This window comes from Eptesicus fuscus, chromosome 18 (assembly GCF_027574615.1).
Source record: "Eptesicus fuscus isolate TK198812 chromosome 18, DD_ASM_mEF_20220401, whole genome shotgun sequence".
In the NCBI taxonomy this organism is placed as follows: domain Eukaryota; kingdom Metazoa; phylum Chordata; class Mammalia; order Chiroptera; family Vespertilionidae; genus Eptesicus; species Eptesicus fuscus.
The window spans coordinates 32619117-32763295 of record NC_072490.1 but is presented as its reverse complement, the minus strand read 5'-3'; the positions used below and the strand labels follow the sequence as shown (position 1 = coordinate 32763295).

The 144179-nt window shown below is 48.0% G+C and overlaps 1 protein-coding gene and 1 long non-coding RNA gene across 5 annotated transcripts; one reads left to right on the top strand and one right to left on the bottom strand.

Moving 5' to 3' along the window:
- Positions 1-52243: 52243 nt before the first annotated feature.
- PXYLP1 (2-phosphoxylose phosphatase 1) lies at positions 52244-129051 on the bottom strand. Of its 4 annotated transcripts, none has more exons than XM_054708037.1 (7): positions 128991-129051; positions 111332-111421; positions 80469-80600; positions 65990-66148; positions 65181-65307; positions 59493-59632; positions 52244-54732 (listed from the first exon to the last, which is right to left on the bottom strand). In XM_054708037.1, exons 3-7 carry the CDS (start codon positions 80545-80547, stop codon positions 53795-53797), a joined length of 1443 nt encoding a protein of 480 aa, XP_054564012.1. In that variant the 5' UTR covers positions 80548-80600; positions 111332-111421; positions 128991-129051; the 3' UTR covers positions 52244-53794. The 4 variants fall into 4 exon arrangements, with proteins under 4 accessions (XP_054564012.1, XP_054564013.1, XP_008154696.2 ...); XM_054708038.1 differs by lacking the exon at positions 128991-129051 and adding an exon at positions 123854-123905; XM_008156474.3 differs by lacking the exons at positions 111332-111421; positions 128991-129051 and adding an exon at positions 123854-123905.
- On the top strand, positions 102686-115570 carry LOC114227036 (uncharacterized). The gene is made up of 4 exons (XR_003613120.2): positions 102686-102789; positions 104274-104343; positions 105641-105693; positions 115414-115570. It is a non-coding gene; the product is annotated as an uncharacterized LOC114227036 (long non-coding RNA).
- Positions 129052-144179: the final 15128 nt, after the last annotated feature.

Below are 144179 nucleotides of genomic sequence, written 5' to 3'. Positions count from 1 at the left end.
TTAAGAAGCAAAAAACACCCAATCAGAACAGCAGAAAAAAAAATCCCAAAATATGAAGTTAGTGTAAGGCGACTCTGGGACAACTTCAAGTGTACCAACATTTGCATCATGGGGGTGCTGAAAGAAGAGACAGAGCAAGGAAATGGAAACCTAAGTGAAAAAATCATTACAGAAAACTTCCCTTACCTGGTGAAAGAAATAGACATAGAAATCCAGGAACTGCAGAGAGTCTCAAACAAGATGAACCCAAAGAGGCCCACACCAAGACACATCATAATTAAAATGCAAAAGTTTAAAGACGAAGAGAAAATCTTAAAAGCAGTAAGAGAAAAGCAATTAGTTACCTACAAGGGAGCTCCCATAAGACTGTCAGCTGATTTCTCAAAAGAAACTTGGCAGGCCAGAAGGGAGTGGCAAGAAATATTCAAATTGATGAAATATAACCAAGATTACTCTACCCAGTAAAGCTGTCATTTAAAATCAAAGGTCTGATAAAGAGCTTCCCAGACAAGAAAAAGCTGAAGTAGTTCATCACCACCAAACCAGTATTACATGAAATGTTAAAGGTCTTCTTTAAAAAAAAAAAAGATAAAGATAAAAAATATGAACAATAATATGGCAATAAATACATATCTATCAACAACTGAATCCAAAAATCAAGATAAATGAATAAGCAGAACAGAAACAGACTCATAGAAACAGAGAACATTTTGATGGTTGCCAGATGGAAGGGGAGTTGGGGGGAATGGGTGAAAAAGGTGAAGGTATTTATAAGTACAAATTAGTAGTTACAGAATAGTCATGGGGTTGTAAAGTACAGCTTAGGTTATTTGGTCAATAATCTATAATAATAAAAGGATAATATGCTAATTAGACTGGACGTTCTTCCAGATGAAGCCGGGGCCAGAGCAAAGCCCGGGTCCTGGGTGCCAGAGGGAAGCCAGTGCTGGCAGCCAGGGGAAGGAAGGCCTACTCTTGCACGAATTTTGTGCATCGGGCTTCTAGTATTCTAATAACTATGTATGGTCTCAGATGTGAGATTATTCGGGATGATCACTTAGTAAGTTTTATAATGTCTAATCACTGCAGTGTACACTTGACACTAATATAATATTGTATGTCAACTATAATGAAAAAAATTATTTAAAAAAACCTACAGGTTAGGACCCATTGCTTATTGAGTCAGAACAAGTATTGATTCAAGTGACAAAATAAAACTGAACATAAAGTGTCCAAGTGCATTCATTACAAGTAAGACTTCTGTTTCAGTTTTGTAATGTGTGTGTAAACTGGGTCTCTCTGTGAAACATTTCTTACTGTGGTTCAGGGTTTTAAAACATGTTTAAAAAACAGTGTTGGAGATCTTTCACTTCCATTGCTTTCAGTATTACAATATTTAAACAACTCACAAGAGCATAAAATAACACTCCACCAAGTGGTCTGTCCATTTTGATGTGGATCAAACCCTTTTGTCCCAGGGATGAAGTTTCAGCAGCAGTGAAGTATTTGGGGGCATTGAAAACTTTTCCTGTATTTATAAGGCCTAACTTTTTAGAGCTATGACTCATCTATGACTGCCTGATGAAGAATGTTTAAAAAGCAAATAACATTTTGCTCCCTTTTACCAAATCTAAAAACACAGACTTTTACAAAGCACAAAGACAGATAGCTCCTCATGCCTTGTGGTTAAAGGTTACCACTCTTAACATCAAAGGCTATTTATTAAAGGCCAGGCCACCGGAAACAGAGACAACCGAGTCTGAGAGGAGAGGAAAACAAAGTTCCCTGAGTGCTCTGCTCTGTCCTTGGTGTGGCAGTGTCCCCTCTAGTGGCTCTGGAGGAAAACAGCCTCTGGAAAACATTTATAGAGTCAATGCTGATGCAATCAGAGGATGTTGGTGCTTCCAGGGAGCGCAGGAGCACTTGGTTGAAGGTCTCCTGTCATTGATGAAAACTTGAGGGCAGAGCAGTGGTTCTTAACCAGAGTTGATCCTGCCCCCAGGGAACATTTGACAACTTCTGCAGACATTTTTAGCTGTTATTTGGCTAGGGGGTGGGGATGCTGTGGTTATCAATAAGTAGAGGCCAGGCATGCTGCTAAACATGCTACAATACACAGGACAATGCCCCACAACAAAGAATTATCTGGCCCAAAATGTCAATAGTTAGGTGGGTTAAAGAAAACAGTGTGATCTAACCTAGGGCTTGCAGCTTTCCCCACCAGCTTTATGAAGATACTAGAGGCCCAATGCACGAAATTTGTGCAAGAGTAGGCCTTCCTTCCCTTGCTGCCAGCACCAGCTTCCCTCTGGCACCCAGGACCCAGGCTTCCCTTACAGCCCCGGCTTTGTCCAGAAGGTCATCCAGTCTAATTAGCATATTATGCTTTTATTATTATAGATAACTAGAGGCCCGATGCAGAAAGATTCATGCAAGAATGGATCTTCCTTCCCCTAACTGCCAGCTGCCTTTCTGCCTTCCCACACTGCCCAGAGGCCTGGAGCGGCTGGGGCAGTGCAGAACGCCTGCATTGTCGCCATGGCAATGATGCAAGCGTCACACCCCCGGCCGCTCGGAGCCTGCGTATACAAATTAACCCGCCATCTTTGTTGGGTTAATTTGCTCACTCCTGATTGGCTGGTGGGTGTCACGAAGGTATGGTCAATTTGCATCTTACTCTTTTATTAGTGTAGATTGACATATAACCAAAGATTTGCAGCTTATCAGAGCTTTTGGCAGTTCAGGCTAAGTGCTCTCTTTTTAAAAAAATTTCTTTTAAAATGTTTTTATTAGGATTGTGAAAAATTCAAAAGCAATACATGCTTATAATTTAAAGCAATATATTAGAAGTCTTTCTATCACTGCTTCCCATAATCAATGTTAACATCCCTGGTGATTTATTAGGTGGGACTATATTGAAATCCCAACTTTAGATCATTTTTTAATTACAATAATGGCAATTTCCTCTGGTTATATTTAAGATGTTCATCCACTTCTCCATTGTACCGAACAAAAGGATTCGTTTGATTTTGCTTGTTGTACAAAAGTTGGATTAAAAACACACATTACTTTACAACTTACTTTTTCTATTTAATAAATTGTAAAATAAAAAATAAGAATCTCCTGTACGTTTCCAGAAGTTTGGAATGCTCAGTAATATGGGTTCCAAGGAGCTAAGATGGTTTATGGCAGGGCATTCAAATGACACTGAATCACCTGGTGTGTGTCTTTAATATTCATCTCTCCGACACTTGAGATTTCACACTTTTCTAGAAAGCTTGGCTCAGGATTGGAATCTACTGTAGGCCACGCTATCTAATTAGTAATGAGTAACATCCTTTTTTTGCTTTTGTATTTATTATTACAGGAACTTTCTAGTTTGATAAAGTAATGCTGGTTTTCTACTGACTGTGGTATTATAAAACTTTGTTTTATAACAAATTTACATGTACTGGTTAATGTTATGTGTCAATTTGACTGGATCACAGGGTGCCCAGATATTTGGCTAAATATTATTTCAGAGTGTGTCTGTGAGGGTGTTTCTGGATGAGATGAGCATTTGAATGGGTGGACTGAGTAAAAGCAGATGGCCCTCCCCAGTGTGGGTGGGCTTCATACAATTCGTTGAGGTCCTGAATAGAACAAAAAGGCAGAGGCAGGGGGAATCTGGCCTCTCTGCCTGACTGCTTGAGCGAAGTCATCCTATTCTCGCGCCCACAGGCTGAGATTTACACACTTACACCATGGTCTTGCCTGGTTCTCGGGGCTACAATGGCTTTCCTGGGTCTATAGCTTGCCGATGGTGGAACATTGGATGTCTCAGCCTCCACAAAAGTGTGAGCCAAATCCTCATAATCAATTATCAATCCCCCTCTCTCCCTCCCTGCCTGCATTTTATATGTATCTGTTAGCTCTGTTTCTCAGGAGAACGCTGGAGCCAATTCAAATAAAAATGTTTTAAGACTGATTTAAATTTGGTTAAGATGGATATCAGTACTAACTGAACAAATAACACATTTTTTTAAAAAGGGCAAAGAAAATGAACAAGTAATTTGTGTAGAAAAAAATAGAAATGACAAAATATCATAGAATAGAAATTCAACATCGGCAGCATCAGGGAAACAGAGAATAATACAATGAGGGTCATCTGCCTATCAGACAGGCAAACGTGGAAAAGATTGAGCCTATCCATAGGTGTCAAGTGTATGGGGAAAAGATCTCACATAAATAGTAGTGTTGCATATACTATATTATAACATATATAATATTTTTCAAGAGCAATTTGGTAGGATCTAATTATTTTCTACAATGAACAGTAGTACATTCATAATTCCCAAGTGAACTCCTAAAAAGCCACTCTTAATGATTAATGAAGGAAACCTCAAATCCTTTCTTTTTCAATTCCCTCATTCTAAGAGGTTTATATAGAACATACTTTTAGAGATAATTTTCAGGTTGCTTCTAATACTGAGTAAGGAAGTCTGGCAGTGATAATCATCTTTAAAAGCCCAACTCTAGCCATAGCCAGTTTGGCTTAGTGGATGGAACGTCGGCCTGCGGACTGAAGGATCCTGGGTTTGATTCCGGACAAGGGTACCTGCCTGGGTTGCAGGCTTGATCCCTAGTAGAGGGCATGCAGGAGGCAGCCAATCAATGATTATCACTCATCATTGATGTTTCTATCTCTCTCCCATTCCCTTCCTCTGTGAAATCAATAAAAATATTAAAAGAAAAAAAAAAAAGCCCAACTCTATCTAAGTGAGAATTCCTTATAAGCATTCTCCATATTTGCCTGGAGCAATATTAGCCGTTACCTGGCTCTTAACAGGGTGCATCACCCACTGATTGGCTGGAAGAGGAGGATTGAGGGGGGCGGGGGAAGGAGGGTGCAGGATGAGGGCTGGGGGAAGGGGAGGGGAGAATGGGCAGAGCTACTGTGTCTGGGTTTCTCTCTCCCTGGCTTCCCTCTATCAACATTCAGTTGTATAAATGCTTTTTGTTCCCCTGCTGTTTGGTTGAGCTTTAATATAAGGCTGGGTCTTAGAACAGAGTTTTAACAATCTTTACAGTCAACCAAATACCCAGACTTTTCCTGAGCCTGGCACATTCCCTTAACCCACTATCCTTTCTAAACAGGATCTTATCAGCCCTATAACACCTTTCTTTATATGAGCTAGAAAAGTGTCAGCCAGGCTGCAGGGCTCTGTGAGGGGAGGGAGTCCAGGCCCCCTGGTTCACGGGCCTCTGTACTAGCAATCCTGTTCCTCACACCAGCCATAGCCAACGGCTGCACAGGAAATGTTTGCAAATTGCCATTTCCTCATCTCAGATGGTCACAGGACACAGTGGCACCTGCTACAGTTAATGCTGCAGACACGTGGCTTGGGTTTCTTTCCATGGCTTCTCCCTCCAAGGGGCCCTCTGAGATTTCATCAGGGGTCCTTTGTTAATGCGTTTAGTCCCCCTGCCCCCACCCCCATCACACGCACACTAACACACCCCTTGCAGGCTCAGTGTTCACCCGTGAGACAGAATGTGATGGAGAAGTTAACTGGTATCTCATCCTTTTACTGCTGAGCTCTTATCAGCAAAGAGGAATGATAAGGTAATTTGCTTCTTGGCCTTGAGTTTTAAGTTCTAGGCTTCCCTCCCTCAGGGAAAAACAATTGGCCCTTTGTAGCTTCAGAGTCTTAAAGAGAGGAGTTTCTAGGCCCCTCCACTCCGATCTTTGTTCGGAAACTATATTAAGAATTACTCAGGATGCGGAAGACAGTTGCTGCAATTAAAGAAGAGAAGTGTGACCCAGCCCTATGGTGCTTCCCTGAGATGGAGAAATCCGTGTGTGTGTGTGTGTGTGTGTGTGTGTGTGTGTGTGTGTGTGTGTGTGTAGGGGTAGTGGGTGCAGGTTTCCAGGGTGGCAGGGGTCCGTGTACCCCCACCCCTGCAGGAATTCAGGTGGGAGGCTACCTAAAAGCCTGCGGAGGCTGGACACTACACTCTCCTGCTTGACAGCCTGGGTGAGGGTTTCCATGGATCAACTGTGGCCAGTGGAGAGAGGAGCACAGCACCAAAAAGCCGCTCCACGGTCCTCCCAGGGCCTTCCCTGACTGGCGGAAGAGGCTATCACAGGGGTTAGAGGAAGAAGCAGTGGTAACCATGGCACCCACCATGGTACTCATCAGGATACCACCACTTTCCTGGGCCCATGAAAACCTGGGAGACGGGGACAGGGAGACCCTGTAATCCTGATATTAAACTCTTCCCCAACCTTGGGGGGTAGGAACTTGAAGCCAAGTTTAATTTTATTTTAGATACATATGGAAATGTGGCATGCTTTGCACCTGGGTATTGTGTAGCAATTCTTATCTGGTACCCACATTTCTCTCTATAATGTAATCTATGGAATGTCTCCTTGGAAAGAGAGGGGCTCCTGAATTTTGAGCAGAGCTTCCTTCACTCCTTCCTCTCATCATAATCTTTATCTCATAGAAATCCTCCCTTTTCTAAACAACAGATATAGTTATGCATATTATAATACGCATATGTTAATTTATCAGAAACACGAGTTCTCAGGACCTTCCCAAGTGCTCTAATCCCCATTTTAAAATAGATAAAAACAGATCTTCAAGAAGAATCATGAAAATGCGGCCTGAAATTGGGGCCCGCCAGCCTATAACTAGATCTCGCTTACACTAGCGATTCTCCCAGTGCCCAGTAGGAACCAAATGGGGAACAACTAAGTGGACTGCAAGTCCCTAGGCAAATGGATTGAGTTCCTTTGACTCGGAGTTTTAAAGTAACAGCACTACACAAAAAGGCAAAGTGCTAGGCACTCTGGAGATACCAAGAAGAAAAAGGCATGGGTCCTGCCAGGAGGAAGGCACCGGCTCACTGGAGATATAAGACTGTGAACCATGAAGTCCTCCATGGGGCTGAGCTTGTAGGTAGGACATGGGGAGCCAAAAGGACTGGATGAGTCAGGAATGTCTTCCTAGAGGAGGGGCACTGGGAAAAAACACTTGACCATCCAATGTCCTGATTTCGGTTGGCTGGAAGAGAAAGTAGAAGGGAAAGAGGAGGACGTTTCAAGGACTTGAACAAAGTGCCAGATGTGAGAAAGGTCACTGCTTGGTTATGAGGTAGACAATGCGTGTTGGGAGTAAAGGGGAATACATGGAGTTAGACCTGGAAGGTGGGACCAGCTTGTAGATGGCTTTCATCACTGGGCAGAAAAGTTCAGACATAAGCAGTTGGGTTTACAGCATGGGAATTACATGATGCGCAGGATTTAAGGGTGATTAGCAGGCTGCTCCCATGGGAGATACCAAGTGTTAGCAGTTCCCTGGTTTTATAATGATTTCTTTGTAATAATGCTTATGGTGTTTCTTAAAAGTTGACTTTGAGATGCAAACCTTGTGTGTGTTTGTGCATAGAACTTCAAAAGAGGTTTATACCAAGATATGACTTAATCCATGCAATTAGGAAGAGAGAAGGGAGGAATTATTGACTTATGAAATCAACAAGTGCAATCAGACGGAGCTGGGTTAAAGAAATTTGGGAGCTAGCATAAGATCAGGTGCACAAGTATTGACTTCATTAGGAGGTTATGAAAAGCTGCAGAAGTTGGCTGACACCATGTTGTTCTGTAAGACCACACTTGCAGGAGGAACAACTGGAGTGTCCCTAGAGACAACTGTTGGAGTCCAAGATAGCTCCTGAGAAGCCATCGATATACTAGTATATAAAAGGCTAATATGCTAAGTGTCCGTCCGACTGGTCGCTATGATGCACACTGACCATCAGGGGGCAGATGATCAACACAGGAGCTGCTGAGCTGCAGTGACTTCGCAGCAGCAGTTCTCGGGTGATGCACCCTGAAATCAGAGAGGGGCTGTGCAATTCCACCTTTGGCCGTGGGTTATGTTTTTGCTGGGCACTGTTGGCCCCAAATCTGGTTTACTGCACACTTGCATTTGCATTCCACACCCTGTATGACAGCAACTTTGCAGAGTGCCCTCTCACACTCTGGGACCCCTCTGGGGATGTCAGAGAGCCAGTTTCGGCCCACTCCCCACAGACCAGGCCGAGGGACCCACCTGCCAGAGGGTCCCTGCTCACTCCACAGAAGCCTTTTGAGCCATGGCTGCATCCAGCTGGCTGGCCGGGGAGGGACCACGGGAGGTTGGCTCTAGGGCATGTCCAGCCCATCTTGTCCAGTCCCACCCCGCCAGCCACCTTCTAATTAATTTCCTTTCAATGTGCACAAATATGTGCACTGGGTCACTAGTCTAAGATAAAGGCAAGTAACGTAACATCTGGGAGCAGCCTCACTGCACTCAGTGTCAGATTTTGCCATGTTCAGTTATTCATTTGCTCATTCACTCAAATTCACTCATTCACTCAAATTCATTCATTCATTCAAGTATTTATATCTGCTGAGGCACTGTGAATGATGCAGACTTCAACAACCAATGGCAGAGACAGACATGCACATGAATAGTGGCAGTTCAGAGCCATTGTTCTCTCTTTCCTTCATCCCCCTGTGTCCCATCCCCATCTCCCCCATGCACTGGAAAAGTGAAATATTTGTTGTGTTGGTAGGTGGTTGGTTCTCAGTTTTCCTCCATGAGTTCCAATGTCAACTTTTGCTTTTTGGTTAGTAACAGGCGTGGGGACATTCAATGAGAAGTTTCTAGAATTCCTTACTTTTCCCTTCCTTCTAAGGGGTGTGGATTGGAGGAAGGGTCTTGGTTTGTCTGAGCTGAGGTAAGGGATGCAAAATGAAACAGGCTGGAGAAGAGGGATCACAAGATAAGATATATATTTTCAGTGATTATTATTTTTTTAAACTATATTTTATTGATTTTTTACAGAGAGAAAGGGAGAGGAATAGAGAGTTAGAAACATTGATGAGAGAGAAATATCGATCAGCTGCCTCCTGCACACCTCCTACTGGGGATGTTCCCGCAACCAAGGTACATGCCCTTGACTGGAATCGAACCCGGGACCTTTCAGTCCCCAGGCTGACGCTCTATCCACTGAGCCAAACCATCTAGGGCTATTTTCAGTGATTATTAACCATACAGCGAACAATATTTTCATTGCATCCTGTTCTCTCAGGATGCAATATCTCCTCAGATATCTCTGAGAATATTAATTGGAGGTTTCTTTCTTCTCTTCTGTTTCTTATCTTTACTCTTTCCTTTGGGTCACTCTTGTGTTGATTTTTACACATTTTTCCTGTTATGGTCTTTCTTCAAATATCTGGTCATCTTCAGTTGTCTTTACTTCAAAATGAGGCTATAAGATGCTAATTGATATTTTGTGCTTTTTGCACCTGGGTGGGGCTTGTTAGTTGGGCCTTTACTTGTGGTACTTTAGCTCCACCAGTTCCTTGCTGTGTGGTGTTAGGCAAGTTATCAAAGCACTCTGTGCTTTGGTTTCTTCCTATAGTTGTTGTGAGCATTAAATGAATTAATATCCTATATAATAAAGATGTAATATGCAAATGGTCATTACACCGTGAAGCCTAACGACGGACCGCGTAACGACTGGATCACGGATCAGCAGGAGGGTGGGGCAGCGAGCTACAAGCGGGTGGCGGAGAGCTACAGGAGGGGGCAGGGCAGCAAGCTATGAGGGGGTGCGGGGGGAGGGGGGATGGGAGGAGCTACAGGAGGGTGGGGCAGTGGGCAGAGAGCTACTGGAGGGCAGCAGCAAGCTACTGGTGAGCTACTGGTGCACAGATTCGTGCACAGGGCTACTAGTATAATATATTTACTATAGTGCTATGTAACTATTTGCTACTTCTATTACTTTTACTATGATTATTTGGCAGACACCCTGCTGTTAGCTAAGGAACTCCTAAATGCCAGTATGTCAGGGGGTTTATCCTTGGGACCACTGCATTTTTTAGAGAATAAGGTTGTTGTGTTTTATTGGGGGAGGGGATGTAGAGGGGAGAGCCCATCTGGCTGCCAAGTGGGGTGAGAAGCCAACTGCTCCTTTGTGCTATTTTGTCAATCACCATAATTTCAGCCCCATCACTCACTCAATTGATGTTAATGAATTGCCTAGTGTCCCAAGTTCTGCTTTGCCAAAGATTTCCTTCTCGTTTTTATCCTTCTCCAACCTTCCACTTATGTAATATAAGTTTAGCTTCCTCTGTTCCTTTTCTTCTGCCACTACTCCTTCATCTTCTGTTTACCCACCAGAAATTCTTTGAAATCTCTTTATCTGCTGAGAGTTCCTCTGCCATAACTGGGTATTTATCACCTTTTAAATGCACTTATTATCTTTTGGGGGAATCTCAGTGAGGATAAAATCAAGCATGCTTAATCTAGCATCTTTAATCAGATAGTCATATACTCTCTTGACAGATACAGGGTCAGGTCCCATGTTTGAAATCCTGGCTCTTTTACCTGCTACACTTGTAGGATCCTTTAAGCTTGGGCAAGATGAGGAAGGGAGGAGAGAAAGGAAGTGGTAGCCAAAATGACTTGCTTTTGTTGAGGGCTCTTAGAAAACAGTCTACTAATGCATTCCCCTCCTGGAATGATACAGTCAATATGAATTTGCAGTTAGCAGGAGAGAGGGTTTTAGGCAAAGGTTCAGAAAAGATCTTGCAAGTAATGATCAAAATAAATCACTTAAAGAGGGAGATATAAAGTACTTCTGAGTTGCAAGTTATTATGAGCATTTTACTGTAACTACTACCCGGTCATTCCTCTAGGATGTTATTGCTGGAAGCCAGTATGTATATCAATTCAAGAATGGATGTGGGCTATTTCTGCAAAATACAATAGTAGTTCTATTATGGAAAACATAATAATGGCTTATGACGCACTATTTCCATTACATTTATCATATGAACATACTGAGTAAAATTAGGACACTGCTTTGAAGCTCTAGATGGTGGAATTTCATACACATTTATGAAATGTAAGTATTTTAAAATCTTACTGGCAAGTAATAATAACGCCAACCAATTACATACTACCCTTCAAACTAACAATTACAGAAAATAATAGATTGGTAACCACAACCCTAATTAAACAATTTGCTAATAGCTAACCTATGTTAAAGGAAAAGGTGTTTTAAGCCTGACACATGTTAGCAGTCAGGGTCTAACCAGAATAACAGAAACCACGAACGTATTGATAAAAGAGGGAATCCAGTGCAGGGGATTGGTTACACATTTGATGATGACCTACGGAGTTTAGTGACAGTGGGAAGTCACTCCCAACCCTGGGCAGAAGAGATGGCGTCACGGGAGCCCAGGGGTGGGCGTCACTGATGACAGCTGGAGCCACAGAAGGCCTTTCTGGCTGGGGCTGGAGCCTCGCTGCAGCTACTGTGAGAGATGCCATCCAAGGGCAGGAAGCTTACTGAGAAACACCCTGGCCTTTCCCTTCCTCCACTGCTTCTCAGCGGCTGCAGTGGTCAGCTCCCCTGAGACACAGAGCAGAGCAAGTGAAGGTAAGAAATGGATCTGAAAGCAAATGGGCCCACCACCTGCACAGCATATACGGAGTATTCTACACAGTAATGAATACTCTTTAAGATAGATGACAAGTGTGGATGTCTAATTATATGTACATATACTTCTGCAGCTCTGTATGTACTCAGATTAAATTGGAGCCATAGGCAGGACTATCTTTTTAAAAAATATATATATTTCTTTATTGATTTCAGAGAGGAAGGGAGAATGAGAGAGAGATAGAAACATCAATGATGAGAGAGAATCACTGATCAGCTGCTTCCTGCATGTCCCCCACTGGAGATCGAGCCCGAAACCCAGGCATGTGTCCTTGGCCAAAATCAAACCTGGGACTCTTCAGTCCACAGGCTACTGCTCTATCCACTGAGCCAAGGGCGAGGAAGGACTATCTTAATGGATTAAGATCTGGTTCAAATGAGCCATATGTTGGCAGCAAAACGAAAACAGCACTAGGTGTTATAAGGGAAAGTTTATTTAGAAAGTCAGAGAGCCGAAACCAGTTTGGCTCAGTGGATAGAGCGTCGGCCTGTGGACTCAAGGGTCCCAGGTTCTATTCCGGTCAAGGGCATGTACCTTGGTTGCGGGCACATCCCCAGTAGGGAGTGTGCAGGATGCAGCTGATCGATGTTTCTCTCTCATCGATGTTTCTAACTCTCTATCCCCTCTCTTCCTCTCTGTAAAAAAATCAATAAAATATATTTTTTTAAAAAAAGTCAGAGAGGTGGAAGAAGTAAGCTGTAGAATAAATGGGCTCAGGAAACAAGTTACAGGGGCAAAAGAAGGGCCCTTGGAGCTTAGAAAAAAGAGAGAGGCAAAGAAAACATTCCTGTGGGGAGGAAGTAAGGGTAGGGAAAGGCATGGGCATGCTCCCAGAAGGGAGAGCTGCACTGGGGCCTCCAGCTTAAGGGTATTTATCTGGAGGTCTCAGGGGAGGACCCCAATCAGCTTTCCAGGTGTGACCTTTCAGGGTCCTGGTCTCCACTTGGTCAGCGCCAGGGCAAGGGGTCATTGTTAACGGAGCTGGTCCTGACGTTAGCCATGGCATCGCTTGCCTGGTTTTGCTGCTTTTCTGGGCCTAGAGCTGAAACGCAACTGAGGCCTAGATGTATTTGATGAGGGTCAGAACTGCCTTGTCCTAGACCAGTGGTCAGCAAACTCATTAGTCAACAGAGTCAAATATCAACAGTACAATGATTGAAATTTCTTTTGAGAGCCAAATTTTTTAAACTTAAACTCTTCTAACGCCACTTCTTCAAAATAGACTCACCCAGGCTGTGGTATTTTGTGGAAGAGCCACACTCAAGGGGCCAAAGAGCCGCATGTGGCTCGCGAGCCACAGTTTGCCGACCACGGTCCTAGGAGTTTAATGCTTAATGGCTATTCTCCAGCCCTCTCATTTGTTCCCCTCTAAGGGGGTCTAACCCACATGACTAGCAACATGCCAGGGGAGGAAAGGTTAGGGGAGGGTCTGAACTGCATGACCAGAGATATGAAACATCAGGGAGTCGAAACCGAATGACCCAGCGATGTGCTGGGGGGTGGGGGGTGGGGGGAGGGTAAACCTGGGGCAAGGGCCTTGTTTTCCCAGTTTTGCCTGTTGCTAGGCACCTGTTGCTAGCTTTCTGTCCTGGTGACTTTCTGTATTGGCCCATCGTACTAGCTCTGCTCATGTTTGTCTAACTGCCTACCCCACATAGACTATTGCTAATATATCTATCAATTAAATGACAATTTATTTATATATATATTTTTTAACTCAGGAAACACATCAACAAGCCACCTTTGGACATGGCAACTTTTCCTCCTCTCATTTTATCTCTAATCCTACACTAGGGGCAGGCATATAGTCTAAGATGCAAAACTACAATTCCCATAAATGCCCACCCATATAGAACTCACAGACTGTATGGCTTTTTTTTTTTTTTTTTTTTAAAAAAAAGGTTTTTATTGATTTCAGAGAGGAAGGGAGAGGGGGAGAAAGATAGAAACATCAATGATGAGAGAAACTCATTGATTAGCTGCCTCCTGCACACCCTCCACTGGGGGTTGAGCCCACAACCTGAGCATGTGCCCTTGACCGGAATTGAACCCGGGACCCTTCAGTCCGCAGGCCAACGCTCTATCCACTGAGCCAAACCAGCAAGGGCCTGTATGGCTTTTAAAACCAATACCACCTACATTTAAGATTCTTTGGTAAGACTATAAAATAATAATACTCTGAAAACTTTTCACAAATAATAAGAAGAATCTTTGATTCCTCCTTTATAAATGCGAGTGGTAGAAGTGCTGAGCTGGCTGTTTTCCCACACTCCTTTCCTCCTGGCAGATGGCAGAATAAAACAGTCACAGTAGACAGTGCCCTCTTTCAGGGGCTCGGAAATATACGGGGTACATGGAGAAGTCTTGAGTCTTGGTCTCCTTCAGATTTGAGCATAAAGTCATAAAGGAAACCTGGAGAGTTTGAGAAATGCCTTCAACCTGTGCTTTTTAGAAAGTCGGCTGGCTGCCTACATGGAGTGGCCCAGGCTGAGCCCAGCTGGACACTGACTCATTTCCTATTTATTCTGAGTCGAGCATCTCACCCCAACTTTCCCTCTGCTCCCTCGGCTAGACTTAAAGCCAAAGGAAACAAAGACATTAAAGAAGCTGTAGATTGTGCTGCCTTTTCATTCACCTTTTGTTGCAATGAAATAATAGCTTGGATGAACAAAAGGGACCTGTACAATGAATTCCAAATAATTATAATAAAAATGGGTAGAAGGGAAGAAAGAAGAAAGAGTAGAATAAATTAAAGGAAGGAGCTAATGAAAAACTTGGCCAGTCAAAGGGAAGTGTTTATTTCAATGCTGCTACCCTCACCCTCACCCCAGCCTTAACACTATTCACAAAGGAAGTCTCCTGCTAACTGGTCACCAGGAACATGCAAATAGTTGCTCCAAGCAGTTCAATCAGATTCTCTAGCGTGAGGTCCAGGTGTTAGTATTTTTTAAGAGATCCTCTGAGGTGAGCCCCACTTGGGTACAGCGTGGCCAAATATGAGTAGCAGGAATTTTGGGGGTGATTGTGTTAACTGGTAAGAGATCACAATCACTATTTAGAGCAATGGCTTCCAGTTGGGAGTTGTCCTAGGAAATTTTCCCCCACATGGCGCCCTCAGTAAGCCAGAAAGTGCCACCCCCAGCCCTGCTGAGGACTGGCATTGCCTTCCACTCACGTGCTCTGAACAGAAGTGCTTAGTAGGAATGATCTTGCCCCCAGGAGGCCTTGGGGCTGTTTTTAGTTGCCACCATCATTAGCGGGCCAGGGATGGGGAAAAGCTAAGCTGCCAGAATGGGTGAGGGCAGGGCCGCAGAAGGAAACTCACATTGGAAACCTGTTGTTTGTTAGGCACTATGGATGGGCCCTTGAGAGAGGTCCACCTTCCCACTTCTTCACCCCAACACACACTCACACACCTTACATTATACAGCTCTTCTGAGTTCAGGGAAAAGTAATATGTCAGTGCAGGGAAGCTCAGAGATGGAACCCAGGGACGAGATGAGAGAACACTGCCCTTGCATAATAAGGCCAGGATAATTATGCACATGAAATAGGGTCAAAGTTGAATTAACAGACGCCCTGTGAATCTCAAATGCAGATGAAAGGGGTTGGGAAAAGAAAAATCTATCCTGCAGCATGAGGTCTGCTTCATTTTAGATACACAGGACAGCATGAGCTGCACCCCAAGCAGAACTCCATCATTCCTTAATGCTCACATCCCTGCATCCTCCCTACGCCAGAGTTCACCTTTTCTCACACATAGTCCAATACCAGCTGCCCAAGCCCATACGTTCACCCACAGGCAGCCCTGTTATCACTCCATACCTGTGTCCCCAGGACTGACCCTGACCAACCTCCCCAAAGCCTTTTTTTATGTCCTGCCATCCTAAGAACATTGCATCTTTCTTTCCAATGGAAACCACCAGAGCTTTTTTCAGGGCCAGACATCTATCCAGAGTGGAGCCTCATCTTTTCAACTCATCCAAATATAGTTTTATCCGGTTTCTTTCTTTTGCAAAAGTCCTCAGTAGCACATCTACAGGAGGTTGCTAACTCTTGACAATATACAGTAAATTCTAGATCCATGATTACAAGAAGGGTCTAGAAATACATCAGGTCTGCCTATCCTCTTGAGATGATGGGAAATTACCTTTATTTCTTCCCTAGGATTGGCAAAAGCAACTGTGGTAGGCAGAATAATGGCTCCCTGGAGATGTCCACATCCCAATCCCAAGAACCTGTGAATATGTCACTTTACCTGGAAAAGGGGGCTTTGCAGACATCATTAAGGTCATGAACCTTGAGATGGGGGATTATTCTAGGTCAGTGGTCAGCAAACTCATTAGTCAACAGAGCCAAATATCAACAGTACAACGATTGAAATTTCTTTTGAGAGCCAAATTTTTTAAACTTAAACTTCTTCTAACACTACTTCTTCAAAATAGACTCGCCCAGGCCATGGTATTTTGTGGAAGAGCCACACTCAAGGGGCCAAAGAGCCGCATGTGGCTCGCGAGCCGCAGTTTGCTGACCACTGTCCTAGGTGATCTGAGGGAGCACAATGTAATCACGGGAGTCCTTAAAAGCAGAGACCCTTTCCCAGCTGTGGTCAGTGAGAGGGAGATGTAACTATGGAAGAAGGGCCACAGGGACACAACATCGCTGGCTTTGAAGATGAAGGAAGAGAGCCATGAGCCAAGGAATGGGGACAGCTTCTAAAATTTGGGTGGGCAGGGAACCGGATTCTCCCCTAGAGCCTCCAGAAATATACACGCAGCTCTGCAGACTCCCTGACTTTAGCCCAGTGGAACCCATGTCAGACTTATGACCCATAGAACTATAAATAATAAATGTGTGTTTTAAGCCACCAAGTTCACGGTGATTTATTAAAGCAGCAATGGAAAACTAATGCAGAGTTGATTAAAACATGGCTAAAGCTGACCACAGTTTGAGGTCTCCTCTACTGCTATTACTAGAATACAAGTACACTTGGGGTCGTAAGGTAAATGAGACATGTAAATAGATGTTGTGCTTTGGACTTACTGTGAGAGCCATGTAAGCGGTTTTGAAATAGTAGATTTTAAATAGATTTATTATTACTTAATAATAAATCACCTGACCTCTCCGGGCCCCAGTTTCCTCAGCTGTAAATGGAAGAGAGGTTTTGGAGTTTCTACTTGATCATCTCTAAGCTTGTTTTTACTCTATCATTTAATAAGTTTAATAATAACAAAAGTCAAGACCACTCCTGGTGGCATGCTGGGCTAAGGGCAAGCCACTATGAATAATCAGCATGTCTGTTTTTCTTGCTGCTATGTTCCCAGTACAAAACACTGTGACCTACACACAGTAGGCAATAAACTAAATAGTTCTATTCAGTCCCCATTAAACTCATTAAGTCCCATACCTGTAAATATGTTGATGACTCCTAAACTTATCTCTCTAGCCTGGACTCTTTTCCCGATGGACTCACTGCCATCTTAGCACTTTAATCTGCAGGTCTAATCTTAATGTGTCAAAAATAGAACTCTTGCTTCTCCACCTCCCCAAACTTGCTCCCCCACTCCCCACCCCAGACCAGGCTTTCTAATTTCAGTAGATGGTACCTCCTCCAATGAGATGCTCAGGCAAAAACCTAGCAGTCATTCTTAAGCTGCTCTTCTTCCTCCTTAAAGGTTATAATTTATCAAAAAGCCTTACCAGTTCTACCTTCAAAACATCTCAAATCCATCCACACTTAGAGTTGACCACAGTTGGCCACTCTGGCCCATGACGCTATCTTCTCTTCCCTGGATTCCTATGGTGGCCTCCTAACTTATGTCCCCGAATCTAGTCTACTCCACCTACAATCTTTTCTTCACACAGGAGCCAGGATGATTCTCTAAAATCTGAAGCCAGATCATACCACTCCCCTGTTCAAAACTCTCCAGAGACTTCCCATCACAGTCAGAATCAATCCAAAGTCCTAACCATGGTCTAAAAAGCTCAAGTGATCAGGGCCCAGTTTCCTCTCTGATTCCCCTCCACCTCTCTGCCTCGCCAACTCCAGTCTGGTCTTACCAGCTTCTTATGTTCCTTGAACATGTCCAGCAGGCCCTACCTCCGGGCCTTTGCACCTACTGCTCTCTGCTTGCAACATGGCTCACCTGAGACTGCAGCATGGCTCACTCTCCTGCTTCATTCAGGTCTCCTCCTTAGGGAGGCCTTATCAACACTCTTTCTAAAGAAGCCCCCTCTGCAGCTCACTATTTTCTAGTTTTGCTTTATGTTCATTCATGGTACTTAACAGTCCCTAAATTACAGTATGTGTTTGTTTACTTCTTAATTGTCTCCCTCACTTGGATGTAAGCTCTATGAGGACAGAGATCTCAAGTTTGTTTATTACTTTGTTTACTGCTCTATTCCTAGTGCTGAGTACCATTTCCAGCATGTTATACAGACTCATTAATACTGTTGAATAAGTAAATAAATTGATGGATCATTATTAATCATCTGAGATCAAGCCCAGGGTTTGTGCCCTGGCTCTCCACTTACTAACGAAACAGCCTTAGATAAATCACCTCATCTCTCTCTGTCTCAGTTTTCTCATCTATAAAAATGAGCTAGAAATACCTAATGGGAAAGACTGCTGTGAGGCTTAGAGATGGGATGAAAGTGCCTGAGATTAGGCGCTCACTTCATAGACAAATAATTAACCATGAAAGCGAACACTCCTCTTTATGCATTATTTGGTTAAGGGACAAAGATGATCATCAAACCTGCACTCTTAGAGCCAGAACCTATTGACAGAAAGCGGCACAGGAGAGGCTAGGGCAGGAAATTAACCCATTTTGGTGCAGGAGATGCAGAGCTGGATGTATACAGCAGTTGGAATACCCGAGCTTAGAGATGCTACTTCAGATTCAAGTCAAGGCATCGCTTTGCCCTGGGGACAGCAGCATGGTTACAGGCAATGATTCAAAATGACCTCAGCTTTTGTCTAATCTGGTCCTGTGACTAGACCACAGAGGACACCTCATCCAGGGTAGCAATGCCCTTTGCAGCTCTCACCAGGAGACTCACTGACACAGTAAAATACGGTGCTGCTGCGACAAAGCTCAAGTGGAGATGAAACGCACGGTACAAACACACACACAGAACTATACTTGTTTTGTATACAGGTTTCTATATATGTATGTAAACATGCAGAAAAAGGTCTGGAACGATAGAAACTAACCAGTGACACTCATTTCCTCAGAAAAGTGAGGAGGTTATTAAAACTGGAAGCAGATATCAAAGAAGGCTTCAGCTTTATCTGAAACAGACTTTTTCAAAGAGAATGTATTTCTTCTGTAAGTAACCAATTTTTAAAACTGCCCAAACAAGATGATACCAAAACACCACCTTTAAAGTAAAGTAAGTGTTTCCTCTCTGTAAAAAATCAATAAAATATATAAAAAAATAAAAAATAAAAATAAGCTGAAACCGGTTTGGCTCGGTAGATAGAGCGTCGGTCTGCGGACTGAAAGGTCCCAGGTTCGATTCCGGTCAAGGGCATGTACCTTGGTTGCGGGCACATCCCCGGTAGGGGGTGTGCAGGAGGCAGCTGGTCAATGTTTCTCTCTCATCGATGTTTCTAGCTTTCTATTCCTCTCCTTTCCTCTCTGTAAAAAATCAATAAAATATATTTAAAAAAATAAAGTAAAGTAAGTGAAGCAATTTACTTTTCCCTAACTAGCAGTCCTCAGATGGGGCATCTCACCCCAGTGGGTGTGTAGGAATGCTTGCTGGCAGTATTTGACTGCCAGGCTGCTGGCATTTAGTTCCCCGGGGACGAGCGTGAGAGAAAGTCCCACTCCACAAGGTAGCATCCCAGGCACAGCAACAAAAACTTGGCTTGGTTGTACTTATAAACTCACCTGTGACCCCTAATTAAGAATTTCCTGTCTTTGATTTGAACTACTGAGATGCCAGCCCATGTTCCATCTGGACATATAAAATTTTATAACAAATGGGCTAGAGAAGTGAGTTGAAAAGCATGGCAGGTGCTCTGGCCAGGTAGCCCAAGTGGCCTGGGTTTTATGCCTCCTTTCAGGAGTATGCAAAAACTTTGAGAAAAAGGGTTGTCCAGGTACCATCCAGCAACTTTGTACTTAGCTAGGACTTTAAGGCATAGGTCCCATGGAGCAGTAGTCAGGCTAAAGCTGAGAGCCTTCAAGAGAAAGTTGGGAGGGCCCTTCTCCAGTGGTTAGCTGTTTCCACACAGGACTGTCTGCCTTCAGACCCCCAGCCCTTGGGAAGCAGCTCTTAGCTCCCAGTAATGAGAGACAGAATGGTGATAACAGGCAAAACAGAAGAATGTGTTCTATGCGCCCTTTCAATTCCATCCTCTCTGACACTACTGCGGTATAGGCATTCAACAAATATTTATGGAGCATCTGCTACGTGGCAGCACTGTGCCAGGTGCTGGGACACAGAGAATGGGACAGATATGCTTACATTCTATTGGCGAAGACATCATAAACAGATATGTGTAATCAGATGATTTAAAATTTGTTGTTGTTGTTAATCACCCGAGGATCTTTTTTTCCATTGATTTTTTTTTTTAGAGAGTGTAAGGGAGAGAAAGAGACACAGAGAGAGAAACATCAATGTGAGAGAGACACATCGAACGGGCCCTGACCAGGGCCAGGGATCGAGCCTGCAACTGAGGTATATGCCCTTGACCGGAATCGAAGCCAGGACCCTTCAGTCTGCAGGCTGACGTTCTATCTGCTGAGCCAAACTGGCCAGGGCTCAGACGGTGTTAAATAATGATAATTGTTATGATGAAACAACATGAGTGATGTGATTGACAAAGACTGGCGGGGACAGCATATGATAGAGTTCAGCAGAGACCTCTCTGGGAGGGGAGCTGAGGCCATGGGCTGGGTTCTGGGGAGAATGATAATTGTGCAGCGGGTGGCCACTGTGGAAGGCTTATGCCTGTGGGGGCTGTTCCTGTCTCTTCCAGCCCGGCCAGGGCATCCTGCCATCTGGGACAGCAGATGTGGCTCACATCTTGTGGGTGGTCTGTGCTCCTGGGCAGTTCATTGTAAACTCATCACAGGAACATTCATGCTGCTTCTTATTTTATTTTCCAGCTGATTCCACCCAAGATTTGACACACATCTTGAAGAAGCTGATTTCATTTGAATCAAAGGTGTAGGAATAGAGTGTACTGGCAGGTAACTGGCGTGGGATTTCAAAAATTATTGTTACTTTAATAATTAACACATATATGGCACTTATTTAGTAGCAGGCACTGCTCTTAACACTTTGCAAATGTTAAATCATTTTGTTGACACAACAAACCTGAATGCCAGACACTGCGGAGTATTATTATCATTACTAGTAGTTCTTGCATGAGAACATGGGACTGTTTCTCCAGTCATGGTCCAGAGTCACTACCCTTTATGTAAAGATGCAACTTTGGATGAGGCCTCATATTTTCTGACTTTTTATGTTGCCAAAGCAGAGAAACTAGCCAGCAGGCCCCATCCTATGCTGCAAAGTCCATGCTGTGAGGAGGAGATGAAGTCTTGGAGGAAGAGCCTTACAATCGTTGATGAAATCTGGCAGTGAAAATATTGGCTGCGACATCACTGTACTTGCCCAGTAGAGGTGCTCAAAACCCAAGCAAATTGCAGTACCAGTGTCTGTGTCCGTGAAAATGCCAGCCCAGGGATCACTGTCACTCTAAGCACGGTTTTCCCACCACACTTCTCTTGTGCTGGACAACCAGGGCTCCCACCCTTCACCTCCTGCTGCTGGCCTGCCCCATTGGTGCTTCTTGACCCTGTGCAACCCCGCCCTCTCCACTGATTGGGCAGGAAGTGAACCACTTAGCACGGACAGCACCTAGTCAACCCAGGATTGCCCTCGTTCAGATGAGATCGGAGAGGTGATCAGATGGCAGCAGGCTCTGCAGCCAGGAGGACCTGTAGTCCCTGGGCGGGTGGTCACCATAAGCACACAGAGGTGGGTGAATGACAAGCAGAGACAGGCAGAGAGAGGCAGGGATGCAGGGAGCAATCATCCTGCTGAGCGGCTTTCCCACCCAGTGTTCCATGCCTGGGTGCACCTCACTCACTGTCCTAGGTCTCCTTTTCCTATGTCCTTATACCACCTCACCCCCTTGCTATGGAGCTGGTTGGCCTCGGATTCTGTCTCCTGCATACAAACATGGTTTTACTGGAGCGAACAGGATGAGGCCTGGACTTTACACTGTTCCCTGCGTGCCTCACACTGTTCCCTGGGGATTCAAAGGCCTGTGAAGGCCTGTACTGAAGAGACGGGTCTTCTAACCACTTGGATGATTCACTGTGAAGCTTCAATCACTTGTCACCTAAAATGAAAACTTCTAGAATTTAGATGGTCTTGGGCAAGTGCATTTGCCTAAGAAATCCCATTCTATGGAACAGATATTTTTTCTTGGTACTATTATAATGCCAACTCTTTGGGCCAAATACTTCCTTTTCTGATGGCTTTTCAGTGCTACCTGCATGCTCTTTAATGGCGAGCATGAATTTCTCCTCCCCAATGGTTTTTGAATTTTCAGCACAGAATCTTTTTTTTTTTAATTAATTAATGTTACTTGAAACCTCAGTACAGAAGTTATATAAGACAAATCACCTCTGGGTTTCTTCTCTCTGTACCCTTCCCCCCACTCACAGCCAAAGGTTCTTCTAGAACCCAGGTGCTCTGGGAACAAACATTTGGTGCACTGCTCAGGGTGGCAGATCCTTTCATCCTATCTCACAAATACCCAGGGGCACCCATTACATGTTATAGACATACGATAGCCCATCCCAAGCTCTGGAAATGCTCTGGAAACACAGTGAAATGAAAGACATGTCCCCAACACAAAGGAGAGGAGGGGTAGATAAGACGCCAATAGCCCGCAAACAGAGCCTGTGCCCAGTTACAAGGCAGCCACAAGTACAGTTAGGCCTCCATGCTCAGAGATGGGAGAAGTGGCCAGGGCTAGAGCAGTTGGCAGCTCCACAGAGCTAGTGGCGCTTCAGTAGGATTTCAACAGATTTACATAAAAAGAGAAAGTAAACTGAGGGGTGGGGGTAATGAGTGCATCCAGACAGGAGGAGAAGCAACAATAAGGGTGAAAAAGGGACCAGTTAGCTCGTGAATTAGGTCAGATAAGAGGGCATTCCAACTGGGAAAATGAGAAGGGGCCATATTTTGAATGACAGGTTAGGAAAATCCAACTCATCTGGGAGACCAGCAAGAGCCCTACATGATTCAACTTAGGAGGAAAAACACATTAGGAAAAAGAAAAACAAGATAAGACCAATATCAGACATCACGCTGCTCAGATGTGGTGTTTGAAAGACGAAGGGTCAACGGTGATGACACATTTCCCCATTGCTGACTCTCCCCCCAAACGGGTAACAAGCCTTCTGGACTGGTGAAGGCAAGCTGCATCATCTTCCCCTTATTCATCAGGCATCGCAGAGCAAGCTGACTCATTTGAAGTCACCCATTAGAGGACTCCGGGGGTCCTGACTCACAAGCCTTCCCAGAAGAATCCTCTCCAGCAAGAACACCTGGTCACCAGCAGCAGTGAGAACAGTCTGTGACCCGTGCTTCTCAGATCTGTTTCCTTCTGTTCAAATTGGGGAAAGGGAAACACCCAAACTCTCTCCCAGCCTCAGCCTGAGCCAACTACGACACACTTAGAGCCAAAGAATTCAAAGAAAAACAGCCCAAACCATCACAGCGGAGCACACATGCAGGTGCACACAGTCATCCCTGAAGCAGGCATGAGCATCGTTGCTGAACTGGGAAAGGTGGGGGCTGCACTCTATCCGGCCTGCCCCAAAGGAAGGGCCGGATGCTACAAACTTCCGTGGGAATACAGTATAAGATGTTCCCTCACTAGACACAATTTGATGGTGACACGTTTGGGTTGGTCAGCGCGCTCTCATTCTCTCTCTCTCTCTCTCTCTCTCTCTCTCTCTCTCTCTCTCTCCATAATCCAGAAACATGAAGAGGGCACATTGGGGGTGGGGATAAGGCATCAAAAGTCTGAATGCCCTACACAAGGCTCATGGACGAGGTGGTGAACGGCCATCCTCCTGTCCCAGTCCTCCAGTCCCAGACACTGTGTTCTGTCTAAGAGCTCTGCAGGGCGGATGAGAATGACATCATCAGAAAAGGGGACAAAGCAGAAAGAAGAGAGCTGCCCGTACATCCTCTATCAGCAGAGGAAGGCCTTCCAGGAGGTCGCACTGGACTTCCCAGCACCTCCCTCTGAATTCGCAGGAGCCTGTTCCTGAGGCTCTGGGGGCCCAGGGGAGGGAGCAGTGTGGTGGCCTTACAGTCAGGAGAGCGTGTCAACCACAGTTCAGCCAGTGACTCAGCACTGTTGGGAAGTTGAGACCTCTCTGATGTCACCAGCTGCTGTCAACACTGGACTCACCCGGCGCCGGTCCCACACTCAGGAGGAAACTCTTAAACCAACTTCCTGGTGACTGAGGCCCTCTTCCACAATGAACATGCCATCTCTCCTTCACTGGTTTTCTGTGCCAATTAGTTTTCCAAAATTTATTAATACAATAATGTATACCTGGTTTTTAAAAATTTCAAACAGCGCCAAAGGCAGTCCAATGGAAAGAAAAGCAAGAGTTTAAGTATAATTTTCTAGTTCTCGGTGCATCCATTTAAGGCAGCATCATGTGACCTCATTTTTGTAGATGAAGAAATTAACCCGCTTTGCGTGTTCTTCCACTTCTGCTCTCCTCCACCCTGTCCTGCCCCTAACCGCTGGCCTCTTTACCATCACTGCTACATGGCACCAAGGTTTACAACTTCTATGCTCTGTTCTAGAAATATAGGTATTCGTGCTTCATCTAGAGCTTGATTCTTTTTTCTAATCCTCACCCGAGGTTATTTTTCCATTGATTTTTAGGGAGAGTGGAAGAGAGAGGGAGAGAGAGAAGCATTGCTGTGAGAAAAATACATCGATTGGTTGCCTCCTGCACGAGCCCCAACCAGGGCCCAGGCAGGGCAGGAGCCTGCAACCAAGGTGCGTGCCTTTGACTGGAAGTGAACCCGGGACCCTCTGGTCTGCAGATTGACGCTCTATCCACTAAGCCAAACCGACTAAGGCTAGAGCTTGATTCTTAAAATTAAAAAAACAACAACAATCAGCACTTATAATATTTTGATTGTGCCAGTTGCTCCCTCCAGAGGCAAGTGGAGACCCTCAGAGGAAGACTTGCAGACAAGTCACGGAAGTTGTGCTGCCCAGAGGGAATCAAACCAGCTGAGTTGGGAGGAGGACTTGGGGAGGGGATGGAGAGTGTATGAAAGTTATTTTTCCTCAGAAGTTGAAAGCATTTCTTTAACTCTGATCATGAAGGATGGAAGGAACAAAACTAGGGGCCCTCATTTACATATTCCTCTGTATTTTTCAAACACCAGCTATGTGCAAGATACAATGAGAAGCACTTAATATGCATAGGAGAACATTTCCTGCCTACAAAGAGCTCCTAAAGAAGAGAAAGGAAAATCAAAGAGTGTACAAAGAGTGAAAGTTCCTAGAAGGCAGGAATTTTTTTTTCTATTTTGTTCATTGTTGTATTTTTTGTAGTTAGACTAGCCAATGATTTAATGAATGAGTGAATGAATGAATGAATGAATGCCAGAGTTAATAGTGGAGGGAGGTTAGGGAATGCGGAAGGGAGAATGAGGGAGGGGGATGCCTGTGACATCAGTAAGAGAAGGTCTGGAGGGCATGTGATTCAGGCTTGAATGCTCAGAGACAGTTCCCAAAGAGAGTTGGGTTGAATACTGAAGACCAAGTAGGAGGCAGAAATGGGAAAGGGAATTCCCAGTAGGGGGATAGAAGCAGAAGGTGAGTATGGGAACATGGCAGGAAATGAGGTGAGAATGACAAGAGAGAGCATTTCATGAAGGGACTTGTGTGCTGGGCTGACAAGACTGGCTTTACTCCAGGGGTGAGAGGAAGAATCTTGGAGGACTGTCAGGAGGGGAGCAGCATGGTCAGGTCTGTGTTTTAGAGACACCCCTGCTTGGGCAGGGTTGGGGTAGATGGGAGGTGGGAGTCCAGCTAGAGGATGAAGCTGTCTCTGGAATGAGACAGGTAAGAAGCTGAACTAAGGCCTGAGGATGGAGAGAAGAGCTCAGCCCTGAAAAACATGGAGAAGGTAGAATCTGGACAATTTGGTAGCTGAGGGGCTTTGTGGGTGAGCTCATGATCTGATGGGGTGGTAGCATCATTTATAAAGAGAGGGACTGAAAGAAGAGCAGTGGGCCCGACCGATGTGGCTCAGTGGTTGAGCGTTGACCTATGAGCCAGGAGGTCGAGGTTCGATTCCTGGTCAGGGCACATGTCTGGGCTGCGGGCTCAATCCCCAGAAGGTGGTGTACAGCAGATAGCCAATCAATGATTCTCTCTCATCACTGATGTTTCTATCTCTCCCTCCTTCTCCCTTCCTCTCTGAAATCAGTAAGTACCACTGTATGTTGTGTACATGGGATATCCAACTAGGGATGTCTCTATTTTTTTATTTATTTTTATCCTCAACTGAGGATATTTTTTCCATTGATTTTTAGAGAGAGTGGGAGGGAGGGAGGAGGGAAGAGAGGGGGAGAGAGAGAGAGAGAGAGAGAGAGAGATAGAGAGAGAGAGAGAGAGAAACATTATTTGGTTGCTTCTTGCCTGCAGCCCGACCAGGGCCAGGGATTGAACCTGCAACTGAGGTATGTGCGTTCCCTTGACCAGGAATCAAACTCAAGACTGTTTGGTCCGAGGACTGAGGCTCTAATCACTGAGCGAAACCGGCCAGGGCTGGGGATGTCTTTAGACAGATGGGTCTATTTACATATCAGAGAATTATTGGCAAGTAAGTGGTAGGTAAAGCCACAGGCAGAAAGCTGTAGGGCAGTATGAAAGTGAATGAGAAACACTACCTATAAGGATGGACAGACTCAGAGAAGTCCATGAAGTAGACTGGGATTGCTGAACTGGGAGAGGGTGCCACTGTTTCGGTGCAGGGTGTATGAATGAAGGAATGAGTACAGTGTGGGACAAGGGTAGGTTTACAGTTGTGACTACTCAGAATACAAAGTTTACTATTGTGTTATTATTTATTAATTACTGTATTATTTTCTATATGAGCAAATGTAAACCTACTTTGTCCCACCCTGTATATCTCATCCCTGCCTCTCCTTCTGGGTTTCCCTCCCTGAAGTAGCTTCAAGCACTAGATTGTAAACCAGAATCTGTCCCCGTTAATCTTGGATTAACAGCCATGAGAGACACAACTTAGTTCTGGATGTGATTATAAAGTTTCTCTAGGATTTTTAGGAAATGTTGGAAGTCAACCATGGGTTCTCCAACCATGGGTTTCTGTGTTACTTCGTTTTGATTTTTGAAAAACGTCTTTTAATTTTAAAATAGTTTAGGTAGAGAGAAAAGTAGAAAAGACAGTACAGAGAATTCCCATATATCCAACACCCAAGTTTCCCCTATTCTTAACACCTTACTTTAGTGTGCTACCTTCGTCATAACTAGTACGCTAATTTTGATGCATTATTAAATAACGTCCATACATTGTTCAGATTTCCTTAGTTTTTAAGCAATGTCCTTCTGTTGTTCTAGGAAAGCACCCAGGACACTACATTACATTTGGTTGTCATGTCTCCTTAGGTGCCTCTAGGCTGTGATAGTTTCTCACATTTTCTTTGTTTTTGATGATCTTTCCAGTTTTAAAGAGTACTGGTCAAGTTTTATAGAATTTCATTCAGTTTAGATTTTTCTGATGTTTTTCTCATTATCAGACTGGGGTTATAGGTTGTCAAGAGGAAGCACATGGAGGTCAGGTGCCATTTTCATCATATCATATCAAGGTATATGCTGTCAACATGAGTTATCACAGTTGATGTTGACGTTGGTCACGTGGCTGAGTCCTGTCTGTCAGGTCTCTCCACTGTACAGTTACCCCCCACCACCCTCCCACACTGTGCTCTTTGGAAGGTCACTACGTGCAGACCACACTTACGGAGTAAAGAGTTTTCTTTCCCCTTCTTGAGGGAGGAGGACGTTAGCTTTCTAAATTTCATCCTGCCTTGACCTGGCCGGTGTGGTTCAGTTAGCTGGGCATCGTCCTGTGCACCGAAAGGTTGCCGGTTTGACGCCCAGTCAGGGCACATGATGGGATTACAGGCTGGATCCTCGGTGCGGGGGCGAGCCTGGAAGGATGTCTGGTCTAGGGGCCCATCTGGCAAGCCCTCCAGAGTATATTTGTTGCTATTCTGGTTGTCTACTGAATTGTCATGCATGAGGCGGGCCTCACTTAAAAGTCAGGAATAAGTTAAGAACCCCCAAAAGAGGAGGAATCGGAAAGAAGTACTTGAGAAAAATAAGGACATTTCATTGTGTTTTGCAGATAATGTCCTTCTTTGTTACGTTAACAGCACTCGCTTCTATAAACCAAGAGCATCACAATAAAGGCACACAATGTGACCAGAGACTATATCACTACAAAAAAAGTAAGGTAGAGAATTTCACCCTGGCCGGATGGATCAGTTGGTTGGAGCATCATCCCATACACCAAAGGTTGCCAGTTTGATTACCAGTCAGGGCACATACATAGGCTGCAGGTTCGATCCCTGGTTGGGGCATGTATGGGAGGCAACTGATCGATGTTTCTCTCTCACATCAATGTTTTTCTCTCTCTCTCCTTCCCTTCCTCTCTAAAAATCAACAAACATATCCTTGGGTGAGGATTAAAAAAAATTTTTATACCAAGACTGTAGGAAAGAAGACTATAATTTAAAAACACAATGACACTCCAACAAGAATACTTGCCATGTGAGTAAGGGAACTTAGCATAATACATTTTTATAATTTAATTAAAAAATTATTGTACTGTGGTAAGCTAAGACCCTAAAGACCCTACCACCCTACTTGGGTTCCCTCCCGAGTTTGTGTCCTCTGCCCTCTGGGGCCTCTCCACAGAGTAAGGAAAAGCAAGGAGGTAACAAACATAAACCGTTTTTCTCTTCCACTCGTTTTCCTCCTTATTGCCGGGACTTTGAAGTTCAATGTCATGTAAACATTAACTAGCTTCTTAAATAAAGCCACAAAGAGCAAACTGTGACCTGAGCATATGATTTATCTAAATACTTGCCCATGAGCTCTAAGGATTCTAATTTTCTCTCTGCCCTCATGTCTCTATCGCATAGAATTAGTTTTAAAATAGTCTTGACTTATCATCATCATTATTATTGTAATTGAAGTGTTTTCCAAAGAATGTCTATCAGAGATGAATTCAGATGGAAATATCTATTAAGTTGCTTTTTAAATATATTTAAGGTAAAAAATAGTAATTTTATTTTTTTTAAAAAAGCATGATAAATAGCAGTACAGATGGGCAAAACTGATCACACTGGCTGAAGTTTGGAACCCACTGAATTCTTACATTAATCCGTTTCATAGGTCCAACTTACTGCACACAGAAAGCCTGAGTCATCTTATAACTTTGGGAAGAACCCACAGCAGCTAAGATGGTACCTTTCTATTTTTTTGCTAGTCACCAGTCATCATCTAAACACATTAGCAACAGTTTTCCTTTATAATACAATTGTCCTGATCGCTAGAATCTAAACCACTCAGGCAAATCCTTGAAAACAAATCACATGCTTCATGAACACAATCTCTGCAAGACTGGTATGAAAAAGGGAGGTTTCTCTGCATTTACTTTGGATATGTTTTTAGATTTCCTCCTAGGCTACACTTTATTTGCCACAAATTAAAATAATATGAGATTATAGTGACATTTCCTAACATTAGTTATGTTGCTGAAGAATCTAGCCCTTAGTTTTGAGATCTTGATTTTATAAAAATGATCTGTCTTACTTGTTCCTCTCTACCTCCACCATGGTGGTGTGTTCTTTTGTGATGTATGTGTCATTGAGAGTTGGCTCGCTGGACCTGCATTGTGTAGCCCATATGATATCAAATAACTGCAAGACTAATATTAAGAAGATGCTAATTTCCTTAATATTTTTCTGCACCAAGATGTTCTTCCTTAACACATCATTACATATGTTTGAACGTTTGGTGAATTACTATGTGGTTAATCCCTCTCAACTGCAGGAAGCCTAGGTATTTGTAAATTTCCTCAGTGCACCATTTCTGATTAGTTAACCTTTTCTAAATACCAAACCGACCAGTTGCCATCAATTCTATCACCTCCCTGATCACCTTGCATCTATCCATAAATAAAGTTCTTGGTTGTTTTAATTTGCTTTTGAGAATTGGGCATAGACAGAACAAATGACTATCCCATCACAGAGTTTTGAATTTATCCTAAAATATAACCAGTTATTTATTGTTATGCCTAAGTTCCAGAGTATATTTGTTGCTATTCTGGTTGTCTACTGTTCTTTTACCTTTATAAATACACCCTTCATTTTACAAAGTGGCTTTATTTGTTTAATTGATTCTAGGTGTCAGTGACAATGGACTTGATTAACTTTGAAAACACAACTGTTATCGTCATATTATTTCTGAATAATACATTCACATCCTTTCCATTCATGCCAATTCTTTAAGTCTCTTCCTCTCTCTCTTTCCCTCCTACCTTGCTTTCCTTCCTTCATCAAACATTTATTGTGAATCTACATGTCAGGCACTATGCTAGATGTAGGGAATCGATGATGGATAAACTCTCTGTCCCCCACGAAGCTATTTATTGATTTAACACCTTTCCTTCCTGTTTATTCCAAAGGTCATGTGGAGAAAATACACTAATGAAATTCACGGGAAAGAAAGCAAACATGGGCAGCTTTCACTGAGTTGGAAAAAAAATAAGTCACCCACCTTTAGCTGTTGCAGAGTAATCTTCCTTCTGTTGGGGCTCTGGCTATATCAACAATTCTTCTTTTCTCCAAGACCTGGCCCTGGGGAGGGCATTCCTCCTCTTCTAGCATAAATAACATTGGGTGGGAATACTTGGATGGACACCAGTTTGATGAAACCCAGAGCAGCAGGAGAGCCTTCCTAGAAAACGTAGGTGCCCACACTAGTTTGGAGTGGCTGCTTGAGGCCTCTGGTAGAGAGCTCCTGTAGAAAACCACAAATGCACAGGAAATTGGAGAAAATCAGATAAAGGCAAGCCATTAAATGACACATGTACAGAAAGGAAACAGTTAAGAATTAACCCAAATTCATTTAAGGCTATAAGAGCGAGTGGTGCAACGGTTTAGTTAATAAATAGCTATTCTCCAAAGCTAGGGTATTTGAACCAAATGACTAAGGGCTTTCATAGCTATGAGGGGCAGGTGGATGGAGAAATGAAACCATCACAGAGAGAATCACAAATTGCTGTGAGAAATAGGAGCAGGCAAATGTAAGAGCAGGCAAACCCAAATGTAAGAATAGTCCATAGGAATCTATTTGTAGGGACATGTTGCTTCTAGAAAGACATTCCCGGAAATAATCCATCCCATATTGTGGTTTGGAGATACTTTAGTGGTAAGAGTAAGGGTCTCTTTGTAAATAAAATGGGGAAAAAAGACCACTTGTAAATTCAAACAAAACAAAGAATATAGGATGGAAAACTACTTGTGGAAAGGTGACCATCACTGAAGAGAACGGAGAAGGAGAAACTGAGGAGGAGGGTTTTATCATTATGTCTCCAACACTATGCAAGTGGGGAGGTGACTGGTCTTCTGGTCCATTATTATATTATATGTCTCTAATAGGTCCATCAAGAGACATATAATATAATAATTTATTTCATTTATTCATTCCCCTAGTTTTTTTGTTTTTTGGTTTTTAAAAATATATATTTTATTGATTTTTACAGACAGGAAGGGAGAGGGCTAGAAAGTTAGAAACATCGATGAGAGAGAAACATTGATCAGCTGCCTCCTGCACACCTACTACTGGGGATGTGCCCGCAACCAAGGTACATGCCCTTGACTAGAATCGAACCTGGGACCCTTCAGTCCGCAGGTCGACGCTCTATCTTCTGAGCCAAACCAGCCAGAGCCATTCCCCTAGTTTTGGTTTTGTTTTTTGAGCATATACTATGTGGTCCAGATACCATTGAAGATAAGTCAACAGACAAGATAATGTCTTCCCTATTGGAACTCGCAGACTAATGAGAAATGCAGGCTTATAAACAACTAATTAAAATACTATAAATTAGGGTTTTTGATTCTAGGTTCCTTGGGACCTCAGAAGGTAGGCAATCCCTTACTTTGCAGAAAGGTCAAAGAAAGCATTCCCAAGGAAGAGACCTTTCTGTAGAGTTCCAAAGAACAGGGTTTTTCCATGGTGGAATTGTGTGTGTGTGTTGTGTGTGTGTGTGTGTGTGTGTGTGTGTGTGTGTGTGTGTGTGTGTGTGTATGTGTCCACTTAGCTCTTCCTAATGGGAAAAGATTGTTTAAGAACTAGTCTACACGAATAGTACAGTTTTCTTGGCAAGTATAGCTCTCATTGTTAAACTAAAATTCCAGTTCATTTTTAGAACCAGTATGGAAATCACTCACTTGGGCCAGAACTGAAAAAAAGTTTTTGAATCTCCAAAGTCAAGGGCTAAATCCTTAAGCAGCATTAGAAGACATAGTAACTGAGAGACCTGGCCTGATTGGCCAGAGATCCTTATTTCTCTTTACCCATTTATGATTGGTAACTGGATCAACCTGGGAGCTTTAGGGAAATGTAAGAGCAAGCTCCACATTTCCTGAACTAAAAGTAAAATGTGTATGGGAATGCAGCAGGGGCTCTTCCACACTTAACGGAAGCACTTCCAAATAATTCTCAGTAATAGCGGGAGGACTTGAATTAATTTTTATTTTCCCTAGTGCCTAAGCCTTCATACCTGAAGGCCCTGTATTAGTTTGCTAGGGCTGTCATAACAAAATACCACAGGTTTAAACAACAGAAATTAATTTTCTTATGTTCTGGAGGCTCGAAGTCCAAGATCAGGTGTCAGCAGGGATGGTGTCCTCTGAGGTCTCTCCCCTTGGTTTGCAGATAGCTGTCCTGTTACTGTGTCCTAACATGCCTTTTCTCGGTGTGTACACATCCCTAGTGTATCTTTTTGTGCTCAAACTTACCCTTCTTATATAAAGAGACAGGTAAGCTTGAATTAGGGTTCACGCTCATGGCCTCATTTTAACTAAATCACCTCTTTAAAGGCCTATCTCCAAATGCAGTCACATTCTAAAGTACTAGAGGCCCGATGCAAGAAATTCATGAAAGAGTAGGTCCAGATACCATTGAAGATAAGTCAACAGACAAGATAATGTCTTCCCTCTTGGAGCTCGCAGACTAATGAGAAATGCAGGCTTATAAACAACTAATTAAAATACTATAAATTAGGGACCTCAGAAGGTAGGCAATCCCTTACTTTGCAGAAAGGTCAAAGAAAGCATTCCCAAGGAAGAGACCTTTCTGTAGAGTTCCAAAGAACAGGGTTTTTCCCTCTGGCACCTGGGACCCGGCTTCCTCTGGAAGGTCATCCGGAAGGACGTCCAGTCTAATTAGCATATTATGCTTTTATTATTATAGATTAGGATTTCAACATGTAGATTTGGGGGAGACACAATTCAGTCCATAACAGCCCCCCTCCGCAGATTCTTGCTGATTGCCTTGTGATTATTGTGTGGAAAGCAGCATGCGCCACAGAGAAAGCCAGTGGCCATAGGGCCCTCTACTTCATGAGAGAATGCCTACCTCAAACCAATAGAGCAGTGGAAGTCTCGGGTTCTACACCCCCTTATGCATACCTGCACTATATTGCAGAGAGAACCTTCTTTCATGACCTTCCAGGATTTGGGGCATCTCCCTGACAGTTTCTACTAGAGACAGCTCAAATGTCTCTGTATTTTACACCTTAGGATCACATGGGAAAGATACAAACCAATGACTATCAGAGGCTTCAGACTAAAGAGTCTTCAAAGATCTTTCATATAAGCAAACTACAATGTGAAAACAGAGTCAAGAGGAGAGGAAGCAAAAAGAACTCTGCAAGGCACAGTTAGCAGCACTATGAAAGTTACTGTTTCCTGTTTGCTAACAAACCTCATTCTTCCAAAGGGGCCTTGTTCAGGTCCTGTTTGCCAGTGGCTCTGGGTCAATTTACTGAAAACCAGTTGTTTCCATTTCACCTATGTAGTCTGGGCCAATCCCACCCCTTCCCTTCTTGTCCTTCCCAACAAGTGTCTTCATTGTTTCTAATCCTCCCATTGCCATTTGTTTTCACTTTCCCCTTTCAAGTACCTCTTGGTTCCTCCAAGCCTTTGTCACTTTCCCACTTTCTTTATCAATCCTGGTCCTAAATCACTCCCAGTCCCACAGATCCCTCCCTTTACACCCCAGTCTTTAGCCCCTCGAATTAAACCTATTTCCTCTAGTCTAAGACCTCCCATTACATTAAGCATGTCAAACTCGCGACCCGTGGTCTGCATGCGGCCCATAACGAATATTTTTGTGGCCCAGCCAATATAATGGTATGTAAGAAACGTTTTAATAAAAATTTCATAACTTAATTTTTATAATATCCTGTTATACATAACTATTAATAATGAACTACAATGTTCGCTAATGACTGATTACTATAATCATGTTGCATTCATTTCCCTTAGGCACCTTACGCTCAGGCACACCATTTCTCTCCACTAATACTAGCAGCGAACATTTTAGCAGCCGATTGCCACGTCATTAGTCTTGGACTGACTTGTTTGGTGTGCGCAACAGGAAATATATCACTTTCGGAGAACAAGAAAAATAGGTTTATTTGCGTTATGGTTATTACCTTGTGCAGTTATTCAGTGTCTGGTAAGTTAATGTTCAAGAAGAAATATTAATTTTTATTAAAATGTTCTATTATTTTATGTTAACGATTACTCATTTATTTCAGCTCTTTGTATTCAGCACGTCTCTATTGAAATAAATCTACGTTTCTATAAAAATTGAAGCTTTTGTTTTTTTGCAGCCCACATAAACTTAAACTTTGTTTATTTGGCCCGTGTTAGCCTTTGAATTTGACATGCTTGCATTACATCCATTCCCCTAGCACCTCCCACTAGTCCTTGACTCTCCCACTACCTCAAAGGGAACACAGGCATTTTAATGTTGACAAATAAAGCCCAGTTGCCTATCAAAAACACTGTACCAATTTATGTTCACATCAACAGAGAATTATATGAAAGCGCTTGATCTCAGAAACCTCTTCACCAACGTTATTACTCTTTTATAACAAGCTGATAATATTTTTGTGAAAATAAACATCTTACTGCTGTTTTATCTTGTAATTTTCTTACTAGTAATGTTGAAAATCTTGTCATATGTTTTTTGGTTAACTGTATTTCTAATTCTGTGAATTGCCTGTTCGTATTTGTCCATTTTTCAATTGGGTTGCCTTTTTCATTGATTTATATATTTGGGTTATTAGACTTTTATCATTTATATATCTCATGAATATTTTTTCCTTGATGTCCCTTGTCTTCTAACTATCTGGGCTGACAGACTGAATATTCCTTAAAATGCTATTAAGTGAGCCTGGCCGGCTTGGCTCAGTGGTTGAGCGTTGACCTCTGAACCAGGAGGTCATGGTTCAATTCCCTGTCAGGGCACATGCCGGGTTGCAGGCTCAATCCTCAGTGTGAGGCATGCATGAGGCAGCTGATCAATGATTCTCTCTCATCATTGATGTTTCTCTCTCTCTCTCCCTCTCCCCTCCTCTCTGAAATCAATAAAACAATATATTAAAAAAAGAATTCCATCCAGTATGAATTGCTGTAAATCTTATAAGGTAAAAGAAACAAGTAAATATGGTACATTGATCAGTGAATTGGATTTCAACAAATGGGTCTGCTTCCTTTCTAGTATATCTGTCTTAAAATCTCACAGTGGGACTGCATTTCTTAGTTTTATATATGCATTTCCCCCTCATATTCATTACCTTTCTTTTCTTTTTTTAATCACACAAGCAATATATTTTATTATGGAAATGTGGGGCGTGGCTACAGTGTTTGGACAGGTTCAAGCCTTGGACTGACGAGAGGGCACAGTCCTCTCGTGGCCACGTGCAAGTCCCAGCTTGGAGGGCAGAGCCCTCCCCGCACAATTATAGCCAACAGCTGTAGTTGTAAGCTTGAACCTATGGCCTGAACACGTGGCCTCATGTGCCTAAGTGATATAGGCTGCAAGTAAACAAAGCTTGATCAGGTGCATGTAATTGAGTAGGATTGAAACCCACGAGAATGTTGTAAACATCTTGACCACACCCTTACTTTGCCTCATGGCATCTGCTATAAAATAAAAACACGGCTTGTGGGCGCTGTCGCTGTCTCTCTGCCAGGGAAGCGTCGTCCCACCGAGACCCAGCTTTCATTCTCTTGTCTGTCTTTTCTAAGCCTTTCAGCCGCCCCCACTCAGGTTCACCCTATAAGGCGCCCTGGGGCTGAGTATGCCATGGTAGTGCCGGCGTGCCACATGGAAAGATTTAAAATATGCATATGTATAGACAATAACAGACATTTCTTTCTGCCTACCCAATAGTCATTCCCCCTTCATCCATGGTGGTAAAGCCCAGATTTTGTTCAGGCAGCCTCTCAAATTTGTTAATTGGATTATGCAATTCTCTAATTTTATTATTTGATTTATGAAGTTCTGAAAAAGTTACATTAAGGGGAGGGGTAGAATAAACCAAAAAACCTAGCCTCAGGTCCTTCAGTGAGACTGAGGGGCCTGGAACTACAGGAGGGGCAGGGGGAGAGGGACAGGTGAGCATATAGGGAGAAGTTTAAATTTAACAGTGTAGTGAGCCTGCCTTTGTATCTGTTGTGGTTCCAGTTAGAAGGTGCTCAGATAAATTCCTAAAAAAGGTCTAAAATGGACTCTGAGTGGGGCAGTTTTCAGAACTGGTGGACTGGCAAGCCTTGTAGACATCTACTCTCATGAGGGTGTTAGGTGAGAGAACTTGGCATGCGATGTGACATAGGACAGATGTCGGTATCTTGCCTGACCCTAGGGAAGAGAGGGACTAAGCCAGAAGCAGAGAATGTCTTTTTATGAGGGACTTTGTATGGCTTGAAATGGTAGTCTTGTTAATGTGATGAGATTGCCTATGTGGCTAGAGGTCTGGGGACTGGCTCTCAGGTTACAAGTAAAATATCACAAACATGTTGCAGACACAGATTCAGAGAGCCATGAAATGTGCACAAAATTCTTTAGAGCCAAACAATGCACATTCAGGTCCAATATACCGGAAGAATATGCTGCAAAATAGACACGATGCTTACATAGAAGATGTGGACTCTTCTTCCACATGTTCTTTTAATCTTTTTCTTATAAAATATTTCACACCTCAAATAATTTAATATGTAAGAGATAAAGAAGGCTAATAAACATCAGTCATCTGGCTTAAGAGATAGAACATTATCAATCTCTTTGAAGACCCAGGTATATTTTTCTATTTAATACCCTAAACTGAAAACTGAACACCACACCTTCGCTTTGTATGTCATTGGCAGAGTTGCACCACATGCCCATACCAAACATATTATTTCAATGGTAACAGGACCATCAGGATTGCTTAAACAAGAGGTTTTTAAATTTTGGTTTTAAAACCCCTTTACATTCTTAAAAATTATTGAGGACCCCAAAGAGCTTCTGTTTATACTAGAGGCCCAGTGTACAAAATTCATGCACTCGGAGGGGGGTGGTCCCTCAGCCTGGTCTGTGCCCTCTCACAGTCTGGGAGCTCTCGGGGGATATCTGACTGCCATGGAGGCTGGAGAGGCTCCCGCTACCGCCGCTGCGCTCACCACCCGTGAGCCTGGCTTCTGGCTGAGTGGCACTCCCCCTGTGGGAGCACACTGACCACCAGGGGGCAGTTCCAGTTTGAGCATCTGCCCCCTGGTGGTCAGTGTATGTCATAGCAACCAGTTGTTCTGCTGTTTAGTCTATTTGCATATTAGCCTTTTATTATATAGGATTGGTTATATCTAGCAGTAATTACCATACTAGAAATTAAAACAGAACATTTAAAAATATTTAATTTATTTAAAAAATCCAATAATAAATCCAATACATGTTAATAAACATGTGCATGCACACACACACACACCCCTCACATAAAAAAACACCACATATTTTCCAAAGCAAAAAATAATTAGTGAGAAGAGCCTCAGTTTTACATTTTTGAAAATCTCTGTTTGGTTCAATATCTGATTCTGCATTCCAGTCTGTTCTAATGTTGCTTTGGTTGAAGTACATGAAAAAAATTTGACCTCACAGGGATATGTAGCTGGAAATGATAGGAGTGTTTTAATAGCCTTTTCAGATAAGTATGGATACTCTTTTTTGATACTATACCAAGACACAAAAATGATAGCTTCTTATTGGTTAGTAGCAATGTGGAATCTAAAACTATATCAACGAACTTTTCAAGCTGTTACAATAAAAACCCACTGGGCCATTTTGAATTGGAATATAGTTTTTATCCATGCATCCTGGTTCTGTGATTTCATGAAGGTCATTTGGAAAACACTGGATCACTAGGCGAAGTGTTATTAGAACATGTCCACAAATTCTTTGGTACCTCTCCCTTTAAGAGGCAGAGCTTATTTTCCCTCTCCTTGCATGTGGGCTGTACGTATGACTCACTTCTAATGAACAGAATGTGGTGGAAATTACACAGTGTGTCTTCTGAGAGTAGATCATAAGGCTTCTATTTTCCTCCCTCTCTCTTGGGTCACTTTGCTCTGGGGGAAGCTGGCTGCCATGTTGTGAGGATACTCAAAGCCCCGTGCAGAAGTCCAGGTGGTGAGGGACTGAGGCCACCTGCCAACAGCCATGTGAGTATGCCTCTTGGACGCACATACGCTAGCTGCATGCAGCCACGCTTTCAGATGACGGCAGCCTCAACAGACATCTTCACCGCAGCTGCAGGAGAAACCCTAAGTCAGAACCGTCGTCTACCTGAGTCAAATTCTTGACCCACAGAAACGGAGAGATAATAAATGTTTGCTGTTTTAAAACACTATGTTTGGAGTAAAATTCTGCAACAACAGATATCTGAATTATGCAGATCTTCCAAATGTTGACACATTATTCAATGTAAGAAAAAAAAAATCACACTTGCAGATATCATCACCCAGCTCATCAGAAGAATCTTTTAAACATTGGGAAACTGTCAAGTTATGTGGCAGATGTGGTTTTCAAAATTCTAATTTATGCTTGAAAGATCAAATTTTATCATTAGCAACAAATAATGTCAGTTATTTTCCCTTGAAGTGACAATCTCATTTTGTTCATTTGGTGGAAAATGTCTACCAAACACCAAGTCCAAATAAATAATCACACTGTCAGTCATCCAAGTAAAAGAGGTGTGTCTGGGGAGTCTAGTTCAGCTAGCATATTGAACAAGCACAGGACTGCTTTTTGCCAACCAAGTGATACCTATGACTACCTCCACAGGAGGAGGAATCCCACTGCAAATAGCGTAACAATACCTGCCATCAGGACCAGCAGTCCCGGGACATCAACCCACTCCATCGTCTGCAGGTGTTGGGGTTGCCAAGGAAGGCAAGACTCACACAGGCACTGGATGGAGCAACACTTGACTCGCCTAGAGAAGAGAAAGAGCAAGATCAGCTTCAATCGTGCGTTTCCCGCATGGTCAGCATGTATGAACTGCATGTACTCCTCTCTGGCTGCAACTGAAGGATCCCCGCTCCCTCCCTGCTGTGAACAGATACAGCAGTGGGGCTGGTCAGGTGCCATATGACACACGTGCTTTAGCAGGAGGAGGAAGTACACATCAAGTCCAGAACAGGGAAAGATGTCCCCAGAAGAGAGGTGGCCAGCACGGGCTGTGAGAGCCCTTTCTCTCTGTAAGGAAATGCTCTAGGCACAAGGCATATTCTTACGCAACTGTACAGGGATTGAAAGACTGCAAACGTGATTGCTCTTCCCAGCACTTTTCCTCAAGACAAATATAGAACACGGGTATGCAGCAGACTCGCTTTAACGCCTATTTTTCATCCTGCCACACAGAATATGGAAGGACATGTACTCAAGGTTCAAAATGTAGTATAATGACTACTTTCCACAGCTTCATTAAGGACATTCTTAGGTGAAACTGGCTCTCCCTCCCTCCAAGAGCATTGGCGAAAAACACAGTAACTGCAAATATAGCTCAATGCCACTGCCTTGATTCATGCCAAGGTGCTAGCGGTTTTATATACCATTTTATTTATTTAAAAAGTTTTCTTATTTATTGATTTGAGAGAGAGGGCAATTTATTGTTCCACTTGTTAATGCATTCATTGGTTGATTCTTGTATGCGCCCTGACTGGGGATTAAACCCAACTTTAGCATATCAGGACAATGCTCTAACCATCTGAGCTACCCCACCAGGGCCTACATACCATTTTATTATTTTTAAAAAATACATTTTGATTGATTTCAGAGAGAGGGAGAAACATAAATTGTCTGCTTCCTGCACGCCCCCTATTGGGGAGGGGCGGTACACACCATTTTAAACGTGAATGTCAACACAATGAAAAATGCAAATAAATCTTTATATTACTGTGAAACAGTTTTAACCTTGCAGATCCCCTAAAAGGGTCTCTGGGACCTCCACAGCTAGCATGGAGGAGTGGGGCAATATTGAGAAACTTAGAATTACTAGCAGGAGGTGGGGGGAGTGGTTTTTAACTCCACAGGCCCATGGGCAAGTGTTTACTTCACTTAAAAAGTTTGGAACAAAACTAAATTACTGACTCGTGCCTCTCATAAAGAAACAGAGCTCTGAGACATGTGTCCATCCTCTGCCTGCCTATATTTCTTCCTTTTGAGATATACAGTGATGGCAGGTCACATTCCCTCACTCCGGCGCCCCTGTGCCCTAACCCTCCCATTTTGACCCAGTCACTTCCAGCCCGAATGTCCTGCAGGTGTTCCCCCTCAGTCCACTCCTTCCTTCCAATGCTCCAGACTCCCTATCTCAACCCCAGTCCCACCAAGTTGCTCTCATTTCTAGGTCGGTGACCTAAGCGGCCTCTGAGGCGGGGAAGGAGAAACAGGCAGTGGGAGCCCAGGCGTTGCTGGGGGCTGAGGAAGGAGGCTTTCTCCAGCACCCAGGCATCGGAAACGCAGTGGACGGGCTGTGCAAAGCCACAGGGCCAGTGTCACCGGAGGTCATCTTCTTGAGAACAGAGGCGGCAGTCAGGAGCCATAGATCTTCCCCCTCCCCGCTCCTGTCCACACCGCCCCCCTCCCCATAGCTCGCACTCCTGCGGCCATGGCTGGAAGTAGCAGAAGAGCTGAGGGACTCACACGGGGAGCCCTGTGGGGTCATGCCCTTAGGGCCAAGGTCTTCGCTTCTTCCCACTGGAAAACGGGCCATGCGGGGTTGGGAACAAGGGGTCCCAGGAAACATGTGCATTAGCTATTGGCCTCCGTCTCCAGAGACGCCCGGAGGTGGGCAGAGAGTTTGCAGCGGCTTCAGGCCGACAAAGCCGGAGCAGCTGACGGACTGCGGGCGGCCGGCGCGGCTGAGGGAACCAGGACACTGCGCAGCGAAGCGCGGGAAGGGCTGCGGCCCGGTCCTTTCCCCCGAGCTCGGGTCTCTCCGACTCAAGCACGACCCCTGGAGGCAAATACTTCGCGGCACCTCGCAGCGTTCTACCCCTTTCAGAATCCGTCTCTACTGTGAGGTTTGCCTCATTTTCCGCTTTGGAAAAAAAGAGCGCAGTTCCGGAGTAGGAACTCCAGGAGCTTTCTGGGAAATGGAGTCCCGGTCAAGAGGATTCTGGGAGTCGTAGTTCACACTGTTCATTGCGCATGCGCATTTCCGTTTTGACAGCAGAGGGTCTATTGCTCGGGGGCGTGGGGCAGGGGGCCAGGGACAGGGAAGAGACCTGTGCGTCCAAGCCCACCGGGCCTCCGACCGACCGACCGTCTGCCCTTCGGGTTCCTTGTCTGTTGGGGAGGGGACCCGGGGTGGAATGTGACGGATGGACTTGGGTGCCTGTCAATTACAATTGCCAATTGTAATTGGGCAATTACAGCGGCACGTGCTAACTCCGAGATGCAGGACCTAGCGGCATCGTGTTACTGTCAGAAGAGGCATCTGAGCCAAATTTTGGTGGCATAGGACCAGGCTGAGGGGAGACACACCCAAATTCTGGGGCCTCCAGAGTGCAGAGTCACCAATGAGCAAGGCTATGACCTTGAAAGGACCCTTGAGACACGGGCGCTATCCCCTGAGATTGTAAAGCTGTTGTTGATTTAGGCAGGGGTGCGCTGTGACCCTAACATCATGTTACTGAGGTCACTGTGGCTGTTTTCCGCAGGGTCGGGAGGGGAGGGCATTGAGGACCTCGCACTAGTCCAGGGAGATAAGAGCCAACCATGGCAATGGCAGTGTGATGATTTCTCAGGGAGAGGGACATGTTGAGGATTTCCAGATTTCTGGAAATATTTGCATGTTTGCAGATATTTACACTTAGTGAAATTCTTACTCATAATCTGTCTCAACCCCTCCCCTCCAAAAAAAGCTTGAGGGGGTCAAGGACTGAGCACACACGTGCAAATCCATTCACAAAACGAATGAGATGCACACTTTGACCCAAAGGGCATTCATGCACAGAGCTACACAACTCCCAGCTATACCCACCCTTGTGAGCACACTGGTATGAAAATGCACACAGCCACATAGCTACTCATGATCACACACACATACTTACTGCCTCAGACACGAGTCCTGGTAAATGTATCTTTCATCTCAGCTCAAAGACAGTCTGCCCAGAGCTGAGAGTGCCCTGCCATCTTGGGCTAAGTGTGTTTGCCCAAAAGGACAATGGGCCTTTTTGGGCCTCTTTGGGCCTCTTTCTGGAAACGTCACATAGAGCTCAGCCTCTGTCCTTCCTACTACATCCATGTCCACTATGACTTTGACTCTTCCTAGTCACCGTCCTGCCACCTGGCCTGATGGGAGGGAGAAATGGTGCTTGAATTCAGGCAAAGGTTTTGCATATCTGAATGGATTTGCTGAGAGTCTTCCCAGAGCAGTAGTTCTGAACGTATTTGTATGTGCTCGACTCTTCAGAGTCCACTGAAAGCTGAGCCCTCTTCCCAGGTAAACCACATCTTCATATCTGTACTATGAAAACCCACCTGTGAGGCTCTGGTTAGGAACCTCACTAGAGGTAGGTCAGAAGGCATTTTCCTGGTTGCCCTCTCCGCAGCCTTCCAGTGGCTCTAGAGGGGGCTCCAAGCACCTAGAGGAGTCGGGGCGTGAGAAAAGGGCACCTTCTCCTCCCATCTATGTTACTCTTAGCTGTGCACCCAGGCTGTCAGTCTTGCAGGCCCTCTGCTGGGCATTGTCGTTCAGTGGGTGAGTGGAAGAGTCGGCCGGGCAAGCAGTTCAAACTTATCAGATGTTTAGTTATTTAGGGTTAGTAGGTCAATTAGAGAGCCAGTAGGTCAAGAAAATCACTTGTAGTTTAAAAACTTAATCAGCCAACCATCCTGTTAGTCACTCAGGATTAGTTTTTCAGATGGACAGTATCCATCAGTCAATGCAGTGGTTGGTCTGTCCATCAGGGAGCCAAGTGGTTGGGAATGCTAAGCAGCTGGTTCAGCAGTGAGACAAAAGGGCAGTTGGGGTGAGAACATCTGGCTCGTGTTTCCACTTTTACATCCTGAAGGCAAGGTAGGAAGGTGGAGAGAGGAACAGACTCTGAGGCCACCAGAGGAGGCTCTGGTTTGCTGGGAAATAAGGCTCAGCTGGTGCAGGGAACAAAGGAAGAGGAAAAGCTGCAGAGCAAGGGCCAGGCCGAGCTGTCACTAGAGGGCAGTGTGGCGTCCCTTAATTTCCATGCTGGGCACACTGGAGGTTCAACTTCAGGCTTTTGGAGCTCCAGTCTCCGGCTAGCCTCTGAAGAAAGGCTCCTGAGAGGACTTCTCATCTGGGGAATGCCTAACCAAGCAAGACACGCTTGGCTCTGAGCTGGGAGGAAACTGGTTAGCTGCCTTTCCTGGGCACTGCTGCGGCCAGGGGCACACCAGCACCGGGGAAGAGCGGGAATGGAGGGGGAGGCTCGCCTCACCAGTCTGCCCCAGGAGCAAGGAGGGGAGCAGCTCCCTGAAGCTGAGGCATGGAGGGCAGGACCTGTCACCTCCCAGGCTGCGTCTCCTTCAGCATCTCTAGGGGCCAAGGAGGAGCCAGACCAATGGCCTGGAACCTCCAGACTCCCATTCCTCGGCTGAACTCCATGGTTAGCTGCTGCTTCTGCCATGGATGGCAAGTCTGACTACAGCAGGAGTGTGGTGGTTAGCTACCGACAATGAAGGAAACACGGGGAAAGGACACACAGTGAGTTTCATTTACCTTGGGAATCACAGATCTATATCTATATATATAAACTAGAGGCCCGGTGCATGAAATTCGTGCACGGAGGGGGGGTGTCCCTCAGCCCAGCCTGCACCCTCTCCAATCCAGTAGGATCGGGCCTAAACGGGAAGTCAGACATCCCTCTCACAATCCAGGACTGCTGGCTCCCAACTGCTTGCCTGCCTGCCTTCCTGATTGCCCCTAACCACTTCTGCCTGCCAGCCTAATCACCCCCTAACCACTCCCATGCCAGCCTGATTGATGCCTAACTGCTTCCCTGCCAGCCTGTTTGCCCCAACTTTCCTCCTCTGCCGGCCTGGTCACCACTAACTGCCCTCCCCTGCAGGGTTGATCACCTCCAACTGCCCTCCCTTGCAGGCCTGGTGCCTCCCAACTGCCCTCCCCTGCTGGCCATCTTGTGGTGGCCATCTTGTGTCCACATGGGGGCAGGATCTTTGACCACATGGGGGCAGCCATCTTGTGTGTTGGAGTGATGGTCAATCTGCATATTACTTTTTTATTAGATAGGATAGAGGCCTGGTGTATGGGTGGGGGCCAGCTGGTTTGCCCTGAAGGGTGTCCCAGATCAGGGTGGGGGTTCCCTTGGGGCATGGGGTGGCCTGAACAAGGGGCCTGTGGTGGTTTGCAGGCCAGCCATGCCCCCTGGCGACCCAAGCGGAGGCCCTGGTATCTGGAATTTATTTACCTTCTACAATTGAAACTTTGTAGCCTGGAGCAGAGCCAAGCCTTCTGCTCACTCCGCGGCAGCAGCCATTTCTGTTTAGGGTTTATTTATCTTCTATCATTGAAACTTTGTAGCCTGGAATGGAGGCCTAGGCCAGCTAGGGCTGCAGAAGCTTTGCTTCCTCCTTCAACCCTAGCCTCCCGCTCTTTCCAGCTCCATGGCTGCCGCCATTTCTGTTTGGATTTGTTTACCTTCTATAATTGAAACTTTGTAGCCTTGAGTGGAGGCTTAGGCTGGCAAGGGCAGGCAGAAAGCTTGGCTTCCTCCGTTGCCTGGGAAACCCAAGCCTCCCTCCTGCTCTCTGTGGCTGTAGCCATTTTGGTTGGGGTTTATTTGCATACTCGCTCTGATTGGCTGGTGGGCGTGGCTGGTGGGTGTAGCGAAGGTAGATCAATTTGCATACTACTCTTTTATTAGGTAGGATGCCTAGGCAACTGTTATGACCAGACAACTGGCCAGTAGCTATGACGTGCACTGATCACCAGGGGGAAGACGCTCAATGGAGGAGCTGCCCCTGGTGGTCAGTGCACTCCCACAGCTACCTCCTGCGGCCAGCCAACCTCCCATGGTCCCTTCCCCCCGACAGGCCGGCCCAGATGAGCCCTGATCATTGGCCAGGCCGAGGGACCCCACCTGTGCACGAATTCGTGCACTGGGCCTCTAGTATTTTTATAAGGTGTAAAACATGCCACTGGGCACAAAGACAAGAGTCAGAAAATTTGAGTTCTTTTCTCCCGCAAAGGGAAGTGCATGAGGCCAGAAAGTAGTGTCTCCCAGTCATGCTTAGATCATAATGCTAGGCCTCCAGGGGGGCCTCCTGGCTTACAAAAATGGGCAGGGACATACTCTGGTTCCAGCTAGTTTTTGTGACTCAGAGCAGTTAACAGAAAAGAGTAACTTGGGGCATAATGAGTGCTGCCATGGTAGAGGCACCCCATGTGCCTCACACTTTATCTACAGCCTCTTATGAGAGATGTCATTCCTGGTTTACAGAGGAGGAATCTGAGGCCTAGGCTTGATATCATGCCTGAGCTCGCACAGCTGGGAGGGTACAGAACCGGATTTGAACTAAGTCTGCACAGTTTTAAAGTTCTTTCCTTTGCCTGGATATCACACTCTAGACACGGATGGGGAAAGGGAGGAGGAGGCAAGTTGGGGAGGTTTCTAGGTCCTGAGGGGGCTCTGGATAGGCCTGTCCCCTTCAGAGAGTCTGCAGATCTGATACGCTATGGGATGGCACTGACACCCCTTTTTCTCTCTCCCAGGCGTGCAAGAAATGCAACACCGCCGTCTCGGTACAGCCCCTTCCGCGTTGTACTATTGCAGGTAATGAAGCTGCAGAGGTAAGTGGGAGCCAGGTCATGAAGGGCCTTGTGAGTCAGCTGAGGGAGCATGGATTTTCTCTAGAAGGCAGTGGAGGGCCAAGGATTGTTAACAAGGAGTGGCATGATTTGATTTGTACTGACACAAATGTACAACCTATATATGTTGGATAGAAATATTGAGTATATATTTAGTATGTATTAGTAAGCCATCATACGTCCTTAAATTTGGCCCTGTGAGAAATGTTTACTATAATGGGACAGGAGTGTCCCACTTATCCGCGGTTTCCCTCTCCAGTTTCAGTTACCCATGGTCCGAAAATATTAAAGGGAAAATTCCAGAAATAAGCTTTATACGTTTTAAATTTCCCACGATTGTGAGTGGGATGGTGAAATTTCGCACCATCCTGCTCCATCCCACCCAGGACATGAATCATCCCTTTGTCCAGTGTATCCACGACTCGCCTGTTAGTCACTTAGTAACCATCTCGGTTATCAGATGGGCTGTCGTGGTATCACAGTGCTTGTGTTCAAGTCACCCTTATTTTATTTAATAATGACCCCAAAGTGCAAGAGTAGTGATGCTGGCAATTCAGATAATGCCAAAGAGAAGCCGTAAAATACTTCCTTTCAGGGAAAAGGTGAAAGTTCTCGACGTAATAGGGAAAGAAAAAAAATTGTATGCTGAGGTTGCTAAGATCTCTGGTAATAAAGAAATTCATGCTAGTTTTGCTGTCGTCCCTCAAACTCAAAAGTTGTAGCCACAGTGCATGATAACTGCTTAGTTAAGATGGAAAAGGCATTACATTTGTGGGTGGAAAGTTTTAAAAAATTACATTTTTGAGAGAGAGAGACCACATTCACATAACTTTTATTACAGTAGTATATTGCTATAATTGCTCTATTAGTTATTGTTGTTAGTCTCCTGCTGTGCATAATTTATAAGTTAAACGTTATCATAGGTCTGAGTGTGTAGGAAACAAGATAGTGTATGTAGGACTCAGTATTACCCATGGTTTTAGGTGTTGCACGTGACCAAACAGTCCCAAATGGTTGAGAGAGGCATTCTCATATCTTGCTTAAGAATATGGTCCTTCAAGTTAATGGACAACAGCTTTGAGTCCAAGCTCTGATGCATACTAGTTAGCTATGTGAAACCTCAGATTAGTCACTCCATCAAGCGTCCCCATTTCTATAAAGTCTAACAGTGGCATCTAACGCATGTCAACACTAAAGTCATCAACTTGCCCCGGTTTTCCAGGAACTTTACTATTTTCAGCACTGGAACTCCTTCATCCCTCAGCCCCAGACAAACTGAGATGACTGGTTGCCCTATTAAACACGTCACAAAACTACCCTACCTCCTTTACGTGGAAGACTGGGTCCTGAAGTCTAAAAATTATATTTAATGCTGCCCCCTAGTGGCTGAATATAATATAACACCACTGCAAAGGCTAGATTTATATGATAAAAGTTTTCTTAAAAACAGCAACCAAAAAAAAAAACAAAAAACACCAAAAACAAAAACAAAACAACAAAAAAAAACAAACAAAATAGCAACCAAAAAACACACACCAAAAAACCAAACAAACAACAACAACAAAAAATAACCAGCAACCACTGCCCTAGCCGGTTTGGCTCAGTGAGTGATAGAGCGTCCACCTGCGGACTGAAGGGTCCCTGGTTCGATTCCGGTCAAGGGCACATGCCCCGGTTGTGGCTCAATCCCCAGTAGGGGGCATGCAGGAGGCAGCCGATTAATGATTCTCTCTCATCATTGATGTTTCTATCTCTCTCTCTCTTCCTCTCTGAAATCAATAAAAATATATTTTAAAAAACAACAACAAAAAACAGCAACCACTAATGTTAAGAAGCAGGGTAAGGATATTGTCCTAACCATTTAGTTTTACATTTATAACTGTTGCAACCCTACTATGTTTTAATATTCATTGATATTCGCCAGCAAATACAGTATCTTGTATGGCTATTGGGAGGATTAATAAATTTGTGTTATTCTCTGGGCTTTGACTTTTCCTTTAGGAAAAATGACTTCACACCTCTGAGCCGGTTTCCTCATTTGTATTAGGGGTAACAGGACCTTCCTCAGAAAGTTGTTTAGATTGATAGACATGCCTTTACTACTGACAGTTATCTGGAGGCCAGGCCTCCGGCCCGCACTCTACCAGGGGCTGGGGCTCTGCAGCTCCGTGCTGGCCCCTCAGGGACATACCTTCTCCACCTCCTCAAGGCCACTCTCAGCTCCAGAGACCAGGAAGGCCTGGCCAGCCACTCTGATGAATTCAGCTGGTTCCCCTTTAACAGAAGCTATTATTAGTCATCTGAGCTGGCCATTGGGCAGGCACTCCGCAGGCGTACAACCCCAACACTCAGGTCCGTGGCCTTGAGCAGTGGGAGCTAACTGATGCCCAGGCCAGAACTCTGTGCCAGCCACTATCAAAGCCAGGACTGCAGTGTAAACCCACCTGTTTTCTGCTTTCTACTGCGGTTGTGTTTAAACACGCTAGGTCCACCCACCATGGCCTGGGCTGCTAACTCCATTCTGAAGGCTTCCCGAAGACTCAGAGAAACAGAAGCCTGCATCCCTGCAGCTCCTGCATCGGTCTTGATGAGCTCTACCGAAGGGAATCCCTCAAATCTTTCAAAAGCCTAATTCTGCTGTAGCAGCAAAGATCCTCAAAAAGGCTTCATAGCAATATCAGATTAAGTTCTTCGATTCTGTTTACTAGTGAAATTAGAGAAATGCACCGCTTATATTAGTTAATACCTATAGCTACACTGGAAAGGGGTTAACTGCTCAGGTAAGCTAGAAAATCAACACATACATTTGCTGGCCTCTGCTTTGTTCTGTGTAACTTTGATCAAAAGCCTTGTCATCCTGTTTTGGTGCCTTGGTTTTAAGGTTCAATTTCATACATCTTTAAAGATTTAAAAATGTTTCATCTCTATCATGAAATATTATACAGTGGCTATAAAAAGAGCTTATTCTATTATCTATCTATCTATCTATCTATCTATCTATCTATCTGAGGCCCGGTGCACAAAATTCATGCACGGGGGGAGAGGGGTGTCCCTCAGCCCAGCCTGCACCCTCTCCAATCTGGGACCCCTTGGGGGATGTCCGACTGCCCGTTTAGGCCCAGTGCCTAAACGAGCAGTCGGACATCCCTCTCACAATCCAGGACTGCTGGCTCCCAATTGCTCGCCTGCCTGCCTTCCTGATTGCCCCTAACTGCTTCTGCCTGCCAGCCTGATCACACCCTAACCACTCCCCTGCCAGCCTGATTGATGCCTAACTGCTCCCTGCCAGCCTGTTTGCCCCTAATTGCCCTCCCCTGCAGGCCTGGTCACCCCTAACTGCCCTTCCCTGCAGGCCAGGTCCCCTCAACTGCTCTCCCCTGCAGGCCTGAGTCCCCCCGCCCCCCACTGCTCTTCCCTGCAGGTCCAGTCGCCCCCAACTTCCCTACCTCTGCTGGCCTGGTCACCCCTAACTGCCCTCCCCTGCAGGCTTGATCGCCCCCAACTGCCCTCCCTTGCAGGCCTGGTTCCTCCCAACTGCCCTCCCCTGCTGGCCTGATTGCCCACAACTGCCCTCCCTTGCAGGCCTGGTCCCTCTCAACTTCCCTCCCCTGCTGGCCATCTTGTGGTGGCCATCTTGTGTCCACATGGGGGCAGGATCTTTGACCACATGGGGGCAGCCATCTTGTGTGTTGGAGTGATGGTCAATCTGCATATTACTTTTATTAGATAGGATAGAGGCCTGGTGCATGGGGGGGGGGGGCAGCTGGTTTGCCCTGAAGGGTGTCCCGGATCAGGGTGGGGGTTCCCTTGGGGCATGAGGCAGCCTGGGCAAGGGGCCTGTGGTGGTTTGCAGGCCGGCCACGCCCCCTGGTGACTCAAGCAGAGGCCCTGGTATCTGGGGTTTATTTATCTTCTATAATTGAAACTTTGTAGCCTGGAGCAGAGCCAAGCCTCCAGCTCGCTCCTCCATGGCTGCCGGCTGCCGCCATTTCTGTTGGAATTTATTTACCTTCTATAACTGAAACTTTGTAGCCTTAAGCAAGAGGCCTGGGCCAGCCAGGCTGCAGAAACTTGGCTTCCTCCATTACTGGGGGCAACCCTAGCCTCCTGCTCTCTGCAGCTCTGTGGCTGCCACCATTTCTGTTGGAATTTATTTATCTTCTATAATTGAAACTTTGTACCCTGGAGTGGAGGCCTGGGCCCGCCAGGGTGTGTGGAAAGCTTAGCTTCTTCCATTGCCGGGGAAACCCAAGCCTCCCTCCTGCTCACTCAGTGGCCACAGCTATCTTGGTTGGGGTTAATTTGCATACTCGCGTCTGATTGGCTGGTGGGTGTAGCGGAGTGATGGTTAATCTGCATATTGCTCTTTTATTAGATAGGATAATCTATTTCAATGTGGAAATATCTCCCAGATTAAGAGGAGCAAGTTAATAAGGCACATTATTAAAGGAAACAACCAGATAAAAATATTGTTAAGGAAAGCAAGTCACAGAATATATATAAAATGATTCCTATTTAAAAATTATACATTTCTGCATCTGCATGGAAAATTTCTGTAAGAATATCTGCCAGGCTCTCACAGTGTTCCCTCTGGAGGAGGGATTAGAAGAGAATTTCACTTAGAAGTTTTCAGCATTATATGATTGTTTTCCAATGTGCATTGTGTTAATGTTAATCATAAAAAAACAGAAAGCTGAATATACCCATGTACACACACTTGCTATGAACTAAGGCACTGAGCCCATTGCCCAGACACCAAGAATGAAATCCACTCAGCTCAGCTCAATGCTCAGTGTTTGTTTATGGAATGAAATGTCTTAGAACTTGATCTGAAGGAAGACATTTTAATGCTGTGCACATACAATGTCTTGGGAGGCTGTGTTGAGAAGCTGGAGCTGCATATTAAGAATAGTATAGCCCAGCCTCGGTGGCTCAGTGGTTGAGCATCGACCTATGAACCAGGAGGTCACGGTTCAATTCCTGGTCAGGGCACATGCTTGGGTTGTGGGCTAGATCCCCAGTGTGGGGCATGCAGGAGGCAAGCCGATTAATGATTCTCTCTTATCATTGATGTTTCTCTCTCTCTCTCTCTAGTAAAAATAAGAAAGAATAGTATATAAATGTCTAATCATTATGTTGTATACCTGAAACTAGTATAATATTGTATGTGAACCATAATTTAAAAAATAAAAATTTAAAAATCTGGGGGAGGGAGTGGGAGGAACACACAGATTGTGATCTGTTGAATGAGGAAGCACAAGCCACCCCCACGGAGGCAGCAGGTAGCTCCCCCAGCATCCAAGCGCCCACTTTGGGGAAGTGAAACCCACCCACGGGTTGTTTTGATTGAAGGCGCAGTTTCAATACATCCACACAAAGGAAGTAGTCACAAGATTTATTACTTACAGATCCCAGTTAGGGGGATGCCACCTAGCTGGGGGAATGGCCGTCCTCCATCCGGGTCACGAGCAGCAGGAGGCAGAGAGCGGCAGAGCAAACACCTAGGACTTACAAGGTGGCTGGGGCTGGGGCCACTAACCCTTTGCAGGCTTAACTCTAAGCGGTTATTCTCAGAGGCGCCCTGGAAAAGTCAAGCGGGAACTGACGGTGGGCGTCCTAAGCTCAAGTTCTTACCTAAGTGTCCGGACTCTGGGTGTGAGCAGGGCTGCCATGTTGTAGAAGGCCGTGGCAACCATTCAGAAAAACAAAGCTGTTTTCCTCCAAGGTTGTTTTTCTCACCACAGAGGCAAAACCTGTATCTACAGCACTTTTAATGTGGGCTCTTATCCAAAATATTTACCTTTACCAACAGATGTTGCAAATTAATTTTTAAAACATCTTCTGATTCAATTCTACGTTCTTCAAGCTGTGTTTAGCAGCTCTAATGCAAATACTTCAAGAGAGAAAAAAAAAAAAACCACACCTGTTTAGGCTTTAAATACTCCAGAGACAACACAAGATGGTCAGCCATAACAGAAGCAGGTAAGATAAATGCTCACCCGGCCCTCGGCCACCAGCTGGGACACGTCCTCCCGGCCCAGCGAGCTCGCTGCTGCCCCGAGAGAAGGAAGCAGAACGTCCCTTTCCGCTCTCCCTCTGGGCCCAGCGCAGCCTGTCAGCGGCCACAGCGCGCCACGGAGGGCCTGGCCCTCCCTTCCCCACCTGTGCTGTAGAGTTTTCTAATTTAGCACATTTTTATTTATACACACAAAAAAGATACATTTAAAAAATATTGGCACTCACTTGAAAAGAAGAACCAGAGTGACTTAGAGAGGTACAAACCGTTAGTGGCACGTACACGTATTCATCAAAATTTATTCATAGAAACATGTTATTTAAACCGCAACACTGGGTAGAAACAAAGAGAAGTGACGGGAATATCAATGACGCCGGAGAACCTCACTTGCACGTTACATCTCTTCGCACAGAACTAGCACCCTTCGTTCAGAAACCACAGATTTCATCACTGCTTCTAATATATAAAATACCTTATAAAGATTATTTCACTATCTAGTACCAAAGTTCTTCCAAAAACGTACTTAAAAATCAGTGAGAATGTACCTTTTGAAACTCACAAAAAAAGGGTTTCAAAGTTGATCCGACTCTACAGCTTGTCCAAGGGAATAAGCCGTCGTTCCTTTAATCGGGAGGAAGGCGTCTGTGTTCAGGTGCTGGCTGCCTCCTGACCACCAACCGGGGACAGCAAATGGGATATTATTACGTAGGCAATCAGAGCACATCGAAAACTGGTCTCAGAAAATATCTTCCTAGGCTATAAAAATACCAAATGGAGTACAAAAACTTCGGCATCCACAGCAAACAGACGACAGCAGACACTTGTCTAAAACACCCTTAAAACGATCATACCACAATCATCGTGAACGTCAAGTATTACTCTGGCAACTTCCCTGTGATCCCTTCTGATTCAATGTGTACTTCCCTTTGTTGCGTTCTAACAGATGCAGACCCAATTCTGTGTTTCTAGCAGGAGTGACTGGGAGGCACCGCTGAAGAATTCTTGGCAGCCACCCGGTTCTCAAAGTGCTGAGAGTGCAATTGTAGGAGAGCCCGTGTCTCAGATCAGGGGCCGGCCAGCGACAGCCCCGGGGCCACGCCTGACGCGCGCGGCCTGTGCACGCTTTCGTGTACGGTCTGTGGGTGCGTTCCCCGTGACGAGAGCACAACGCCGTGGCTGTGACAAGAGACTGGGAATGTGGCTTTCTGGCCTGCAACAGTCTAAACTACGTCCTCTCTGGCCTCGTACAGAAAAAGTCTGTCAAGCCCTGTTTTACATAAGTTACTTGGGGACATTTTTCACGGAACAAGGATAAGGTAAGAGGGTCCCAGGTTAAGAACATGTGGGCTGAGGCTTGCTGGTCCCACTGTCCAGTTCAGTACCACGGCAGGTCAGAAGAATACACACGTGGGTTGGCAGCTTGGAGCATTCAGACAGTCTGGCATCGTAAGCAAAGTCTGGCTATGATCAAGTACCTTCCTTTTTTTTTTCTGTGAATCGGCCATTGTGTATCAAGAAACTCCCGAACCCGAATTCAACAATGTACTCATTGTTCAACCGGAGCCATCTGGGTGGCTCCCAAGCACAGTTCCTAGCCATGAAGATCAATAACCTGGTACCCTTAGCGAAGGCTAGACCTGGAAGTGTACCTTCCCCATCCCTCTGTTTCGGCATGGACTCGGTAAGGGCTGGACTCGGCGCCTCTTAGAGTCCTTTCCGGTGACAGGCGTCGTAATAACTGGTGCTGCCCGTCCCCAGGGCCTCCAGCATGTCCCTCCTGACAAAGCGGACCAAGCTGTCGAGGGGGCACATGGGCTTGGGCCAGCGCCGGCGGTGGTCCCGGCAGAAGGAGGTGTGGAACGTGACGTCGACACCGTTGTAGAGAACCCGCACGGCGTGCTCCCCGGGCTTTTCCCGGTCTTGCCAGAGCTCGAAGATCAGCCTGGCCGCGAACCTCGGGAACCTGGCCTCCGTCAGGCCCAGGGCGCTGAGGACCGGGGACAGGGTGACGTCGTGAGCGGAGTAGAGGGCGAAGACCTCTTCCCTCTTGCCCTCGGCGGCGCGCAGCATGCGGCCGACGGTCTGGTTCAGGAGCGGGTGGGCGCCCAGGAGCGCGTACCCCAGATACAGTTTCTTCTCCCGCCTCTCCCTCTCGTCCTCCATCTGGTGGGTCTTGATCACCTTGAAGTGCTCCATGTCGATGCAGCCGTCCCTGGTGCAGGGGAAGCTGAGGTTGTGGCAGAAGTGGCAGAGCAGGGAGTCGATGGGGTTGGCGGCCCGCAGCTGCTTGGTGGGGATGTCCACGATCCTGGCCATCTCCCCGTAGGCCCTCTCCAGCTGGCCGTTCTTCAGGCGCAGGAGGTACTGCCGGCGCTGCTCCTTCTCCAGGTAGTGGTTTCTCACCGGGCAGTAGCAGTTCCCGGAGCAGAACAGAGCGCTGGGCTGGTGCCTGAAGTAAACCTTCCTCCAGTCAAAGTCGGGGAGGAAGCCGTACAGCAGGGCCAGCCCGCTCTGCAGCGTCCGGCTTTTCCCCGTGGTCTCTAAGTAGAGCTGGTCGGGGGACCAGTCAGCGGGCAGGAGTCTGTGTTTCTTTAGGTAGATGTCCCTCAGCAGCTGGCCATTCTGCAAATGTTGCACGACGCCTGAAACAAGAGCGACACAAGCTTTCCTGACCGGCAGCTCAGCCAAGAGAACGGCCAGGGGAACGAGTCAGGGCCCAGCGCCAGACACCTTAGCGCAGGGTGAGGTCATGTGACCGAGCCTGCTGCCCACTGTGTGGGAGCGGTGAGAACGGGTTCGCGCCAGCCTGACTGGGGGGCACCTTGGAGGTATCCACGAAGGGATGAGCCGAGGGAGCCCTGTCCTGGGGACCCGCAGCCTTTCTGGGGAGCACAATGACCGTCTGCCTCAACCCTCCCTCTAGACCAGCCCCTTCCCTGGGGGAGACCCTGTGACTGGCAGGCCTCGGACGGAAGGAGTCACCCGGTGGGTGGGTGCCCAGGCTGTAGGTGTCACAGGTGTAAGGAGAGCTTTGTCCCTGGGCCCAGGGACACGGCATTCCTCAGCCTGCAGGGAGACCTCCGGGAACTCAATCAGGAAGAGAAAAGGCCGGCTGCTGGCTGCTTAGTCCTCTCGGTGCTGGGAAGTCCCCTCTGCTAACATTTAGGTACGTTCTGCCCAACCCTGCTGGGGCTTTACCAGCTCGTCCATAAGGACACTCTCTCTGAATGAATATGGAATGATCTCGCAGATACACAGAGAGAATGTGCGAAAAAAAGCAAAGTGCACAACAGTATGTTTTTATGCTCCTTTTAAATAAAAGTGGGGGGCCCTGGTTGGTGTGGCTCAGCTGGTTGGAACATCATCCCATACATCAAAAGGCTGCGGGTTCGATCCCCCGTCGGGGCCCATTTGGAAGGCAACCGGTTGATGTTTTTCTCTCACATTGATCTCTCTCTCTCTCTCTCTCTCTCTCTCTCTCTCCCTCCCCTCTCTCTCTCTCGCTCTCTCTCCCTTCCTCTCTAAAATCAGCAAATAAAAATGGGGGAAAATAAGAATGTATAGTTGCAGGTGTCTGTGCTCTGCATAAAGAAACTTGGGAAGGATGCACAAGAAACTGATCTCAATGGTTACCTGGGAATGATGGGGGCACAGAAATGGTGTGGCTGGAACATGGGTAGGAGCAAGAATTTCAAGTTTACCTTTAAGATGTTTTAGTGTTGAACCACAGTACAGCAACCATGGCCTTTAAAAAAAAAAAAAGCCTTCTCTTCAAGCAAGAGAAAGCAATCCAAGATAAAAGCAAGCTCGCCTGCCAGCCAATGGGATGCAATTTCAGTGACAAACATGCATTGTCTGAGAGTGGGAACCATATGCAGGCCCCAGGACCGGCCGTATCATTTACTCAGATGCCCACACGGTTTGAACAGCTCCACCGCCAAGATGAGACAACTTAAGGCTGAAATGCATGAGGCGGAGGGCACTGTTGGCCCAGGAAGGGGAACAGCTCAGAAAACCCCCCAACAGAGGATGTCCTACTCTGAATGGAGAATACAGATTGAGAGCAGAAGTCCCTCAGAGATCGGGGCTGGGACAAGCCTTAGCATTTCCAAAACGATTTGCAAACTGAGGCAAACCTGGAGTGACGAACATTAAGAATCTGCATCTGGGCCTAGTTCACCTCTGGGCCTGCCTCACGTTCTCAGCTACATATATTAAAGGTGGCGTGCTTAACTGCAGGCCAGACCTTTCTCCTTTACTCCTCACCAAAAGCCAGTAAGGGCTTATGATTCCCCCCACTTCCCTTATTTTCCAGGTGAGGAAACGGAGGCCCTTCACGGTTGAGAAGTAGCAGAACTGAGCCCCCCTCTGGCCCCAACCTCGTGCTCCTAGTCCCTTGTCACAGTCCCTACATTTTCACGCAGAAATACTAAGTTCTAGCCACTGAAGACTTCTTATCCTCTCCAAACGCAGCCTGCTCTTCCTGCCTTTGTTCCTGCCCTTCACCTTCCTCTGCCCAGAGAAACCCGCCTCCTGTGCCTGGCTCCCCTCCTGCCTTCCCTGTGGTCTTCCTTCTCCCTCCCCCCAGGTCCCACAAACAACTCCTTCGGCTCCCACAGGCCGCTGGACCTCTGGGCCCTCAGCAGCCTTCACTGAGCCTCCTGCTGTGCGAGGCCCTTTCCACGTGCTATCGAATTTCACTCACCATCAGCCCTGCCCGGAAGATGTTAGCCCCATTTTACGGGGCTGTCTCTCCTCCAAAGCCTGTGTTTGTCCTATATGACCCTAGGGATCCGCTAGGACAGGCAGGGGAGCATCTTCCTCCCCCAGGCCCCACCCCTCCCCACACTCAACAGCTGCCAAAGCACCTTGCACAGAGCAGGCCCCAGCGATCAGTCTGTTCTTACGTAGTCTCTGTGGGTGCCAAAGTGTGCCAGGGACAAATGACTGCTCTAACAGCGAGGCTCTCTTAAAATAAAATCTAAAATAGGAGATGAAATGGGCCGTTAAGAGAGAATAAGGGAACAGGAGCAAACAATACTGCAAAAATAATTTCTAGAGCAATGCTGATTTATTAGTAGAATGTGATAACGATGAAAATAAATCAATGAGAAGAAAGGTCAGAATGAACGACTGTCTCTAAGTGTGTGAACCCCTCAGGCCCCTCCCCCCGCCACTCTTCTCAGGGGACGGCCCCTGGACCCAAAGGCTGGGTCCCACTCTCAATGCACAGTCACTCTGACCTCTTGCCAGGTGATGGCCCTGACCCTCAAGGACCCCTTCGGACTCTCTCTCTCTCAAGAATGTGGACTTGCCAGCCCATCTGTGGGTGTGGCTAGGACTGTCACTCTGTTGACAGACACCCAGCAAAACCACGGAGGCTGCGACAGGCAGACTTTTTATTCCTGGCTCCAGTCTCCGGAGGCCTGCTCATATTCTTGCCCTCACAGTCGGTGACTCGCTGTTAATCCTTATAATTATGTCCCTTTTGTGCTGGAGTTGATTTCTGTTACTTGCAACCAGGGTCTAAGCAGTGGTTCTCAGCAAGCCTGGGTCTGCCCTCAGGGAGGGTTTGGAGGCTGAGCTGTCACAATAATATGGGCAATAATGTTCCTGACACCCAGTGGTGGTGGCCAGGGGGCTGGACAGTCTTCACAAGGAACTGTTCTCGGTCCCACAGAACTTCTGAATGTGCCATAAGACATTCCCACACGTGAACAATCTGTTTATATAGCCTAGAACCCACTTTAAAAAATATTGTTATTGATTTCAGAGAGGAAGGGAGAGGGAGAGAGAGATAGAAACATCAATGATGAGAATCATTGATCGGCTGCCTCCTGCCCGCCCCCTACTGGGGATTGAGCCCTCCACTCGGCATGTACCCTTGACTGGAATCGAACTCGGGACCCTTCACTGAGCCAAACCAGCTAGAGCAAACCCACTTTAAAAAAATCTATAAACACAAAGTCATTTTTGCGTAACATTAACATCCAATGAATTTCCAAGAAACATGGTATTAATGGAGGGACACTTGTATTTTAGTTTTGATCAGAACTTGTAAAAAAAAAAACATGTTCCAACACGTGGTATTAAAGTCACCAACACACCTCTCCGTCGGTCTGTATTGGTAGCTGTCAGTCAGCAATCTGCATTTACGTGTAAGCAACTGATTCCGTCACTCCACTTTCCAGCGTAGGTGTGCCCAAGCATTTACACCGAGGCACACAGAATTCTATAATAAATTAGTTTCCTTTCCCCCTCCTTTATATTATAGTTAGGGCATCTGATATATTTTAAGATTATGTATGTAGGAAGATTATATTATATTCGAATTTCACTTGAGGATAGTTAAGGGAGCGCCTTCACTTGTGAATAAAAGGGGTGCTGGATCTGGTAGGATGACTCCTGTTTTAATCCAAATGCAGAAACTGTATGCGTGGAACTAATTATCAAAAGCTTTTGAAAACACTCCTTCTCCAAGGCTGGCCCTCCAGAGCCTTCCGCTTGCCCCACTCTGCCACTCACCACCATTCCCCCAGCGACAGGACAGAGACCTCCCTCCCATCAAAGCTGAGGTCCTACGATGCCGGGGAACCAGAAGACAGAGCATGGCCAACAGGCCCTCCCGTTTCTTCCAGAAAAGCTGGGACCAAGCAGAGGTCCTTTGAGGTCCCAGACTGAAGCAGGAAACTGGAAGCTCCTGGGGACCCACCAGTTCTTTCTCTTCCCAACCAAGGTGATCCCACAATTAACTCACCAACGACTCTGACAGGGAACTGGCTGCACTACAGTGCAAACAGGGCTGCCAGGAGAAGGGGGTCTGGCCACACAAACTCCTCGCTCAGCGGGGATCTGCCCTGTGTTTCTCCCTGAGACCTGGCACACTGAAACCTACCAGGTGCTTTGCTTGAAGTATCTAAGAACATGGGATTAATTGTATAAATTATGGCCCAGCCACGGTGGGATAATATGTAGCAATCAGAAATGGTGTTGTTGATGAATAGGGAAGGATGATCACAATATACTAAGTGAAAAAGTGGGTAACAAAATAGTGTGTTTAGTAAGATACCACTGTGAGTGTGTGTGTGTGTGCGTGCACATGCACACACATGCACGCACATGCATGAACACAGAAAGAAAGATAACTAATTACTTTGGTGGAATTATGGGTCTATTTTTCTTCCTTTTGCTTAATTGTCATTCCTAATTTCTCTTCCATGAACATATACCGCCTTTGTAATAACAGAAGTTTTTTTGTTTTTTTTTTAAGAAATCAGATGTTAATTAGGAATGTTGGTGGACTCAGAGCTGTGGCGTGCCAGTCCTTTGCCCTCTGAGCCCACAGCGCCTGGCCCAGGGGCATTGGCTCTTCGCTCAGTGTGCGCGAGGGGGTCACACGTACCTGTCTGTGTGAGCTCTCCCATCTCACAGAGCGGGTGGTTGGGGAAGAGAGGCAGGGAGTGTAAGGGGCTTTCGAAAGAGGCTCCGGATCCCTTTGACATGTGACTGACGAAAGCTTCCAGCTTCGGGTGATACGGTTTCCTGAAGAGACAACACGGACCCGGAGGTCAGCACGCGCCAAAGCAGTCTGCGATGGTTTCAGCTTCAGCAAACAAAACCCCAAGTGTGTGCCCCTCCTCCCCCACAAAGGCAATCGCTCGATCACTTCTACATTCCAATCTCGTTATTACTCCACCACCGATGGCTACGCATAACCCACTCCGCAAGGCCAGCCGAGCGCTGCCCACCTGCCCACTCCCCCGCCATCCTGCACACGTGTCCTCCAGGGGCTGCACACCTCTCTCCTGCATCCCTGCAGCCACCAGCTGGGTTCCGGCTCAGGCAGCTTCTGTCTGGATGGCACGGGTTCCTCTTCGGACTGCCTGCAGCCTATTCCTGCCCCTCTCCTCTGCCTTCTCCACGGCCAGCGCGATCTCCGTAAAAGGCAACCCCACTGGTCACTGCTCTTCCACATGCTGCCTTCTGGAAGGGGCCACGCATGCCCATTGGTCCGCTCTGGCCCCACCTCGCGTGGAGGCTCAGGGCTCCCCAGCCCTTTCCACTCTAATGCTGAGCTCTGGACACACACAGCCACCAACCGACTTCTGCTCCCCCAACACACTTGTTCTTTCAGCTTCCAAGACTTCCCACATGCTGCCTCTTCCTCCTAAAAAACCCCACCCTGTCCGGCCAGTGTGGCTCAGGGGTTGAGCATCAACTCATCAACCAAGGGGTCACTGGTTCTATTCTGGGTCAGGGCACATGCCCGGGTTGTGGGCTAGGTCCCCACTAGGGGGCGTGCAGGAGGCAGCCAATAGATAATTCTCATCAATGTTTCTATTTCTCTATCCCTTCTCCTTTCCTCTCTCTCTAAAATCAACGAAAACATATATATTTTTTTTAAAAAACAACCCACCCCAACCTTTACCTGGGTAACTCTTAATCCTTAACTTATCTGACCTCTGGAAAGGCTCTTTTGAAGAAAATTAACTGATTAAGAAAACCAAGATCTCTATAGCTCTCAATACAATTCACTATATATTTTGCACATACAATATGTATTTCATGTGGGGTGGTCACAAATAGCAAAACAATAATGCCGGTATGTTTATGAGACCTGACTTTTTAAATATTTCTCCCATGGAGTACATGTGGTAAATCAAGATTTAATTTAACTTTCTAGTCACTAATACACAATTTCCCTGAATAACGAAATGACCTATGAATATATACATTTTTTCTCTGAATAATGAAATGACCTATGAATACAGACACAATTCCTCTGAATAATGAGGTGACTTATGAATATTTACACCTTTTCTTTGAATAGTAGAATGGCCTATGAATGCGTATACATTTTCCAGCTGAACAGAAGCGGATAGACTAGTCCCAGCTAAACCAAATCAGCATGAAAAGCAGCAAAAAGAAATTGTTCTAATGGCCGACCCCTGCTGTTGAAAGCCCAATTAACATTGACAATGCTTTAAAAATGGCTGCCAGAATAGGTTTAATATCTTTCAAAAACATAAAGCTAAAAAAAAAAAAAATCCATCTTTTATAAAAATAGGCTTTGGAACTAGAGAAGGCTAATCCTGTCATACAGGACGGTCTGGTGATTTACCCGGGACCGTGCCGGGCGGGGCTGTCTCTGCATGCAGACGGAGGGTGTGCTTTTCATCCCGAGGCTGAAACGTGTAAATATTTGCAAGCTCGGAAATAAAATTTCCAACTGATCACGAGGCCGGCGATAGGAATGCACAGAAACGAAGGCCGTCAACTGGAGGCGAATGCCCTGCTGCGGCCACTCTTTCCGGCTGGTGAGGTCTGAGGATCTGGGGGAGCGTGGCCGCCAATTTTAGAAACAGAATTTCACGACTGAAAGTGTTTGCTGCGATGTCCCGGGTTTTCAGGGAATCCGACTGCTTAATGAGGCGTCTGTTCCTAACTGCATTCATGAAAACTTGCTTTTGGTAGGGCGAGATGAGGATTCTTCGAAGAAAAACTTCGCTTGTGGAAGAGAAGACAAATGGCTGATGTGCTATTTATTCCAAGGCCCCCTGAGGGCCATCACCTTCTTTAAATCCTCAGAAGCCCATTCTCCCCTTCACGCCTCCTGTTCAGCCAGGCACTAGTTTTATTGTGACTCATACATGCCCAGCTCTTCCAGCCTCAGGCCCTTTGCACGCGCTGTTCCCGCCATCTGGAACACTCTTCCCCCAGATCCTCACAGGGCCGGCTCCTTCACTTCGTTTAGGTGCCTGCTCACATGCCACTTCCTGGTACATGAGACAGGTACATGGGACAGCACCTGGCACACGACATGCATTTAAGAATAAAATTCATTGGATAAAAATAGTGATTTATTTTTTTCTTCTTTGGGTGTAGAAAAGAGTATCAAATTCATATTCATGAAAGCAAAAGAAACCATTTATTAAACATAGCAATGGCTAATAACCTCACTGCTGGCTAAACATAGTCCCGTGAGGGTAAAAAGAGCACCTCTGTCATGAGGCACAGGGCATTCACGCTGACACAGCTTCTACTACAAAGACTTAGGGAGCCACGCAATGTGCCACTGTGAAGGGGAACGAACGCTGGGGTGACCGGCTTGAACGGACATCCAGCTCCTCGCTGTGCACGGCCCAGACATCCCCTTCCACAGGACTAGGGGAACGGCCACACTCCAGGACACACGGCCTTTTAGGAGGCCGTAAAAATGATTAATTCCTGAAGCTGAACTAGCACCTGGGGAGGCAGCAGGCACTGCTGGTGACCCCGATCCCACAGTCCCAGGGGATTCAGAGGCCTGAAGTGGATTCTAATGGCTGGGAGTCCTGTCCACTCTTATGAATGGACATTTATTGTTTTTATTTAAAGATGGACTTAATTAAATGACACGAATTAATTTAAACATGCATGCCCCACCCACTTTCTGCAAAGGACTTAAAAGTAGATCCTAAAAATACAGAATGTTTGATCAAACTAGGCCGCAAGATCAAGGCCAGGGACAAGGAAGGCAGAGGCAGCCAGGGCAGCTGGTCCCCAGAAACTAAGGCCCCTCAAATGGGAGCCCCAGAAACGGCCCCATCCGTGCATCCTGCCATCGCCCTGTCAGAACGAGGGGCCCTGGGACCTGTCCTGCTTCATGACCACGGCCACTCAGGGAGGAAGAGAGGCTGGCCCTCGGAGACCTCCCGGCTGCTGTGCTAAATGACACGTCACCCCCTTATCAAGCTCTTAGCATGGGCCAGGCTCAGTGCCTGGCTCTCCCACCTCAGTCAGACGCCATAAGGGCGTGGGGGGGGGGCAGGCATCACTGCCCCCATGTTCCAGGTCTGCACACTGAGGCTCAGAGAGTGCAGCGGTCTTCCCTGCACACACAGGCTGACCGGCCTCACAGGACTCCGTGCTGAGCCTTCAGTCTGATAGGAGCACACGACAGGCAGTTATGACTTGTGATTCTCACTCAGATCCTGAATTCATTCTGCAACCAAACCCGTCCAACAACTCTTACATGCCAGGCTCGAGCTGGGCATGGATGATACAGGAAGGAGTGAGACCCAATGCCCGGGAGAAGCTGGTGATGTGGGGAGGGCGGAGACAATCACGCTGGGAAGGCAAGCTGTAAAGTCCCAGGCTGCACGGGGGGAGGCCCTGCACGCTGCCAGGTGGCCCTGCCCGATGGGCCCCTTTTCTGGGAACAACCAGAACGGCCCCCAGAGCTTCAAGTGCCCAGGGATCTTCTAGCAACAAGGACTGACCCCTAGTCTGAGCCGAGCCTCTCAAATTCTCACTTCTGAGAAGTGGAAGCGCAGACAGAGAAAGAGGACCAGAAGCTGCAAGGAGCCAGGGACAAAGCAGGGCGCTGTCCATGAGTCCTGGAGGCTGTCTTGGGTCCGGCCAGCTCAGAGGCCCAGGAGCCTATCTGTGGCCGGGCTGTTCACAGGGTGGGTATCCAGCCAGCATGCAAAGGTAGTGCTATGCCAGCTGTCAACACAAAGAAACTCTGCTGTGCCCGATCTAGCAAACCCACGTCCCCAAGCTGCCTTCCCTGCACCCCACCCTGTGCCCTCCTGCCACTCTGGATGCTCTAGCCCATCCCCATGATCCAGGAATGAAGGAGTTAATGCCCAGCACAGCAAGTGACCTCCACCCTTGCCCTCGCCCTCAGGCCAGCTAAGGTCTGAGGATGAAACGTTTAGTTCAGAGACCATTCCCGTGTGTCCTCCTGTCTGGTTTGCAGCGAGGCCCTGGCCGTGCCTGATACAAGCCGAGGACACATTCTCACACACAGGGAGAGGGTTCCTCGAGGAGCCAGCATCTCCGGGGGCCCTGAAGGAATGGTGGGAGTGAGCCACGCAGGCCTGGGGGACAAGCAAGCCAGGTGGCAGGTGCAAAGGTGGGAATGGCAGGGGCAGGGGACCTCCCCGGGAAGGCTGACACGGAAGGCTGGAGAAGGGAGGAGGAGAGCCAGTGCCTGCATAGCACCCTGACATGGGCTCTGGGACACGCCTCCAGGCTCGCCGAGCACAGAAGACACACATACCCGGAGTGCGAGCATCGCGACCTCCAGCGGGAAATGAAACCACACAGGAAAGCCCGCAGTCACCCAGTATCTCCTGTTTCCACCAAAGATGGTTCGCTTCACCTTCTCCTAACACTGGACAACGAGACGGCCTGAGAGTTGAAGCGTTAACCTGGACCTCCCGGGTTCACACTGCGGCCCCCTTGGAAAGAACAGCCCCGGCGGGCGGCGGGGAGGCAATCCGTGGTCCCACCGGGCTGCCCGGCGCAGGCTGGCAACCAGGAGCATTCCATCGACATAACCTCTTCCCCACGGAGCACGTCCCTCCGTCTCCTCTCCGCGCTCAGCACGTTCTGTGCGGGGTGTTACGTGTCCCCAGACACGTCTGCGGAGGCCTGGCCCATCACTTTCATGGCTAACTGTGCCTCCGATTTTAGAGCCATGCCATTTCCATATGCACTGTTCCCACTCTTTTCCATTATTTCTCATCCTAAGAGCTCACTCTCAACCAAGGGCAGGCTGTCTCTACCCCTGTGGACGTTTGAAGTAACATCATCCATTTACATGGCTTTGCAAGTAAATGATAATGTTCTTGCTCCTCTGTCATCTCACGTACTCCTCAGCCCCACTCTGCATGGTCAGCATCGCCATCCCATTTCAGAGACAGAAGACTGAGGCTCACAGAGACTAAGGGGCTTACCTGTTGCTCTGAATGGAATAGCTGAGCCAGGCCTGAGGACTCCTAACCCAGTGTTCACTGCACCACATCCAGCCATTTCTCAAACTGAAGAACAGCAGGGTGGGAGAGTGGGCCTCAGACTGGCCAGGGCTTTATCTGCTGTGTGGCCTCACACAGGTGTCCTCACCTTTCTGGGCCTCTGTTTTCTCAACTGTGAGTCGGCAGTAACATGCAGGATTGTTCTGAAGATCAGACTCCTGGTGAACTGTACTCACTCCATGACAGGTCACTCCCCATCCTGTCATTCGTTCCCCCATCAGCATCACGATTCGGACAGAGAGAACAGATTCTTGAAAGGAACTTTTTTTTTTTAAAGTGCAATTTACCTGTTAGCCACTAGAGTGCAGTCAATTTCTGGTCGCTTTGTTTTGGGAATGACATACAGTGGGTACCTGTCCCCATGTCGAATGAACACGTGCACGGAGACCAGCTTAAAATGATGCGGAGCATGACCTGCGAGAGACAGACAGACATAAAGAGAGACAGATACATTGTGTTGTTATCACTCCGAAGTGTCGATTCTTTTCACTGCACTAAAGTGAGGAGGGGTAACTGGGAGCAGGGTGCTGTGCTGGGGTCCAAGTGGGGCGCCTCTGAATAGACTCACTGGCAGGGCAGAGGGACATGAGTGGGCTGGTTATGCCCCAGGCCACCAGAGGTCACGGGAAGGCTATGGTGGCCAGCTGGAGGCCAGGAAATGTGGGCAGGGATATTCCTGTGTCCTCGCTCACATCCACAGACTACGGGAGGCCCAGAAACAGTGAACAGGGAACACGTGTCTTCTTGAAATCTCTCATCCAACAAGGCGGGGCACAAACAGATTCAGCATCATTCTTTGGCACACTCTCAGAAAAGCAAAATTCAACGTGGAAATCACATTTCCCCACACCTTTCCTGCAAGACACCCGCAGGATGTCCTAAGCCCCAGAGTGTCTACTCAGAAAAGCTGGGGGTGATGCACTAGAAGTGAGGAAGCGAAGACCTGGGAACTCACTCAAGGGCACAGCCTAGTGGCAGCTGCAGGAATTGCGCCCCGGCCGGGGAGCTCCTCACCCCCAGGCTGTGCTGTGTGAAGAACCAGTTCCCAGAGGGGTGTCCGTCCAGGTACCACGTTGGGCAGCGCAGGCAGGCCTACCTTCCATGCTGCGCTCGGCCACACTGGGAATGTTGCAATACAAGAGAGCTTCGTAAACCGGGTCCATCCCGGGGGGCTCCGTCACAGGGTCGGGCATGATTCTCTTTCGACTCTTGCTACTCACTCCATTCTTAGCTACGGACACCGGGATCAGGTGGACTGCAAGGAAAGTCAAGCAGGTCACGGCACATGCAGTCACAGGCGGGCACCGAGCGTGGCTGGATTTCCACCTTGAGTAACGATTCTTTCCCTCGGCATAGACTTCAGTGTAGCAAGAAGTCCGCGTGCCCTCCAAGAACCGTTTCTTGAGCCCCCACTGCGCCCTGCCTCTTTCTCGATGCCGTGACCCTCTGCTCACTAATAATTATGCGACACCAGTGGGGCCTCCCTCACGGTGGTGAAGGAAGAACTTCATTCAAACGGATGACCTCCTTCCCAACACCCTTTAGAATTCTAGTAAATACGCGAAGGAAGGAAACCACCGCCTTTTGAGTATCTGCGGAGAGCTAGGCACAGGTGTCTGACATACCCCATTTAATTCCATCTGCTGTGCACTGTGTGGCCCCCAGAGCCCAAGCCCAGCACTACGAACGTGTCCGGAAGGAGATGGCTCATGATGATTTGCTTCTTTTCATTTTTGTTTACTGTATTGATGGTCCCCACGGAATAGAGAAAAGGAGAGAGAGGGGCAGGGCCAGGACCTAGCCCACAGCCCCTCTCTGGCCTGGGGCCTCAGGCCACCTCAGTTACTTCCCCAAACGCAGCGATCCTCAGGGTCGGCAGGTAAGGGTACAGCCAGGGGTCTGCAGCCAGCTCGTTAGCTGGACGTCACAGACGTGTTCAAAGACAGGCCGGCGCCTTTCCTCCAGGGCACCAAGCCAATGCCCATGTCTCTGGCTCATCTCCCCACAGCGGGGTCTGGCCAGGGCAGAGGACAAAAATCTAGCTGCATACCTGGCCTTCTTCATCCTTAAGAACCTGCTGTATGCAAGCCCTTTACAAGTGCCTCAAAACTGATTTTTTTTCCCCTTTAAACAAGTTTTTATTGATTTTAGAGAGAAAAGAAGAGAGAAAAAGAAACATTGATATGAGAGAGAAACATCGATGGCTACCTCCTGCATGCTCCCTACTGGGGCTTGAGCCTGCAACCCGGGCACGTGCCCTGACAGGGAATTGAACTGGCGACCTTCTGGTGCATGGGACGACACCCAACCAACGGAGCCACACCGGCCAGGGCTCAACACTGACTTCGATAGAGCACTGTGGGGGCCCCCACCCCTGGGTCAGACTACCACCCCTCCTTTCCTTCGGTGGAGTGGCTCCTCCCCCATGCCAGCTGCCTGGTGTGTGTGTGTGGGGGGGTGCCATGCTGCTCCTCCAGGACCCTGTGCTTGCCATGCTGACTGCTCCAGGGATGGGGGCCTGACACGAGCCAACTGTGCCAATAAAGGCCCTTTCCAGAAAGAGAGGCTCCCACGGGGAGAGTCCGTTTCACGGGGAGTTAGGCAGCCTCCAGACCCCTGCCTCCTGCCGTCCGTGCCTTGAGCTGCCCCCACCACCCCTGCTCATGTTGTTTAGTCAGTCAGCTCTTGTCTGATCACACAGACACCCGGCAGATGAAAGGCAGCTGTTGGGGATCCATAGGGGTCCAGTGAGGGCAAGCACGGTGGGGCTGGAGTGTTGGCTCAACTCTGTCTCGATTGCTCTGGGGTCAGGTGTCCCACAAGTCACACCACGGACTGCACCAGAAGAGAGCAGGGGACCCAGGTGTGGCCCCACCATCGGCCTTTACCCTGCTGGCTCCCGGGCCTGCCTCACCCTCCGTCTGAGCTGGTTGCCTCCTTGGGGGGTCTATAGTCACCTCTTCCTGGGAACTCCTCTTTTCCAGGGTCGTCATAGCCTGTTTGCAGTGACCCCTGCCCCACAGCTGTCCATGGTTCTGAAGGCAGGGAGGCGGCGTGGGGCTGGGGGCTCACGGTCGCGAAGACCTGGGGTCAGGTGCTGGCTCTGTGACTGCCTCGCTGCGCGTGACCTCGGGCAAGCGTTCCTGCTTGCTGTGGATCACTTCCTTCGTCTGTAAAATGGCCCCTAGTGCTGCCACCCGATTTCTCTGATTTCTTCCTCCCAGTAATCTACAGCTCCTCCATCCCCTCTCCTTCGCCCGCCTGCCAAGGAATAATGATTTGTTCTCACAGGCAATTCCCACAATTCCCTCAGTGCTCTTCAATCCACTAAGTTGCCTTAAATGCCCAATCTGTCTCTACCGTGCGCTGCATATAAAAATGTCTGCGTGTGATTCTTAAGTACCAACCAGAAGCACAACGCCAGAGCCCACCGCGTTGTTATTTGCCTCAAGCTATTTGTTTGGAAAGGCCTGGGTGGAAATCGGGTTTACAGGTAAAATGGGAAAATGAAACCCCCATCGGTACATGCTGAGACATCTGGTTTCACACAGACAAGGCGGAGCAGTCGCATCCACGGTTCCCGCTGTGATCTACCCACTTTGGGCCACGACAGAAGACCAGCCTTTTCTTGTTACCCTCACTCTTCATCACTCCCCGTTCCTCACTCGTGTCGCCTCACGGGGAACCACTGTCAGAATCCAGTCAGTGCTGTGGGTGCCTGTGATGAGAGCCAGGAAATCACAACAGGGGTGACACCTGGGATTGGGGGCTCAGCTCCTGCCCTAGGCTGTTCCCAAGCTCTTATCTCCTCTCTGCCCGAGCCCTCCCTCTGACATCTGCCACTGAGACCCAAGTCCCCGGGACTGCCAGGGTGCAGGCGCAGAGCCCACCGCGGCCTGCGTCTGAGCCCGTGTGCAGCCTCTCGGGGGCCCCTGACGACTGGCCTCGACCTAACGGGGTCCTCTGGGTTAGATGATGCAAGCACCAAGGTCTCCAAATCAGACAGAAACTAGACATCACCGAGATTCCAGGACAGGACCCCACCCCCTCCCCACATAACTGTGGAGAGAATGTCAGCCTCCTTAACCATCTCAGGGCCTACATCCCCTCTGCCTCGTCTCTGAGAATCTTATAAAAGCTACTGATCCTCACCCTGGAAAAAGGACCATATATGCAAACTTTTGATTTGGGTTTCTGGGGGGTTCATGGGACCCCTGAAAACACATGAGACCATATGGACATCTGTGGACTCAGGCTAAGGACCCAAGCTCTCTGTGCACACCTGACTTGACCCTCTTATTCAGGGTTCAGATTCTGCTCTCGTGGATTAAAAATACCTGTGGTATATATGCACCCTATACATATATGGAATATTACTCAGCCATAAAAATATTAAATCTTACCATTTGTGACAGCATGGATGGACCTAGAGGGCATTACGCTAAGTGAAATAAGTCAGCCAGAGAAAGACAAACACCGTATGATGTCACTTATATGTGGAATCTAAAGAACAGAATAAACTGATGAACAAAACAGAAGCAGATTCCTAGAAACAGAGAACTGGTGGTTGCACTGGGTGAAGAGGTGAAGAGTCTAAGAAGCCCAGATCGGTAGTTACAAAACAGTCACGGGGAAGTAAGCAAAGCACAGGAAATACAGTTAATAAGACATATTACAGTGACTATGTATGGTGCCGGTTGGGGTACCGGAAATATCAAAAGGAACACTACGTAAAGTATATGATTACCTAACCACTAAGCTGTACACCAGAAACCAATATAAAATAAAATGTAAAAAAGAAATAAAAGAGTCTGCTCTCAAGCCCTCATTCCTGATCAGCTTCACACACTGCCCCGTCCAAACCCTTCCCTCAACGGGGGGTCAGGAGGGAGCAAGGGGGGCTGCTATCAAGACCACGGGGGTCCACTGTGATGACCACTTGCTGCACTCGACACGACTTCCTCTCTCTCTTTGTTAAAAATGCCATCAGGGCGCTCTCTCTCTCTCTCTCTCTCTCTCTCTCTCTCTCTCTCAAGCTCTCTCTCTCTCTCTTCCCTTTCCCCCTCTGGAAGGCGGCCGGCAGGGTGATCGCCAATAAAGCCTGTGTCCTGGTAACCCATGGTCTCCGGCCCTCTGTTTCATCTTTCATCATGGTGCTGAACCCTGGGTGAGCATGGACTATCCTCGAACCTAGCCCCGAGCTTCTGACTCCTGCTCTGGCTCTGCTCGGTGGTAACCTAGCCCCGAGCTTCTGACTCCTGATCTGGCTCTGCTCGGCGGCATGGTTCTGAGTCGATTGGCCTGCTCAGAACACTCCTCAAACCCTGCCGTACCAGGACACGTGGGAATCTCATTGCTTCCTTCTAACCGGTAGGCTTCAGGGATTTTCCCAACACCCCCCACTCCTGGTTCCCTTGATCTGGAAAGGCCTCAGAGTTTCCCGTACACGGCTCTACATTCTACGTTCTACGTTCTACTTTCTACGAAAGCCCAGGTACCTGGCCGGGAAAACTCTGTTCTACTCCACGGGAAAGGTTCAGGGTGATGAGCTTGCAACCTTCTCCTGTCCTTTTTTTCTACAGGTTGGTAGAGGGAAAAGAAGGACGCTTCTTATTCCTTCCCCAACTTCTCGGTGGCCCCTTCCATCCGGTCAAGGGAACCCCTCAATCCAAACCCTCTCCTAACCTCAAAGAAGCTCTACCTGGCCACAATATAAACTCGACAATGTCTCTCTGTGGCCTGAAAATTCCAATATCCTCCAAGATCTAGATAATTTTGCCACCGGATTGGAAAGCGTTTGAGATTCCTACGAACAGGCTTTCCCCCTCTCCCGCTTCCCACCCCCCCCCAAAAAAAATGCCATCAGCTTGGAACAGCTCTACGGCCAGGACAGCAGGGAGTGGGGTCCGAGCTGGTCAGCGCGCGCAGTGACGCAGCTCCACCTGGGCAGGCTCCCCGTGTGCCTGGCTCGCCCCCTCCGTGCACACTGCCATGTAAACACGTCCTGGAGCTTTCTCTCCTAATCTGTCTCTCTTCATACAGCCTTGGCGGTCCGCAAATACTCTCCTTAAGTCACTAGCACTCTCTAGTTTTATTAGTTTGCCTCCTCTAAATGGGAGATTCCCTTCTTATCAATACTGCTGACTACACGTGCACACACAACACACACATGTATTCCCATGTACAAGTTAATATTTTATGACAGGCCTCTGAGTCGATGGAGACAGGTCTACGTAATCGCGGTGTAAAGGATGCAGGAGTGTCTACTGTTGGGCACTGGCTGCCTTCTCCCTTCTTCCTGTTGTAAGCAAGGCCGCAATAAACACCTGTTCTTAGGAGAAATTCTCTAAGATCAGAAACAAGAAAGGAAGAAAGAAAAAGAAAGAAAGAGAGAGAGAGAGAGAGGGAGGGAGGAAGGGAGAGAGGGAGGGAAGGGAGGAAGGAAAGAAAGAAAGAAAGAAAGAAAGAAAGAAAGAAAGAAAGAAAGAAAGAAAGAAAGAAAGAAAGAAATGGAGGGAGGGAAGGAGGGTGAAGGAAGGGGGGGAGGGAGGGAGGGAGGGAGGGAGGGAGGGGGAGGGAGGCCACCTAGGAAGAAAAGAAGCCATGACCCACAGACACAATGTGTCCGAAGGCCCTGCTCCATGATGTTCCCACCCCCTCCAGTGTAAGTACTTGAGCTTAAAATGCTGCGATGAAAGTTGATTCATCAGAATAAATGTTGTCGCTTATCTACAGAACTTTCTTCACCCACAGACACTTAACTATGTGGTAGCTGCACATGAAGTGTTCAGAGGAAACTCAGAAATTAGTCAGAAAATAAACCTCCGAGAAAAGGATCAAAGTTAATTTTAAAAATACTAAATAAAAAATGTTAGTGATAATGACGCTGTGAGGGTATCATGACAGGACTCTTCAGTTAACAATGCGAGCCCTCATTATTAATTCCTCATTCTATTTGGCTTGAACTCACCAAAATAAAAACCTGGGAAGCACCTTATTGTAGCTTTTAAAATAGAGTAGACAGAACACGCCACGCTTGGTGCTCTAAGGGTTGCATCCCCAAACCTTTGCCACCAAAACGTAGCAATATTCATGAATCCCCAAGTTTGCACAAACCCCTGGGGCATATGTTTTTCTGCATAAAACATACACCGGACACAGAGGAAAGAAGGACAAAGTCCCCCGGCTGGACGGTGGGACGCGGCCTGGTCAGCAACTGAGGAGCTCAATCTCGGCTGTTGTTACGGAATTGGTGCCTCCCACCACATGCCTCGGACCTTCAGGGACGCCCACAAGTAGTTGGAGCTGCAAGCGCTCAGGAGAGCGGCCTTACAGAGCAACGGCGGCGGAAGGAGCCAGGGTCTGAAGGACCAGGCAAGGCGCATGCTACACCCCCCGGCGTGGTGTGTGTCCTTGCAGGGACCCCGGCTTTCCTATTCAGAGGCAATTTTCTTCTAATTTCTATGCTGTGCTACCAAGCATGGCGGGTCTCCTCCCTAGCATATAGTAGATGCACAGCAGCCTAAGGAGGGGATATGGGCGCTGGAAGACTCAGGAAAATGATGGCTCTGCAGGGAAGAAAGGTGCTGGGGAACTACGGAACACACACACACCCCCCACATGCACACACACCCCACATGCACACACGCCACACACATCCCCCACATGCACACACACCCCACATGCACACACACACACACCCCACATGCACACACACACGCACCACATGCAAACACACACGTACCACATACTAGTACACCACCCCCACACACTCCACATACACACACACACCACAAACACACACCCCACATGCACACACATACATCCCCCACATGCACCCACACCCCACATGCACACACACCCCACATGCACACACACACGCACCACATGCAAACACACACACCACATACTAGTACACCACCCCCACACACTCCACATACACACACACACACACACACCCACACCCCACATGCACACACGCCACCCCCCCATGCACACACACACACACCACATACACACCCACCCACATGCATACACACACCACATGCACACACCACATGCACACCCTCCACACGCACGCACACCCACATGCACACACACACACCACATGCACACACACAACTCAGACTCACCACACACACATCATTCACACTTACCCCACATACACCACCCCAACACACATACCACCCACTCCCACAGCACCACACATCACACATATACACATGTGCACACACAACTCAGACTCAGCACACACACATCATTCACACACTCACATCCCACATACACCCCCCCCCACCACACACACACACAGAGCTGGGTAAGCTGGGCTCCTCAGCTGCCCACCTGAGAACTTGGGGCAGTTACCTGCCTCCCTTGGCTCAGGGCCCCACCCCTCTGCTGTTGTTCTGTCTCCTGCACGGCCTCTCTTCCCCCATCTGCCCAGATTTCCTCTTTTCCCTGGATCTGCACCACCAGGCACCAAACCCAGAGCTGAGCCCAGGAGGCTGGGAGGGTGGGAATGCGGAGAAAGAGAGCTCACTCGCCCTAAGGGGCGGCCCCACCCAGCTGCTCAGGGACTGTGGGTGTTGGCTTGCTGGGCAGTCTGGCTTTTAAAGGAGGGGTTGGAGGTTTAGGTGAAATTGCCTAGTTTTAAAACATTGGTAAATAAATTTTAAAATGTGAAAACATGGTTGAGCCAAACAAAAACAAACTTACAGGCTGTCGGTCTGGAGTGGCTTCCACATGCTCCTGGGAGACCTGGTCTCCCCACGAGGATACCAACTCCCCAAACAGGAGCTCTGGACAGGGTCTCTTGGGCTCGCTCAGTCCCTGAAATCCACCCTCTGGCAGGACACCACGCCCATTCACACCCCACCCACGTGGGCCTTCAGGACCTCCAGTGCCCCCGCTCTTCCTCCTGCTCTGCCCCCAGCTCCTCGTTGTCTGGACCTTGTCCTGCCTCTCCTCTTGCTCAGCGTGCTCCCCTGGGCCTCCTCGTCCAGACCCAAGAGCCATCATCCCTGCATGGCTGACCTCCTAGTCTATGTCCGGGGCATTTCCTTCAGCCTTCAGCACACGTATCCCCTTTGGACATGAGACGTTTATGTGAACGAATGCGTGGATGCACGGGTGAAGGAAGCATCTACTGAACTACCCGGGCCAAACTCCTACGTGCCCCCGGGTTGCCTCCAGCATTATCCACCCACCAGCCTCTGAACAGGGAGCCCCCAACATTGTGTTCACTACACTCACCCCGGGGGCCTGTTAGGAATGCAGATTCTGGGTCCCACTCATCCCAAGACTGCGAGTCTGCAGCGAGGGGTCCAGAAGGTGCTCTCTCTGTGTGTTTTTGGAACATGCATTCTGACAAGCCCCTGCGCCACTCTGATCAGGTGCTCGGGAGACCACACTTGGGCAAACGCTCTACCGAACTGGGGCCTTTCCCAGACACAAATCTGATGGTGTCGTCCCTGCTTCCGTGGCTCCCCGCACCTGCAAGATACAACGTGATGGTGGCGGTGCCCTGGCCTGGGTCCACTGTCACAGCTCCACACAGGTGGCTAACCTCCATGTCTGTTGCTCTGCCTTTGCATTCCCATCTCCTTCAGCCTGGAATGCCCATCCCGGCTTCCTCCTTGGCCAACCCCTACTCATCTCTCAAGGATGAAGCTCAGATGAACCCCTTCTGGGAGTCTTCTCTGACCCCCACGGTTGGTTTCTTGTCCTCTGCCCTCCCATATCACCCTGCCATAAATTCTCCATTTCATTTTATTTAACAAACACGCACACAGTGATTACTGTGTCAGGCGCTATTCTAAGTGTTGTATAAATATCACTTTACTTAATCCTTTGCCGACCATATGAAATAGGGACTCTCATTATCCCCATTGTACAGATGAGAAAACTGAGGCACGGAGAAGGGAAATAAGTGGAGGACAGGGATTCGATCGAGGCAGTCTGGCTCCAGAGTCCCTGTTCTTTCTCATGCTGCTGCCTCTGACGGGTCCTAGCACATTGCACACTGTGTCCCAGGCACCTGCTCCTGACTCTCCACTAGGCAGAGAGCTCCTGCAGCCCGGGGGAGATCAACCTCCCAGCCCAGGGCCTCGCAAACTGCAAACTCAAGGAACCTCCGCTGAAGGACACAGCGGTGCATGCTCAGGACCCTGGATCGACAAGGAACACGCAAGTCACAAAACCTCAGCGTCTGAAGTGACTTCAAATGGCATCGGGTGCGATGAGCTGCCTAATAGTCTGCTCTTCAGAGAGCGACGCTCCAGGGATGGCACACCACCCGCTCCACCTCCGAGTGACGCGGACGCGTGACTGGAATGTGTCTCCACGGCCACGCAGAACAGGCCCGACTCCTCTTGCTCCTGCAGACAACCCTCGCTTTCACTTCTGCAGGGCAACTGCCTGGAGATCGGATTCTCCCTTGGAACCTGCTCTGGTCAACTGGGCCGAAGAAGGTGACCCCAGACATAGGTGCCATGTGCCAATTTAGATTAACTCCTACCACAGCCAATGAACTCTGATAAAAAACAAATAAAAGTATGATGTATTACACACACACACACACACACACACACACACACACACACACACACACAGCTAAAGTAACATAAGCCTCTGCAGCCTCTGAAACAGCAAGAGCCCTGGTTTCCGAGGACGGTGCATCGCCCAGGACTCTGTACTGTTGCTGAAAAGGTTTGTGCTGATTAGGCTTCCGGAGCCAAGGGGCTTCCCACAGCGCTCTGTTCTCACACCAACACTGCGAAGCAACAACCACGACAACAACAAGGATCAACTCCATTTTACAGGGGAAACAGAGGCTCCAGGAGGTCACGCTTGCCCAAGGGCATTGCCCAAGGGCACACAGCTGCCAAGAGGCAGAGCATCCTTCAGACCCAGGGCGCTGACTGCAGAGCCGGCCTGCTCCTGTCCGGCTGCCATTTGGGGAAGGCGGGGTTGGAACAGTGAAATGCGCATGAAATAAGCGCCCAGGAAAGGCTGCGTGGAAGCAGGAAAATGGACGATGACACAGGAGCAGAAAAAAGGAAAACAACGAATTGTTCACGAGTCTTCGCAGCCCGATGGCCCTTCCCTGTTGCGCTCAAGGAGTCCCTCGGTCTGCGGTGTTATTTTTCCCCCTTGGGCTCATTTTAACCGGAACAACTAAAGATACTCATGCCTAGTGGCTCCCTTCTACAACTTAAAAATCATGAATTTCGGAATGTCCCTATTTCAAAACTCAAAAACATCAAGGACTTGAAAATACAAAATGAATGACTTTCATTAAAGGCTATTAGCATATAGCAAGATATTAATACCATTTAAAATAAACATATTTTGAGAAACTATGAACTATCTTAACCTTTTTTTTATCCTTTCTCGACCACCTCTACCCCTGACATTGTAGAGGAATGCCCAACACACATAAGCACTTAATAAACATATGTGGGTTCACGGACACACTTTCTGCATCAAGGGGGAGAAAAAAGCTTACTTGGAAAACCTGATTTTCAAAACTGTCACCCCGTGTCATAACTTTCTCATGGTCAAAACATCAGAAGAAGAAAATTACCAACAGGACAAAAGAAAATAACACAGTCCAATTTGCAGACGTAAAACTGGACGGCTTACTTAAAGCAAGAGAAAACCAAGTTCTATCGGATTGCCTCAACCGTATTCCTTAAAATAATCGTAAGTGCTAACCTGATATTCAAAAATTCGTCAAAAGAAACGGTGAAGAAAAAGACCCCGTATTTCAGGGTAGGAATAAAAACGCGAGGGGCACGCAAGCATATATCTTTGTATCATAAATCAGTGGAGTTTCTAACACCCTAAAAACGGGCACCCAACCAAGCAATTAAACAAAGCAATTACACCCCACTGCCACCAAAATGGGTAAATGCCAAAATTACACGTTACCTAGCAGGAGAAGAGCCGTAAGAGCATCCATATCTCAGCAGCGTTCCGAACCGCAACGCATCCAAGAAGGAGAGAGCTCAGACCCACGCAGGCTAATTTACCCTGAAAAATTTTCCTTTCAGAAAGTATGGCTGCAAATTGGTGCTCCCAAAACAGAAGGGACTTTCACAAGAGTTATGTAAGCAGAGCACACAGGCCAATTCAGTGACGCGGGAACCACCTCATGCAAAAGCAACGCGGCGAGCACAAGCAACCCCCATTCACGTCCCAGGTCCCGGCAGCTTCTCAGAATAAAAATCCAGGCCGACTGGAACCTCCCACCTCTGCAGCCAAAGGATGGAAAATTTTTAATGAAAAGTTAGACACAATTAAACAACCGAGGGTCCTGGCACGCTTTTTGGAAAGGATTCCTACTTTATGGTTCGTTAGCCATCTGGGGTATCTTTAAACTTCCTATGTGCGCCTAATCTTGAAGGCTTTCCCGATTCTGGACGGATAAATGAGTACTTCAGATTCTTTCCAGGGTTAGAAACAGGCTGTCATAGGCGCCAGAGGGGCGCCTGGAATCTGCCTCAAACTGGAGGTGAATCAGGGAAACCTGCTCAAAGCCTCCTCTCTTCAGACCACTTTTTCCAAACGCCACGTCTTTCCCACGTTCCTCGGCGCTCGTGGAACACCCCACTCGCCAGGCCACCTGCTCGTTTCCCATCATTCAAACTGCGGCAGAAACGCCACCTCCTCACAGAGCCATCCGCGGCGGTGACGGGTGCCAACCACTTGTCTCCCGCCCATGAGGGTGAGGAGGTACACGGAGGGAAGGCGGGCGACAGCGAGAACACCATTCCCAGCATGACGCAGACGGGGAAAGGGAAGCAGGGTCAGCCTGCTTTTCAGAGCAGGCGGAGATTCATTCATTCCCCTAGCAAACATCATGAAACACCTGCTGCGTGGTGGGCAGTGCAGTTCCTCGGGTACCGAGGGCAACATGGCATGGACCCCTCTCTCAGAACAGACAGCCGCGTAGGAGGAAAAGATACAAGAACTGAAAATGATGATAATGCATGGTTAGGGCAAGAAGGGAACAGCGTCAGCCATTATGCTCAATTAATACTGGACAAAGGAGGTAAGAGCAGACAATGGAGTCAAGACAGTCTCTTTAATAAATGGTGCTGGGAAATTTGGACAGATACGTGCAAAAAAATGAAACTAGACCACCAACGTACACCATACACAAAAACAAACTCAAAATGGCTAAAGGACTTGAATGTAAGACGGGAAACCATAAAAATCCTACAAGACTCCATAGGCAGCAAAATATCAGACATATGTCGTAGCAATATCTTTACAGACACAGCCCCTAGGGCAATGGAGACTAAGGAGAAAATAAACACATGGGACTACATCAAAATAAAAAGCTTTCTGCACAGCAAAAGAAACCATCAACAAAACAATAAGAAAGCCCACTGCATGGGAGAACATATTTGCCAATGATATTTCTGATAAGGGTTTAATCTCCAAATTTACAGAGAACTCATACAACTTAGCAAAAGGAAGATAAATGACCCAATAAAAAAATGGTCAAAGGATCTAAATAGACACTTTTCGAAAGAGGACATACAGAAGACCCAGAGACATGAAAACCTGCTCAAAGTCACTAGTCATCCAAGAGATGCAAATCAAAACAACCATGAGATACCATCTCACACCTGTCAGAATGGCTATCATCAACAAATCAACAAACAACAAGTGCTGGCGAGGATGCGGAGAAAAAGGAACCCTCCTGCACTGCTGGTGGGAATGCAGACTGGTGCAGCCCCTGTGGAGAACAGTATGGAGTTTCCTGAAAAAGTTAAAAATGGAACTCCCATCTGACCCAGTAATCCCACTTCTAGGACTATATCCCAAGAAAACAGAAACACCAATCAGAAAGGATATATGCACCCCTATGTTCATAGCAGCACAATTTACAATAGCTGGGATTTGGAAACAGCCTAAGTACCCATCAGCAGATGAGTGGATTAAAAAACTGTGGTACATCTACACAATGGAATACTATGCTACTATTAAAAAGAAGGAACTTTTACCATTTGCAACAGCATGGATGGAACCAGAGAGCATTATGCTAAGCGAAATAAGCCAGTCAGAGAAAGATAAACATCACATGATCTCACTCATATCTACACTAATAAAAGAGAAAGATGCAAATTGACTGTACCTTTGTGATGCACACCAGCCAATCAGGAGTGAGTATGCAAATTAATCCAACAAAGATGGTGGGTTAATTTGCACACACAGGCACCAAGCGGCCAGGGCAGGACACTTGTGCACACAGGCGTTCCGCACCGCCCCAGCTGCTCTGGGCCTCTGGGCAGCGTGGGAAGGCAGAAAGGTGGCTACAGGCTGGAGCAAAGGTGGTGCCGGCAGCCAGGGGAAGGAAGGCCCATTCTTCCACGAATCTTTGTGCATCGGGCCTCTAGTGTGGGATATAATGATCAACATAATTTGATGAACAAGAATAGATCAATCTAGAGAAAAATGGTAAGGGGGGTTGTTAGAGAGCAACCAAAGGACTTATATGCATGCATATTAGCATAACCAATGGACACAGACACTGGGGTGGTGGGGGCTTGCCCGGGTTGGGAAGGGATGGGGGAGGGGATCAATAGGGGGAAAAGGAGACATATGTAAAACTTTAAACAATAAATAAATAAAAAAAACTCTAGCAAAAAATAAAAAAGGAAACAGGGTCAGGACGATGTACATCAAAGAAGCACCATTCTCAGCTGGGGGCCCTGGAAGGTTCCTGGAGGCGAAAAGGGCTGAGTTTAGGGGGAAAGGGGGAGGAAGGTAGGGAGGTGAGGAGGAGAGCACTCCAGGCAGAGGGGCCGGCGGGATCCGGGCACAGAACAGCTGGATATGGAGAGAATGCCAGGCAACTGGGCAAGGCTGTGTCATCAAGTCCAAGGTGAGAGAGGCCACAGGATGGCGAAGGGCCTCCGAGACCATGGGCCACCACTGAGAGGTTACAACCAAGGTGGTAGGGCCGGATCTGTGTTTGAGGACGGTGCACGGTTCTGGGCCCAGCCTGAGCACGGGCTCCCAGTGAAGGGCAAAGTGCTGGGCAGGGAGGTCTGGGGCCTGGCTTCACCGGCCGAGCTCTTGCCTCGCCACACGCAATCTCCAGGGGGCTGAGTTTCATACCTAATGCCCTCACCTTCCCCAACAACTCCAACCCACTGCCCACTGAACATAAAACAGACACCACCCGCAAAGAACCAGCCAGAGGGTCAAATACCTCAGCTCTGAGTGGCTTGGCATGACGAGAAAACAAGCTGGGCCACTCAGTGTCTCCGGGAATCTAAGAATCCGGGAATAACCAGGCAGTTTAGGAATCTGTGCAGAAGCCAAAAAAGGGTCACAAGGCCTAGTGAGCGCGCTTGTCCCTCGGCCAAGAAAGATGCCAGAACCATTCAGGGGCTGAGGATTCCTGCTCCCAGCCATCCGCCATTAGCACCAAAAATAAAAAGACTCGGTTGTTTTCAACCCCACTGCCCACTTGGAGGACAGGGGCTTTGGGCCTACTTGCTCACCTGGAGGGCCCTCTGTTTCAGAGGGAGCCCCCCCACTCCCGCCCAGATACTCACAGAACTGCAGGCTGAGGCTCAGGAGGGCCAGCAGCGCAGCGAGCGCCAGCAGCAGCAAGAAGCGATTGCGGAAAAGCATTATTATTTGCTCTGTCTCCTCCTCATGGTTTCACCTCAAATCGGGAACATGCCCTGTGAATAAAGCAGAGGCAATAAGCATGTGTTCCGAGCTGGAAAAACCAAGTTTGGCAACTGATGAAAATAATCCAATCAGCCCAGGCCTCCGGCAGGCAGACGTGAGTCCCAGAGGGAGAACAATGGCGAGCTTCGGGTTCCGTCTCTGCCCCCAAATGAGGCCGCCAAGAACGGGTCTGTCAAGTTAATAAGAGGAAACCAGTTCGTGAATGGTCCGTTTATCTGATATCGACAGGGAATGAGATACTTTACAGCGTGACCTTTCCAGAGAAAAGGTAAAGGAAGTTTATTGAGCACCTATTGGTACAGTGTGCCGGGCAGTGAAGTGTTTCTGGGACCAGCTCATGCTCACCCCATTCTGAACCCCAACTACTTTCTCTCTCTCATTTTTTTTGAACTACCCTAGCTTCAAGTCTTATGTTCTTTTTTAAAAATATATTTCTGCCGAAACCGGTTTGGCTCAGTGGATAGAGCGTCGGCCTGCGGACTCAAGGGTCCCGGGTTCGATTCCGGTCAAGGGCATGTACCTTGGTTGCGGGCACATCCCCAGTAGGGGGTGTGCAAGAGGCAGCTGATCGATGTTTCTCTCTCATCGATGTTTCTAACTCTCTATCCCTCTCTCTTCCTCTCTGTAAAAAATCAATAAAATATATTTAAAAAATATATATATATATTTCTATTGATTTCAGAGAGGAAGGGAGAGGGAGAGATAGATACATCAATGATGAGAGAGAATCATTGATCGGCTGCCTCTTGCACACCCCCTACAGGGGATTGAGCCTGCAACCCAGGCATATGCCCTTGACCGGAATCGAACCCGGGACCCTTCAGTTCGCAGGCCAATGCTCTAACCACTGAGCGAAACCAGCTAAGGCTGTCTTTTTTTTTTTTTTTTTTTTTTTATGAACGTTTTGCTAAGATGACTCCGGTCTTTTTTATTTTTAACATTAACCTGAATGCCAATCACTGTGATGTATGGCACAGTAATGTCTTTAGGGATGGGGGGGGGGGAGGCACCTGGGGACTTGTTCCTATAAGCAGCCCTTTCTGTTAATTAGAGACCTTCCCCCCACTTGACCATTGAGCTATTTCAGCTGCATCTACAGGTCTTCCTGCAGCCCCACCCACCTCAGAACTGTGCACAAAGGCTCTAAAAAAGGTTGCATACGGCCCTAAATGACCCTGCTGTGAAGGAAAGAAAAAGTGAATGTTCCCTATAGGTTTTTCCCCCCACCCCGTCACTCTTAGATACCAAGTTTATTTCCTGGTCTCATTTGCATTTGAAGTAGAACTTGAACATCACACTCTTTAGAAAAGGGTCTTCAACCAGAATAAAATTAGAACAGTCATTTCCAACTGGATTTTACCAGCAGAATCTTTTCCACCTTCAAACACAATCTCCTTCAGAGCCCAGACAGACACGGTCGGATAAAAGCTCACCTGCCGATGTGGTGAGTGTTGCACCACTTTGTGAATATACAAAAAACGACTAAATTGCACACCAAGTGACTTGTACGCTCTGTGGATTCTAGCTCAATAAAGCTGTTGTTTTGTTTTGTTTTTTAAAGCCCATCTGCAGGGCATGAAGCAGCAGCCACAGCCCTCGAGTTCCCTGGTCCCCATCCCCACCCCCACAAGGGCCCTGCAAAGGAGTTTGAGAACCACTCCTTTCAGGGTTATGTCAGAGAACATTTGCTCAAAGGTTGACGTAAATACACACGTACCTCACAACTGGGCCTGGACATCTGGCAACCAGCATTTCTGTTAACAAACAGATCCCAATTTTACACCTTCAAAGGAACACTGCTTCTGTCCCTTTAGTTACTGCCCCCCACTAAGGGCCAGTGCCTCCTGTCCCAGGACATCGTGTCCCGGGACACTCCCCTCCTTGCCCTGGTGGGGTCTCTTGCTTCAGCCCCTCGGAGAGCAGACCTGCCTCTTGATCGCTCTGTACTTGGGCGTGGGAGGTCAGGGCCTTCCTTCTGGTGCTGGGCCCGGTCTGCCCCGCCCCCACCACCACCACCATCACTTCCTGCCTCCAGTCACTCAGGGGATTTTTTCCATCACACTTACTGGCAGCTGCGGCTATTGGAACTACTAAGTCTGCGCCCTTTGGTTTTACCAGACACTGCCTTTGCACACGAGGATGAACCGCAAGATGGTTCGGAGTTGTCTTCACGCGGGCATTAGGTGGAAACAACTGCTACTTGCTGCGTAAAATCTCAGGCTGATAGCATGGCGGATTCACTGCCCTGGTGACTTCCAATTTGTTCGCGCCTTTCTGGATCAATGGCCTTGTAGAGTCTCCTCCCACATTGACTCTAAGCTTAGCACAGGTGTTGGCCTTGGCCGGTGGTCGGCAAACTCATTAGTCAACACAGCCAGATATCAACAGTACGACTGAAATTTCTTTGGAGAGCCAAGTTTTTTCAACTTAAACTTCTTCTAACGCCACTTCTTCAAAACAGACTCGCCCAGGCCGTGGTATTTTGTGGAAGAGCCACACTCAAGGGGCCCAAGAGCCGCATGTGGCTCGCGAGCCGCAGTTTGCCGACCACGGGCCTTGGCCAATGGGACAATAGCTAGTGAGCAGCAAGCAGAGGCTTGGAAAGTCCTCGTGTACTGGGGTTTGTCCTCCTTTGCTGCTTCTGGAACTCCAAGACCACCATGTGAAGATACCGGACCAGCAGCTGGCGGGTGACAGACCAGGTGCAGGCCGGGCTGCAGACAACCCGCCTGCCGGTCACCACACATGTGAGCAAGGCCATCCCAGATCATCCAGCCCAGCCACGCCACCGGCAGATGGATATCAGGAGGGTCAGCCCAGACTAAAACAACCACATGGCCAACCCACACAGCACAAGCAAATATAACGGGTGCTGTTTTAAGCCACTACATTCTGGGAGCTTGATATAAAACAAAGAAACTGATATAATAAAGAGGAAATGCCTAGCACCTTTACTAGGAATTTCTTCTTTTTTTTTTTTATTGATTTCAGAGAGGAAGGGAGAGGGAGAGAGATAGATAGAAACATCAATGATGAGAGAGACTCATTGATTGGCTGCCTCCTGCACGCCCCCTACTGGGGATCGGGCCTGCAACCTAGGCATGTGTCCTTGACTGGAATCGAACCCGGGACCCTTCAGTCCGCAGGCCGATGCTCTATCCACTGAGCCAAACCAGGTAGGGCACTAAGAATTTCTAAGCCAGGGTCTAGTCCCCACATCTTCATCTGCAGGTGTCGTTTGCAAAGCTCCCTCTTGTCTGCATTCTTCAATACGCTGAGCGCTATTTGGGAAAAAAAGGGCTATATTTAGTTCTAGACTTAAAATACTGAGGACATGCTGGGTTAACCAGATGGCTGGGATCACGTGACTGCCTTACTGCTTTTAGCTTTCAGGCTACTGACATCTCTGCGTATCTGATGCTTTGCATTTGATGACACGGGCCTCGATCTGGGAGCACCCACCCCTCCCCTTGATGCTGTCTGGGTTTCTGTGCCCCACTCCCCTTCTGACGCTCCCCTGGCAGCTGCCAAATGCCGGGTGATGGTCAGGGTCTCGCTGCCTCCGCTTGTGCTAGGGACCAGCTTGGCGTGACCACAGCCCTGGCAGTGACGAACACATGCTTGATTCTGGAGCCTATTTCCTCAGGTAACTAGGAGAGGAAGGCCATGCTTTGTTCTTAATTAAAAAAAAAAAAAAAAGACTATAATGATGACATAATCCAAAATTCACCTGGACTGGAAGATGTCTGTGTTTGCAGCTGGAATTAGGACGCCATCCAGTGTGTGTGTGTGTGTGTGTGTGTGTGTGTGTGTGTGTGTGTGTGAGTGTGTCTTCACGGGGAACAATTCCTTAGTGAAAGGGGCTGACAGGAGCCCTGACACAGTGGAAAGGGGACTGGCACACCTGTGACAATTCCCTGCTCGGCCACGTGGTTTCTGGGTGCCCTCCTCACAACGGACTGACTTCGCTGCTCAGGCCCTAGGATCCGCTCTTTTATGAAGAAGGGGCTGAGAGTATAACGAAGCAGGAGGGTGGTGAGGAACGGCTGTTGTCACTTGCAGGACCGTGGCACCGAGATGCCGTGCCGTGTTGGGCTCCCCAGCTCTGGGGGAAGGAATCACAGGGACCCGGGGACTCTGTACCATCCTCAAAACACAAAGATCTGCCCGTTCCCCGGAGCTGCTGCTTCTGTCCCAGGCTGTTCCTCTTCCAAACCCTGGCCACTGGCCACGTCCCTACTCCCCGGCCCAGCCCCGACGGCCGGGGCAGGCAGCCACGTTTGCAGCCGGTTCCTGGCAGGACTTCCCCGGGGCTGACTCAGCTGTGGTGCCCCGACACTGCCGCGGGTTCTCCGGCCGGGCACATCCGTGCCCACTTCTGTTGGGCCCCATCCTAAGAAGAGGAGATCACCAATTAAAACCCTAAGTCCTGTAGATGGTGTACAGAATTTAGGGTTTTAAAGATGACCATAACTGCTTGTAAGAAAAATGTGCGTTCAATTATCTCTCACTGGTGTCGTTAAAATGCCGTTACCAAGCTAGAAAGGTGGTACTCAAGAAAACGCTTTACATGTAATTATACACTTTTATTTTACTTTTTTCTCTCCGTCTCTGGCCCAAGCTCGGGCCCCACTCTCCATAGACCCCTTTCTCTTTTTCCGTCCCTCGCAAGGAGGCTCAGGCCGCCATGCAGGGAGCCACACCATCTGGGGGTCCCTTCTGGCCATATTCCTTCCACGGGGGCCTGCATACCCGCCCCCCCCCCGGGGAGGCTGCAGCTTCTCTGGACACTCCACCAGACCCGTCCAGTCATGCGAAGTGACAGCCACCTCTCTGGGTCCACAGCGTGCTGACTCGGAGCCCAGAGAATAAAGTCCCTGGGAAGACGCACTGGCCCCTCAGCAGGCGGAGACGCTGGGATTGCCACCTGCCTCGGCACGGCTCCCTCGTCTGCTAATCCCAGCACCTCTCAGGCCCCAGGGCCTTGCGTGCAAAAGGTGCTCTAGACCCAAGATGGCATCACGACCAAACCCAGTTCCTGTAAACACTTCCGTGGAAACAACTATTTTGTGTCCGAGGCTGAACAGACAACAGCGGCCAGTCATCACGTGTGTGCTGGGCACGGCCTGAGTCTGGTGTGCTAAACCCACGCGGTAAAAATATCTTAAATCCCGAAATAAAATCGTTAACTCTGAATTCCCGGTGAAACGGCAAACAATAAAACAGCCAACTGCAACACAACTTTACAACAGATTTGAACAGTGAAAGGAAATCTTTTAGAATATAATTTTGAAAAAAGAAGTACTAGTTAATAGGCATTTCCCATTATATTATGGTAAACAGTATTTCTGAATTAAGAGGAAAAAGGAACACCTCAACGGCATTTGTACAAGCCACCATTCCGCCACCAGAGACGTCCACAGCCCGAGCCCTGGCCTGATTGGCACCGTGTCAGAGCTAGACATGCCACGCCTAGTGACTGGGTCCCCTCTGATGTGTACAGAAGTCCGGGTTTGAAATATGACCATAACTGCTTGAAAGAAAAATGTGTATCCAATTATCTCCTCTCGTTTGTGTCGTTAAAATAGCGTTACCAAGAGAGAAAGGTGGTATTAAAGAAAATGCTTTAGATGTATTATGTACTATTATTTTATTTTTTTGGTCCTAATCATTTTGGCCTACGTAAATACAGTGTTAAATAATTTTTTTAAAAAAACCAAACCCAAGTCTAAATTGTGAAATAAATATGAACTTAGCAAAGGTAAAGTCTATGTCTTAATAGTCCTCCCTGTCCAAGGTCACCTCCCAAAGTAGAGTTTAACTACAATATCGGAGATGCCTGGCTAAGAATAAACCAACTGTAAAGTCTGCTGAATGACAGATTCCAGAACCTCATGGAAACCCCAGGCAGGGGGACAGGCACCAAGGAGGCCGTGGGCTCCCAGCAGCTACTCACATTCCAGCTACTCAAACCCCAGCTCATCTGCAGGCTCAGTTCTAACGGTTGAAAGCAATTTGTTCATCTAAGTCAACCAGTCCCGTGGTCGGCAAACTGCGGCTCGCGAGCCACATGCGGCTCTTGGGCCCCTAGAGTGTGGCTCTTCCACAAAATACCATGGCCTGGGCGAGTCTATTTTGAAGAAGTGGCCCTAGAAGAAGTTTAAGTTTAAAAGATTTGGCTCTCAAAAGAAATGTCAGTCGTTGTACTGTTGATGTTTGGCTCTGTTGACCAGTGAGTTTGCCGACCACTGAACCAGTCGATTCAAAAGGACGTATTTCCCAAGAGCCGGTATGTGTCGGGCAGCATCTCAAGTGCCGAGGACACGGGAAGCAGGACCCCGAGCACAGGTTCTGCCATCTTAGAGGGCACGGCTGAAATGCACAAAAGTATTTGTGGTAAAAAGTATACGGGAGCTAGGAACTGCTTTAAAATACTGGGAGGCGGGGTGAAGGAGGAATTCATGAAACGAGATTGGCAAAATGTTGACAACGGTTGAAACTGGGTGAACACTGAGGGTGTGTTATATGATCGGCTCTGCTTTTGTGTACATTTGAAATGAAAAGTTTTTTTTTTAAAAAAAGATGTAAAAAAAAAAAAAAGGGAGCTCCCAGTCTGATGAGTGGAACAGCGAGTTAATACACGGAGACCATTAGGCCAAATGAAACCAGTGGCACCGGGAAGCAGGATGGGGGAGGGGAGGAGGCCTACCCAGGCCCAGAGAGGGTGGTAGGTTTCCTCGAGGAGGCTCAGCCAGAGCTCATTCTTGAAGAGCAGATTGGAGCGACTGCATTTGTAACTGCATTTTAGAGAAACAGAAGGAACCAAAGAAACAGCACCGAGTAAGACTGCACTGATGTACTGACTGACTGACTGTTGGGGGAGCGGGAGGGTTTGCCTCGCTTGTGAATGAGAGGAGCCAGAGCAGGGAGGTGGGTGAGTTCAGACGCCACTCGACAGCGGCATGTGCATCGAGTCTGCCATGTCAGGGGAGAGATGGCTGCCCAGAGGCCCCTTGGGACTGGACAGGGGAACCCCTCCTTGTCTGGGTCTGCTTCCCCATAGGAAGGGTTTGCCTTTGGCCTGGCACCCACAGGCAGGGGAGCTGCAAAGGTCTCACTCCCCCTGCCCAGGCCAGCATGCACACTGACCCCAAGGAGTGGCATTGCTAAGGGGACCCAACACACCCTTTGGAGTCCCCTCAGGACACAAAGCCACTGACCTCCAGGTTTGAGCGGGGCTGGGGGATTGATCCCAGGATCCGTGCCACCAAGCAGTGCCAGCTCGAGAGACAGAACCACCTTGTGGACTGACCCTCATTTCCCAGCCAGGGTTCTGTCTCTCCTCTCACCAGCCTCCTTCGGGAATATTGGACAGGAGCAGGCCCAGAGGGACACCTTACAGGATGCCCATTAGTCATGGGGGCTCCGCTTGACCACGCGGTACTTTGCCCACAGCGGACACTCCCAGGGCTCCTCTCTCTCACGTGTCCTCGCTCCTGTGGAACAGCCCGTCTTCTGGGCCAGTGAGAGGTGACGTAATCCATGGCAGGAATGGCAACAACCACCTCCTGGCTATGGGGTAACCACTTAGGGTGGGGGTGGGGGGGAATCAGTGCTGCAGATCAGTCCCAAAGCTGGCTCAGGGCAAAGGTAGCATCAGGCCCAATGCTCTTTGGTCCTGCTTTTTAGGGCTCATTATGATCTGGCCACACCCCACAAACCCCACTCCATGTCCCAGTCCTTCCTTTACCACCTAGTTAACACACGGGCTCAGGGGTCCGCTGGCTAGGCCTAAAGCCCATCTCCAACCCTTACTGAGCCACAGCTTTCCCATCTATAAAATGGGAACAAGCACAGAGCCCACCTCATAGGTTGCGTAAGGGGCGGTTAATGTGTGTAAGGGACACAGCAGAGCACCTGGCTCCTAATACGCGCTCGGTACAAGTTAGCGATGATTTCTCCTATGGCTTTAATACCCACCACCCACGTGCGAAATACTCACCTTTCTTGCCCCTGTCTTTACCCCCATTCGGAAACAGAAAGCCTGTGGGACCATGATAGGCAAAGTCAGATTCTGAGAGGTTCTAAACACCCCTTGGTTCAAGTCCCTTGACTGACCAGAAGAGAGGCCAGGACAGGTCAGAAGTAGCACCAAGTTCCAGGTGGCCCGGGGAGCCTGGCTCTCATGGCTTAGACCAGGGGTCCTCAAACTTTTTAAACAGGGGGCCAGTTCACTGTCCCTCAGACCGTTGGAGGGCCGGACTATAATTTAAAAAAAAAAAAACTATGAACAAATTCCTATGCACACTGCACATATCTTATTTTGAAGTAAAAAAACAAAACGGCAAAAACACCCGCATGTGGCCCGCGGGCCGTAGTTTGAGGACGGCTGGCTTAGACCCTGGCTGCACACCAGAGGGTGGCACCCAGCACTCCGTCACGTTATTCCTCTTCACTGTGGACACACTATCCACCAAAGTCTATTCTCTCCTTCTTCCTAACGGAGTCCTCTAGGCTTTAGCTGGATACAGGGCCACCCCACTCGAGACCGTATTCCCCAGACTCCCGTGCAACTAGTGAGAGGGTTAGCTGGACACCCAGGCAGACAGGGCAGGGGTCCAGTGGAAAACAAAGGCAGACGGAACACAGGCAGGGGCAGACAGGGCAGTTTGAGCAGCCTAACCACAGAAACCAGCCATGCAGGAATAACAAAATGTTTTCGGACTCAAAGCGGGAGGAATGTGAAACTAGGGAGGGACTGCAACAATAAGGTGAACTGACGCATAGAAACACGGAAGTTCAGGTCCGTTGCTGGGCAAGAACAATGAAGGGAATCAATCAGGTGGCGACACAGGTAGCTACAGAGCAGGTTTGTGGCAAATATATACCCCTAGACCACAAGGCTTCAAGGGGGGCAACCCATTATTTGGGCCCCCTCCCTGGGGGAAGTGTGAATCTGCTTGTAATGAGTTTTCCATGCTTTTGCATAAATCTGGTCCATGGAGCTCATTCTTCGGCGTAGCGAGACAAGACCCAGGGGGAAAACACGGAGGCTCATGGTTCCGGTTGTCACTAGTTGTGTTATATGACCAAGTCCTGGCCGAGGAATAGTGACTGGAAGAGGAAGGTCAGAATCCCACTCTGACCTTCCTCCTCCCCTTCCCATCCTGACCTTCCTCCTCCCCTTCCCATCCTCTGAACCACTGGTGTGGGGCTGGGCCAGCTTTCTTGCAGCACATGAGAGACATCCTAATGGATGACCCCGTGGTGCAGGCCACCCATGTCCTTGACTGCCTACTGTCTCAAATTGTTTTGTGAGAGAACAACCCATCTCACAACCTTTTTAAGTTGATATTTCAACTTACGTTATAGCAGCCAAACCAACACCCTCACCAGAACTGGCCTTGGCACTAGGAGCAATGGACCCCTCCCGGGGCCCCTCCTGGGTAGTGATGAGTAAGCACGTACTGTACACAGTCACGATGAGACATGGTCATGGTAACCTTTGCTTGCTCTTTTGGGGTTTTATTTTTTGTTTTATCTTAATTCATGCATCTATGATGATGGCCTGGCTACAGGTAACAGGAAACACTAGCTAATGTAATGGGACTGGTCAACCTTCTCACACCAGGAGCCACCGTATTAGCAAGAGCAGCTCTAGGGTCAGGGAATTCAGCAACTCAAAGGCATCATCAGGAAGCCAGGCTCCTTCCATCTCTGGCCTCTGCCATCTTCTGTGTTTGTCCTAGCCCTACGAAGCTACCCTCAAGGACCATAAGACGGTGGCCACACAGCCACACTTGGCAAGCTGCACGTTTCTACTGGGAGCAGGAAGGCCTTCCAGAAACTCTCCAGCGGACTTCCCCTAACGTCTAAGGGCCAGCGCTGGGTCATGGGCTCATGCCCAAACCAATCGCTGGCCCCGGGAACCAGCCACAACCATCGGGTGAAATCCATCGGGATTCACCTCCTGGCGAAGGCTCCCAGGAAAGAGAGGGTGGAGACCTGAATGGAATGGGAGTTCTGTTAGGAATGAGGGGTGTCTGCAACAACCCGCACGAGGAGAAGACTCGGCAACACACACAATTATTCTAAAAACTCCTCCTCAAATCCAGCCCGCTGAGGACGGTCCCAGTACTTTTCAGACCAAAGCGCATACAGTCATAATTATATGTTTGAGAAACATCAGTGCTGGTTTGCTCAGGCAGAATTCAGCAGTGACAAACGGCAGAGCAGCATCCGTCAGCCTACTGATGGTATACATCCCACTAACAAGGCCTTTGATGCCTACCTGACATGTGTTTAGATGGGCAGCATGAATTATTTGCCAACCGTTTCTCTCCAGAAAGGAGTGGAGGCAGGTAATCTGCAGACTTAGGTTTTTTTCAGATCTCTGAAACATGAACGTTTCTTCCCTTCATGTGTGAACGACTCGTTCCTACCGCTCTCTCCTTTGAGGTTTTTTTTTTTTTTCCAGTTCAAGGTGGCTGAGCATTGCTTAGCACCAGACCAGACTGAAATAACTAATTCATCAAGCCAGGATTTTCACTTTTATGTACTTCAGTGTTTTTCCCCCGCCCCCTGACATTTTGGGAGAAGCTGTGTTCCATCCAACTTCGCTGCTTTGTTCTTCCTTAAGTTTTAGGAATAGCTACAGATGAAACCGACATTCTTATTTTAATATGCCGAGGACCACTATGAGTACGTCAGCAACAAAAAAGAAGAACACGCAGTTGGCAGGATTTACTCACCACAAAGCCACTTTAAAAATATGGCTGATCCCTCTTATTTTGCCAGCAAACTGTATCAAAATGTCAAGGAAAACACACGAGGATTAAATAGGCAGGGGTGTAAAACTACAAATACAAGTGGCGCACAATGAAGGTTCCTGTGGCGAAAGCCACGCTTTGAAAGGCGGAAACAAAGCGCTTACTTAGCAGGGTCTGAGAATCACAGCTGTGCAATGAGAACCGGGCACACCTGACCGGCCAGGCTGCCCAGGCCACGCTGAAAGCGGCATTTCCTAGGTTAACAACACCACGCAGAAACGGGATTTTGCTCCGGATGGATACGTGATCGGGAGCACTCATGCACGCCACAGATCAAGGCACGGCGCCCGATCTTTTTCAGGCTGGGAGCACACTCAGCGACAGAGCTTTGACAAAACCCTGTGCTCCCTGCCAGCCCGTTCCAGGGCTTGATCATGACAAAGCAAGGGCTCCAGGTTGTCTGTGGACAGTGATCAATGCTGGTGCCCGTGGGCAGGAGCTCCACGTCCTTAAAATATCTCTTAGAGAACGGCTGGATGGTTCGGTGGGAGGCTGGCAGCAACGGCGTCAGTACAGAATGAGCCCTCCTGCCCAAAGAGGTAGTGTGGGCAGCTACTGGCTGGGGGCGCTCTGGGGAGCTGACATGGGTGGCCTCTAGGAGCCCTCCATGTGCTGAGATCCAAGGATTCTCCGATTCAGATACCAAAACAAGCTTCTAAAACCTTTCCCCCTGCCTTTGCACTTATGAAAAGACAGGTAGAACAAAGAGAGCTAAGAGTGACGTCACATAGGAATCACAGACATTTAGCTCGGGAAGGAATGCAAATTACTATCTAGCTCCAGCTCCCTTACAGTAAAGCAGGGAAGAACACTGTTATAAGCTTCAAAACTCTGATTTAGCTTAGGTTAAAGCTGTAATGAAACAAGCCTCAAAATCAGTGGTGAAAAAATGAAAGCTGGGGAGGAACCAAGATGGCGGCATAGTTAAACAACTAATCTGCTGCCTAACACAACAATTTCAAAAATACAACTAAAAGACAAAAACGTCTACCACCCAGAACCACGGGAAAGCTGGCTGAGTGGAAGATTTACAACCAAGAAGAGAAAGGAGCACAATCGCTGAAAAGCTGAGGTACGGAGGCACGGGAATCGGGCCGGCGGGCGGGCGGCTGGGTGCGCGGCTTTTCTTCAACCCGCAGGGAGACAAGCTCCCGATCACTCTGAAATCCAGTTTCTGGGGACAATCGGGGGACCCAGGCACCTACGGGGAGAAGCTGGACTCTCGGCCATCGGGTCGGAAAGTGAGAGTGACTTTTTTGCAGAGTTGCGCCCAGCAATCATTGTTTACTGCGCTGGAGCGCAGGGCGCAGGGACTTGGAAACGGGAAAGGCAGAGACGGCTGACGCCAGCCATCGCCGTTGGCCACGCCCCAGCCTAGTGACGCCCTGAGACCCCGCCCAGCCCTGAGACCCCGCCCCGCACATTCTACAAACCCGCCCAGGCTCCACACAGCGGCTTTTGCATATAAATGACCTGTTCTGGGGCAGCTCAACCAAATTAACTGCAGCTCCAGTCAGACTGCTCCAAAACCGCCCAAGCAAAGGAGGAGAAAACTAGCCCTTGCTGTAGCTCCTGCTGGGGGACACACAGTACACAAGGGTACACCAAGAGTGTCCACCTCAAGTAACTGGGAGGCTGACCCGTTGAACCAATAGGACACCTAGTACACAAAACTACCCTACCAACATAGGGAAGCAGAGAATATGAGAAGGCAAGGAAACAGATCACAAACCAAAGAAATGGAGGAGAACAAGCGACTGGACATAGAGTTCAAAACCACGGTTATAAGGTTTTTCAAGAATTTCATGGAAAAGGCCGATAAATTCAATGAGACCCTTGAGGATATGAAAAAGGACCAACTAGAAATTAAACATACACTGACTGAGATAAAAAATATTATACAGAGACCCAAAAGCAGACTAGAGGATTGCAAGAATCAACTCAAAGATTTGGAATACAAAGAGGCCAAGGACACTCCTCCAGAGAAGCATGAAGAGAAGAGAATTCAGAAAGTTGAAGATAGTGTAAGAAGCCTCTGGGACAACTTCAAGCGAACCAACATCAGAATTATGGGGGTACCAGAAGAAGAGAGAGAGCAAGATGCTAAAAACCTATTTGAAGAAATAATGAACGAAAACTTCCCCCACCTGATGAAAGAAATAGACTTACAAGTCCAGGAAGCGCACAGAACCCCAAACAAAAGGAATCCAAAGAGGACCACACCAAGACACATCATAATTAAAATGCCAAGAGCAAAAGACAAAGAGAGAATCTTACAAGCAGCAAGAGAAAAACAGTTACCTACAAGAGAGCTCCCATACGATTATCAGCTAATTTCTCAACAGAAACCATGCAGGCCAGACGGGAGTGGCAAGAAATATTCAAAGTGATGAATAGCAGGAACCTACAACCAAGACTACTCTACCCAGCAAAGTTATCATTCAGAATTGAAGGGCAGATAAAGAGCTTCACAGATAAGAAAAAGCTAAAGGAGTTCATCACCACCAAACCAGCATTATATGAAATGCTGAAAGGTATTCCTTAAAAAGAGGAAAAAGAAGAAGAAAGATAAAAATTATGAACAACAAATATATATCTATCAACAAGTGAATCTAAAAGTCAAGTGAATTAAAAATCTGAGGAACAGAATAAACTGGTGAACTTAATAGAATCAGAGGCATAGAATGGGAGTGGATTGATAATTCTCAGGGGGAAAGGGGTGTCTGTGTGGGGAGTATGGGAAGAGACTGGACAAAAATCATACACCTATGGATAAGGACAGCGGAGGGGGGGAGGTAAGGGCAGAGGGGGGGTGGGAATTGTGTGGTGGGGAGATATGTGGGGAAAAAGGAGAAACAATTGTAATCTGAACAATAAAGATTCATTAAAAAAAAAATGAAAGCTTTTCTTCTAAGATCAGGAGCAAGGCAAGGATGCCCACTCTCACCACTTTTATTCAACACTAGCATCCTGGTGCATGGATTCGTGCACATTGAAAGGAAATTAATTAGAAGAAATAGTTTAATATTGCTATTTGCCCTTTCTCTATAATAGAAGTGTCAACTAAATTTACAATCGACAATGACAGATTGAAACACACGCATGCGGTTGGCGCCAGTGAGAGCTTTATATGTATCGCGCATGCACGAGTCAACTTAGTTTTTTATATATATATAAACTAGAGGCCCGGTGCCCGATGTGCATCGGTGGAGTCTGCAGCCTGGCCTGCGGGGATCGGGCCGAAATGGGCTCTCCGACATCCCCCGAGGGGTCCCGGATTGCGAGAGGGTGCACCCCATAATTGGACTCCCTCCTCTCTGGGTCCAGGTGCATAACCTGAGAACCACAGCTGCCAAGTCACCACAGCTCGGCAGCTCCTGCATTGAGCATCTGCCCTCTGGTGGTCATTGTGCATCATAGCTACTGATCGGACGGCCAAACGGTAGGATGGTCACTTAGGCTTCTATATATGTAGATAAACTTGTTTAATTAGATCTGCTTTCTGGTTTAGCTTTCTGATTTTCCAGCCCAGTGAAGAACCCCAACTTCTCTTTCAGGTCATTGTCAGCAACACAACAGTAAATATCAACATGAAGCAGATTATTATTGTAGATCACGCAGGGAAAATAAAGGGTAAAATATTTTTGTGCAGTGAGAAAACCTGAAGTCATTTTTAAGTTCCACCATTTTTTACTTCTTTTTAGTAAGGTCAAGTTTCTAAACTTGCAAAATCTCTGTTTTCTGGCTAATGAAAAGAAAGTAAGATTCTACCGAGTCTCCTATCTACTTACTCTAGGACTTCTGTGAGGATCAAATGAGACGAGGCACGTGAAAACACTTCACAAACATTTGGTTGAACTGTAAAACGTTTGCACTTGGCTATAAAGCAAGTCGGGTTCCTGGGGTGAAGAAATTCCAAGGAGGCTAGTGGCTAGGGAGAGAAAGCCAGGTGTTGTTACATGACGTCACTACCTGGCACCCACAGCAACCGTTTCTGGGCTGGGCTGTGGGCTGCATTTTGCCCCAGGGTATCTTGGCAGCATTGGCTGTGATTTTGGGGGGGTGTCACTCCAGGGTGGTGGCGGGGCCTGTGTCCCACTTGGGGGAAGCTGAGTGTTGGTTTGTCAGCACCAGGTCTGTGTACTGTTTATTTTTAAATGGCCAGTGTGCATCACGGCAGCTCCTGCGTTGAGCGTCTGCTACCCCTGGTGGTCAGTGTACATCATAGCTACCCGTCAGATGGATGAATGCTTAGCCTTTTATATATATATACCAGAGGCCCGGTGCATGAAATTCATGCATGGGGGGGGTGTCCCTCAGCCCAGCCTGCACCCTCTCCAATCTGGGACCCCTTGAGGGATGTTCGACTGCCCATTTACAGGGATCGGGCTATGTGGGTGTGGCCAGCCTGGGTGAGGGGCTGAGGGCTGTTTTCACGCTGGCCATACCCCCTTCAGGGTGGGGGTCCCTGCTGGGGTGCCTGGCCAGCATGGGTGAGGGGCTGAGGGCTGTTTGCAGGCTGGCCACACCCCCCAGTGACCCAAGCTTCCAGCCCCTCCTTTTTTTCTTTTCTTTTTTTTTTTTCAGCGCCTCCTTGAGCGAAGGCCAGGGCCAGCTGGAAGCAGGTATCTGGGATTTATTTATCTTCTATAGTTGAAACTTTGTAGCCTTGAGCGGAGGCCAGGGCTGGCCAGGGTGGGTGGGAAGCTTGGCTTCCTCCATCACCAGGGGCAACCCAAGCCTCCTGCTTCCTCCTGCTCCATGGCCACCGCCATCTTTGTTGGGTTAATTTGCATACTCACTCCTGATTGGCTGGTGGGTGTAGCAGAGTGATGGTCAATTTGCATGTTTCTCTTTTATTAGTGTAGATAGATAGTACTGGAAGTACTAGCCAGAGCAATTAGGCAAGATAAAGAAATAAAAAGCATCCAAATCAGAATGGAAGAAGTAAAAAGGTCTCTATTTGCAGATGACATGTTATATACAGAAAATCTAAAGACTCCACACAAAAAAAGACCTGTTAAAATAAACAAATTCAGTAAAGTTAAAAGACAAAAATCAATTGCATTTCTATACACATTTCTAACAATGAACTTTCAGAAGAGAAATTAAGAAAACAATCCCATGCCTGGCCGGCATGGCTCAGTGGTTGAACATCGACCTATGAACCAGGAGGTCATGGGTCAATTCCCTGTCATGGAACATGCCTGGGTTACAGGCTCGATCCCCAGTAGGAGGTGTGTAGGAGGCAGCCGATCAATGATTCTCTCCCATCATTGATGTTTCTATCTCTCTCTCCCTCTCCCTTCCTCTCTGAAATAAATAAAAATGTATTTTTTAAAAAAGAAAGTAAACAATCCCATTTATAATAGCATCAAAAAGAATAAAATACTTGGGAATGAATTTAACTAAAGAGTTGAAAGATCTATACACTGAAAACTATATGACACTGATGAAAGAAATCAGAGATACAAATAAATGGAAAGATGCTCTTTGCTTATGATTTGGAAAAATTAATATTAAATGTACATACTAACCAAAGCAGTTCTATCAAAATTCCAATGGCATTTTTCACTGTAATAGAAAAAAATTACCCTAAAATTTGTATGGAACCACAATAGCCAAAGCAATCTTGAGAAAGAATAAAGCCAGAGGCATCACGCTTCCTGATTTCAAACTGTATTACAAAGCAAAAATCAAAACAGTATGGCATTGGCATAAAAACAGACACATAGTTCAATGGAACAGAATAGAGAACCCAGATTTTAAAAAAACACAAAAAACACATGCATATGTGGTCAATTAACTTGTGACAAAGGAGCCAGAAATATACAATGGAGAAAAGACAGTCTCTCCGATAAATGGTTTTGGGAAAACTGGACAGCCACATGCAAAAGAATGAAATTGGACCCTTATCTTGCACCATAAACAAAAATTAACTGCAAATGGATTAAAGACTTGAACATAAGACATGAAACCATAAAACTCCTAGAAGAAAACATAGGGGTAAGCTCCTTGACATTGATCTTGTCAATGATTTTTTGGATTTGACACTTAAAAGCAAAAATAAACAAGTGGAACTACATCAAACTACAGAGCTTCTACACAGCAAAAGAAATAATCAACAAAATGAAAAGGCAACCTATGATATGTGACAAAATATTTGCAAATCATATATCGGATAAGGGGTCGATATCCAAAATATATATAGATAACGTATACTATTCACCCACTCTGTGCGGTTCAGTGGTTAAGCATCAACCTATGAACCAGGATGTCATGGTTCAATTCCCATCAGGGCACATGTCCGATTGTGGACTCAATCCCCAGGGGGGCATGCAGAGGGAGCCAATCAATGATCTCTCTCATCATTGATGTTTCTATCTCTTTCTCTCCCTTCCTCTCTGAAATAAATTTTAAAATATTTTTAAAAAACTTATATTACTCAACAGCCCCCCAAAAAACCAACAACAACACTCTGATTAAAAATGGGCAGAAGAACTGAATAGACATATTTCCAAAGATGGCATAAAAATGGCCAACAGGTATATGAAAAGATGCTCAACATCAGTAATCATCAGGGAAATGCAAATCAAAACCACAACGAGATACCACCTCATACCTATTAGAATGACTATCATAAAAAGCAACAAGAGATAACAAGTGTTGGTGAAGATGTGGAGAAAAGGGAACCCTTGTGCAACTCCTGGTAGGAATGTAAATTGATGCAACCACTATGGAAAACAGTATGGAGATTCCTAAAAAAAATAAAAATAGAAATACCATATGGTCCAGCAATTCCACTTCTGGGTACAGATCTGAAGGAACCAAAATTACTATCTTGAAGAGATATCTGTACCCCATGTTCACTGCAGCATTACTTCCAGGAATAATCACTCATCCCCATCCTGATACCATTGTCTTGGAACCAAACTGGGCTGTTTTTATGAAGGAAAAATAATCTATTATGTTAAGCCACTGAAATTTGGGGATTTATTTGTTATAGTAGCTTAACATCAATACTAATACTTGTCCATATATAGGCTTTTGATAAAGATTAAACAAAATAATATATTTTGTTATATATTGTTATTTTATTATACCTGAATCACAATAGCACAATAACAGTTAATTCCTTCCCATTCATGGGTCTTCCAATCGAGTGAAAATACACCAATAAGATCAATTTTGTTGCTTTGGAGTAACAGCTTTCTAGTTCAGATTTAAATGTAGAGATTGAGGCTACCCCTTTAGGCTTATTATCAGGCAACATTTGGGAAGAGTTCTGATCATTTACATCTTTAAACCACTGTGATCTGGGCTATGATGCTTACCTTGAAACCTAACTTGAAACTGAGATAGGTAGAGATCCTGAAACTAAGAGAGCCACCCTACTCAGTGGATGGTGGGCCCTTTTTTCCAGAGCAAGTCACACTGACCTGTAAATTACTAGGGGTTCTAAAAAATGTCAACAGAACTTAATGAGAAACTGCGGGGGAAGAAGCTGTTGACGCAAGTGAGAATTTGAGAATGCAAAGCACTGGGGTGGGTGGTCATGATCCTTGTTTCCACACCGTTTCCACAAACCTAAGCTACATGAGCAAATACGTATTCTGCATTACCACCATAAAATTTAGTTTCTAGATTGTGTTTCTGAGGATGTGTGCTAAACAGGGTAAAGAGTTATCCTGCAATAGTTAGAGGGTGTTTATTGCTTAAACAATCATCTTCCCAGGCCTGTTACGGTGTTAGTTGGGCACTATTCATTGTCAACTGTTGCATTATTAGTTGGGTGTTACAGGACATCACGTCACAGATTGTGTCTAGTAACGGTCTGGGCCCAGTCCCCCTCCAGACCAGGAAGAGAACAGTAAAATGCTGGTTGTTTGAAGCCACCAGGTTTGGGATGATTTGTTATGCAGCAATAGTGAGTTCCATGATGCAGGGACTTTGTCAGTCTTGCTTCTACTCTTGTATCCCCGGTGCCTGGCCCGGAGCAGATACTCAGTCAATATTTGTTGGATGAATGAATAGAATAGATGAAGGATGGTGTTGTGAGTTCTGCTGGTTACGGAAGACTGGCTCTGTCCACCAACCGTGTGATAACTAACCACAGACTGCCAATCAGGGATTCAGTCAGGATGGAGATCTACATTTCCCCTTCCCAAGTTAGGAACATACCTGAAAGCCTTCTTTTGCAAGAAAAAGAAATCATTCTAACAGGTTAATTTTAAAACATAATGCAAAATCTTGTTCCAGAAGAACGGACTTCTTTGTTTTTTCCACTGAGGTATAATTGACATATAGCATTCTATTAGTGCCAGATGCACAGCATAACGATCTGATATTTGTATATATTTCAAAATGCTCACCACAGTAACTCTAGTTAACATCTGTCACTATACATAGTTATGAAATTTATTTTTTTCTTGTAATGAGAAATTTTAACATCTCTTCTCTTAGCGACTCTCAAATATATAATAGAGTATTATTAATAAAGGTCTCCATGTTGTTCATTTCATCCCCATGACTTATTTTATAAGTGGAAGTTTGTACCTTTTGACCTCTTTCACCCGTTTCACCCATCCCCATTTCCTGCCTCTGGCAACCACCAATCTGTTCTCTGTGTCAATGAACTTAGTTTTGTTCGTTCACTTGTTTAGATTCCACATATAAGTGAGCCCATAAAACTGCTTTCTATAAACTTCCCGGCAGGTGGCATTGGAACTCTACCCTTTAGTGGTTTCTTATGTTTTCTTAGGATAACCATCAAACCTTGCCCACGGCCTACAAGGCCCCACTATCAGTCCAGCCTCACCTCAAGCTCCCACAACATAACCTCCAGCCATCCTGGCCATCTCTCAGACCCACAAAAGAGCCTTGCTCCGTGGGGACTGGGGGCCTGTGTCCATCCGTGCATGTCCTCTGACAACCCCATTAGGAAGTGGGTCAGTGGGGCAGGCACCTGGGGTGCCAGTCCTCAAGAGGCACCGGCCCCCTACAAGAAAGAACCTGAGATGAAGAAACCTGTGCCTCTCTGAATCTGCTTGGGATGGGGGAGTGGGGACAAGGAACAGGCTGGAGCCAGGATACAAGGCCATACAGCCTTCTTGGGAGGACTTGGGTGGCCAAGGCAGGTGGAAGGTTTGAAGCCAAAGCTAAAACGCTCAGGAGAGTAGAGGGTGGTAGTTTTAAAGCACTTTCACAAATTCTCTGTCACGTGTCCCATCAAGAGAGGGTTCTGGGCCTCCTGAGCTGGCTTTGGGACCACCTCGATGAGTAGAATGGGGCAGAAATGATGCATGACCTCTGAGGCCAGTTAGACAATTCCACGCAGATTCTGTCTGATTTGTTCTCTCCTGGGAACCCTGCTTTGGAGCCCTGAAGCTACCATGCCGGGGAAACCATGCCAGAGGCCACCCAGAGGCAGGAATGCCCAAGCAGCCTGCATGGTTAGAGTCTTCCCAGCCCAGGCATCACACACGTTAAGTGAGGGAACATTCGGATGATTCCAGTCAAGCCACTGCCTGTATAACTGAGATCGGAGCAAGAAGCACCAGCTGGGCCCAGTCCCCCTCCAGACCAGGAAGAGAACAGTAAAATGCTGGTCGTTTGAAGCCACCAGGTTTGGGATGATTTGTTATGCAGCAATAGTGAGTTCCATGATGCAGGAACTTTGTCAGTCTTGCTTCTACTCTTTTTTTAAATTTTTATTTCTTTATTGATTTCAGAGAGGGAGAAGGAGAGAGAGGTAGAAACATCAATGATGAGAGAGAATCATTGATCAGCTGCCTCCTGCACGCCCCCTACTGGGGATCAAGCCTGCAACCCAGGCATGTGTCCTTGGCCGGAATCGAACCTGGGACCCTTCAGTCCGCAGGCCAACGCTCTATCCACTGAGCCAAGCCGGCTAGGACTTGCTTCTACTCTTGTATCCCCAGTGCCTGGCCCGGAGCAGATACTCAGTCAGTATTCGTTGGATGAATGAATAGAACAGATGAATGAACAGAGGAGAGGCTCGCTACAGTCAACAGCAGTCCATCTCCTTTGCCTTCCCCCAGCTAACATGCTACTTCTCCTCTGACCCTCCACCTTTCCCGTCTTGCTGACTCCTGATCAGCCCTTGACCTCAGCTCCAAGACCACTTTCTCCGGGAAGCTGCCCTTGAACTCCCCTGTCTAGATCAGCATCCTGCCTGACACTCTCAAGCCACCTTGTATTTCTCCTTCATGACACTTCCCAGGACTGTCATTACACAAGCAAATAATCACGTTGACATTCTTGGCTGGCTGTCTCCTGCCATTAAATCATAAGCCACTTGACAGTGGTGATGATGTCGGCCTGGTCACAAGCCTATCTCCAGGGCTGGACAAAGCCTGCACCGAGCTGGCTGACCACGTCAGAACATTTCTGGAAACCAGCAACATAGAGTTCCGCTGTTTTTACTCACAACAATGCTGACACCAAATGTGTGGGTTTCCTCTGTCTCACACCAACTGATTTTCCAATTTTCTGGGCGCCAGCTGGGTGCCCTACAATTCAATTCAATTCTGACCCTGACTACCCCAACTTAGCATCAGACTCCACAGGTTTAAGGGCTCAGTCCCAAAGACAGCCCCCACGTCACATGCCAGTTGCAAGTATGGGATCCTCAGATTTCCCACTTCTGTCAACGTGGCTACAAAGTGTGGGGAGGGAGCGGGGCGATTTCCCACAATCCTCACCCCTTTCAGGTTCAATCATTTGCTAGAACAGCTCACAAAACTCTGGGAGACACTTTACTCACTGTTGCTGTGGATTTATTATAAAGGATACAACTCAGGAAGCGCCCAATGGAAGAAATGCACAGGGAAAGGTGTGGGGCAAGGCAGAGCTTCCATGCCCTCTCTCCTGGCACCTCAATGTTCACGGCCCCGGAAGCTCTCCAAACCCTGCTGCTTAGAGGTTTCCATAGAGGTTTCCCCACGTAGGCACCATGGATCCAATCACTGGTCATTGGTGATTGAACTCAACCTCCAGGCCCTCTTACCTCCCTGAGTTTTTCTGGCAACCAACCCCCATCCTAAAGCTGTTTGGGGGCTCCCAGCCTGCAGTCATCTCACTGGCACATAAAAGACACTCTCAGGACTCTGGCGATTGCAAGGGTTTTAGGAGCTGTGTGCCAGGGACCAGGGACAAAGACCATTATTCTATATGATGCCACAATAGCCAATTCCATTATCAGAAGGTGCTAATTCTTAAGAGTTCTCATTAACGTTGAGCTAGAATTGGTCTCTAACTACTTGCCTATCCTCTATCAGGCTTTCCAAACCTACACCCAGGTCATCCTCACCACACAGAACCGAACAGGGTGAGTGTCTTCTTCAGGCTTACACCACAGTCAGAGTGAGAGCTAGAATTTGAAGCCAGCTCTTCTGACTTGCCAGTTCAAGACTGCTTCCATTACAGCACACTGCCTCCTGGATATCTGTGTGGTAGGCGGTTGGACAGACATGAGCAGAGCAAGTATGATTGGCCAGGTACAGAAGGTCATCAGGGTGGAAAGTTCCAGGTTCGTAGCAATGGTCAAGACTGGGAAAACCAGGACCTTGCCGCCAGAGTAACGTTTCCTCCCCTAGCATATCATTGGTCATGTGGTTTGGACCCTCCCCTGACCTTTCTCCCCTGGCATGTAGCTAGTCATGTGGTAGACCCCAGAGGAGGAAGAACAAGGGGCCTAAGAGTGGCCTCTTTCAACTCCCATGCAGGCCCTTGCATGACCATTCCCTTAAACATTAACCCCTAGGAATAACATCTAGGCCTCAGCTGTATTTCAGCTCCAGGCCCAGAAGAGCAGTAAAATCAGACAAGCGAAGCCATGGCTGACATCAGGACCAATATCACTGACTAATGACCCACTGCCCTGGTGCCGACCCATCAGTAGAGACGCTGAAAGGACACATCTGGAAAGCTGTTGAGTAGTCTATTGGGATCCTCCCCAGGGACTTCCCCTGAAGTCCCCACCCTTAAAAGACCTTAGGACAGAGGATGCAGCCCTCTCTCCATCTCAGGAGCATGCTCAAACCTTTCCCATCCTCCTCCTCTTCCCCTAGGTGTGTTACCTTGATCTTTCTCTCTCCTAAGCTCCAAGGGCCCCTTCTTTTGTCTCTGTCACTTGTTTCCTGAACCCATTTCTTCTACAGCTCACTTCTATCTCTGTGACTTTCTTTTTTGTTGTTGTTAATCCTCACTCAAGGATATTTTTTCGCATTGATTTTTAGAGAGTGGAAGAGAGAGGGAAAGACAGAGAAAAACATCAATGTCAGAGAAACACATCGACTGGTTGCCTCTTGCACGCACCCGGACCAGGGCCTGGGCTGGGGAGGAGCCTACAACCAAGGTACATGCCCTTGCCTGGAATCAAACCAGGGACCCTTTAGTCCGCAGGCCGATGCTCTATCCACTGAGCCAAACCGGCTAGGGCTCTAGCTCTGTGACTTTCTAAGTAAACGTTGGCTTATAGTTTGAGTCTTGGCTCTGAATTCTTGCATCAAGTACCAAGATTGCTGAACCAAGTTCCTGTCTGACTCCAACGACCTAACACCTGGTGCTATTTTCACTGATGTTCAGTGCTCTGAAGTATCACAATCCCTCCATCTAAACAAACAAGCTGTGCACTTTTCATAATGGACACTATGAAAAAGGTGAAGCTTCTTTAACAAATAATGTTCAGTGTCTGTGTATAACAAGAGTTCACGGCAATATTCTAGGCACTTCCCTGACAAATGCCTAAGGGACAGGCCCCTGAGCAAACATCTAATTCAGATTTTAATTTGATTCCTATTTACTGGACAGAGGATGCTCCTTCTGCTTTCCTGTGACTGGTCATTTGCTGGATCTTTGAAGATTAAAGACATAAACTAAGGTAAAGAATACTCCAGGTGATTGCAACAGTTCAGTAAGACAGCAGCCCTGAACAACTGAGTTTTTGAAGACAAGGCAATGACCTGGAAAAGAAAATGTGAAAAGGAAAAAAAAAAGGACACGGAACCATGCACTGCATGACTATAATTTTTAAAAATGTGTTTATGTAGCCCTAGCAGGTTTGGCTTAGTTAGAGTGTCGGTCCGAGGACTGAACGGTCGAAGGTTTGATTCCAGTCAAGGGCACATGTCTCGGTTGCAGGCTCCATCCCAGGTCAGGACGCATACAGGAGGCAACCAATGGATGTGTCTCTCACCATCGAGTTTCTCTATCGTTCCCCCTCCCTTCTGCACTCTTTAAAAACAAAAACAACTAAAAAAACAATAGAAAAATATCCTGAGGTGAGGAATAAAAACAAAAATAAATACATAAATAAATGTGTATCTGTTTAGAAAACTAGGATGGAAAGATATATAAATTTTAAGATGACATTTCTCAGGCTTCAGATTGGCAAAAAATAAAAACATCATTCATGTCTAGTGAATATTAGTATCAATGAGGATGAATTCTTTCACACACTGTTGGTGAGAGAGTGCGTGGGAAGGGAAAATTTCTCTCCCTTCATAGTTCTTCTGGCCAGTCTAATAATTAAACTGACATGAGACAGATTGACAGAAGAAAATAACCAAATTTAATTACATATGTACAAATGGGGGGGGGGTCTGTGAAAATAGGGGACCCTGGGAAAAATAAGGCAGTTGGGGCTTCGAGGCCATCTTGAGCTAAGGAGAAAGGGGGGTAGTGGCTTGGACTTCAAAGGGAAGGTCGGCAATTCACAGGAAGATGAGAAGGAGCAAACATTTGGTGAACAAATTCTTGCTGGGCCACCCAGAAGCAACGGGACACCGAGAGGGGTCTAAGAACAGACTCTGTGAGGTCCCTCCCTGCTGGCCACACTTAGTTCATATTATGCTAAGGTGACAGCTAGTTCCCTGGCTTTAAAGCAGGTTTTTCTATCTGAAATCCTTTAGGCAGGTAAGCGGGGGAGCTCTTCGTAAGTTTGTTAGACTTTGTCTTTAGCTGGAAATAATCTGCATGCTAGGGTGACACATTCTGGGAGACTCGTTCTGAACCTCTACAGTGTCTTAAAAGTAACCAACTTAAAAGAGTGAAATTCCTAAAAAGGTAAATCTGTGGTTGGCAAACTGCTCCTGATAGGGGCGGGCTCATCATAAGAACAGAGCCGCAGTTACTTAATCATTATTCACCTTACTAACTATAGACACGTCTTCCTACAGACCTTAGGAAACCGGAGGATGTGCTGCAAGAAGAAAACCAGAGCTGGAGGAAGGTAAGAGCCACCCTGGGGCCCAGATGGGTCCATTGCTCAGAAAAGAAAATACATTTTGAGAACAGACAAAGGCCAGCACATGCTTTGATATGGTTGCTGTGCCTGGACACTGACCCTCTCTGGGAGTTTGCTTCAGGAATACTGACCATTCCTGAGCTGGTTTTAACACCACTGAAAATTAACTACCTTGTTATTGGACTTCAAGATCCTGGAAAGAGACACATGGACCACAGACCCTGCAACTATTCTATCCCCGCCCCTCCCCTCCATCCCCCCTCCCCCACTGCCCCGTTCCCCTTTCCCTTTGCATACAGCCTCTCTCTCTCCCTTCTCCCTATATAAACAGCCAGCTAGTCGGAGGAGTAGAGCAGATTTTCGTGGGTGACCTGCTGTTCATCCATACTGCCGGCATTACTGGAATAAATGCTCACATATGATTCAACCCTGTCTCTGCCTAAGTAGTGACAGGCAGCCCGGACCCATTAGTTGTCTGGTTTCACTCCCCCTCAGGGTTAACTAGGATAGAATTCATAAAAAAAAGTGTTGGTCTCATTAAAACAATAAACACACAAGAATTCACATTCTGGGTATCCTCAAAATATGCCCACTCATATGTACAAAGCAGAAATGGGACTAATTATAAAAATGTTCGTCCATAGGGTAATGGTTGAAAAATTAAAGTTTGTCCATGCAATGAAACGCGATTCAGCCGTAAAAAGAAAGAGGTGGATTTAGGTGAGCACGGGGAGAAACTTCCAGGAGATACTACCAAGTTAAAAATACATGAGGAGAAGAAACCTAAGTGTCCATCGTTAGACAAATGAAGAAAGATGTGCTGCATATATACAATGGAATATTACTCAGCCATAAAAAGAATAAAACCTTACCATTTGCAACAATATGGATGGGCCTAGAGGGTACTGTGCTAAGTGAAATAAGTCAGACGGAGAAAGACAAACACCATATGATTTCACTTACATGTGGAACCTAAGAAACAAACAAGCAGAACGAAAACAAACTCAATAGAGGCAGAGAACAAACTGATGATTGCCAGGTCGGAAAGGAATTGGGAGGATGGGTGAATAAGGTTAAAGGATTAAGAAGTACAAATTGCCTATTATAAAAATAGACAAGGGGATGTGAAGTACAGCTTAGGGAATATAGTCAATAATCCTATAAAATAAAAGGCTAATATGCAAATTGACCGAATGGCAGAACAACCGGTCGCTATGCGCGCACTGATCACCAGGGGGCAGATGCTCCCACAGGGGGAGCACCACTCAGCCAGAAGCCCTGAGCGGGGCTCACAGCAAGCTCAGCGGTGGTGGCGGGAGCCTCTCCCACCTCCGCGGCAGCGCTAAGGATGTCCGACTGACTGCTTAGGCCCGCTCCCTGAGCCGTCGGTCGGATATCCCCTGAGGGGTCCTGAACTGCGAGAGGGCACAGTCCAGGCTGAGGGACCCCCTTCTCCCCGAGTGCAGGCCTCTAGTATAATAACTATCTATGGTGCCAGATGGGTACTAGACTTATTGAGGTGATCACTTTGTAAGTTATGTAAATGTCTAATCACTATGTTGTACAACTGAAACTAATATAATATTGTGTGACAAATGTAACTGAAAAAATATTTTTAAAAAGTGAAAAAAATACATGAGTGTATAAGCAGCAGCATAATAGACTAGGGGCCCGGTGCACAAAATTCGTGCACTGCGGGGGGGGGGGGGTCCCTCAGCCCAGCCTGCCCCCTCTCACATACTGGGAGCCCTCAGGGGATGTCCTACTGACGGCTTAGGCCCACTCCCTTTATGGGAGACGACCGGGCTGATCAGGGAAAGGCACCAGCCCCATCACCCCGCTGCTGCAGCCACTGCCAGTCACCACAGCCACCAAGGTGTTTTCATCAACACGAACTCTGGTCCCTTCACCATGAAAAAATGACAATTTTCTTTAGGCATTTTCAAGATGTGTCTTTCATAGGATATGACCTTTCTTTTCTCTTCTCCTCTCTTCTCTCTCTCTCCTCTCCTCTCCTCTCCTCTCCTCTCCTCTCCTCTCCTCTCCCCTCCCTCCCCTTCCCTCCCCTCCCCTCCCTCCTTCCTTCCTTCCTTCCTTCTCTCTCTCTCTCTCTCTCTCTCTCTCTCTCTCTCTCTCTTTTCCTCACCTGAGGATATGTTTCCATTGATTTTTAGAGAATGTGGAAGAGAAAGGGAAAGACAGAGAGAAACATCAAAGTGAGAGGAACACTTTGATTGGTTGCCTCCTGCATGAGCCCTGACCTGGGCCCCAGCCAGGAAGGAGCCTGCAACTTAGGTACATGCTGTTGATCAGAATCTAACCCAGACCCTGCGGTTGGCAAACCTACACATTATCCACTGATCCAAACTGCCTAGGGCAGGTTATGACATTTCTTAGCCCTCCAGCAGTGGACCTTTGTTTTTTTCTCCAGGAGTGTGGTAGAAAAGCCCTAGATCACCTTTTTGGATTCTTATACCCAAGTTACTAAGAATATTACCAGTGGCATACAGGGAGCTGAGCCAATGAGTGGTCAGAAAAGGTGATTCCTCTGTAGTTCACACCTATCTCCTCTGATCTCTGGCTCCACCCCTGCCAAGGCCTAAAGCCTCTGGCCCTGGGCAGGGGACCCCCAGCTGGCCCATATCACCTGGCTCCGTCCCAGGCTAAGGCAGCAAGCCTCTGGCCGAGGCTCAGGCCCTGGGCAGGAACCCCCAGCTCACTCAGATCACCCGCAGAGGACCCCCAGCTGGCTCCGATTGCCCGGCTCCGCCCGCGGCCAAGGACGCAAGCCTCTGGCCAAGGCTCGGGCCCTGGGTAGGGACCCCCAGCTGGCTCTGATCGCCCGGCTCCGCCCCCAGCCAAGGCTGCAAACCTCTGGCCGAGGCTCGGGCAATGGGCTGGGACCCCCAGCTGGCTCTGATCGACAGTCTCCCAGCTAAGGCCAGCAAGGGCAGGCGGAAAGCTTGGCTTCCTCCATTGCCGGGGAAACCCAAGCCTCCCTTCTGCTCTCCATGGCCCAGCCATCTTGTTTGGGTTTATTTGCATATTAGCTCCTGATTGGCTGGTGGGCGTGGCTGGTGGGTGTAGTGGAGGTATGGTCAATTTGCATATTACTCTTTTATTAGATAAGTATGATCTCATGTAGGTAAAACATACACTTGCATATCTTGATATATATGTGGAAATTTTAAGGAAACATAAACTTATAGAAAAAGGTCTGGAAGGAGACAGCCCCCAAATTAACAGTGATCATCTCTAATTTCACTTATATGTTTAATGCCTTGTGTTTACAAGGTGTTGTATACAAATAACAAAAAGTAAGATTTGTAATGACAAAAGAAAATGTTATATTAAGTCAAAAATTCAAGCTATAATACATCATGTATGGTTGAAGCTCAATCCTATCTAATAAAAGAGAAACATGCAAATTGACCGTACCTCCGCTATGCCCACAAGCCATGCCCACCAAAGCCATGCCCACCAGCCAATCAGGAGCGAGTATGCAAATTAACCAAACCATGATGGCGGTTAATTTGCATATCCAGGCGCAGAGCGAAGACTGAAGACAGTGTAGAAGGAAACCAAGCACTGCAGAAGGGAGCAAAGCTGTGGAGAAGCAAGCAGGGCAGCAGGGAAGCAGGCGCGGCAGTGGAGAAGGGAGGGAAGCAGGCGGGGTGGCGGAGGAGGCCACAGGAAGCCCTATTCTTGCAGGAATCTTCCTGCAACCAGCCTCTAGTTATATTATAAAAAGACTAGCTTTCCCATTGCAGGAAAAATCCTGCAATAGGATTTCCTGCTGCACTCTACCCCGCCTCCGCCCCGCCTTTGCCGCCCGCCCCGCCTTCTCCACCAGCCCGCCTGCTTTTCCCTTTGCCCCCGGCCCTGACTTCGCTCCTCCCTTCTCCCCCGCCCCCGCCCCCCTGGCTTGCTTGCTTCTTCGAAGCTTTACTCCCTTTTGCAGCTCTTGGCTTCTTTCGACACTGTCTTGATATGCAAATTAGCCACCATCTTTGTTGGGGTAATTTGCATACTTGTCCTGATTGGTTGGTGGGCGTGGCTTGGCTAGTGGGCGTGGCTTAGGTGTAGCGAAGGTGCGGTCAATTTGCATATTTGTCTATTATTAGATTAGATATGTTACAAAACTGGACTGAGTGGTTTGAAACAGGGTGGGAGTGGGACTTTTTATTCTATACTCTTCAGAATTTTGAACCTATTACTATTTTTTAAGGTGAGTGAATGTAACAATTTTTTTTAAACTGGAAAGAGAAAATATGCCCTTAATGTTATGTGTGGTTATGGCTGGAATTACAAGCAATTTTAATTTTCTTTAAAACAAATTACAAGATGTAAGGTTGACTTACAACACTTAAGCAGGTGATAGGATCCTGGAAGATTTATTTTCTCCTTCATAGATTTCTGCATTTTTCCAAATTTTCTTAAACAAACATATTACTTTTATTTTTCCATTTTATTTTTGTTTTACTTTTACAATCAGAAAAAAAAAGCAAGTTGTAAACTCATTTAAATTATTTTTAAAGAATGTAGTCAAGCAAGAAGTCACCAGGCAGGTACATGATAAATTATAAAGAGATCAGATGTTTTGAAAGAGCACCTCCTGCCCTAACCGGTTTGGCTCAGTGGATAGAGCGTTGGCCTGCAGACTCAAGGGTCCCAGGTTTGATTCCAGTCAAGGGCATGGACCTTGGTTGTGGGCACATATCCAGTAGGGAGTGTGCAGGAGGCAGCTGATCGTTGTTTCTAACTCTCTATCACTCTCTCTTCCTCTCTGTAAAAAATCAATAAAATATATTTAGAAAGAAAGAAAGAAAGAAAGAAAGAAAGAAAGAAAGAAAGAAAGAAAGAAAGGAAGGAAGAAAGAAAGGAAGAAAGAGCACCTCCTTTCAAAACTCAACCCAACATGGGACCTGATGTGTAAGAAAGACAAACGCAGAGTTTACTGGGAGGGGCCTCGTGACCCACTCACCTGCAGAACCCAGGGTTCCAGGATATCATTAGGAAGTGCACTGTTATAGACAGACTGAGGCTGCAGGGGCTGGGGGCAGGCTGAGTGCTGGGATGGTCAGAGAGGGCTTCAGGGAGGAGGCAGAAACAGTGTTAAAGCTAAAAGGACGTCCGTGGGCGTGCCTGATGTGAACAGGCATTTCGAGGAGGAGAAATGTGTGCACAACGGTACAAGCCCTCCCCTCCCGGCACTGCTGACTGACAGCAGGTTTTATGCAGTGACTCATCTGTGATCAGGGCGGAGAACCGCTGGCGCCAGACTAGGTTCCCTCTAGGAACAGGGAGTCACGGAAGGTTCCTGAACGCATGCATGACAGAACGAAGGAGCTGCTGATGAACACGCTCCTGCATATTCATTCCCTCCCCGCGAGCTATAGCCAGGCACTGGCAGCAAGAAGGCAGGCAACCTTCTAGGCCGTGATATAGGAGGGCCTGCAGCTCACTGCTACGCAACTGATGGGTTTTGCCGAGGCTGTGCTGCACTTGGTCAGAATGACAGGCCAGACAGGCGAGGGACCTTCCTACAGTCCTAGCCTCAGGCCACCTCCGTTCTAAGGGCAACCGGGCTGGGGTACCCCAAGTCACAGCTCATGGTACGTACCTCACTGGGACTGAGACCAAGGCCTACTCCACTCCTTAGCAGCTGTGGCACCGAGGGCACGTTACTCTCTCTGAGCTGCAGTTTCTGCTCCTGTAAATGGTGATTCAATTATTCAGACAAGAAGTATTTACTGAGCATCTGCTCTATGCCAAGCACAGTCCTAGAAACTGGGGGGTCAGTAGTGACCAAATCATTCCAAAACTTCTACCCTCATGGAGCTTATATTCTAGTGGGATGTGAACTACCCACTTCATGGGGTTGTGAAAGAGACTAGATGGGATGTTTCCTGGAAAGCACTGATGGCAGTAACAATTCTGCATCGAATTCCAACCTGTGTGAGCTTTTCCCCCCGACATCACCACCAACCAATTCTCTGACACCAGCTGGGGGTCCTGCAGTTCATCTCAATGCTGACACTATCTACCTGGAGACGGCATCACAGGTGAAGGGCTCAGTCCCCCAAGACTGCCCCCTCACCACAAATCCAGCTCTGCCTGTACTTCTGACCAGCTAGCTATCGCCTGGAGTCTCCAATAACCCCCTCCTTGGGTCTGATTAATTTGCTAAGGTGGCTCACAGAACTCAAAGCAACATTTACTTACTAGATTACTGGTTTATTGTAAAAGGACCTAACTCAGGAGCAGCCAGATGGAAGAGATGCACAGGGCAGGTATGTGGGAAAGGTCGCAGAGTCTTCACGCCCTCTCCTGGGGTGCCACGCTCCTCAAATCTCCACGTGTTCACCAACCTGGAAGCTCTCCAAACCCCATCCTTTAGGTTTCTAAGGAGGCTTCATTACGTAGGCAGGATTGATTAAATCACTGACCACTGGTGACTGCCTCAACCTCCAGCTCCTCCTCCCCAGAGCTCTGGGGGTGCGACGGAGTCCAACCCTCTGATCACAAGCTTCGTTTTCCTGGCAACCAGCCCCATCCTTAGGCTACCTGAGGCCTTGCCCAAAGTCACCTCATTAACATAAATGACACCATTATTGCTCTCATCACAGGAAATCCCATGGGTTTTTGAAGCTCTGTGCCAGAAACAGGGAGAAGAATATATATATATATATATATATATATATATCCTATATAATGAAAGCCTAATATGCAAATCGACCGAAGGGTGGAACTACTGGCAGAATGACCACTTGCTATGATGCACACTGACCACTAGGGGGCATATGCTCAATACAGGAGCTGCCCCCAGCCCGCAGGCCCCAGGCCGGCCAAGGCGGGTGCCAGCAGGGGCCCCCAGATCGCCCCACAGGGGGAGGCCAATCAGGCCCCCCAATCGCTCCACAGAGGGAGGCGACCAGTGGTGGCAGTTGGGGCGGGGTCCATGAGCGGGTGGCGCCAGGCCTGCCAAGACAGGTACCAGGAGGGGCCCTCGATCTCTCCACCAGTCGCCCCACAGATCGGCCCTGATTGCCAGCCAGGCCTAGGGACCCTACCTGTGCACGAATTTCATGCACCGGGCCTCTAGTATATATATACATACATATTGTATATATATCTTACTATAAATCACAATATCAAAGTAGTAATTTATTATTATGCATTCCCTACAGCCCTTCGTACCAAGGCTGCACCCAGCAAACAGCAGAGCTCTGAAAGTTTTCTACCCAGAAACAAAGTGCCCTACAATTAGCACTGGCCCTACTTAGACTAGCCCGATGGTCCTCTCTCTGCACCCCCGCCTTGCCCCGCCCCTAGCACTGTCAATCCCACACTAACAAACAGGGCAGGGCATCGTGAATGAAGGAGATCACCCTTGTGGCCATTCATCACAATAAATGCTGCTGCCGGCTCTTAGAAACCCTCTCAGCCCTCAAGTCCTCAGGGAGACGGAGTAAAACTGCGGGCCGTCCCTTCCCGGGCAGCTCAGGCAGTGCGGGCTATCGACCTCAACCCACTGACAGAGAACCCGCATGGACTGCAGGGCAGCACCCAGGGGCCCCAGGCAGGTGACCTGGCCCCTCCAACCAGCTGGCCCATGGCAAGGCAAGCCCTCACTTGGTGGATTTCAGCGTTAAAGGTTCGTTTCAATGCGCTCATGGAGTGGGTAATGGGCACAGGCAGCACATACTCTGAGCCGAGTGGTCAGGATTATTGGTATGAGTTGAAAGGAAAAAAAATAAATTGTAAGCCAACTTCAGAACCGCCCTTGGGGTTCCAAGAAAGCACTCCATCAAAAAACTTGCTGGCACACAGGGTGATATGTAATGACAGTTTCAGCTTTCCCCACCAACCGCATGCTGGTGTTCTGATGCCAGCCTCTATTTTTGCAGCCTGAGTAATGCCTGGGCAAAGGACCAGATGAGAATCGGAGACAGGGGGGCAGGGCAAGAGAGGTGATGGCACAAGAAACGGGGCCCAGATCCTACTCAGCCTCCAACAGCAAACTCTTGGGAGCATTGTTTAGGACAGCAGCCGGGGGCTCCTCCAATCCTGGCTAAGGTCCTCTGCAGCCCCGTCGCCCTTCTAGCCCCAGAGCCTGCGCTCCCTTTGGGCTGGCACCCCATCTGCCGTGTTCAGCTCTGTCTTCAATGAGTGAAGGACCACACCATAGCAGCCCGACTCCGGGACGCTGCTCCCTGAAACCCCACATTCCCCTTCTCGTAACTCAGAGTCTGTGTCCGTTTCACTCTTCTTGATCTGGTTAACTCCTGCTCATCCTTAAACTCAGCTCAAAATGCCACCTCCCCCAGGAAGTCCTCCCTGACCCTGAGGTTGGGTGAGTTCCTCCAGCACTGAGCAACCACAGCCCTCCCACAACCCTCATCACCACCACAGGCTCCAGTCAGCCTCTTTGCTTGCCTCCCGCAGGGCTGGGCGGACACAGAGCTGAGTCCACAGCAGGTGCTCAGTAGGTGTGTGGGGGAAGGAAGGGAGGAAAAGGAGGGCACCAAGAACGAAGCTGTCACAGAAACCTACAACAACAAACCGAGTAAGAACAAATCATTCAAACCCAATAGATCCATGGATCATTCATTAATGTTACCGGGGAAAAACAGCAGGAAGCAGTGGGGAAAGCATTTCTCAGTGAATCTCAGTGGGAAGCAGAGGTCACTGTTTGCTGTGTCCTCACCTCGGAACCTCCGTACCCTGCCCCCAGATGTGGGCTGGGGCGAGGGCTGAATCGCAGGAGGAACTCTGGGAGGCTGGGTGAGTAGGGGCACTTGCAGGCTCACGAGCAAGGAGCTCTCAGGCTTAGCGCTCTCGTAGGCTCCTCTGGCCTTGGGGGTGCCCGAGACTGTTTGGGTTTTTTTTTTGTTTTTTTTTTCCTCGGGTAATCTACAACTGCTGAGGGACACGGATTAGAACTCATTCCCGCAAAGCTGTTAAGAACATGCCCTGGTTCAAGAAACGGGGATCACGAGGACCTTCCATTGTCCTGCTGGCCCAGTTCCCAAAAGTGGGAGCAGAAGCAGGGATTGAGGACAGATGATCTGGGAATAAAGCCTGTTTTTGGCTGGAGCCTACTTAGCGCAGTATTTCCTTCTCAGACAGGCCCCCATTTGCCCATCAATATTCATTTCTTCTTCCTGGCTAAGAGGATCCTGATTTGGGGGTGGGGAGAAGAGTGTATCAGAGACTGCCAGCTAATCATGAAACTCGCACCCTCCTCCTCCTAAGCGCAGGGCTGGGCCACCTTTCACCGCCTCTGTTGCAGGAGGTGTGACCCTGTGCCGGAGCACCCGTTAATGGAATAATTCCCCACCTCCATGCCTGGCCCACAGCTCCTCCCCTGCACCATCCGCCATGCGCCTTCCTCTTGTGCTGATGAATGCGAACGGGCATGGCAGCCTTAAGAGCCTGGGTCCCTAATTCACCTCTGGAAGGAACAGCCATTTTGAACTTTACGTGAACAAAAAGTAAATGTCTATCATACTTGCGCCATTAAGCACTTTGGGGTTGCTTTTCAGCAGTGAGCCTACCGAACTATTCTGTGCAGCAACGTGCCTGGCTAAACACTCACACGGCCCTTTTAATTGGGAATGGCCATGTGACCGTTCTGGCCACGAAACGTCAGGGGAAGTCTGCTGGGTGTTTTGAGGAGAATGTCTGCTTTCCTGATAAAAGGTACCACTGTGGCTGGCGCCTCCTTGCTGCTGCAGTCATTCTGCCCTCCGGAAGGAAAGGCCAAGGCAATAACAGAAGTGCCAGCCCAGACAGACAGACATCAGCTGCTGAAACCAATGCCAGCAACCACCTACCTTCAGACTTCTTACCACGTGAGAAAAATAAACCATTATTTGCTTAAGCCACTGAGGCAGGGCTTTCCGTTACTTGATGCCAAGCACAATCCTAACTGCGTTGCAACCGCTCATTCATTCCCCCAACCTTTATCAAGGCCTATTTCATGCCAGTCCTTGTGCTAAGGATTGAAGACTTAGAGATGAGCTGGGGTGGCCAAGGAGCTCCCAGTCAAGCTGGGGGTGAGGGGTGGGGGGTGGACAGGCCCCTGAGTGGACAATCCTAATGCGGTGGGAACTGGATACCGTGAGGACACACGTCGTCGCCGGGAAGTGTGAGCATTGGGTGGTGGGCGGGCAGAGGCAAGGAGTTCCCAACTCCCTTTCTGGCAGAGCAAACAGACACTCCTCAGGCGAAAGAGCAAGTGAAAGGAATGTGCTATGCTCAGTCAAGCCAACTGCGCTTACTCACTGTACATCGAGCTGTTAAACACCATCAATTAATGCAGCTGTTTCAAAATAATCAGCAGTCATTAGAGCAAGGAGAAGAGGAGAGAGAAAAAAAATCACACACCATTAACTTAGAAATTATGTGAACCGTGGATGAGGCAGCCTTGATTAGATCTTGCCTGCTGACGTTAGCCATCGTCTAAAATATAATTTCTTTTTCAAAGAAGACACACTAATTTTTCACTTAGAAGACAGAGCAAAATAATAAAAACACACACACACACACACCACAAAACAACCAACAACTGTTCACGGCCATGACCTCTGACCATAAATGTCCAAGCTTTGACCGTTCAGGTCTGCGTTTCCATTAGGGACTTTGAGGGAGAGAAATTGGCGACAAAAGAGGACCCGTTTGGGAAATCAAGAGGCAACCGAGACCAGAGAAGGCAGAGCACCTGGGGAACTGTTTGGAAACGAGAGAAAAGGTTTTCCTCCTTTTAATTCATTTATGCTTCCACACAAATGAGTGTTTTTTTTAAGAAATGAATGGCATTATTTGTCATTTTTAAAAAGATTTTTAAAAATTTGATGCTAGAGAGAGGAAGGGGGAGAGAAACAGCAGTGGTTATCTCCCCCACATGCCCTGCCCAGGAATCGAACCTGCAACCTGGGTATGTACCCTGACTGGGAATCAAACCCACCACCTTTTTTGTCCCCAATTTTTAAAATTTTATTGATTAAGGTATTACATGTGTACATATCTTCCCATTGCCCCCCCCCCCCCATCCCACTCCCACCACCTTTTGACGTACAGAGGACGCTCCAACCAATCGAGCTACATCGACCAGGGCCAATTTGCCATTTCTTTATTTTCCAAGTGTGGGATAAGTATTAAAAAAACAAACAACAACAACAAAAAAAAAACAAAGCCAAAGCCCCATTGACTTCAAAGTCCAGTAGATTAAACACGAATAAAAATAAGCAGGCTCCCTATTAAGAGACCTGATGATCAGGTTTCGGATCTGACTGCTCACTTACTGGTCTGAAGCACTCCAGGGCCCAGCAGAGCAGACGTGCGCTAACCACACTCACAAGGCAGAGCGGCGCTCGGGGTCCCGAGGCAGCGATCACGGGAGGTCTCTCTAGTCCCCAGCCCATGGCCGAGGCCCTGCGCCAGCTCTGCCACGGCAGGGGCTAGCTGGGCAGGCTGCCACCGGGAGTGTCTCTGTAGGACACACGCAACACGCGAGGGCGAGCTCTGAGGAGGAAGGACCTCCCTTTCCAGGACAGGTTTATGAAACGCACGCCTATCAGCACAGTTTCCCAGAGACCTTCCCGTCAAGGAGGTTCCGGCTCTGGCAGACCCAAGAAATGGGGTTGTCTGGCCTTCCGCCTCGGGCCCCCTACCTGCCCCCGGGAGCAGCTGTTCCGTTCCTCACTCAGGGAACTGGGTCCCCGGCGGTCGCGTGGGCTTCCGGGGCTGTTGAAGAGCCAAGTCCAAAAACGTGGCCAGGCCAGCATGCGGTCGACCAGGACCAAGAACAGTGCTGGCAAACCAGGTAAGTAAATATTGAGTTTATGGTCTCGTGTTACACTTCCCACTAACAACCGTAGGCCAAGAGGGAGAGTTAAAACATTAACAACCAGCATGTGTCAGACACACACCAATCAAATGAGCGCCTGTCTTAAATAGCTGGCAAGGCCACATCATATTAGTGTGTACCAGGTAAAGATCATCACACACACCCCCCAGGTCAACCCTCTGCAGGCCACGCCCTAGGCTCTAATGGCCATGCCAGGTGGCCAAGAGCCAGGCGAGTGCCTGGGAGATGTCTGCACTACCATTCACGCCCTTTGCTGTGAACTTAAGTATAGTGTCCGCTGTTCCATGAGGACAGAGACTGTGTGTCTTATCCATTGTCATAGATTCGTTATATCAGTACAGCTGGTCGCACCAAGGATGTATTCTTAAGGAACGAATAAATGGTAGTAACAGCTAACGTTTTTTTAAGCACGTACCATGTGCAAGGCACTACTCTAAGTCCGGTCACGTACAATCTCATTTCAGCTTCACAACAATACCATGAGGTAGGTATCACTATCATCATCCCAATTTTATTAATGAGGAAACTGAGGCACGGAACGGCGAAGTAACTTGCCTAGTACAGGATTAGTAATGGTAGATCCAGGATTCAAAGCCAGTCTAGCTTCAGAGTCTACACTCTTAACCACTGCAATGCGCTGAATGCACAACCGAACACAGGTGCTCTAGTATTAGGAAGTCATCAGCGGAGAACAGCTGGCGGCCACAAACCCGGAGACATCCTCCCGGGAGGCTTCTGGTGGTGCTAGGCACACACTGTTTCTGTCTGTTTGACTTTTAATGAAAGCTGATACCTAAGCAGGAGACCACCTGTAATTTTCAAATAACGACTTTTTTAAAAACATATTTTTATTAATTTCAGAGAGAAAGGGAGACGGAGAGACAGGTAGGAACATCCGTGATGAAAGAGAATCATTGATCAGCTGCCTTCTGCACGCCCCACACTGAGGATCGAGCCTGCAACCCAGGCATGTGCCGTGACCAGCTCTCGAACCAGCAACCTCGTGGTGCATAGGTCAATGCCTCAACCACTGAGCTGCTCCGGCCGGGCTCAAATAACTATTAAGTATATTTGATTATCAAGCCACATTGGCAGGAATATCTAGGTTTACATAGTATTTGCTGCTCAAAATACCTGAATTCCAGGGGCAGTCTTTTAGACACCCTGTGGTCCTGTGTTCCCATCTCTAAGAAGGTCCCAGACTTGCTGGAAGGATTGAACCAGATCACAGAGATGGTTGCCTATTCATACGATAAGGTACTATAGAAGCATGATGGATGATCATGATAATTAGTATATTTCAATACAATGGTGGATCAAAACTTCTATACTCATCAATCGATACTTGTCAAAATTCTATACTTATCTATACTACTCTGAAAGTTCCTACTTATCTCTCCACGTTTTAGTAACCATGTTTAAAGCTTAACTACTTATTCCTACAAGATGGTTCCCCTTCATTATTATCTCTGAGCTTCTGTACATTTCTACTATAACTTTAATAATGTGTCTCTACCTTAATGCAACTGCTTCATTCACTTAAGAAGCATAAAGAGCTGAACAGCGTGGCTCAGTGTTGACCTACGAACCAGGAGGTCACGGTTTGATTCCCTGTCAGGACACATGCCCAGGTTGTGGGCTCGATCCGCAGTAGGGGGCCTGCAGGAGGCAGCGAATCAATGATTCTCTCTCATCATTGATGTTTCTCTCCCTCTCCCTTCCTTTCTGAAATCAATAAAAAGATGTTTATTTTAAAAAAAAGAAGCATAAAGAGTTAATAAGGCAGCAAATGTTTTAGTCTAACTTTAGATTCTCCTGTATTAGCAGATGACAAAATTAGCAAGCAAGAGCTTCATTTTTTAAAAATATAATTAAAAGGCTCAAAATGATATTGCTGTAGCTCTGAAGGCCTGAAGTTTGGGGTTGGACCCAAGAATGAGGTAAGTCTAGGAAAGTCAGCTGTGGTTCTGTTGGTTGGAAAGACATGTGTCTCCATATAATTGAGGGGGAGGAAAAAATCATATTCAAACTATTCATAAATTTGATATAAATGATACCTCTAACCACATAAAGGAGTGTAGAAGAGGGGAGGGGATGAGGGTGTCAAAACCAGGTGCCATAATTTTCAACTCAGTCTGTTTTTTAAAGCTCTGGTTTCTAAGGAAGTCAGTTATACACGGAGGCAGAGAATGGCAAGCAGATGACCAAGGGATGCCTAGTATTACAACAACATGAATGTAGAAGTTGGGGAAGTGACTGTGCAAACAAACAGAATTTTCAAGTTCCACCCGTTGCTACCACTAGGTGTTTGAGTTGCCCAAACTCTCCCCTACCCTGAGCACCAGCACAGAGACGGCTCCGCTGATGCGCTAAGTGCAGACGGACAGGGCTGGGGGAGAGGGAGGAAGAGAAGGCGGAAGGACAGAGGGATGCACAGATGACCCAGCCAAGAGGATACGGGTGCACAACTACTTCACAAGGCTCCTCCAAGTTCTTTCCTCGGTGCCTTTGTTGGATATTTTTTCCCGATGCTCTTCAGAGAGAGTGGGAGGGAGGGACGGGGAGAGACACACACACACACATTGACAGGTTGCCTCCCACTTGCTCCCTGACCAGGGGCAGGGAGCAAAACCGCAGGCTGAAGCTCTAACCGCTGAGCCACCGGTGGGGCTCTCGGTGCCTTTTTAACCACTAACTTCCTCCATGCTCTGGAATAAAGCTGACTGGCCTGTTCCTTTCCAAAAGCCCGTGGCTGCCGCAATGAAGGCCCTAGCATGCAGAGCTGGGGGTGGAGGCTAGCAGGCCAGAGTCTGTGGCTCAATTAGGCTACCCTGGCCTACCTACCGTTTGGACTCAGCAGACCCTGCCATTTCATTCCTGCTTCCCCTTAGCTGCTTTGCAGTATCTCCAGGCCATAGTCCATCTACCAAGCTGCCCGTGAGATTCAAGAAGGGGCCGTGGGAGATGACCTCTGTCAAAACGCCACAACCCCAGCAGAAGGCGGCTGGTGCCCCTTCTTCACCCACTAAGCGCAGATGCACAAGCCCTACTGGCTGCTTCGCCCCTTGCCAATCCCCTGGACTCCCGCTTCAGCATCTTCCGTGTAAGGTGGTTCCCCCAGACCAATGTTACACAAGCCATCACTTCCAAAGGGGCCACAGCCCTCATTCACTGCTCCCCCACCTTGCTAAGCTCAACTCTCGGCCGGCCTTTCAAAGCCTTCTAGAAGCCAGGATGGAGGGCCCAGCAAACCTTATTTCAGGTTACTGCAGGGCCATTCTCCCCCTCGGTGACTTTGCTCCTAATGGTAACCCTTAGACCTGAATGTGGACACAGTCCTAATCCACCAACCAAGATCCTTGTTCCAGGGTTGAAGTCTTCCCCGCTGAGTGTGTAGGACCGTTTGCCCGCCCACCTGCAGATAGCAGAGTCAGTCTCAGTCTCTCCCACCCTCCCTCCGTCCCTCCCTTCCTCACCCACAGCTGCAGGCATTAATTAAACCTCTTCTCGAAAACAGCTTTTCACCAGCTTCAGGAATCCTGGGTACGAGCCAGACCTGGAGACAGACACCGTCTGGGGAAGAAAGATAAGCCCACCACAGCGTGAGCCTGTGGGCAGTGCGGGTTCCCGCATTCAAGGGGCTGTTCTGAATTCCAGCTCTTCCCGGACCTCTGAAAAAGGGGGCACCGGGGGCTGCGCCCCCTCAGCCTCTGGCTGTGTTCTCCAGAGCTGACCCTGGACAGGGGCAGAAGCGCTGCACTTGGCTCCATCTGCCAGTGGTCACGGTCACCTCTGACAGGAACACCATGCAAAACCACCTGCCTCCTCCCCCCAACGGAGCTGCCAACCACACTGCCAGGCCTGTGCAAGAGGGGGCACTCCCGGCTCTGCGTGGGGAGCTGTTATTTGGGGTGGGCAGTGCCCACTGGAGTGAAGATGGTGCAATCGGAAGTAGCCCGCAGGCTCCACAAGCACACCGCATCTCCAAGGGCTTCCTCCCTCAGGGGCAGGGATGAGGGACGCAGAAGGGGGCTGTGGCCACAGCTCAAGGCCCTATTGGTTATGCTGGGGAGGACTCACCTCTCAGCAAACAGCCTTAGCTCCCCAACGGGCCCAATTCTGTGATAAGGACAACTAATTTCCTTCCTGGAAATGATGGAGTCCCCATTCAGGTTAGAAACCCAGCTCGCAGAGCCTAACCCATAAATTGAGCTCTCTGCCCCAAAGACAAATGTGTGTGTGTGTGTGTGTGTGTGTATTTGATTAATTTAAGGCTAACATTTTGAAAATAGTGCAGCACAATGGAAAAACATGGGATATGGTCTCAGACTGGATTTAAGAGGGTGACCCATTTTTCTAGACAAAAACAGTACCAGCATTTAGAGGGTGCCAGGGGCTGGGTGCAGGGGGCCACAGAGATAGTTTCACCCCTTCTCTGGCCAGTGGGGCATCCAAGAGTCAACACCTTATCACAGAGAGGAGTGGTGAGGGCGGAGGAGATGCCCACTGGAATTGTGGACACTCAGAGGGAGTCTTCTGTGTCCCATTGTGATCTGGGCATAATTACTCTATTAATTCACCATTCAGGGGTGAATGGATATTGAGCTAATTACTATTCAAGCCAATCAATAAAAATAAAAAATAGCTGCTGATTCTGCAGTCTCACAAACGCTTAGAGTGCGGTGCTCCAGAGGCAGGTGGGCCAGCCTGTCCCTGGGGCCCAAAGGCAGCCTCCCTCGCATCCGTGAGGGTGGGCTGGCCAGGAGCCAATCCCTAAAAGAGATGTACCCCCTGCATGTCGTTTCTCTGCAATAGGCAATTAATTCAATCCGAGACCTAATGAAAGCCAGGAGAGGGGAGGGGAGAGATGCAGGCACGGGCTTTCAGGCCGCAGCCCTGCATCTGCACCTCTCTCCAGGGAGCACGAGGCTTGTCAAACCATCTGTTTTAAACTCTTCCCACAGAAGTCCAGGCTGGGCACCAACACCTGAGGAGAAGGAGTTGTTGCCAAGCCCCGGCTGCGGTGACGTCACGTTTGTAAAGGCTGGCTTGGGCACTATCAGCTCCACAGATTGGGGTTCATCCGAGGGCATTCTGCAAAAAATGTCCCCACGACGAGAGCCCTCTGAGGCCCCCCGCCCTGGGCCATTCACCTCACCCTTCCTTCCCCCTCGCACCGATCTGATGCCACATCTCTCCCGGTTTTACTTCTGGAATGCTCACAAAGCATCCTTGCTTTCCTACGAAGGCACTGGACACGCAGGCGGTATAGCCTCGCTCCTCTGCTTAACGCCCAGCCGGAGCGGGGAAAATATGGCTCCCAATCCGCTCCCATCGTCAATCCTCGAACCACCCGCAGGTACAACTTGAAAGACCGCCGCAGCCACAAAGAGAGCAACCTGCTCTACGCAGATGCAGTTATGTGTGTGAAAGGAGACAAAACCGGCTTCTTTCAAAGATCGCGACCTAGTCGAGTTCACCCGCAAAAGCAACGCCGCGGGGTCGGGGCCACGCAGTCCTAACCTGAGCTCCCAGGCGCGTCGGCCCGCGCGCGCACCGGGTGACCTCTCCGCGGGGCCCCAGGACGGCCGCCGGCGCGGGGCGCAGGGAGCAGCCAAGAAGGGCCACCCCCAGCAAGGCCACGGAGAAGTTGCCGCCGCCTTCTCATCTGGGGGCGAGCGGGCTGGGCACTGCCCGGGAAGGGGTACCGGGGAGCTCGAGTTCGGGCTAGAATCCGGCGGCAGGAGTGCGGGGCCCGAGCGGGAGAGGGTTGGAGGGGCGGGGATTCGGGTGGAGGCTGGCAAGGCAAGAGGGGCGCGGGAGTGGCCCGGGAGAAGCGGGAGGTGGTGGGGTGGGCGAGGCGCCGGCGAGGAGGAGGTAGGGGGCGAGAGCCGGGGGAAAGGGCGGCGGGATCGCAGGCAGGGTTAGGGCGCGCTGGGGCTTGGAGAGGGGGCGGGGGCTGGGGCGAGGGGCGCGCGGGGGAGGCTTGAGGAAGGGGATGGCTTAGGGAGAGGGAGCGAGTGAGGCTGGGGTTTGGGGAGGACGCGGGTAGGGGGAGGCAGCTTAGTTGCGGGTTCAGACCCGCCTGACTGGCTCTCCCGCGGGAGACACGGGTCGTCCCGGCCTCGGCGCGTCCAGAGGAACCCCCTCGGTCTCCCAACCCCGGGCCCTGGGACGCCTGCCCGCCTCCAGCCTCCGCGCCGCTCAGCTTCAACGGCGACCAGCCAAGCCCGGCCCGGCCCGGCCCGGCCCGGCCCGCGCCACGCTCACCGCCCATAGTCCCGGCCCCGACTCCGTAGCTCCGCGCCGATTCAGCGCTCGCCGCCTGCTCGCCTGGCTCGGAGGGAGGCTGGGACCGCGCGCACAGACCGCGGGACAGCGCGACAGCCCACAGCGCCCCCTGCCGACCTCGCCGCGCCCCGCGCTCGGCCCGCCCCGCGTCAGGCGTCCCCCGGGCTCCGCCCCGAAGGCGGAGAGGCGGTCCCGCTGCCCCGCGGGCGAGTAGGGTGCAGAAGTGCTTGTGGAGAGGACGCTGACTCTTGGAAGCCAAACGGAGCCCCCAAAGACGGTCCAGTCTGCAGACCTCCCCGGGGGGGTGGGGGGTGGGGCGAAAGCTACGGTCACGGGCGTCTGAGTGCACAGAGACCGCGGCCACTTGCGTGCAGGGCCGCTGCGCGCCACACACCGCCGGACTCGGGATCTGGGGCTGTGCGGACGGACGGGATGCACCGCCCCGGCCCGGGCCTGGGGCCTTAGTGTGGGTGCCTTTGGGCCGTGCGCGTGGCCTGGCGCCGCCCTGGTCCCGGTGCCGGGCTTGGCGCGCACGTTTGGGGTCCGCCACGGCTGGGTGACTGCTGCCGCGTGCACTCAAACTGCTGCTACAAGTCTCGTCCCCGCGTCCCCGTTCCCTCTTTCACCTACTCCACGTTTCTCTTCCGGCGCCAACCACATCCGGCCCGTGAGTCAACTGGAGGCCTCCCTGCGGCTCTGTCTCCGGACAGTCTGCAGGCGCCGGGGGAGGTCGCGGCTGAGCAGCCGGTCTCCCCTCCCCCCTCCCTGCTCCGTGGCTCCCCCCCTTCCCCCCAGGCTACTGAAGATTCACAGAGCATTTGGCCTATTTCTGTAACTAACTTGGGCATCCGAGAGTTGAACTTGATTTGATACCATATTTGTGGGTCATTTCTTCCAAGTGTAGGTCTTCGGTGTCAGTGGGAAGTCGACAGTGACCCCATGTGCCTAGCACAGCTGGCCTTGAGCAAAACACTCATCCGTGTCACCACGTTTTCCCTTCCAGGCGCACTTTCTGGAGGAGCTAGTCATTGGCCTCCCAATTCCACTCCTGTATTGATGGCTCCCAAACCCACACACTACCCCTGCATCTTTTGCCCATATTCCTGCCTACTCTGGTTTTCTGCTAAGAACGTCCCATCTCAAGTCAGCAAATTCTATCTCTTCCCCAACACCCAACTTCATCTACCCTGTGGCGTCGCCATTCCCCCTGCCACCTGGGACACCTTCCTTACCTCGGGGCTCCATGTCCAGTCAGTGTTTGCTTCCAAACTCCGCTAACCTGCCATTCTCCCATTCCCGTGGTGCTACGCTGTCCTCAGCTCCTTCCTGCCCTGACTACTGACACGCCCTCCCAGCGAGCCCTGTATCTCCCAGCACAACATCTTTCACGGTCCCTCTAGCATCACCCCAGACTTTTCCACCTGGCTCTCAGTCCACCCACCACACCCAGCACTTCTCCTTCCAAACAGGCTTTCCCTCAGTGTCCTCCCACTAATCCCAGGCTCTCCCCTGGCTGGCACTGCCTCCCTCTCCCCGACAGACGTCAGTCAGGGCACCTTCTGCTGTAGATGACAGACAAGCCAGCTCACACTTGCTTAACAAAGAATTGGTTGACTCATGTAAATGAATGGCCCCGGATTTGGTTCCAGGGACTAACGATGTCAGGGACTCTCCATCTCTCAGCTTTGCTTCCTTCCACGTGAGCTACACTCTCGGGCATCACGTGTGAGAGCCTGGCAGATCCAAGCTCACCACCTCACAGCATCAAGTCCAGCAGAAAAACAGCTTCTCTTTGCCAACCATCCCACAAGCCGTGGGCCTGGTTCGGATCGGCACCTACTGAGTCACCTGTCCATCCTGCTCCCCCAGCCACTGTGACCCCATGGTGAGTGGTTCCCCCGTCCCCCCGCCCCCCGCCCCCTCTCAGCTACCTCCTCATCCCTCACAGGGAACGTGTGGCTGCTCCTGGATCCCTTCTCGGTCACGGGGACTAAAGGTGACTCAGGGACACCATCTGGAACCGTTCCCCCACAAAACCTGCCACACCACCACTTCACTTGGCTGCAGCCCTACTGTGCTGGTAACAGGGCATCCTGGGGTAGAGCTCCAAACAGGAGGTTGGGACACAGGCTCTCTCTGCTTTCATCTTCCTCCTCAAACTACCTGGCATGTCTGTCTTTGTACCATATGCCTCCCTAGGTGGAGACCTAGCACAGAGGTGGCCTCGGCCCCTCAGGGAACCTGGCAGGCTCTCCCTAGACTCTCTCTCTCCCGTCTCTTTCCTCATCACCCCTATTCCCTGAGAGCTTCTATGCCCCTCCCATTCTGGAGGAAGTGTCCACACCCTCCTCCCTGTGGACTTTGGGTTCTGAGTGGTACCCACCCTGCCCTGCCCCTCAGGGCAATAACACCTCATGGCTGAGCCATAGAGGAGGAAGGGGCTGTAAGAAAAGGTTCCTACAGGGAAATAAATAAATAAATAAATATAAATATCCCAAGACCATCACCTCTGTCAAACCTCTTTCCTTCGTGGTTGTTGAGGAGGTCGGTAGCCAGTGACCATCTGGCAAGCACCTGGGGAGGCTGTGTCAGAGATTGTCGCTGACCCAAAGGAAAGCAGCGTCAAGAGACAGGTAGCTTCCTGTCATGCCTGAAATTAGGACCTGGGTTTTTCAATTCCATGCCCAATAATCACCCCATACGATTTAGAATTGCTTTTTCTGTCACTTGCAAGCAAGAAAGCCCAGAGTAGGTCAAGCCCATAGCTCAGTGCCTGGCGCATTGGTTCCTGCAAAAACAGTAACTGTCATCATCACCATTCATCTGCTAAAGGAGCAAACATGCCCACTGATGACTGTAGAACAGTAGCAAGGAAAAAGTGCAGTGTCTTTGGCTTATCGCCACGGTCTCCCCCTTCCATCCCCAGCCTGCTGCTTTGTCCTTTCCACACGCACATGTTGGCCCCAGGGAAAATCTCAGAATTCATCGGAATCTGAACACACCCATCTTGTAAAAACAGCCCCAGGCTCACCCTTTTACACAAGCAAACCTGCACAGGCAGAGAGCAGCTGGGAGCAGGTGCCCATCTTCACTTCCGTTTCAATCCATTGAGCAAAAATTGAGCAAATATTTGCACAGCCTCCTTTGATTTGTGCTGTAGAGTTAGAGGAACAATGGGCTTCTGTCCTCACCATTAAAGGGATTTTCCTATGGGGGAAAACAAGTAGGCTAGGACACAGATGGAGGTAACAATACCAGGGAGTCCTTTGGGAGGGGGGGGAGTGGGGTGCTTTATTTGGACCAGGCTCTAAGCTCCAAAGTCTGTGCTGCCTGCAACCCTGCCTTACAACAGAAGTGCACATCTGCACAAAACATTTTATTTGTGTCTCCTACAGTATCTAGGTGACAAATATTTTTAAATCCCATTTACCATGGATTTTGTTTGTCTGATTATAAAAGGAGTGCCCATTCCTTATTTTAAAAAAAACCCTGGAAAAATACAAAGTTCACAAAAATAAAGGTGAAAATAAAAATTATCCAAAATAAATTTGTGTTGATTAATATAGTAGAGAATATCAAACCAAGATATTCTTCCACACCACTGCTGTCAAACCCAGGGTCTTATGGGGAAATAGATATCTTGTAAAAGGCTAAAGGTCATTTCTTAGGTTCTTGCAAAAATGCCGGATTCTCCCTGGCACATGTATATGATTAAAGACTGCAATCTGAGCCTCCCAGCTCCAGGGTGGTCTGCTCTCTATTATTTATGTATGCATGATTCATTTTCCCAGCTACCAGCTGCAATCCCTTCTCCCCACCCCCAGCAGGCTTATTATACTAGCCCCTTCTCCTCCTGAGAGCATCTAGGGAGGGCAAACTCATTTTACCATTTTTTTTTCTGGGTGAAATTTAATTAGAAAGGCAAATACAGAAAAACAGAACACAAAATGACCATGTTAAATAGAAATAAAAGATGGCTCTCAAAACTGACCCTGAGCAAAAAAATAAAAAATTATAAAGAACTGAAGCAATTTGCTGAATCATAGGTCTAAATATTCATTTTGTCCTCTAAACTCTGAGCCCAACCCAAAAAAAAAAAAAATGTTTCTAAAGAAAAAAGAAACAAGCACTTGGTGAACTCACAAAAATCTCATTGAGAAATCATAAAAGGACAACAAGGATTTGGGCAATTTCATCACCAACAGTGCCTGGCACATACCATATAAAAATTGGCTGAACAGATGAATGAACCAAGAGTCCCTCCCTCTCATTTTCTAATTAGAAACCAATCAGAAAGGAGACAAGAGGAGAGTGGGAATCTGCAGCCTCATGGCTCCCCGGGAGACAAAAACGAGTTCCCTGTTCATGAGAGAGCTGGGAACCAGATAACACCCCAGACTTCCAGATAGGACCCAAAACAGAAAAGATGGGAGCTTGAAAACAATCGTAAAATGCTGAAAGAAAGTCATTGCCGACGCAGAATTCTAGAGAAAACAAGAAACGGTGGGTAATCTACTTGTTCAAAATCAGTCACAGTGACATAATGCAAGAGCCAGGACTAGGATGTAGGCTTCGTGAACACTTCAGTAGCCTAGAGAATTCCTGTTGCAACATACCAACAACTGGGTATGTCAGTATTTTAAATTTCAGTCATTCTGATGGATATGATTTCTGACTTGGAAAGGGGGTGCATGTAATTGTCAGGCACTGGGATAAGGGAGACAAGTGTCCTCTGAAGAGAAAAGGCGTAACAAGAGGACAGATTGAAGCCGGGCCAGCATGGCTCAGTGGTTGAGCGTTGACCTATGAACCAGGAGGTCATGGTTCAATTCCTGGTCAGGGCACATGCCCGGGTTGTGGGCTGGATCCCCAGTAGAGACAGCCAATCGATGATGTTTCTCTCTCATTGATGTTTCTATCTATCACTCTCTTTTCCTCTCTCTCTCTAAAAAAAAAAAAAAAAAAAAATCAATAAAAACATTAAAAAAAAAAAAAGAATCCATTTGCAGGTCAGAACTGTCCAGTGTGCACATCGTGACATCATGATTCTTCACCAGGGTCTTCATTCAGGTCCCAGGTCCCTCAGGGTCTGCACCACCCAGAGGTCAGCACCCACCTGGCTCATGTGGCTGTGACTTATCACCACGGTGAGCCTGTCAACTCCTCAGACGACTCCCTGAATCCTGCAGAGTGCCTTGCACATGCCTGGCGATCAATGTCTGTTGATCAAGTCGCTGTTAATGAATAGAGACGGCTTCATCAGTGAATATTGATGAAATGGGACTGCTGCTCCCTCTGGACAGCAAGCCAGGGCTTTTGCCAACAGAGGCAGCAAAGAATACCCAATAAGCTGGATGTGTTCCAGCAGCCCTCTCCATGGACAAATCGTTAATCAGATCTGGGGGGGTGGGGGTCTCTCTGTTGTCATGGTGATGCTTAAAAAAACACACACACAACAAACCCAAAGGCTTCTCTTTATCAGCATTCCAGACATCAAGACTCTGAAGTAATGGCTCTTTGAAAATGGAATCATATTAATAAGATCTACTCGACTGAACAATGTGTTTCTTTCTTTCTTTTGATTAGATGCATTATCAACTTGGCTAGCAGCAAGACCTCATCAATGCAAAGTGCCCATTCATAAAGAACACCACTTCCAGCATGGAATGAATAAGGATGCAGCTCACCAATTTCAGAGATGCTGGTGGATAAGGAAGAAGCTCTGCGAATGGTGGTCTTTGGGCTGTAGATACTTGAAGGGCTTGGACTGTGTGTGGGTCATTTCTGTTGGATGAATCTTCAAATGCTGGGGCAGCCCACACAGGCCAGCGGATCAGACTGGTCACAATGCCTCAGAGGAAAGCTGAGAACAAGGAAATCTCACACTAGCTTTACATTGTGCAAGATCTGAATTGCAAGAATCTTGGAATTTTACTCCTCTCCTGTCTTGGTATCACCTTTTGACATTTGGATTTAATAATATTCAGTGTTTTTTGAGCTAATAATGTGGTGAATAGACTTTAAAATGGCCCCCAATGACCCTGACTACTGGTGTTCACACCCTTGAAAATTCCCCTCCCCTTGAGTGTGGTCAGGACCTGCACTTTCTTCTAACCAATAGAATATGGCAAAGGTGATGAGATGACACTTCTGTGATCACAATACATAAAATCTAACTTCTGTCTTGTTAGCAAACTCTCCCCTTTGCTGGTATAATGAGGTAAGATACCATACTGTGAGCTATTCTATGGGCAGACTCCAGCCAACAGTGGCCCCTAAACACTCTGCCTGCCGGCCTGCTCTCCCCCAAATGCCTCCCCCGTCAGCCTGCTCACCCCCAACTGCCCCCCCCACCAGCCTGCTCGCCCCAAACGGCCCCCCCACCAGCCTGCTCGCCCCAAACGGCCCCCCCAATGGCCTGCTCGGCCCCAACTGCCCCCCCCCCGCTGCCAGCCTGCTCACCCCCAACTGCCCCCCCCCATGCCAGCCTGCTCACCCCCAACTGCCCTCTCTGCTGACCTGATCACCCCTAACCACCTCTGCCTCGGCCCCACCACCATGGCTTTGTTCGAAAGGTCTCCCGGTCTAATTAGCATGAGGAGGAGGCATTTGGGCGGAACTGAAGCGAGGAACTAAAACCCTTAGACCAACAACCCACAGGGAACTGAATCCTGTCAACAACCACATGAGCTTGGAAGTAGATTCTTCCCCAATCAGATCTCCAGATGAAACCCCAGCCCTGACCAACACCTTGATTGAAGCCTCATGAAAAATCCTGAAGCAGGGTACTCAGCTAAGCCAGACCTGGAATCCTGACCCGCACAAACTCTTTGATAATAAATATGTGTTGTTTTAAGCCTTTGTCTTTGTGATGACTTGTTACACTACAATAGATCTTTAATACAAGCACTCACTGATGTTCAAATGCCATGGACACACCAGTGAACAAGATAGACAATTCCCAGCCTTTATGGACACTCCCTTCTAGTTGATTTATCTATTCTAATAAAAGGGTAATATGCTAATTAGACCGGGAGACCTTTCGAACAAAGCCATGGTGGCGGGGCCTGAGGCAGAGGTGGTTAGGGGGGATCAGGCCAGCAGAGAGGGCAGTTGGGGGTGAGCAGGCTGGCATGGGGGGGGGCAGTTGGGGGTGAGCAGGCTGGCATGGGGGAGGCAGTTGGGGGTGAGCAGGCTGGCAGCGGGGGGGCAGTTGGGGCCGAGCAGGCCATTGGGGGGGCCGTTTGGGGCGAGCAGGCTGGTGGGGGGGGCAGTTGGGGGTGAGCAGGCTGACGGGGGAGGCATTTGGGGGAGATCAGGCCGGCAGGCAGAGTGGTTAGGGGCCATCAGGCAGGCAGGCAGGTGAGCAGTTAGGAGCCAGAGGTCCCAGATTGTGAGAGGGATGTCCGACTGCTGGTTTAGGCCCGATCCCTATAGGGGATCCCGAGGGGTCCCAGATTGGAGAGGGTCCAGGCCAGGCTGAGGGGCACCCCCCATGCACGAATTACGTGCACTGGGCCACTAGTTTATCAATAAATCCTTGCCAAAAAAGAAAGAAAGAAGAGTAAAGAACTAGAGCAGGAGGTGGGTGGTATTTTAGATAGGGTTGGTGAGATGGTTCCCTATGAGGAGGAGGCATTTGGGCGGAGAACTGAAGAAGAGGAATATCAGAGGACATTCAGGGCAGAAGAAATGGCAAGTTCAAAGGTCCTGGGGTGGAAGCAAGCTGGGCAAGTTGAGTCCCAATTAGCAGAGGGAATGTCGTAAGAGATGAGCTCAGTTAGTAGAGTCAGATCCCAGACTGACCTGCAGGGTCCTGAGAGGAGGTGGCAGAGGCTTCTAAACAGCCAAGCGACTGACTGTATGTTTGAAAGAATGATTTTCATCTAATATCCACAACACGAATTGCACAGAGGCTGCACAGGGCCTGGAAAGTGACAAAGAGCCTCTCGTCGATTTTCTTCAGGGATCCTTTCAGAAACCCTCTGACGTAGATGGGGCAGGTTCAGGAATTCATTCCCAACTGTACATCCCTCTAGTTCCAAATACTGGTCTCTGTGGCTGGACTTCTGGGTCCTTTCCCCACACTCAGGAGTTATTAGTATGGAAGCAGGACAAACGGTGAGTCATCTAACTCATGACTGATCATAATGTCAAAGAGGCTCTGAACATTTGCGTGGGAAATGAAACAGATGAAAAACAGTGATTCTCAGATACACAGTATTTGCAGCCAGGATATTTAGTGGGTGAAATCCTTTATTTTACTTTATTTGCAGGTGTCCTTTTTAAAAATTCTTTTTTTCTTTTTGCTGTTCTGAATGGGTGTTTCCTCCTACCTTGTCTTCTGAATAGTTGATTCAATTCTTTGCTTCATCTGACCTGCTATTAATTCCTTCTAGTGTATTCCTCATTTTGGATATTGTATTCTTCATTTCTGACTGGTAATTTTTTTATAATTTCTATGTCATTTTTAATGATTACTATGTCTTTGTTAAAGTTCTCACTAAGTTCCTTTTCAGCATCTTTATAACCAGTGTTTGGAACTTTGTATCTAGTAGCTTGCTTGTAATCCCATTTCATTTAGCTCTTTCTTTTGGTGATTTCTTCTGTTCTTTCATTTGGGGCATGCTTCTTTGTCTTCCTTCTGTTCAGCTGGTCTTAAGATGGTTATCCAAGTGGATTATTCTATAATTTAGTTGTAATTTTGCTGTGGTCATGGGAGGAGATGAGTACAATATCTACCTACTCTACCATCTTGATTAGATACCTAGTCAGTAGGAATCTTTTTGAAATTTCAGAGAAATAATATCTTGAAAGTATTTCTTATGAATTATATTGAGCCCATTACTGTTAACCTAAAATGTTTCAAATACCATTAAGATGTTGGATTGTTGTTTATTTGTGTGTGTGTGTGTGTGTGTGTTGTGTGTGTGTGTGTGTGTGTTTTCAGTGGTACTCTCTTTATACAGGGTGAGGCAAAAGTAGGTTTATAGTTGTGAGTATTCGAAACACAAAGTTTATTCTTGTATTATTATTAATTATTGTATTATTTTCTATGTGAACAACTATAAACCTACTTTACCCAACCCTGTATTATTCTTTTACAGGCTATATAAATATATTACAAATTTTATATATTCACATATACTATTAATTCTTTGACCTTATTTTTTGTAATATTTGAGTCCCACATGTACAATATTTTTATCAATGTAAACCTCAGGTTTAAAAGAGACACCTGTATTATTATCTCTGAAGTTCAAGAGATTAAGTAAAGGACCTCTATGTTTTCTTAGTGGGCCACAGGAGAGGAGGGAACCAAACCTAACCTTAGTGGAAGATAAGTGACTGAAACTTCACCCCACTCTCCATCTACTCCCTCATCCATCCATTTACCCAGTTAATTCATACATCCACTCAACCATCCATCCATCCATCCACTCACCCACCCATTCAGGCAACAAATATCTATTAAGAACCAAACAGAGCCAGACATGTAATAGAAAACATTGTAATAGAAAACTGGAGACAAGGCAGCCATGGCCTCTGCCCTCATATAGTCTAATCTTTGTTCTCCACACCACGCTGGGAACCTTCCCTAAAGCACCATTTCCTCCACTTCCCTTGAGCTCCCATTTATGCAGTCACACACCTCAGTCTTGCTGGGTCACTCCAGGTAAACTTTGCTCCCCAGTCTTTGGGAAGCAGACTCGAAGAGATTCCTTCAAAGCACTCTCTGAGTTGGATGTGGTCAGAGTGGACAATCAGAGATCTCAGCATCTGGTCCAAAGTCCTTCTGGTGCCTAATGAATGGGGAGGCTCTTCCAGGTACCACAAAGCCTTCCGAAAGAAATATTCACGGATGTTGCCCTAACCGGTTTGGCTCAGTGGATAGAGTGTCGGCCTGCGGACTGAAGGGTCCCAGGTTTGATTCCGGTCAAGGGCATGTACCTTGGTTGCGGGCACATCCCCAGTGGGGGGTGTTCAGGAGGCAGCTGATCGATGTTTCTCTCTCATCCATGTTTCTAACTCTCTATCCCTCTCCCTTCCTCTCTGTAAAAAATCAATTATATATATAAAAAGAAAGAAACATTCACAGATGTTGACTAATTGTCACATATTGGCAGGATGGACAGGTACGTCCTTATTTTCAAAAAGTACATGGTTTTCTCTAGGTCCTGCTTCTCTACCCATTCCGCCTTAGAATGTTGGTGTGTTCCCGGAGATGAAGTGTTCTGTTTTATGGACCCTGAGTGATCTCATCCATTTCCTTTACCAGACCTGAGTCCTGGTCTGACCTGATCTCCTAAGCCCTGGATTTGTGTTATCTATTTTCCTGCTGGACTCACAGGTCCCAAAGGGGATAGAAACTCAATCTGTCCTAAACCAAACTCTTTTGGCAAGTATCCCAGAACTCTAAGATCTGACGAATGTAATCCACTGGGAAAATCTTTTGGGCTGACCAGATTAGCATAGAGAGACCATAGCTAATTCAGGAACAAGAACCGATCTTAAGAAGCATACAGCAGAGAGAAGGTGAGCAGCAGAGAGAACCTGAGAGAAAACTATGTTATTGCCCAAGGAAGACAGACCCTGCAAAGAGGGGGCCTGGGCAGGGCTGCCTCGGGAGATGACCTCAGTCATGGAGTGGGAGACTATTTTAGGACTTTCTGGTTCAGGGCCGATGCTTCCTAAGCAGCTGAATAATGAAGACTTTGCCTTCTCAGCACATTGACACATTGAGAACCTTCCCGGTTCCGTATCAGGATCCCAGTGCTGTGAAAACATGCCCTTCTGCAGGAGGCAGTCATCAGTGTCTTATGAGTATGATTAGTGTGAGCCAAACACGGAAAGACATCACTCTGAGTGGCCTGAGAAGCTGAGCCCAGGCCTGGCCCGAGTTCCCCAGGTGGTGCAGGGAGCCACTGTCCATTGTTTACGGCACTGATGCCATCCAGTTGATCTGTGTTTATACCAGGTGGGCACACCCACCTTCTTGCTTCGATTTCCAGGTCCATTGGTTCTGGCACTCCTCTCGTTTACTAATTAACACCTGTGAGTTCACCTTTAGGAGCCGTCACGCCAGTAACTAAGGTTTTCATGCCATTTAAATGAGGTTTGTGGATGGGGTATAAATCGGTTCAATACTGGGAAACTGATTGGCAGTACTTACGAAAGATAAATACCTACTCCATGGTCCAGAAGTCCCAAATCTAGGTATATATTCAAGAGAAATTAGTGCACACATCTGTCAAAAGACATGTATAAGAATGTTCACCACAGCCGTTTCCATTATAGCCCAAACTGAAAACAACTCAAATGCCCATCAATAGGAAAACTGACTTAAAAACTGCCTCAGCTGTTTGGGGCTGGAGCTGGGGAGTTTGTGCTCTCACAAATGCCCCGGTTGTCCCAGTTAGTCCTGATGCTCAGTAGGTCTAGGATTGGCTCTGCCTCAGGCCTCACTGCCTCTCAGGGACAGAAGCTGCCGCTTCCCCCCCCCTCCCCCCTGGTACAGCAGGAGGGAGGGGCCCCTCTGTTGGCCCTGACAGGGCAGCTGCAGCCCTGCATGGAGGTCTGGCCAAGTATGAAAAATTGTGCCCAGCAGCAGGCCCAGCAGAATCCCCTGCAAGGTGCCGGCAGACAGCTGTGTGCCTTTGCCATTCCTGCCCAATACCAGTTTCAGGGATTACTACTTTGAATTTTTTGTGCATTTGACCAAATATAGTCATTTTTCTCATCTATCCTGCGCAGAGAAGCCACGTTAAGCTGCTGTGCACAGCATCTGCCCCCATCCTTCCACTTGAACACCTTCATGGGCTCCTTCCCATCCAGAGGTGAAACTCCTGGCCCCAGGGTGGTATGGCCTGACCTCTGCTCCTGCCTTTTCTCCAGGTGGTCTCTTTCACAAAACCCCTGGAGCTTTGCTCATTCTTCCCTTTCTTCCCCTCCATGACCCACCATACCAGAGATCTTCCTTATTCTCTCCAGATCCTATCTCAGCTTAAATATCCCCTCCTCCAGGGAGCCCTCCCTGACTGGCTTGGCCCATAGTCCTTCCTGGAACACTCGCTGTTGTTCTTGTCTCCTGCTATGCTATGTCCTGCGACTTTCACACATCTGAGTCCTAACAACAAGCAGAGGTCACTTCTCAAGGTCATCAGGCAGTTCTTGAATGCCTTCTTGATTCCTTACCTATACACTCCCCCGCTATGCCCCTGGATTGTCCTAACAATACCCTTTGCCCTTCTTGACCTGCCCTCAAAACTGACCTGCTCTGTGGCCCTTTACTCCTCTATGAAACTGATAAGCCAGTATTTAATCATTTAATCAGGCTACTTAACTTTTCATTTTATTAGAAGAGGAGCTAAATTTTATGGATCATCTGCCTTATGCTATGTGTTTTACCTCAGTTATCTTATTCATCACAAAAATTTTCCATGCCCATTTTATCAATGCAGAGACTAACCTTCAGGGGAGTTATGCATGTGCCCAAAGCCGCACAGCCAGTGAGTGATGGAGCAGGGGAGTGACATCTAAGCAAGGCATTGTCAATTCTTTCCTTCCTGCTCTGCAGAGTTCGTAACAGTCACTAGATGGCGTCGCGAGGCGACCACGAGCCAGGCTTCCTTGGAAGTACGGTAATGTTGACGGGATGCTGAGCCTGAGGTGCCCATATTCACCACCAGGGGGCAGGCGGGGAAAAGAAATGGCACATAGGGTCACAAGGGGCAGCCTAGCTGCATACAACTAGGGACCCCATTACCTTCCAACTGGGGAAGGCCAGAGTAGCTCACTGATGATTTTAGTTATTCTCAACATACTTCTCAAAATGTGTCCTTGAAATCTTCCTTACATATAACGAAGCACCAAAGTCTTAGGCAGAACTTTAATATTTTTTCTTAACGTAAAGTCATCAGTGTGGTTAATAGAAAAAACCAGACTCTCACTGTGTAACCTCTGGCTTGAGCAACAAAGAGAGCCATTAATTACCGCCCAGTGCCAGAGACTTACATGCGTTGTCTCATCTAATCTGCACATCGTGAAAAGGTTCTGAGAGGTGAGGAAACTTGCCCAAGTTTACACAGCAGAACCAGGATTTCAATCCCAATCAGTCCAACTTCAAAGTTTCTTAGCCTCTTTGAGCCTCAATAGCCTCATCTGTTAAGTGGGCATAATCATAACACACATCCCAGTGTTGAATAAGATAATGTAGATGAGCCAAAACCGGTTTGGCTCAGTGGATGGAGCGTCAGCCTGCGGACTGGAAGGTCCCAGGTTCGATTCCGGTCAAGGGCATGTACCTTGGTTGCAGGCACATCCCCAGTAGGGAGTGTGCAGAAGGCAGCTGATCGATGTTTCTGACTCTCTATCTCTCTCCCTTCCTCTCTGTAAAAAATCAATAAAATATTTTTAAAAAAAAGATAATGTAGATGAAGTGCCTCAGAGAGGGCACGGATGTGGCTGCTAAGGTGGGTGAAGTAGAAGATGCTAGTTACTGAGGTCTGTCACGTAGTGAATTCTAAAACAGTCCCCAAGCAGTCTCCCTTCTGCAGCACCAGGAGCATTATAAATTCTGATGGCGGCTGTTTTCGTACCTGATTTACACAGAGAAACTGAGGCACAGAAAGGGAAAGATTTGGCTGAACTTTCTGAATTGGAGGTGTTCATTAATTCTCATTGACTCACATACTTGATGTTTTTTGAAGACTACCATGTATCAGGCCTGTGCTAGGCACTGGAATAGAGGGATGACTCACACACTGTCCCCTCCTTTCAGGTGTTCTGGGAAAAGATGACTGTCATCATCAGGACTATGTTCTCATCCCTACTGCCCTCTGTAATGTCACCTCACTCATACATCCCTTTATTTGACCTGTCTACCAATTCACCCATTCATCCACTCACCCATCTCCCCACCTACCAGTCTATCTATTCATCCACCTATTCCCTCACCTGAGGTCTTCATCTATCCACCTATCTATCCATCCACGCATCCACCTATTTTTTAAATATTTATTGATTTCAGAGAGGGAGGGAGAGGGAGAGAGGGACAGAAACATCAATGATGAAAGAGAATCATTGATCCGCTGCCTCCCGCACGGCCCCCACTAGGGATTGAGCCTGCAACCCGGGCATGTGCCCTGACCGGGAACTGAACCATGACTTCCTGGTTCATAGTTTGAGGCTCAACCACTGAGCCACACCAGCCAGGCTCCACCTATTTTTTCATTCATTCATTCATTCATTCATTCATTCATTCATTCACTGATCCATTCATCCATCTACCCACTTGTCTGTACATCCATCTAAACAACTGTTTGGGTATTCTTTCCTCTGAGTGAAGGCTCTCCTTAATGCTCCCACAGTCACTTATGCTTACCCCTATCACATCACTGATTACTTTGGTTGTAATAGTCTGTTCTCGTGGCTGTATTCCCTTCTGAACAGTGAGCTACCCGAGAACAGGAGGCTGAGGCACGAGACAGTAAGTGCTGCTGAATAAAGCAGAGAAGCCCCAAGTGGGAGCTGGCACCTTGGGGTTTGTTTAAGATGATCCACTGGAATGCAGGAGGACAATATTAGAACTTCCATTTGCATTTCATTTTTGAGTAAATAACAAGAGCATAATTAATCATCTCCTGATATTTAATATCCTGATTGGTAGTGGCACAGCTGATATATTGGATAGTCCTGCATCGATGACTTTCAAGCAATTGCAAATGCAGTATTTCTTCAGCCATATTATGTCATTGATGTTAATTTTACAAAAGCAAGATTTTTAAATATTAGAGTATTTATGTGACTTTATAACAAGATGTCAAGTGATTAACATTTTTTAATTAGTTGGTGTTTAAATGTGTTTAACATCGTCCCCTGAATTGAATATCAAAGGGCAAAACTGGGTATTATATTTACCAAAACAAGAGGGTAAACCAAGACAGAAAACATGGAATTTAGGACACAGCCTAGCAGGGCAGGGGAGTCCAGAATGGCCAGCTACTGGGCAGCAGGTCCCAGAAAGCAGCCAGCTCAGATGGAGCTGATGGCCGGAGAACTCAAGGAACAGGACTTTTGGCAAGCCCAATGTTTAGACAGGACGTGCCAAATGGAGCACTGCTGAATTGGTTGTTAAATAGCAGCTAACATGAGCCACTCTTCTTCCACTGCCAGGTCTTTTCCTGGGGTCCCCTGGACTTTACCTCAACGCAGATCCTGAGGAGTTAATGCCCGGCAGAGCAAGGGGCTTCCCACACTCTGCCCTGTGCTTTGGTGGCCAGTGCTTTGTCCGTTCTGGTTGCTCTCTGCTATAAATCATCCAATTTAATTATTGAATTAAATTGGGTGGGTTGGTGATTAAATATTTTTATTGTGATTCCCTGGTGGTTAGGACATCTGATATGATGGAAAGTTTGAAGAAAGAATGAGGATGCCTTATAGGCAAGTAGGACAGGAAAACAAAGGCAAAGAGAAACTCCAGGACAAACAAAAAGCTTGCAAGAAAGACCGAATGTAGCCCTAACCAGTGGTCGGCAAACTCATTAGTCAACAAAGCCAAATATCAACAGTACAACGATTGAAATTTCTTTTGAGAGCCAAATTTTTTAAACTTAAACTTCTTCTAACGCCACTTCTTCAAAATAGACTCGCTCAGGCCATGGTATTTTGTGGAAGAGCCACACTCAAGTGGCCAAAGAGCCGCATGTGGCTAATGAGCCGCAGTTTGCCGACCACGGCCCTAACCGGTTTGGCTCAGTGGATAGAGCATCAGCCTGTGGACTGAAGGGTCCCAGGTTCGATTCTAGTCAAGGGCATGTACCTTAGTTTCGGGCACATCCCCAGTAGGGAGTGTGCAGGAGGCAGCTGATTGATGTTTCTAACTCTCTATCCCTCTCCCTTCCTCTCTGTAAAAAAATCAATAAAATATATTTTTTTTTAAAAAAAGAAAGACAGTGTGCTCATAGTATGGTACCCTACCTTGCTGAACCCCCATCAATATGTGAGCATTGCTCCCGGATTTTCCGTTTTTAGACTCAAGCTGTAAACAAAGAACAGAAACCATTCTTGTAGTTATAGAATGAAACATTAATCTTGAAATCATTAAGTAAAGCTGACCAGGCTTGGGAGGAAGAGAAATTAAATAGGGAGAGAAACTAATATCTTCACCTCACCAAGGGAGCGTCAGAAAGATACTGTGGAAGGATGATGGTGGGCCTGTGAGTAGAAAGATCAGAGTATTTACACTTAACAAAGGAATGCATATGATCATTTAAATTCAGGTTAATCAGTAAGCTAACTGATAATGCCTAACATTGATAAGTCTAAAAAGCATCTTAAGCCCTAACTAGTTTGGCTCAGTGGATAGAGCGTTGGCCTGCGGACTGAAGGGTCCCAGGTTCAATTCCGGTCAGGGGCATGTACCTTGGTTGCGGGCACATCCCCGGTAGGGGGTGTGCAGGAGGCAGCTGATCGATGTTTCTCTCTCATCGATGTTTCTAACTCTCTATCCCTCTCCCTTCCTCTCTGTAAAAAATCACTAAAATATTTTTAAAAAGCATCTTAAAATTATATTTTCTGGGGATATGGAGTGAACCACCAGCAAGAGCTCAGAGTGGCCCCACTGGGGGCTGGTGGGGGGCTGGGGGCTTTCCCTTACAAGCTCTTCTGTGCTCTTGACTTTTAAACCAACCGTGTGCATGTGCTAAAAATTCAAAACGAGCAAGGGCTTTCTTGTGATTAAAGCGGATGAAGTGGAGGCTATGTGACAACACTCCATTCAATGGTGGTTCTTGAAATCTAAAACGTATTGACGCTTTGCTTAGAAATCTGTTGCAACTCAAGACCCTCCCCCCAAAACCTTGCCCTCTCTCTCCCTGTTGGGCCTCATCAAGTGAGGTCTGACAGAAGTGGCCAGGTGGGGTCCCAGGGCTGGAAGGCTGCTGCTCAGGTCAGAAAAGAACTGAGGGTTCTTCTCTGGGTTGCATACTCTGTGTGGGGGCAGGGAAGGAATCAGACCAGATCCCACACAGTAGGCACTCAGCAATCCAGCCTCTCCCCCCCCATCTGTCCCCCCTGCACCTCCCACACACCCCTAATTAGGATGAAGGGCAGGGGGAGTACGGGGTGAGGGTCATTCCTGGCCAGTGAACAAGGGCCAGGGCTACTTGCTTGCTGGGCCTGCTGCTCCAGCCCCTGTCACATTTTGCAGCCCCAGCATTCCGCCACGGCAGTTGTCAGCCAGACACACGCACACTGAGGCAGGCCTGTCCTTCTGCAGGTGGGAGGGCAGGCCCCAGGAAGGCCTGCTCCTTCTCCTCTCCTCTCTTCCCCGCCCACCCCAATGTGAAGAGCTGAGGACACTAGTCTGTACTGCATCCTCCAGCCCCTCCAACTACTCCCCTTCTGCCCACCCCAGGCCCCGCCCAGACACCCAGATTCCGCCCAAGGACAAGGCCCCTGATTTTAAAATAATGCACCACTACCCGCCTCCAAACCCCCGACTCTCAGGGTCCTGCTCCTAGTTATACAGAAACTTGCTACGCAAAGGGTGGTTGTTGGGCCAGCAGCACGGGCACCTCCCGGCAGCTTATTGGAAATGCGGAATCCTGGGCTCCATTCTAGACCCCCTGCATCAGACTCTGCATTAAAAGTAACACCATGTGATTCACATGCACATCAATGTCTGAGAAGCAGTGAGTTAGAATACACCACCTGATAAATCAGCTTACGCTGTTACAACTAGCCGTTTCCAAGTGCTTCCTATGTGCCAGGCTGTGTGCTAAGACTTTTCATGTCCTGTCATATTTAACTTTCACACGGCTTCACACAGTAGGGACTCTAGTGAACCCACTTCACAGATGAAGAAGCTAACGTTTGAAAAAAGATCAAGCAACTTACCTAAGGTCACACAGCAAAGGGCAGGGATCTGAAGCCTGGTGATCTGACTCTAGAAAACTCACAGGGCTCAAGACTGAGGTGAAGCCTGGCCAATGTGGCTCAGTGGTAGAGCATTCACCAATGAACCAAGAGGTCACAGTTCAATTCCTGGTCAGGGCACATGCCTGGGTTGTGGGCTTGATTCCAGTAGGGGGCATGCAGGAGGAATCCGATCAATGATTCTCCCTCATCATTTTTTTTTAAATTACTTTATTGATTAAGGTATCACATATTTGTCATCAACCCCCTCCCCCTGTTCTCTTCTCCCTCATCATTGATATTTCTCTCTCTCTCCCTCTCTGAAATCAGTACACACACACACACACACACACACACACACACACACACATCACATATATCTATATATATCTATATATATATATATATATATATAGATATAGAGAGAGAGAGAGAGAGAGAGAGAGAGAGAGAGACACTGAGGTGAACTCAAGAACCACTTTTTACGAGGGTGACTTGGGCCTGTCCATAGCCTCATCTGTGGAATGAGAATGATAGTGTCTACCACTGGGGGTTTTATTTTTCAATGAGAAGATATGCAAGTCCCTAACCCAACAGACGTTATTGGGCTCTCGTCTTGGAGGCCTGGGCCAGGGATGTAGATGTTGAGATGGGAGATGACATCCTGCCCTTGGAGAGGTCAGAGCCCTGGGAGAAACTGACATAGGGGCTGGTTATGGCTGGGGGCCTTGGGGGTCAGAGCAGAGAGGTGCTACTTGGTCTGGGCAGGAGGAAACCCTTGCCTAGAGAAGGTGATGTCTGGGCTGAGCTCTGAAGAAGTTGGGCTGGTGGAGAAGGGAGAGGCAACAGCCAGGGCTGGAATGAATGGCAGCGAGGGAGTTTGCAGACAAGAGTACCCAGCAGCCAGGCCAAGAGGACCCGGGCAAGGCAGTCCCTGCACCCCAGAGCAGGGCGGAGGAAGGCAGGGCAGGGGCCAGAGCGCAAACGGGCATTAGTCTGCCCTTCCCCACCAGCCTGCTTCCTCTGATTTCTCATCGTCTCTCTTGGCTCCCAGGCTCTTTCTCGCTTCCGGTTTTTAACGGACACACATTTGCTTTCTCCTCTTCCTGCTGCTGGATTTGGAGACGCAGTTTTTGGGGCCACTGCCTCGGACCTCCCCAGTTCCGCTTTCCAGCTTCCTCCTCATATCTGACTCTGGTCTTGGGACCATGGTCCCTACCCTCAGGGCTGCCCACTTGGCGGGTTGGTACCTCCTCCTCAGGGCAAACCCCGGGCCAGGGTTCACAGGTGAGCAAGCTCCTCAGTGGGAGCCTTTGTGCAGAGCCCACACCTGGCGTCCTGATGCCCAATCTCCCGCCCCTCCCTCTGCTCGGACAGGGAGCCCCTTGAGGGCAAAGGCAATGCTGCTGACCTTAAATAAACAGATAGCCAGCCATTTCTCCAGCAGAATGAACTGTAGGTTAGGGACACGCGGCCCACGGGCAAACCTTGCAGAGATCCAGAGGAGCACGGAGAAGAGCGCTCTCCTGTGGACTTGGGAGAGGCTGTTGTATGCGAAGCGCTCACTGGAGGAGACGGAAAGTCGGCAGTGTGGCGACTTTCCATTGGCAGAGTTATGGCACCTCCCATTGGCCCAGCTGTCGGCAGGAGGAGTCTTCTTTTCCTGCCCAGGTAGCGGAGCACCACTTCCTGGGGGAGATGCACCGCTACTCTCCTGTTGGGGCCAGTGGTGTGCATTGAGTGACAGGTGTGTGGACGTTCTCTTTGAGCCTCCCGACTTCCATTCCCACGCGGCCATGTTCATTTCTGACACTCAATGTCCAGGAACAGGGCCTGGCACGCAGTGGCATGAATGGATGGCCTCACAGCCGTGTCACAGCCCCGCAGCCAAAGTAAGGGCAAGTCAACCCATGGTCTGCACCTCCCCGCCGGCCTGCCCGATGGTGCCAGGGCCACAGTGGCTCAGTCTCCAGCTCCCTCAGCCCGGGCTCAGAGCACCTCACCTCCCCCACTTCTGTCCACCAGGAGGACCCGGTCTCGGCAAAGCACCTGAGGCTGGAGGTGGGAGTGGGGCGTTCCAGGCCTTTCTTCCCAGAGGAAGATCTGCTCCCCACAGCAAAGGGGGCATAAGGGACAGGCCCTGCCACGGGGGGCGGGTAGCCCGGGTGGGGAGATGGGAGACTTGTGATGAGAATACATACTGAATCACGCAAACCCGCTGATGGTTTCATGGCCAAACCCAACCCTATGGTTCCGGCCTCCCAGACTCCACCAGTGAGGTGTCTACTGAGTTCCTGCCTGGGACCCCTGGGAGACCGCCTGCTAGAAGCTGGAGGGCTCTTTGAAATGACTTGTTTCATCTTAAAAATTCATGAGAATTTTGCACTCT

Bases quoted from the DNA above. Each gene is read 5' to 3' on its own strand.
- PXYLP1 (XM_054708037.1), bottom strand. From the start codon at position 80,547: ATGCTTTTCCGCAATCGCTTCTTGCTGCTGCTGGCGCTCGCTGCGCTG. The intron at 65,308-65,989 runs GTAGGCCTGCCT...TGTCTCTCGCAG, and splicing joins GGCCGAGCGCAGCATGGAAG to GTCATGCTCCGCATCATTTT. The intron at 59,633-65,180 runs GTAAATTGCACT...TTGTCTCTTCAG, and splicing joins TGCACTCTAGTGGCTAACAG to GAAACCGTATCACCCGAAGC.